Raw genomic sequence first — 144,179 nt, 5'->3', positions numbered from 1 at the left:
TGGTGTCTCCAGGTTTCTCCACTATAAATGTTACTATTTTTCACTTCGGAACTATTATTTTTTAAAGCTAGGGTTCTAGGATGATACCTAAAAGCCTATATAACCCATCACAGTTATCGCTGTACATAATTATCAGGATGCTTGAAATGAAAGGAAGGTAGGAAAGCTGAAACATGCTCTTTCTCATCTGTATTTATATTTACTGAGGTGGTAGGCAGTACAAACACTTTTCCCATCTTTGCCATTGTCACTGGTTGCTTTAGTCCATAGTTATAGGAGAAAACAGTGACTTAAGAGACAATTGTTATTCTCATGATAAAATGAAAATATGAGTCAGATAATCCTCAGTTTGAATCATAGGTCTGTGGCCTCGGACAAGTTATTAAGCTTCTCTTTTATAATATAATGATAATAGCATTTATCTTGCAGGATTCATTTGAATATTTGAGATTATAAATATAATGTTCCCACGTAGGACAGAGCCCATGGAGGTACTTAATACAAAGTCTTAACCATGTCTGATGGGAGATTCGGTGATGTTTTTGTTCCAGTGTAACATTGGTCAGCTGTTCATATTCGTAAAACCTTTATTAGCCTGGTCCATTCATTCATTCAAAGTATCTATATTGAGTGCCTACCATAGGTCAAGTGCTAGTTGTATAGTCCTTGCCTTTATGGAACTTTTGCTCTAGTAAAAGAAAAACCAATAAATAAGTAGAAACATATAAAATGTGAAAACTTATCAAAGAAAAATGAGAGAAGGAACATATGTAGATGGAATGGCAAAATAAAACTTTACTCAAGAGGTGACATTCACAATGAAACCCAAAAATGGCAAGGATTTCTTTATGCAAAGAGTCAAAGGAAAAGCTTTTCTAGCAGATGGAACAGCAAAGGCAAAGATTCTAAGATGGGATAAGGTCTTTGAGATGTTCGAGAAAATGGAAGATGGCTAGAGTGCCTGGATCTCAGTGAAGAATTTAAGAGCTACTTGAACTTAATAGCCAAAGCTCTTCAGCAAGCTTATTCATATACTTTTTCTCCTTTTAGTTAAATGGTCATCTAGAGTTCTGCTCAGTTTGGGGCATTTTTCTAAGTCATTGGTGGTAGTAGAAATGTATTTCTCAAATGCTACCCGTCCCGCCCACTCAAGCCCTTACCTTAATTATACTCATATTTGAAAGTATTATTTATTCCACAGAGTTTTTCCTTCCTCCACTGTGAACATATTAGAATATTGAAAGCATTTTTACTTACTGTCTTTGCTTTCCCACTCTTCCATGCCAATTACTGTTCTTCCACCTTGGTAATGATCTAGTTAAGGTCCACTTGCTGAGTACACAATTTGCTCTGCCTTTAAAAAATCCCTAAGCATGCTGCCAACATAGCCTCACTTCAGCACAGTTAAACTGTGAAAACAAGGTTGTCTAGCACCTTAAATATTGTCACATTACATTAAAAACACATTCTTCAATGCTCAGAGCAAAGCAGAGTCACATAAACCTGTTGGAAAATTCTTGGCGATTAAACTGGAAAGGGTGTTCATATTTTCTTGGGGTCTGTTTGCAGATGTGACTCATGGGTGTCATCTGGGTGGGCTTATTATAATGCTTACGAATGATCATCTATTTTCTAGTTATGTAGCAGTGATCCTGGGAACTCATTCTGGTATTTCACTCTCTGCCTCAAAAGCATCATATGAAAAGCTTGGAATCTGCAATCATAGGCTAAGAAGACAATATTTGCAAAATATTCATTTTCTGCAATTATAAAAGGCATTGGTTTGAATAGGAAATCGGCAAAAAGGACTAGAGATTATCCCTTCCCCAACCCGAGATATTTGCAGTTTTAGAAAGAACAGTATTAGTGTTTTAGGTTGAATTGTGTTCTCTCCAAATTCATCAAATTCATACGTTGAAGTCCTATTCCCCAGTACCTCAGAATGTGACTTATATGGAGATAGGATCTTTACAGAGGTAATCAAGTTAAAACGGACTCATTATGGTGGGCCTCAATCCAATATGACTGGTGTCCTTATAATAAAAGGGAAATGCTGGATGTGGAAATGCACACAGAGGAAAGACAATGTGAATAGACACAGGGAAACGACTGCCACTGACCTCCAAGGAGAGAGACCTAGAACAGGTAGATCCTTTCCTCTAGTATTTTTTAAAAGTTCCCCAAGTGATTCCGATGTTCACATAGGTTTGGAAACCTTGTATTAGTTTAGTTCAGTGAGCTTCAAATGTAGTCCCCAGACCACCTGTGTCAGAATCACCTGGAAACTTGTTAGAAATATAAATTCTCATGCCCCACACCAGCCCCACTGAATCAGAAACTCTTGGGGTGAGTTTAAGAATTAATGTTTCAACAAGCCCTCCAGATAATGCCAATACACGCTCACATTTGAAAAACATTGGTCTAGTACATTGATGTTTTACATGATGGCAACTTAGAGAATCTGAAAAAAAAAAAATGTGTATGTGCACAAAATTTTGTATTTAATATCAGAGAGGTCAAGTTCTCCCTTAGTCCGTGGACATCTCAGGGTCTAAAGATCCTGGTTTAAGAGCTTGAGACTTCTATACCTCTAATCCACCAAGCCATAAATTTAGAAGAGAGCTTTTTGCCCTTTCTTAACTGAAAAAGTAAGCAGACTTCCAAGCAAAAGGCCTCTCCCCCTGTCCTGCTCACATGCCCCTCTCTAGCTAAGTTAGGGGCTGCTTGGGTGAAGTCTAAGCCTCTTGCTTGTCCCGATCAATTTCCATGCTGAGGTTTACAGGCCTGAGGCAGAGCTGTGCATTCACTCACCTGATACAAATGGCAATATTTTTCTTAAGCTCACATGAATACAAACAACCCAGCTGTGAAAAGATCAATGCATGTGTCTGTTGTGGCCAGTCAACTGCAAGTTATGATTTGCAGCAGGGCCTAAGAAGAGTACGGCAGCTTTTCTCAAATCAAAATCATTTTTACATGAAAGTGACAAAGACAAAAAGTCATTGCAGAAAAGGTTGGTAATTAAAATACATCTGTGTCCAATTAGAGTACGTGTTACAATTACTGAAATAGTAACGTATGCTGGTAACAGGGAAATGATCCAGAGCCCCAAACACGTTAGACTTTTGAGCAGGGCATTGCCTCAGGCAAAAATTAAAGTTAATAATGATGGAGATTATTCATTGAATGGCAACATTGTGCCTGGCATATGCCCTCAGAGCTTAAAACCTAAGTGACCCAGACAAGCAGATTGCCTAGCCACTAGGTGGTCAGTGCCTATTTGGTAGGCACACTTAATGAAGTGCCTCATCTGCATCCAAACGTTAAATCAAACTTCTGTGGACTCAAGCTAATTGGTAATACCAATGCCAAACCCAAATTCTACTTTTGCAAATGCAGAAAAGAAAAATCGTGATGTGTTTCTGTTCCTATTTGCCTTTAAGAATTTTGCCAGCATAGCTGTGTAAATTATGTTCCCTTCAGTGAAGCAGTCTTTCAGGCTCTAACAGGTTACGGGGTAAACAATCTAGAGACAATCTGGACATCTTCATTCCCTTATAAGATGCCCAAAATGGTCTCAGCTAAAATCAGCTGGAAAATATTTGCTAATTTGAATTATGGAAGCCCTGATAACTTATAACTAGGAAAAACAGGAGTTGTGTGCACACACATGTGCCCCCCTACACATGAATTTATAGGTCTTGTTAAATGAAGTCTTTAATTCTTATCATCATCTGATCCCATCCCTTCACCTGTCTGTATTTCCAAATGAAATCTAAGCCTAATATTTATTATTTCTCCATCTAAAAAAATATAAAATGTATTTTAATCCCCAAAGCGCTATTATAGGAAGGAAAAATTAAGAGTCACATGACCGACGGTTCATATTGGTGTGGGATTTGAATGCTTGGATGTGACAGCAAGTTGATTCATTTTGGATTCTGTATATTCTGGAGAATGTAATGAGTTATTGATCTATGATAAACTAAACTGACATTTTTGTAACCAGTAAGCCATCAGTACATCCACTAAGCATAGGTTTCAGTAATGTATCGTTAGAATCAGGTCATTGGTAGTTTAGGACACATTTTCTAGCATTGGTTGCAAGAAAGAACATATACGTATTTACAACGGTGCAAGCGTATCTACACTGTTTTTCTCCTCTCTCCACTAGGAAATATATTTTTCCTTAACATATGAGAAGTCCTCTCTTCACTCACCTCCAATGTGCTTTTTTGACATCAGTTGATGGGTTAAGCAGATGATCTGAACTCCACTTTTCCCAGGCTTTTACTAGGAACTTAAAATTTTGTTTCCAATCCAAAGTCTCTTTAGATGACCCAGCCTTCAAATCCACCAGGTTATGTTATCTACTCCAAGTGTTGGTTGGATGATCTGCAACCTCCACCCATCTCCAGAAGTCAAAGTTGTGTGATGCTGAAATTCTGAAATTCTGGAAAGTTCAAGAGGGAGAAAGGACTTCTAGGGGTTTCTCTCAGCCTGAACGATACACTTTAGACAGTAGTCTTAGAGACTGCAATGCTCAGCAGCTATTTTTAGAAGTAAGGTGGGAGGGGGAAGCAAGAGGGGTTCTCTGTGGTGAGAAAACTTGGCAAAAGCCTTCGGTGACTTCCCTTACTGCCAAAACAAAGAGGAAGGATGGAGACCAGTGGTAAGGATCTGACATCTGTTCTGTGGCTACTCAGAGGCCAGGTGCTGTGAAAGGCACTTCACCAACAACCCTGCAATGTGGGATTAATACTCCCATTTTGCATTTAAGAAACCAAGTCTCTATTCAGTTGTTTTCTCTAGGACACACAAATAGTGATAGACTTGGCTTTTGAACCACTGCTCTAAAGACTGTCTGAGCATACAATATACATATAATACTGCCTGACTCATAGATTTGTTATAAAGATTAACATTTGTAAAGTAATTAAGTACTTGACACAATAGACACTCAATACACTTGGTAATTGCTATTATTATTATTACTGTAATCATCATCCTCACCTTGTTAAGTTCTACCCAGGCTTCTATTACTATGGTACACTTTGCTTGGTACTTCATTGGTGTCCAATGCATTTTTGTAAAATTATCAAATAGGGAAAAGAATGTATTTACTGTTCTTGTCACTCTCACAATAGGCCCAGGTTTTAAAGAACGTACTAGGATGTCTCAGCTGCTTTACCTTTGCCAGGAAAGGCAAGGGCAATGCATATCTGTGAACTTTCTGGAAACAAGGCATGGAGTTGTAGGGACCTGAATATCACTTCTCACTGCCAGAGCCAAGAAGCTCAGGAAGGCCATGTCTGTTCACAGGTATATCCTGGTATGCATTCTAAGGATTAGCAGTTATCCTACTCTCCTAAAAAGAGAACGTTCTGCCTTGCTTTCCTCTCTGAGCTCCCGGTAAGAACTTCTCAGGACAGCCAGAGTGCCCATTGGTTTGTTGCCATTTCTTGCCTCTTCTCCTCTCCCACTAGTAAAGATTGTAGCAATTTTTTCTTATTGGTTAATTATTGACTAATATTAATTGGATTCCAAGGTCGATCCTGTTTTACTCCTACCTTCTCATTATTTTCAGATAATAATCTAATAAACTATACTTGTTAGAATTCAGATTCCAAAACTCCTTTAGCCCATTGTTTGTTTTTCAATTGTTAGTCAGTCTCTTTCAAAATCTCTCTTCCTTATGTTGATTCGAGATTAATTCTAGTTAATCTAATTTTATGTCTATCAGTGATTCAAATTTCCTCATTTTCCACTTCAGCCTACCCACCCTTTCCCTTAGACAAGCCTAGCATCCTTAATACTTATACTTAACTTCTGATGCAGCTCTTTTCAGGGGCAGTAACATTTGGTAGAAAATGCTATGACTGAGTCTCAAGTGACTTGGATTCCACTTCAACACGGTCCTTACCTAACTCACTAAAGCCAAAGGATTATTAATTGCCTGGGATTCCGTTTTCCCATCAGTAAAATGGAAGACTTAGCTATAGATGATCTTTAGAATCTCTTTATTATTGAGTCTATTCTATCGTAAATCACTTGATCTTTAACTTGTTTGTAGAAACTATGTGCCCTTTTAAATCTTTTCTCAAAATAGCGTTTCCTCATTATTAAAATATAGGTTTAGTCAGATCTCTTTGGAATTACACATTTTTTGCATAGTCCATGAAATTTAACATTTGAACAGTACTTGTGGTGAAGTGGGGGAATAGTCAATAAACATTTAAATGCAAGCTATTTTAGATGTTCTGCCTTTCTTTTTATGTAACCCATGGAAAAGATGAGAAATGAAAAAAAAAAAGGCCAGTGTAAGCTTAGATGTTATTTAACAGACAAAATGATTAAACTCTCCAATGGCAAGAACAAAATTTTATAAATGTTTTTTGCTTCTACTGCAAAACCTCTAGCAATAAAAATAAAACTCTCTTAAGGCTTCTTTACAGCATGGCTACTAAAATCTTTTTACTAGAGAAAACTTCTCAAGAGGAAAATGAAAAAATTTTGATACAGATGAAACCTAAAAATGTGAATCTACTAAATGAGAAACATTTATAAACTTGATTATTCCTTTTCTGTCTGGAAATCACCTGTTACTTTTTCCCTTCGTCCATTTTTCCTCTGGTATAGCTGATTCACATATATGAAATAAAAATACATGGCACATAGGCTTCTAGTTCCTCTTCTTGTACCCATGGTGGGCATAAAGAAAAGTATTTTTGTACCAATGGCAGGCATAACTAACAATATTCTTTCCCCATGTGTCCTCCAGCAGCCACAGCATCTTTGTCAATGCAACATCCTGCAGTCACAGTCTATCCAAGTTGTCACAATATATCACACATACTGACCTCACATAAACTGAGACTAACTAGGTTCCTAGTAATATGACTTTTCAGGCCCAGTTATAGCCTACCGCCATCTCAAAGTAGAAGCTGAAACATTCTTCATTGTATCATTCAATAAACTTAAATTTAAAAATGGCTATGAGAGATTTCTGGTCAAGATGGCCCAGTGGGTAAACGCTGTGCTTGCCTCCTCTTGTGACCACCTCAGACTTAGAATTAAACTACAGAATAGCCACCATTGAGAATCACTTGAAGTCTGGCTGAACAGAAGCCCTCTAACTAAGGATATACAGGACACTGGTAAAGAGGGGCAGAGATGCAAATCAGGGTGGTCCCACACCCATGCGCGGCAGTTAAAAATTGGGAGGGATATCTTGGCTGTGAAGTTTCCCTCAGAGGAGCAAGGGGTCCCAGGCTTATGATTGAGCTCTCCAGTACAGAGTTCCAGTGCCAGGAAGAGAAGTCCCCACAACTCCTAGCTGTGAAAACCAGTAGAGATTGTTGCTGAAAGAGACAGAGAGCTTCTTGAGTCCCAGTCTTTCCTCTTAAAAGACACATGCATGGACTTACTCGCTGATAGACTTACTCAGTACTAGTGCTGGGGCAGCAGCTAGAAAGGTACTGGGGACATATGGGGAGGAATTGATTTTTCTGGCTTTACAGTAAGAGCTGGAGGAGTAGCTCTCCCCCTAGACAGAGGTGGTGACAGGAGACATTGTTCCCTTATTGAGCCTGACTCCCATCCAGCATGTAGACACAGACAACTATCATATCTGAGTCTTCATCAACCTGGCTAATGCCATTTGTCCCACCTTGATGATTCCTGAAACCCCGCCCCACCCAATTTGTGGACCCACCCAAGCCACCTCCAGTGGATTTTCCATACAAATGGCCTGTCTTGGTTCATGCTGTAGACTTTCCTAAAAATCTCTCAGAGGTTCACAAACCCCAAACAAGCAGCATTGGCTTTGGCATGCCCACCACCTCTTGCTAAGCAGCCCCACGCCTGGCACTAGTGACAGCCAGCCTTGGTTCATAGCTTGGCCTCTCTGAGGCATCTTCAAGACCAATATGGTTGGCGGCCATCTGTAGATCACTTTGTGGCTCATGCCAGTTGGCCCCTGGCAGGGTACAGATAGTGGCTGGCCTTGGTCTGCAGAAGGGCTCCACCCAGGAGGACCCAGGCTGGTATACCCAGTGCCTGGTTTTGGGCCACCCTGGAGCATCACCCAGTGCCTCCGCAAACAACACACCTGAAGGGCACACTGGGCAGGCACCAGAGTACTGTTAAAATTGTTCCTGCTTCATAGGGTCAGCCCCTATATAACATCTCCTCCACTGTAGTCATGGCCAGTCCTCACGACCAATTAGCCTGAGGGTCAGTCCCTCCCATTAACATGCCAACAGCAACTAAAGCTCAATTACTATAAGAGGGCACACACAACCCATAGAAGGGTCACACCTGGAGCACCCAGCTCAGGTGACCAAGGAGACAATGCCACTGGGTCCTATAAGACATCTACTACATAAGACCACTCTACTAAGACCAGGAGACTTAGCAACTCTATCTTATACATAGAAACAAACACAAGGAGCTAGCCAAAGTGGAGAGATAAAGAAACATGTCCCACATGAAAGAACAGAAGAACGCTCCAGAAAACTCAACAAAATGAAGACAAGCAATCTACCAAATGCAGAGTTCAAGACACTAATTATAAGGATGCTTAATGAACTTAGAGGAAGAGTAGATGAACTCAGTAAGAACTTTAACAAAGGAATAGAGAAAACATAAAAAAAGAGATAGAAAACATAACAAAAAAAAACAAATGAAGAATACAATAACTGAAATGAATACATTAGAGAAAAATCAAGAATATGCTAGAGGAAAATCAACAATAAGTTAGATGAAGCAGAAGACTGAATTGGCGATTTATAAGACAAGGTAGCAGAAAACACCCAATCAGAACAACAAGAAAAAAAGAATCCAAAAAAAGAAAAAAGAAAAAAAGGATAGTTTAAGGGGCCTCTGGGACAACATCAAACATACCAACATTCGCATCATAGGAGTACCAGAAGGGGAAGAGAGAAAGCAAATAATTGAAAACCTATTTGAAGAAATAATGACAGAAAATTTCCCTAACCTGGCAAAGGAAATAGACATACAAGCCCAGGAAGTGCAGAGAATCCCAAACAAGATGAACCAAAAGAGTCCCACACCAAGACATATCATAATTAAAATGCCAAAGATTAAAAACAAAAGGACAGTTTTAAAAGCAGCAAGAGAAAAGCAGTCACATACGAGGGAGTTCTCGTAAGACTGTCAGCTGATTTTTCAACAGAAGTTATACAGGCCAGAAGGGATTGGCAAGAAATATTCAAAATGATGAAAAGTAAGGACCTACAACCAAGATTACTCTATCCATCAAAGCTATCATTTAGAATCAAAGGGTACATAAAGAGCTTTCCAGATAAGAAAAAGCTAAAGAAATTTATCATCGCCAAAACAATATTAGAAGAAATATTAAAGAGATTTCTTTAAGAAGAAAAAAGATATAAAATATGAATAATAAAATGGCAATAACTACACATCTATTAAGTAAAGTATCAATGACTTTAAATGTAAAAGGATTAAATGCTCCAATCAAAAAATAAGGTGGCCGGATGGATAAGAAAACAAGACCCATACATATGCTGTCTACAAGACATTAACTTCAGATCAAAAGATACTCAGATTGAAAATAAAGGGGTGAAAAAATACATATGTTATGAAAATGGAAACCAAAAAAAGGATAGGGTTGCAATAATACCAGACAAAATTGACTTTAAAACAAAGGTGTAACAAGAGACAAAGAAGGACCCAGTAATTCCACTTTTGGGTATTTATCTGAAGAAACCCAAAACACTAATTCAAAAAGACATATGCATCCATATGTTCACTGCGGCATTATTTACAATATCCAAGATATGGAAGGAATCTAAATGTCCGTTAATAAATGAATGAATAAGGAAGAAGTTGTACATATGTATAATGGAATATTACTCAGCCATAAAAGGAATGAAATCTTTCCATCTACAACAACATGGATGGACCTAGAGGGTGTTATACTAAGTGAAATAAGTGAGACAAAAAAAGACAATTACCATATGATTTCACTTACATGTGGAATCTAAAAAAAACAAAAACAAAAAACAAAATAAATGAACAAACAGAACAGAAACAAACTTCTAGACACAGAGAATATTTTGATGATTGTCAGATGGGATGAGGGTTGGGTAGATGGGTGGAAAAAGGGAAGGATTTAAGAAATACAAACTCGTAGTTTCAAAATAGTCATGCAGATGTAAAGTACAGCACAGGGAATATAGTAAATAATATTGTGGTAACAATGTAAGGTGTCAGATGGGTACTAGATTTATCAGTGATTACTTCATAGGTTATGTAGATGTCTAATCACAATGTTGTACACCTGAAACTAATATAATACTGTAAGTCAACTGTAATTGAAAACTAAGAAATTATTTTAAAAAATAAATAAAAACAAAATGGCAGAGAGAACAAAGGCTTGTTAAGGAAAATGACTATGAATATAAAATAAGAGAACATGAACAAAGAATAAGTCCTAAATTGCTTTTTTATCTTAGTTATCTTTACAACTTATTGAACATCTACTTTGTACCCAGCCCAGTGAAGATGAGAAGGGTTAGCCCATGCCAGCCTTTCGGAAGTCTTTATTTCACTTCTCCTTTTATCCAACATGGTTCGATTAGCACCTATATTTCATCTCTGAAACTAACCTTCATATAATCATAGGTTGTAGGTAAAAGAGCATGAGACCTAATATTTATTGCAAGCTTACTATGTGCCAAGCACTATGCTAAGTACTTTGTCAATGTTATCTCATTTAAGTCTTAAGAACTTTAAGAGGATTAATATTGTTTCTATTTTAGACATAAAAAAATTAAAACATCAAATTAAAGTAAATTTTCCAAGGTCAAGCAGCTGTTAAGGAGTGGAGTTGGGATATAAACCCAGCTTTATTTGTCTCTATGCGATACTCTTTCCACAATACCAAATTACCTTTAGAAAACACCTCAGACATTTGGCACTCTTTTTATTAACAGATCAACATATTGAATGCAGAAAACATAAGCTACCAGAAATAGAAAATAGTGGCTGTCTCTCCAAGGTATGCCTAAACATGTAGCTTAAATTGCCCTCTTGCATTTAGCATCAGTACAGTAGGAAAGGGAGGGCTATGTTTGGGGTAAGGAGAGAAAACAGGAAAAGCAAGAAAACTCAATTCAAGATACTTCTACTTTCCAATCACCCTCTTATAGCAAAATGTTTGTCAGTGCTTCCAAAAAATTATTATGATGCAATGTGTGTGCATGTTTTTTAAAAAAGGATAGATGGGGAGACTACAGCTTCATGAATTTATTGAGAGTAAAAACATTCTTATATCAAATTTCCATGTACAACTTTTTCAAAAAGGACACAATCTATTGAGATAATTCTCCAAAGTATTTCTAAATTCTAAAGCAGATGTACATATTATTAATCAAGTGTTTAATGTTTATTCTAGGTAGCCCATTAGCTTTAGCTAACTGTAATTTATGGCATGGTGGAATTGTATTTTTATAGACTATACATTCATTTTATAGTACTTCTGTGCCTTTTGTAAAATTAATAAAGATATTTTCATGCTTTTCTAATAGGACATTAAATATAAATCTGACATTGTTTAATAGCTGTTATTTATGTAATAATATCAATAACATAACATCTTTTTTGGTCAGCCATGTAAACTCTCAGGTAGATCATATATTCCTATGGAAAAAGAGAAAGGAAGCCATTATAAAGCAGCTCACTTTGTGACAATTTCTAGAAACTTCCTGCAGGGAAAAATGATGCCTGTGAAATATGGCTTCTACTCTGTGAACTTAAATTTTTATAAAAGAAAGTAGAAAATTAACACAATTTCTAATTCTGGCAACCAAAAAATAAAACTTCCGTGAAATATTTAAATCAATAATGGACATAAAAATATTTGGGTCCAATACTAAATAATGGCCCATTTTTTTCCTTCTCTCTTCTTTTTCGAGTGGGGAGAGAGGTGGGAAAATAGGGTAGGTTTATGTGTGCTTATGCATCATATATGGGACATACCAAAAATCTTTTTACAATTTTCTTAATAAAGACTAAGTTTTTCTGCTAATAAAATTAATTTCTACTCAACAAAAGAAAGAAAAAGCTTATGTTATTACATGGAGGAGTGTAAAGGAAAGAAAATTATCTTTTTCATGACTGAGATTTGTAACATTTTGATTTATATATACACACATATCTTTCACTTTAGTTTTTTTTTAAAAAATAGAAGTATATGAAATAAGCTTTTCTATAGCCTATCTTTAGAAGATGTATTTCTGTGTATAAAATATTAATATGTTTCATCACTTTAAATAGTTGTATAATATTCCACTGACTTAATAAACCATAATTTAAATATTCTTTTATTGATAGATATTTAGATTGTTTGAAACTTATTGGTTATAAATAGCCCTAAGTATACATATGTTATGGGCAGTTACTTGTCTTTTTTAAAGAATTAATTCATAGAAAAGAACCCTCTGCTTAAAAGTATAAGCACAACTTACATTCAGACACATAGTCCCAAATTGCTCCCACCAACACATACAAAAATGCTCACATCCCCATACATTTTCAACATGGGATTTTACTGTTCTTTTAAATGCTCTTTTGAATATAAATGTTCTTTTGAATATAAATAACTCCTCGTTTTAATTTGCATTTTGATAACTATTGAATTTGATGTCTTTTTATAGATCAGTTGGTTGAAATTACCTGCTCAATATCATTTACCCCTTTTATTATTGACGTGTTTGTATCTTTTCTTATTGAAATACTTAACATATTAAGAATATTAGTTCTTCACATGCAAAAGAATGAATATAGAGCCTTGCCTCACACCATATAAAAGTAACTCAAAATAGATCACAGCCCTATATATAAAAGCTAAATTTATTATGTTCTTAAAAGAAAACATAGGTGTAAAGCCTTGCGATCTTGGATTAGGCAATGATTTCTTAGATGTGACACAAAAAGTGCAAGCAATGAAATACAAAATAAATTGAACTTTGTTAAAATTTAAAAATTTGTTCTTCAATGGACATCATTAAGAAAGTGAAAAAGACAATTCATGGAATGACAGAAAACATTTGCAAATCATATATCTGGTAAGGGACTTTTATTCTTAATATATAAAGACCTCTTATGACTCATTAATAGAAAGGCAAATAATCCAATTTTAAAATAGGCAAATAATTTGAATAGAGATTTCTCCAAAGAAAATATAAAAATGGCCAATGAGCACATGGAAAGTTGTTCAGAAACTTTAATCATTAGAAAAATGCGAAGCAATACCACCGTGAGATACTATTTCATACTCACTAAGATGTCTATATTCAAAATAAAAAAGAAAAGAGCAAATGTTGATGAGGATGTAGAAACTTTAGAACCCTCGTACATTGCTGATAGGAATATGAAATTGTGCAGCCAATGTGAAAAACAGTCTGGCAGTACATTAACAAATTAAACATAGGGTTGTAGTGGCAATTGAACTCCTACATATATATATATATATGTATCCAAGAGAAATAAAAACATATGTCTATGCAAAATCTTGTACATAAATATTTGTCGCAGTATTATTCATAATAGCCAAAAAGTGGAAGCAACTCTAATGTCCATTAACTGATGAATGGATGAACAAATGTGGTATATCCATACAAAGGAATATTATTCGGCCATGAAAAGAATACAGCACTGATGCCTAATATGATATAGATGAACCTTAAAAACTTTATGCTACATGAAAGGAGCCAGACACAAAAGGTCACACATTGTATGCTTCTATTTGTATGAAATGTCCAGAACAGGCAAATAAATCTAGAGACAAAAAGTAGACTAGTGGTTATCGGGTACAGGGGAAGGATGCTGATGGATAGAAGGGTTTTTTTTAGGGTAATAACAATGTACAAGAATTAGACTATGATGGAAGCACAACTCTATCAATATACTAAAAACTACTGACTTATATACTTTAAAAGAGTGAACTTTTCAATATGTAAATTGTATCTCAATACAGCTGTTATTTAGAAAATAATAATACTCCTTTTGTTCTTATATTGCAAATTGTTTTAAACTGGTGTTTTCAAGTTTTATTGTTTTTCACTGGATATAAATTTTTATATTTTTATAGTAAAAATATTAGTCTTTTTCTCTGTGATTTTTGGTTTTGTGTCATATTTATAAATTGTTTCCCCACTTTAGGCTTGTGGAAATAATCATTTAAACTTTTTTATAATATCTTTAGAAGATTTAGGTATTTGATCCATTAGAAATTTATATTTTGGTGGACATTAAAGTGTGAAATAGGACTCTAGCCTTTTTTTTCTTTTTTTTTTCCAAAATGGATAACCAGTTGTTTCAACTTGGTTATTTAATAATTTATCTTCTCCCTGTTGCTTGAAATGCTACCATATTTATATTTTAATTTGCACATTAAGAAGTACAGATTAGTATTTACAAAATAGTCATGAGGATGTAAAGTACAGCATAGGGAATATAGTTAATAATATTGCAATAACTATGTATGGTGCCAGGTGGACGCTAGACTTATTGGGGAAATCACTTTGTGAATTATATGTCTAACCACTAAAAAAATAATAATAATTTGCATATTTAAATTATTTTAACTTTTATATTAAAATTTGTGTTTATTCCTGTACTCTGTTGCACTGACTTAGATGCTTCTTCTTGCTCACTATAGCTGTTTTATTTGTTATAGCTTTAAAATACATGTTATCACACAAGCAGGCAAGAATGACCTTCTCTGTCCAGAACTATTCAAATTAGTTATATATTACAATTACAGTTACAAATGTTTTTTTAAAGCAATCTTTAATACTCCCCACCAAAAAAAAAAAAAAAAAAGCATTGGGAATTCAATTACAATTACACTGTATTTGGAAATTAGTTTAGAGATCATGGACATATCACATTGAGACTTCTCAAATAGGAATAAAATCTGGTTCCTCATTTACTTGTCTTCTTTATGTTCCTCTGAAGAGCATTACAGTTTTCTTCATATACTTTCAGCATATTTCTTTCCAAGTTTACCCTCAGGTGTTATATATATTTAATTTGCCTTTGTGAATGGCATATTTTCCCCACTATATGTCGCAATAATATTTGTGTGGTATTTGACATGAAAAGCTAGTGATTTTTGCATTATTTTATAAACTATTAACCTTGCTAAACTCATTCCTTCTGAAAATTTTACAATGTTTGCCTCCTTTCTAATATTTATGACTATATTTCACTTTCTTGATATGACTTTGGCTAGCACATTTAAAAGCATTGTATGTAATAGTAGCAATTGATGACTGATATCCATGGCTTTTTTTCTTTACAAAGAATTCTTGTATTTTACTACTAAGAACTATATCAAATTTTGATATGAGCAGTTTACATTTTGACCATGTTAAAGAATTATCATATTCTATTTTTGTTTCAGAGCTGTACCGAAGACAGTTAAATTTTTTAAATGCTGTATTATAGTAGTATAAATACATTCACCTTTCTGATGATAATCTCTGTGTTATCAATCAACCTGTCCATTCAATAAATACGTATTTAGCCACACACTGTCTTAAGTACTGGGGATACAAATATGGTCCCTGCTTTTCTAGCATTCACTGCTGAGGGCAGTTAGTCTAATCCTTTTTATTGCTCTGAAGGGCTTATGGAACGCAGTATAACAGGCATCACTGAAGCAATGGTATTCAGTGGGAGAGAAGAGATGAAGCACACTAAAGGGACAGATCATAATGGGGAAAGAAAAGGGCAGGGGTGGCATGTATCATTTAACCAAGCACCCCAAGTGATTCTGACATGGCTACTAGGTTGGTCGCTGGACTTTAGTAATATCTAAATGTAATATGGGTTTTATGGTTTTATTCTATAAAATTTGTCATGTTTTCACAAAATTAATTACTTTACTCCGAACAATAACCTCATGTTACATGTTATCTCAACATTACAGAAAACAAAACTGAAACTTGGAATTGTTAGGATACCAGAGCTAAGCAAAAAGACAAAATCTGCGCTCTTCTCATGTACCGTAATAAAAACAATTGAATAAAATAATATGCCTTAAGTTTCATAATCCTTAGTAAGAGTTCTATAACTCACTCTTCCTGATTTTTTACCCCAAAGCTCCCCATTTCTCATTTCAACCTGAGAATCACCTGTTAGTCACACCAGGCCATCCCAACCAGTGCTGTTCCAATCCCTCTGAATTGCAGGAATACCTAAGAGCAGTCCTCTGTGAAAGCCCTGTGTTCTTGTGCCACACTGACCCGTGCTGATCAAGAGGCAAGGGAGGGTGTGCTCAGATCAGGGCCAAAGTCTATGTTGCAGTGTAAAAAAAAAAAAAAAAAATGTTGGCTATCAAGCCCTCGAGGCTTAAAACAATTACCAGGGAGTCAGCAACCTTTGCTGGATAGTCATACTCCTGTGCTCCAAACCAAGGGGAACCTGCTCCTTCTCCAGCATGGAGACTTCTTTGATCCCAGAATCCTTCTCCTAATTTACTTCATCCAGAGAGCACATATGGGAGACTGTTAAGGCAACTGGATGTAGTATTTTTCTACCTCTCTGCAACTTAAGGAATATCAGAGGAAGAAAAGTGGTAGAGGGAGCTCAGGAGGCCAGATCAGCAATTCAGTCTTTGCTGAAAACTGCTCCAGATCTCACTGCTAAAGTGGAGTCTTGAGAGCTCTCTGGCATATTAAATATTCATCAAAAGCCAAACACTTTTTCAACATTTGCCTGAATAATACAAGTATAGATTTGCCCCATCTCTAGACTCTTAGATTGCTCAGATATACATAGCACTAAATTACAGTTCTAATGAAGTCAGTTTAAAAGACGTGGAAAGAATCCTTTGTAGTTTATCCCTGCCTTTCATTTCCTCTTAATTTAACCATAAACTAAATGGATCCATAAAATGTTTATAGAGGGTAATAAAGTGATGTTTTTAATACGAAGGCTGCGTTTGTAATTAAGCATAAATTCTATGACATTCTGTGTAATTTGAAATGGTTTGCATGAAATTAACAAATACTTATATCTATTTTATTACTCTTTCCATTAATGGCAAATAATAAAAGAAAAAGAAAAAAAAGTAAGCTCCTGCCAATGTAAGTACCTACAGTTCAAAAACTGAAAATGCAGATGTTGCTGAAGACCTTATCTTTTTCTTGGAAATGTGCCATTAAATTTAATTAGAGCTTTCATTTGCCTTCCTTTTCTTTCGCTCTGTCACTCTTTTTTTTCGGCCCTTCCCCCCTTCTCCCTCCTCTCTTTCTCCCTTAAAAAAAACTATATGTTTTTTAAATGTCTTACATAATATAAATGAAGAAACTAATTACCATAAGAAAAAATAAAGTGTTCATATTTATAATTGTATAACTATCTATTCTATAACTATATTTCTAATTCTATAATATCATATTTCTAATTCTATAACTATACCATTATAAATTGTCTGGAAGGTACTGTTATGTCAAAACTCACCCTGATCACTAAATAATATGATGCACATGGCCCTGACACTCACTTTTCATATACTTTTTCTAAATAAAAAAGAAAACTATCCTTGAAGAATTAAAGTCATATTCTACTTTTTTCTGGAATTTTTTGTAAAGAAAATTAGAACTGATCTAATCTTTATTGTTATAGCATTTAATCATCTGGCTGTCAAGATATGATTTCTTACTCTGAAATGATCCACTCTATATTATATTTCATGTTAACGTTTCAAATCAAGTGAAATGGCAATGTGCATGTTGTTTAAGATAATTGAGAAAAGAAGCCACTGAACTGAATTTCTCTAAATTCATTTAGACTTCAGCAGCAAATACTGATAATCAGAGCCTAAGGATGTCTAATTTTACATGGAATGATAATGGGTTAAGTAAATTAATTTTTGGACATTTTTCTCATCTACACCACACTAAGACCAAAGTTCCCGTAACATTTCTAAAACAATGATTTTAAATAGTTTCACGAAACATTTTTAAAATATCATCAGTATTTTCTGTAAAACTGTCAGGCTGAAAAGATATCACTGAACACTCGACTCAAAAAGGTATTAGATAAAATATAATAAATTGCCAGGTCTACTTTTCTTGTTTGTAAGACATGAGCGAGGAAGGGGGAATAACTCCGTAATTCTCCACTGTATAGATTCTGTGTTGGAGAAAACAGTCCAGGAGTGGGAAGGATTACAGTTTCTTGCTCTAATGTTTCTGAGCACATAAAACTCAGAGGGTTTGTAGGCTAACTTAGGTCATTTGATGAAAACTAGATTTCCTCTTACTTTCTTGTGTTTGGCTCATTTAGACTTTGATGTTCTCTGGAAGATAGAAAGTTTCCCTATCCACTAATTGTAATTATAATAACAATTTCCAATTTGCTTCTGGGCATCCCCTCATGGACACCATGCCAGCACTTTAAGCTCCACTTATCCGAAACCAAACTCAATTATATCCCCTGCAAACTCGCTCCATCTCTTGTATCTTCATCTCTTATAATAATATAACTTTTCTTAAATATGGCCAGACTAAGAAACTTGGAAAAATTTCCCCCACTGCACCCCGATATTCAAACATCGGCCCACTCTATTGATTCCACCACCACTGAAGTCATCTTCTGTCCTGACACCTACATTAGCATCCTTATTTCTGAAAGTTCCTGCTTCTCCAACCTGTTCTTCTGGCTTTAGTATAGGCTGTCGAAAGCCCAACCCAGGTTATCTATTTCTCAAAAATCTATGGCTTCTAAATACCCTAAGTGCCAATTCAGAAATTCCATACAATGATTCTATCCTGCCCTTCAAGTCACATCTCCTACTTGCTTCCAGAGCATGTCAGTCATGCCTGTCTACACCCGGCCCTCACACCCTCTCCTACCTTTGCTGTCCCCTCAGCTTATAATAACTTGGTTAACTTGGTTATAGTCTTCTACCTTTGACACTTGTCTTTCAGTGTACTTGGCTCAGCTCATATGACCCACGTCATGAAATCTTTTATAACTCACACTATTATTCATTTCTCCTTTTTCTGTCTGCGTACAGCACTTTCTCTTCACCTCTAGATTTAGCATTTACAGCATTCTTCCATGTACGAAGTTAGCCTCTGGCTCACCTGTCTCGCCAGTTAGGTTGCATGCTCTCTCACTCATTATTCCATCTATCAGATGTCTCTAGGGTTACTGTCCCAGCTGCTATTCTAGACACTAATGATACAGAGACCTGGTTCTCTCTCAAGAAGCTCAGTCTAGTAGGTGATAAAACAGGTAGTAACACGATATGGTGAGATAAGTGTAATAAGGAAGTCCAAAGGGTAGAGAATAGGGAGAGCGTGTGATAAACACTAGACTTAGATTCAGAAGACTCTGGATGGATCAAGTTCTGTCTTTTCTATGTAACTAAGTTATAATAAGCAAAGCTCCTAGTTTCAGTTTTCTCATTTGCAAAATTAGGATCCCTATCACCTAGTATTCCTCAAGGATCAAAATAAAATTAAATAGTGAATTTCTACGTCTCAGGTTCTGCTAATTGGTCTGTCCTCTGGCTGCTTAGGTCCTAGGGGTAGTCAGACTGCTAGTAACTCTCCCTTGTGGTTTCCTTGGACTCTGCCCACACCTTTACAAATAGTCCCTTTATTAAAGGCTCCCCAAATTACCCAAGTCAAACGTGCCATCTGTTTCCTGCCAGGACTCTGACTGATAAAACTGCTTTTCAAACTTTAAGTTCCTGTCTAAATGCAAGGTATTTCTCATTTATCTCTGCATAGTGCTTTACACAAAGCAGATTGCTGCTATTAATAACAAATGGTGAGATGAATGTATGCAAGGATGAATGAGTGAATGATCCTGCCCTTCCCCACTCTAGTTGTAGTCTTATCTGGGGGATATCTCCTTGTCACCTTCATGGATTTTGTAATGTCTGGTTTGATTTGGAAGATCCCCTATTCCTTTGGAATTCACTCTCTTAGGGAAAATATTTCTGCAGATAGTCTATCTCAGCCCTTGTATGTTTATAATGAGTTAACTTTAAAGGGCTAACTTTCCTTGAATTTCTAGAAATATCCCATGTCTATATGCTGCACACTTACCTGGCATCTAAATAGATTATTTATTTGTTTGTTTATTTACATTTTTTTCATCATCATAAAAGATGGCAAATAAGTCAAAAGCAAGCAAATTGATTATTTCCTTATTACATGGGACCAAAGAGCATATTTAAGGAATTAGTAGCCCAGACTGGGGTAGTTTTTTTCAAAAGCACAATAAACACGGGGCAAATCATTACCTTCATTGCCTCTTCTTCTAGGCAAAGCCTAGCCAATGAATGGGCAATTGCATAGCCTCACCAAATGATCTAAATAAACTTAAATCACAGAATTCAGTATCCTGATATTTATGAGGAGCTGATATCATAACTGATTAGACTTTAATATTAAATTAATATATTCCCAGCGATTACAGACTATCCTTATCTCCTGAATTCCCACACAGCTCGATAAAATAGGAGATACGTGTTTTTCTCTTTTCTTAATATAAAATTGATGACTTAAAAATGAGAAACTGACCCGCAGAAACTTTATTTATAAAACATACTTTTGAGTAAACATATTTAATAGTATGTCTTGGTACTGGGTAGGCATTATTCATTAGCAAATAATTGCATAACTAGAATTCTTAATTAAAATTTGTGATGAGAAATGAATCTGTTTATTCTGTAATTATGACCCAGAAATTCAGAACATATTGGGGTAGTTTATGAGAACAATTCCTAAGATTTTAATATGGCGAAGGAACTCACAAAGCTCATGAACAGGAACTTTTAGAGAAAACACACATACAGTGTAGGTACATGGATCCAGATACATTAAGATTTAAAAAGTCAACCATTGACTGTAACTATAACATGGAAATATTCTAATTTAATGGGTGTCTGATGCTGTTAAAAACCTCTAAACAGTCCTCAGGAAAATCCAGAAAGGCCCTTAACCAAACAGTTTCTTCCTTTAGCTTTGTAATTGAAATACAGATTCAAACAATGACAAACATTATGAGGCTCCTTTCTAAAGCTTACCTTAAGAATATAATTTCAAAGTGATTTTTTTCAGCATACATCACAATTCAAGCTTTTAGAAGACAGCCATAGAAGAACTCATCTTGGACTACAGTTAAGTGAATCAAATAGTATTTAATTCTAACTTGGTTGCTAGGGCCAACCTGGTAAGAAAGTCTGTATAAAAATGTATACACCTTGATTGTTTTTATTTGCTGGCTCTCAACTGATGATGATAGGTTCTCAATTCGAAGGCCAAAGAAATCTGAGGACAAAGAGAACTTGGGCAGACCACTTTGTGGAACCAACCAAAGGTTGGATAAACTGTAGATTTCTTCTGAGCCTTTTTCTAGGATATAAATGAAAACCGTGAACAGGCTGTAGGCGATGGCATTACCTCTTGTCACTTTCGTGTTGTTGCTGCCTCGGTAACACCATATTCCAGACCCGGATTTAAACACTGTTGGCCAACCGTATCTTCCCATGTGCTTCTGGGTCTTGCCACTTCATCACAGCTTAATAGGGCATTTGGATTTTAGACAAGTCCTATAATTACAGCAGAATGCAAACACTGTTTACTATTGATTCTTATCTCAGAATGTCAACTTCTTCCCGTCCCCTGTACACATACTACCTTATACTTCCTTGAATATTAGCAATGTAATTTTTAAATGAATCTAGTATTTTCAATATTAATGAGATGTCCATAATAGTAAGCATCCTATCTGAGAAGATAAAAGTAAAGAAAAAATGTACCCTTTATTTGGAAAGCTGTAAATTACCCAGAATCCTATTCTCTCTCCGTTTTTAACCAATAGGTGGCATTAGTGATTTCTGGCAATAAATTGAGTCTGTAGCTTTACATAGTACAGTAGTTCTTGTATGGACAGCATTCAGTGATTGGGATTAATTTTTTTTTTTTTTTTTTTGGCAAAAGATGTAATCATATAGTCCTAACCATTAATTGAAACACTTGTGGCTTAACCAGTAAGGTTTATTTTAATATAAAATTGTATGTTGTTAAATGGCTCTTTTTTCTTACTATTTATAAGTGATTCAGAGATGCATAATAGAATGCATATAATGTACAGAGGTTTAAACTATGGTAAAAATCTCATCCCAGATTTCCTAATACTAGTTTGTATGTGATAAGCAAAAACTATCAAAGAATTAGAAATTAAAGCACACGTTTTTAACCTAGCTTTGAGCATCTAGTTGCAGGTTTTTTAATGTTTTTATTTCTTTTGTTAACCAAAATATATTTTTTTCAAAGCTATACTTTTTATTTTTTATAGCATGATGTCCTAGAAAGAAAATAACCCTTGAGAGCCAAACAGACCTGTATTAGACCCCAGACTCCATATCTACTAGGGCTAAAAACCCTGACAAGATGGTTAACTTAAACAAGACTGATTTCTTTGTTCCTAAATGATGCCTGTCTCTAAGAGCTATGGCAAGAATTAAGTGATACTATTGTGGCTAGCCAGCATCTGGGATGTAATAGGTATCCAGTTACTTTCTACTCTCTTTGTTGATTTGAATTCTAACATTGGCTGAAGCAAAATAATAATAATAAATAAATAGATAGATAGATAGATAGATAGATAGATAGATAGATAGATAGATAAATGACTAAATAAATAAATAAATAAAACAGGCAGGGAGGTTTGTTTTTAAAAACAAATTAAAAAGAAGTATTTTTTAAAACATAAAATGTTCTAATTCTCAACGACTTTTGGTTACTTTCATTCTCTTTCTCCTTTGTTAAGACATTTTAACATTTAATAGATACTATTTAACCCTAATTCTTCAAGGTCAGAGGCTTGGTTACTGTAAATTTGTAGAGAGAAGGCTGTCAAGAATTTACACAGTCTCAGCTTCCTTACATCTACTGGGATGTAAGCTGGCATCACTGTATCCTAAGTATTCCTTCCCAAAGTACATACAAGTAGAAATAAGCAATACCAGCTAAGTTATCATCATCTTATTTAATCCTCCCCCAAAAAACTTTATTTTGCTTCTATTTGTTCTAAAAATCTTTGATAAAATGGTGATGGCATTCTTATCTCACGTCTGTTTTCAAAAGAGCTAGCATTATTAAAGGCTGTTTACTGTTCGTCTTTCCTATGGAAAAAAATCTTAATACTTTTTATTTAGCTTTAGCACTCAGTGTCCTTCCATACGATGGCATCTGCGGAATCATTAGCAAAATTAGAGAAGTAACTGAAATATTATTTCCGTAAATGCACAGTGTATTCCCTTTACTCAGAGAGGACAGCAAAAATTATTTATGCTAAGTATAGCAATCAAAATGACTTAGAAAGCACATTTTTATCATTCCAAACATAAGCATAGCTGTGGTGGTATATTATCATGGTACATAATAATAGAAATGAATTATGTCAGTAAAATCTTGAGGTTGAAGATTTACCATGATAAATATTTTTCATTAAAGTGAAATATCTTGGCAGAGTCACTTTTATATGCAGACTATTGACACAAGGAGGCCAGCTGTGCCTATGCAGATGCTGAGATTTGGTTCTATATTATTAATGATTTATCGTGTCATGGAGAGCTTAGATTAGTTTTGAAAGCAGTCCCTTGCCACAAGAGCATTTTCTATAATGTGCAAACACAAGGAATACTATATGTGCTTTCTAAATTAAAGTAATCACAGAATCACAGAAGCTGTAGCTACCTTTGAAATTTCAATACCTCTATGTTTTTATTTTGAAACATGAAATTCTGCATCCTAATTTGTATTATTCATTAAAATTCACACAAAATGTTATTTCACATCAACTGAAGTGTAAGTAGTATGTATATCTGAATTAATAGACATATACACATAGATGAGGGAATGTAGGGGATGGAATGGAACAAAAATTATTACAAATCTATTGCTCTAAATCTTGCATTTAACGTGAAGTTGGATTAAGTTTCTGATCCAATTCTTCAGGATTCTAAGATTGAACTGCCTTTGAGGCATATATAATAACATCGGCTAACATTTATTCAGTGCTTGCTGTGTTCTGGGTAAGATGCTAAACACTTTACATGCATTATCACATTCAGTCTTCATAAAGTCCATTTGAAGTATTGTTACCACCCTTGTTTCACAGATGAGAAGACTGAAGCACAGGCAGTCAAGTAAATTATCCCAAGAGGAAGAGTCTGAATTTGAATCCATGTTGTCTGATGTTCCAAAGCCTTTACTATTAACTAGTGCTGTTAACTGTGACCTTACTATTAATCATTATTACAACTAAGCAAGAAGTTGTGTTCAGATCCTACCTAATTACTGTGTGGCCTTCGACAAGTCACTTAAACTCTCTAAGACTCAGTGTCCTCTTTTCTAAGATGAAGATAATAATAATACTCACAACAAGTCTATTACGTGATCCTTACCAAAAGATAAAATGCCATTCTTACGACATCAATGAATTGTTTACTTTCCTACCTCTCTTCCCATAGAGGACCTTAACACAAAGATTGGCTTTTAGATCTAGATCAATATCGAAACTGAAAATACGTCTAATTTTTGGCCCAAAATGGCCTATTAGCATATCATATCCTTGTGCAACCTAAATGTGTTTTCATTCCTGGATTTAAGAACTCAGTCTAGGGTCAACTGCGCTCTCTGGGATGGCACTCTGGAGAGTTGGCCATCACAGAATTTCAGCAAAGAATCCAAGAATCTAGAGAATTGAACTTTATTTTTCTTTGCTTTGCTGCTACAGCGGACACAGGACAACTCATGAGTTTTCTGCCTCCAGGTGGGTGGCAGTTTGATTCCTCATCAAGTCCCGGGTCACCTCTTTGCATTTTCATTCAGTGCACAGAGCCCTCTGCCTGCAGTGGGTCTTGCTCCCTTGATGGAGAAAATATGGAATGACTGGATGCCTGTAAAACAGGCACAGCTTTCTGGGTCAGAAGTTGGCCCCGGAAGGGCCCGGACTGCCAACACTTGCAGTGATGTCAGAGTCCAGCACAACCAAAAAACATCAGCCAGCCAGCCGGCCAACAAAAGCCTTAACAACAGCAGAAAATTCAGAGCTGTGTTGCGGAAGCTGTTCTTTCCGCCCCCTACCCCTTTCTTCTAATAGAAGAACAGCAGGAAGAGAGTTTATATTTTAAAAGACACCCTCCCCCACCTTCCCTCCTACTTCATTTTGGTAAGAAAGTGTTAACTATTGAGGAAACAGTTCTCAATGAGTCTTGCGTTCCTTGGGGTGTCTTCTATGTGTTCCTTTTCAAGGCTGTCAGTGCAGGTTCTGAAACAACTCAGAATAGAGTATTCCTCTAAATGTAAACATTTAACTTTGTGCTGAGGAGAAAGCAGGAACCAATCAAGGAAAGGAAAATCCTTTCTCTGCCCTCTTCTTTTCTCTTTCACGGTAATTAACTATACTCAAATGAAAATTAAAAGTTTGGCGGAAAAGCTCCCTTCTTTCTTTTTCTTTAAATAGGGGCATCATGGTTCATTCCAGCCATTTAGAGCCCTTGGTGATTCATAATTCAACTGGAAATTAATAAAACACAGCCCGTTCTTGGAAATGAAGTTCGGATTCAAATTTGGATTCAAATCCTCTTGTTTTGGAATATATGACCTTTTTTTTCCTTTCCTTTGTGACAGTCAATTTTAAATGATGTCACTTCAAGGACATTTTCATTTCTCCCACAACAAATTACACGAAACACTTGCCTGTAAAACCGGCTCATTAGCCTGCAAAATTATACTTACTGAATGGCTTTCATTCAAAGTAGAAATGGGATTTTTAGTAGGCAATTTCTGTATTTTATAAAGATAAAGCAATGTTTGATTGCTTCTTCCCAGCTGTTTTGCTTAGTAGTTACAAAAAGAAATTGGATGGGGGGGGCGGGGCGAAGAAGGTAATATGGGGGCTGGTTTGTGAGGATGTGCTTAAAAATAAATGTAGAATTAGGAGACTAAGGCAGAACTTTACGGAGCAACAGTGCCTGCAGCTTCTCCGGGCTGCAGTGATTTGTCCTCTGGATGTCTGGAGAAAAGCTCTGAAAAAAGTGAGGGAGCGAGAAAAAGGAAAAGAAGGAGGAAAGCGAAAAGGCGGCTTCGCAGGCTGCATGCAGCAGCCACCGCGAGCTAGATGGCCGAGGTGCTGGGAGTTGCTGGAAGGAGCAGCTCTTCAGAGGCGGGGAGAGGGAGGGTGCGCAGCAGAGCGCCGGAGAGGAGGGAGGCAGAGGCCACGGAAGGGTCAGCGGGGCTGCGGCGCCGGGCTTGGGGCCTCCAGGCGGCGCTGGCCGCTGGGCTCGGGAGAGGGTGAGCGCACCGGGCCACCCGCGCCTCCTGCTGTCCGCGCCTGGGGGTGGGCCCCGGGCCGCGAGCTGCGGAGTCTGGGAGGGAACGAGGCTCCGACTCGCCTGATGGATTGACTTGGAGATGGATCGAATTACACCATTTGCCGTGCCTCGATTTGTTTTGCTCCCGCTTCGTCCTGCTGCTGTGGCTGCTGCTGACACTGCTGCAAGGACTGGAGTTTCGAGATTATAGCGAGGAAGCCAAGACCTGAGACAGAGGGATATATATGTGTATCTTTCATTTTTGTTTATTTTCATTTTTCCTTCAGCGTGACAAGCTTTTTGTGTTGTTTTTGTTTTTGTTTCACCAGCCTTCCCCCATGAGGTAAGAAGACCCTCCTGTAAAGACTTGCTAATGCTCTGAGCGCCTGGTGGGGAAGGGACCCAAATCTTCAGAGCCTGAATCAAAGCCCGTGTGTGTGTGTGTGTGTGTGTGTGCGTGTGCGTGTGCGTGTGTGCGCGCGCGTGTGTATGCGTTGTCACTGGAGAGTTGATTTCTTTTCTAACCAGCTTTCTCCGCCTGCGGTGCAAGAGACGCGCAGAGGGCTGGAGAGGTTTGGCGGACCGGTCAAAACAGGCAGAGCTGGGGGTTGGGGAGGAGGGGCATGTGGACTTGGAGCCCCCCCTGCATTGTGCAACCCTTTGGGGAAAGAATAGCGGAAGAAGGGGGCAAGTGAAAGTTTCTTACTAGGCAGCGCCAGCTCCGCGCTCCCCCATACGTTATCAGGGGCAACCCAGTCCCCTTCGGTGACGCGCACGGCGTCTCCAGCCAACAACAGAGCAGAGCCAAGGCCAAAGGAGCCGGCTGCGCGTTCGGCCGCCCTCCTCCGCCTGCTGGCCCCGGAGCCGACGCTGGGACCGCCGGGGTCGGGCAGCGCCGGGCTCCGCTGGGAGCGGACGGGCGAACCCTCGCCCGCGCCTGGAGAAGGGGCGTAGCGCAGCCGCAGAGACCCGAGCAGCTCACCGCGGACGCTGGCTACCTGTCAGAGCTCTCCTGGGTTGGACCGCCCGGGTGGAGCGCCTGGTTGGGGATCGGGGGATTCGCCCACCCCTAACCTCTAGGATCCAGACGGTCTCCTGCCTGGAGAGTGGCCACTGCCTTACCCTCCTTCACCCCCTGCTGGCGGAGCGCGCCGCGGGGCGGGCTCTGGGCCGGGAGCTGCCCGCCGCCCACCCCACATCCCACCCGGCGCCCGGGTTTCTCCTCCCGGCCACTCTCCCCTGCAACTTTCCGTGCTTTGTTCTCCGGCTGGTAATGATTTACGGAAGCGTCTTGGACAGGGTCTCCGCCAGGCGGCAAGAACCCGGCGCTGAGATGTGTTACGTTCTCATCTACCCATCAATTATGGATGGAAACAAATAAGGAAGAGTCAATTTTGCATGAGCCCCTTTTCTGGCGGCAAGAAGCGTCCTGCAGCCGGGAGGGAACTGCCGCTCGCGACGGCAGCCGCTAGCAGGGGGATGGTGAGGAGGAAGGTAGGGAAACTTTTATTTCCAGTCTTGACAGTGATGTTTGTTCCTGGTCTGCAGAAACTGATACAGCAGCCGCCTTGGGGAGATTTGGAAGGGTTTAAAGCTTCCTCTATCGTGTCTAACATTTGGATTGAAATAAAAGGTCATAAAGGACTTGAAGGTGTGGATGAGAACTGGGTTTGAAAATTTTTCTGCTAAATCGACTCTTGGGACCAGTGCTGCCAGGTGATTGTTTGAATCCTGAACTTGTGAAAAGCTAAATGTCATGGAGCCAGTGCGGAATAAAGTAGCGGTATTAATTACAGCATTAGAGGCGGTCAGGAGAGTGCTCCCTGTTCTGAAGTGACCAGTCAGGCAAGTTCCAGCATCTCAATTCCTCATTGCTCTCAGCTGGGTGATTGTCACACAGAAGGGACAGTAGATCATTATTGTAGATATATAGACTTTGTAAACAGTAATTGGACTTATGTCTATCTCTATGGGGGACTACTTTCCCCTTAAAAATAGTGGTAGACTTTATGGTTTCTTGTGAAAAAGCGTCTAGGGCAATTTTCTCAAGAACTTCTGGCTGCTAATAATTTTAAGTCTACAGTATCTTCTTGATATTTGGGGCTACAAAATGTATTCTTTTGTTTATTTCAAGGCTGAAGTCCTAGGAAAGGTTTATCATTTTTCTAAATTGAATTGGTCTCTGCCCCTCAGAGTAGGAGAAATACTTGTTTAGAGAATTTTTTCAATGTTTCTTCTTGGTAGAATTGAAAAGTCATCTCAGACAGCTCAAGGTGAGGATTTTACTATCCTTATGATGGTTTAAACAATAGGTTTTGATGCTGGTTTATTCGTATTGTTAAAAAAAAACCCTTAACTCACTTAGGTATCTAACTCAGGAAATTAAGTTGTGTGTAGTCATGTTTAACGTAATAAGTGGCAACCATATTCTGTCAGGCTGGCAAATATTAAACAAACATTTACCCTGCCTTAGATAAATAGAAGTTACCAGATAAGCTCTGAGATTTGGGCCTATATTAACCTGAACTTAAACATCTGAAGGTAAATAAACTATAGCTCTGTCATAGCTGAGTTTTGTTTTTTATAGTTAGTGTCTGTGCTTTGATTTAGGTCTCTAGAATGTGCTCTCAGACAGTTAAATATATAACCCTAATATTTCCAAAATACGTGGTTTAGCAGACCATTTTCTTCCATTGGCACATTTAGTTAGATTAACAACCAGCAACTATTTCCTATTGGCTCCTGTCGAATATTGCTACCTGTCTTTGTTTCTACTGAGGAAGCTACACAGATAACCTTTTTGGGGGGAACGTTTTTGTGATGCAGGAGAGCGCTAGGAATACTGTGACAATACTGTGACTTTCCCATCACCAAACAGCTGGTTAACTTGAGTTTGATTTAGATTTGTGGGCATTCTGCCCTCTTCCTTTTTTTTTTTTTTTTTACTCTCTAATAGCACCATCTGGTCACGTCTCTCCTGGTTTGATAGATTTGAAAGATGGCTGTGACGTAAACCTATTAGTCCTTAGTGTGAGGGCAACTTAGAAATTCTGTGGACTTCAGTTCACTGGCTGCTCGCTGCACAGGAAGGATCTGTCCACTAACTGTGCTCGGGGTAAGTGGGCCCCCGATTTGTGTGTGGTGGTTTCTGTTGCTTGAAGGGCACATAGGCAGACAAGCAGAAATCAGAGCTTTGATTCACAAAGATGCCCATAATTGTTAAGGACTTACTGAAACTAGAGAAGTTCTTCACTTTTTACTGCTCCATCATAATGAACCTTGGTAATTAGCTTAGTCATTGTTCTTGCGTGTGAATTTCACTAAGCTACGAGGAGTGAAAAATACATCCGAAATAGGGTCATTTTTTACCTTTCTGATGCATTTTATGCATAGTTCAGAGCCTGGCTGAATGCCTAACCATTATTGGTGTAACTAGAGGAGGTGAACTCCTTCCTTAGCATATTGCAGGATAAAATATTACCCTTTATTTCAACTAATAGACTTTAAACCGGCACATTTTAGATTCATTTCTAGAGGAAGCAAGAAGCACTTGGGATATGCCAACCACTCAGTATTTACTGAGTATTATTGTTTGCAAAGAGCTATGCTAGCCAATGTTCCAACACCAGGTGAGGCAGACATTTTTCTGTATGTCCAATTTAAGTAAGAATGAAAAATAAAGTATAGCAAAACATATCACTAAACAAGAATGTAAATATGCACCCTGTTTTGGGGAAGCATATTATTTTATCCAAGAGATTTTTAAATCAAGATTATTCATACCCAATATTTATAGTGGTCTAGTCTTTCTGCCATCTTTTACAGCTTTTCTGACTTTAACACTAATAATTCAATGTACTATTAGTGTAATTCACGTATCGAAGGTGTCATTAGAGCCAGAGATCTCACTTTGGGTGGTGGCTCATGTGAATGGAGACATAGTGTTACAATCTACCAAAGCCAGTATCTTAGATTGTCGCTTATTTTGTGAACTGCTGCCAACTTCCAGTTGGGGGGAAAAAGTGTGTTTTGATTTATTCCAGTGACACATGGAGAGAATAAAAATCATATAACTATATTAAACATATCATAATCCTTTATAGTTGAAGTGACTGTTGTCTGGCTGACTTTTCTTCTTTTAGCCCTTGACAACAGTGGCAGTGCAGCTGATAATTGAAGCTGCTTCCATTCGTCCCAACGGGAAAACTAGAAAATGTTCTTACTTTGAAAAGCAACTGTTGATGTAACCAAGAGTGATCAAATCAGTGGTCCACATAGATACCACATGAGGTGTACTTATTTTTCAAACTTCTCTTTTCTGTTAAGCTTTTGTTAACTCACCGAGATTAGCATTTTAACAACCCTGAAGTGAACTTCTGCCATTCTCTCTACTTGGACACAGTATGTAGATCATCCATCATCCTGTCCTTGGCTACAACAGGCTGCTGGCTCCATCACCATTTGGAGCTACACAGAATCCATCCGACTGTGAACAGCACAGCTGGCTACAGCAATTTTTTCTTCCACACCACTGGCAGCATTGTCTGGCTGCGGTAACTAAAGTTAACACCCAGAACGGGAAGTTTCTGTTGTTTGGCAACCTGTGCCAGGTCCTGCATCCAGTTCTGGAGGCACACCTGCAAAAAAGGCCCTGCTGTCTTGCAATGGTGTGTTCCACTTAAGAGGGGACTTGCTCCAACCTTACGCGACCCATAGGAAAGCCTCTTTAAGCTCGATACGATTAAACCACCAGAAATACAGAATTAGAAGGAGTTGTTCAGACACCACTCATCCTAGACCTTCAGAATTTACTCTATTTGAAAAGAGGAGGAAAGAAATGAAGTAGCCTTTAGCTTTCCCAAATGACTGAAAGCGGAAAAGACTTTGTCTAGTTCTTTGGCGAACTGAACAGGTTACTGCTTCATCCCTTTTCACAAAGAACATGTGATATGTCTTAATTATGGGGTCCATGTCTAATAGTACCCACTACATTATCATTGTTTTTCTTGTTTATTTGTTTGTTTTTATTAAGTGAGATTTGCTAGAGTAGTTATTGCTTATTAAAGCAAGAATGACATGAATTTGTTCAGGTATGTTGCCAAGCTTTAAAAGAATTATAATTAGAAGTACTTCTTTTGGGATTGGATACAAGAAGGGAAGTTTGATGTGCCTCATGTTCTGGTGGGAGATAGTCTTCTTGATTCCTTCCCTAATATTTATTAATGAAATCAGCCACAAAACAGCTAGGATAATATTGTGGAGGATAAAAAAAAAAAATGAGTATTTTTTCTTTTTCTTCCGCCCTCTAAGTTTTTCTAGCTGGGCTAATAATCAAACTAAGACAGAGTAATAGGAGAAAATCTGATTTTAATACCTGCACATGGAGAATTCACAAATGCATGAAAATTCCAAAGACAGTGAAGCAACATCAGGTAAATATGAAACTTGGGGCAAAGGAGAAAAGAGGGCAACTGGGTCTTAGATTTCAGAAATGAGAATGGGTTACAGGTAGTTGAGGAAGAGCAGAACACATGTGGCAGGCAAATTCTTGCTAGGCAACTCAGAAAGTGAGACACAGCGGGTATCTAGCCAACAGGCCCCTGTCTGAAGCCTTCCTATTTACCATACTTAATCCAAATTAGGCTAAGGCAAACATCCTATAATTCCCTTCCCGAAGCAGGTTTTTCTGTCTGAGTCTTTTAAGCGGGAAAGAAAGGAGGATCAAAGGTTCTGAGTCTTTTGTTTCTTAATAAACAGCTTAAAATCAGTATCCCAAAAGGCAGCTTCAGGATGCCAAAACTTTGGCCCTCTTCAATATGGTGATGCTGCTGATGATCATGATGATGAAGAGAAAGAAAACAGCAGTAACCGCAATACCTACCACTTGTTAGTCTGCTTACTATATTCTAGGCACCATACTCAGATTTTATCTCCATTATATCATGTAACCTCCAAACAGCAAACAGAACCAGGTAGGTTCTATTATCATCAGTGCTTTAACAAAATAGAAATTCATACACCTGAGAAGTGAAGTCATTTTCTTAAGGTCACACAGCAGGGAAGTGTTTAGTCAGTATTTAAACTTTGTCTGCCTGACCTCTCAGCCCATGGTTTTCATCACTGCTCTAAATCGTTTCCTGAAACCTGGATCATTCTTTAATTTTCTGAGTCCCTGATATTTTTGACATTTGTTTTTCAGTAAGAGTAAGAAGGAGATTTTCATACTGAATGAAATAATATGTACAGAATGGGTATGCTCTTAAATCTTAATCTTTCTCTGAACTAAATCATATTGTTGTACTCTTCTTTCATTTTTATTCCTGTTGGCCAAATAATTATGGCACGTTCTTCTTTTCAGGTGGCCTAAAACTGTTATCTTCTCCCGTCATTTTTCTCCATGTTAGACTTTCCTGTCCAAAATTACGGTGGCATAGGACAAATGGCAATATTTATCACTCGCTACAAAAAAGTGCTTCTGCATCAGGGTGTGATCGACATTCATTTCCTTGATCGTGGCGGGTGGAGATCCATTATGTATCCTTGTCCCATTTCCCAAGAGTATTTATGGGCCCCATTAGCAAAGACAGTGAGAGCTACAGCTAGCCATTTGAGCATTAGTGGCACCAAGAGGGCAAGTGTATTACTGAAGTTTGACTGTGTATTATATTGTAATACACGTTTTTGTTGGTTATGGTTGTGGAAGAATCCTTTTACCTCTGTGAGTCATCACACACATTGTTGAGAAATTGTCACCCATGCATCAGCATTTTTTTTGTTGTTCTTTTTTTTCAAGATTCCCATGGGAAGGAGAAAAAATATATATACATTGCCACTACATATGATGCTGAAATTTAAGGTTTTCCACATATATTTATGGGAAGGAAATATGGGTTTTTAAAAGTCCAGTATATTGGTACATGTATAATAAGGCCTCAGGAAGATCTGCAATTACTTAGCCTATTATTGGAGTCTGTATTTAAAAATAAAGTCTGGAGTTTCTACTCAGCCAAGGAACTGGCACATATGAACCAAAGCAGATGAAGCTCTTTAAGAAAATAACACTTCCATTCCCCTGGAGCCAGCTGTCAACAGACCAGGGACTCAGACCCCCCTAGAGTCTACTTTGGCCTGGACCTCACTTGTCATTCTAAGACTCTCTGGAAGCTTTATTGGTCTTCAGAGTTGTCTACATTTATCAGTAAGTCCTTGTTTGGATAATTGGTAGGTTAAGTAAATATATTTTTAAAAGCTACAGAAGGAGAAGGAGGAGAGGCCGAAGAAGAAGGAATAAAGAATGTGGCAGTTGTTTCTGTTTTTGTCATTGCTGGGGTAACCGTTTGTTCATCCAGCTAACTTCTACCAAGTGTCTGCTCGGTACAAGTAGGTGTCAGGGTGGGGAGAGGTTTCAAAGAGGAACATGACACGGTTCCAGAGCTCAAGGGTCTTGCCGAGTGGTGTAGAAAAGACGAGGTAAACACATAGCCAAAATAAAATGACGAGTGTTTTAAGTGCCAGAAAACATACACACAGACCTATGGAACCTGAGAGGAGTGAGAGGTTATTTCTGGCGAGGGTGGTCAGAGAAGGTTTTGTGGAGCCACTGATATTTGAGCTGGTCCTTGAACTAGGTAGGATTTGGACAGGTGGACAGTGAGGGAGGTGGTGAGAGGGAGGGCATTCCAGGCATAGAGAACAGCTTAGGCAAAGGCCCTGGGGTGGGGTGGGGGTGGGGATCTAGATCAGTTGTCCAAATCTGAGTCCTAACCTAGGACAGACTTGCATTTCAGGTGTGAAGAGGCAGTTTGCCATGCAATTCACAAATACTTATTCACCGTCTCTGGTCTACTGTACTTAGCTATTCAGCAGATGACTCCGCTGCTTAAGCCATCAGAATGAATGAGATTGATCTTGTGACGATTTAGTAGATCGTTCTGTGGAAACAACTAAAACCGCCATGGCAACTGCCAACTGGTTCAGTGTCACACATGAACGTTGGAAGGGATGGCACGATTTGCCTCAAATTACCCATCAAGATGGTTTCTTCCCACAGTGTTGTTAAGGAGAAACAAACTAAAAGGTTGCTGCCTCATCAGCTTAATCTTAAAAAAAAAAAACAAAAAAAAACTTGATAAGACTCTAGATATAGAATCTATAATAAAGAACAAATTGCATAATTTACGGGGATATTTGGTGGTGGGAGAAGGGAATGCAGAGATAGGAAATAGAAGAGAATAGAAACATGTTGAAACTGTGACAATAATATGAGTTGGACTCAAGGTGCTAACTAGACTGCTGGCCCCAAGAGGATAGATTGCCTGTCCCCCTCTGTAAGTTAGCAGAGTGAGTGACACATAGTTGACATGCAGCAAATATTTCAGTAAATGTATTAATTGAGTTAACTTTTTATTACATTGCAGTTAGAGCCTATGGTGGCTGGTAAACTATAAATAATGAGATTGGAGCTATTGACTGCCTTTTCCTAATAGAGCAAAAAAAATAGCAGTTAAGGACTTTGGAAGTTACTACTGCTTCCTTTTGGAAAATCTCAACCTTGAGTATCCCTCGGGTTCAGCACCCCTATCTGTGTCTCAGCTTTCAGGATAAACCCAACCCCCATCAGTTGCTCCCCAAGATCATACCTTACCAGCTGCCTTGTCTTCTTCATCCCCTCAACCATGCTCATCCCTACTTCAAGCTGAGCTGTTTGGGTATGAGGGTTTCCAAGCCATCATTAACCCCTTGAGCTAACATGAATTGTAATCAACCCACAATTTAGTGGAAATGATAAGTAAGCTTCATGGGAAGAAAGACTGGAAGTTTCGTGTAGTGTTAGCATGCTTATTAGAACACATAATAAAGGAAAAATAAAATGAAAATGTTTACATTAGGGAATGATTAAGCCAATTGCTTTGTGAAGAATTGCCCCAGGAGTTCAGTTTTCCTTGATATATTTAAGTCTTTTATAAGTTAATAGTTATATGACAGATAGTCTAAGAGAAGACTCTTAAATCTGAAAAATCACTGCCAATGAAAGATCAATCAGAAATAATAAAATAGGTCAGTGGGAGAAAAGGATTATGCACATACAAATTCAGTATCAGGAACTTTTCAGGAACATTCCACTGACTTAAAGCAGAGAGCATGCTGAGTCTGGTAAGCAGTCTGGCTCCCACCCAGTTACTCCTTAAAGTGAAGAGAGTGCTGCCTGCCCCTGCGTAGAGCACAGTTGCCTTCCAGACAGGACCTAAAATAAACTGGCCTGGCTCAACTGGACTAATAATAACAGCTAGCACTTACGGTGTGCTTACTTTGTGCCATGGCACTGTGCCTAGCACTTTAAATATCTAATTTAATTGTCATGTTACCCCTGAGAGCATAGGACTCATAGCTAAGAACTAGCATTTATTGAATACTTACTATTCTTCTAAGTGCATATATTAAATTATTTGATCAGCATTCTATGAGGTAGATACTATTATTAATAATATCCTCATTTTACACAGGGAGGAAACTGAGGGACGGGAAGTTAAGTAATTTTCCCAGGGTCAAACAGCTAATGAGTAGTGGGACCAGGGGTCTTGGATCCACGAGAAGCATTATGATAGGGGGCTTAAGAACATGAACTCTGGAGCCCGATTTTCAAGGTATGAGTCCTGGCTGCATGACTAATAAACTGTGTGATCTTGAGCAAATTACATAACATCTCTGAGCCTCAGCTCCCCCACATAAAAGTTGGATGATGATGGTAGTAACCACCTGGTAGGGTTGTTGTGAGACATAAATGAATTAATATTTGAACAGCACTTAGAATAGTGCCTGGCAGGTAGCGAGTGCTACAAATATGTCAGTGTCTGTTAACTATAAGTAAATGCAGTCTGGCTCCAGAGTCCATGCATTTACCCCTTGTAACTATGCCATCTTTTCACCTGTGATTTTGTCCTATTTCTTTAACCAGTACATAAACCTTGAAGCCAGTTTCACAGCCAGCTACCCTCCATCCCCACTCACTACCCTTGTCACACATTCAGCCAGATTAGAAAGGGGAATTTGGCAGAAGTCCAGTGGCCTGGAGATTTACCCCAGACCTTGACGTCTAGTTGTATATCCTTGACCCAGATATCAGCTGTTTCAGGTTCATGATGGCAGAAGTCTGGCTGCCACTGTTGGTTGTGTCGAAGGACAAATGTAAATGATCAGCATGTGTTCTATGCTGGTTGGCCCCTGGGCTGATGAAAACCTGAATAACACCTTGGAAATTCAGGCACACTCATAGACCATCCTTACCATCACTCACATCTTTGATATCTACCAGTGGTCCTCAAACTTTAAAATTAATCAAAATCACATGGGGTTAAAATTCAGATTCCCAGGGCCCCAGCACCTGCGGGTCTGGAATGGAGCCCAGGAGTCTGCATTTTTAACAAACACCTCAAGTGACTTATGCCACGTTTTGTCCCTTAACCACACTTTGAGAAATGATGCTCCAGTGCAGTCAGAGTGTAGATTCCCATCCAGGCAAGGCACTAGACTTCAAGGTTAGTGTTGGCAGGCCACTAGGTAATAGATCAGAAACTCTTTGCCTACAGCAGAAGGAGAATGGTTATGAGCTGAAGGCTTCCTGGCTTGCTCACGAAAGAATAGAGAAAGTAATAAAATCTGCTCAAAGCTAAAATGGTCCCCCCACCCCCCCACCCCCACCCAAGTTTTCAAAAGATATTCACAGTGAGTAGAAATTAAGAAAGAAAAAGGGCACTCACTTATTTCTGGCCTATATCATTTCATAAATGGAGTCCTGGGCCAGTATTCATAGCAACATTTTTTGATTTAATGATAAACTGAGATAAGGGTAATCAAACTTCATGCTTCAGGGCATAAGGTGATTGCCTGCTGTGGTCAGGATGGAATTTTTTCCCTTGTGTTTTGCACAATTGACTAGATGCATTAGAGAGAATACTTGGGCTGTGCTTAGAGGAGCGGGGGCTAGAGGCCCTGGCAGAAAATTCCACTGGGTGAGATCATACAGGAGATAGCTGGTTTGCGATGAACGACACCATCATCATTTGGCTCATCGTTTTTGTTTCTTCTGAAGATCCTGCATTCCATGCATGTGTGTTTCTGTAAATCCCACAGTGAGGTTGAGAGCCTACTGTATTTGGAATCAGATGACCCTGACTCCAACTTTGGCCAACAATACAGTCTCTGGGTGACCTAGGGAAAGCACTGCCCGCTTGAAGGCTGACTGAGTCTCCTCATATGTGGCCTCATAATTATAGTGAGCGTCAGATAAGACAGTAGAGGTGAAAGTGCTTCGTAAAAAACAGATATGTGCTGCTCAATTGTAAGGTATTATGATATATTGAACTACACTTTATAAGCCACCATTTATTGTAATCAGCAATATATAAATCCCTACACTATATAATGATATCTTATGCTTAAAAACAGTGAACATATATTGAGTTCTTAAAGTTTTTACCTGCCAGGCGCTGAAGTATTTTATTTACATTCTCTTATATAATCTTCATATCAACCCTTTGGGTCACATACTTCTTTTATTCTCATTTTACCAAGGAGGACACAGATGTTCAAGGAGCGTCAGTTTCCTATTGCTGTTTTAAGAAATTTCCACAAACTTAGAGGCCTAAAACAACACAAATTGATTACCTTACATTTCCGGAGGTCACAGGGCCCAAATGGGTTTCACCAGGCTAAAGTCAAGGTGTCAGCAGGGCTGTTTCTTCTGGAGGCTAAGGGATGAATCCATTTCCTTGTCTTTTTCACCTTCTAGGGAGGGGCTGCCTTCACTTCTTCGCCTGTGTTCCCTTCCTCTGTCATCAAAGCCAGCCATCATCCCATGACTCCGATTTCTACTTCTATAGTCATATCTCCTTCTTGGACTGTTATGCCTCCCTCTTTCATCTTTTAAGGACCTTTTGATTACCTTGAGCCTATGCAGATAATCCAGAAAATTTCCCGTATTTTAAGATCTTTTATTTAATCACATATACAGAGGCCCTCTTGCCATGTAAAGCAGCATATTCACATATTTGGGAAAGGGGGCGTTATTCTGTCTTCCACAGTTAAGTACCCTTCTAGGAAAACACAGTGCCAGAGTCAGAACTCATACCTAAGCCTCTCTGACTTCAAAGCCCATAATCTCAATCACTTACTATAAAACCTCCTTGATTCAATCAATAGAAGAAACAGTAAAATCCTAGAACATAAGTGGTGAGGAGGGCTCTGTTCCTTCTAAAATAATCAATTCGGGGGCGGGGGGGGGCTTTTAAGTATAATCATTGTAGTAACAACACAAAATTAACCTTACAGATCTTTGTCCTACTTTGTACTAAGCATACTATATATAGTCAATTCTTTCTTGTGAGAGTGAATATTATTTACCTAATTAAATGAATTTACAGGGTCCCTGAATCCACTTGTTTTTTATGGGGTGACTAGATAAAGAAGGAGCATTTGGAGGACTATAGGAAAGTGTTCTAATGGAGCCACCAGTTCATCAAGATTGGTTGATAAAAGGTGATAGAGATGAGCCAGTCATCCTTGCTGGGTCTGGCATTGGCTCTGGTTTTGCTGGTCTCTTGGCCAACTGGATGGGGTTTCTCAGGTAAGAATACCCCACCCCATCCACTGAAAGCCAAGACCACCTCTAGGTCATGGGGCTTGATGTCTTCAGAGGTCAATCAGAAAATCAGGAGCTTGTGTTCTGTTAGGTTCCAAAGAACTACAGAAAGTTATCAGAGATCTCTCCTCACTCTCTTACTTCATCTTTCTCTTCTCTTTGCCACACACTTAGCTCATCTCTAAGGTTTAATGCAGTTTTAAAGTTCAAAATGTGCACCCATCACTGACAAGGCTGCCAGAGCAGTTTGAAAAAGGAGTAAGAAAACACAGCTGTAAGTCTGGAAACCTAGCCTGGCTCAACTATTAGCCAACCAGATATCTATGGACAAGGCACTGGCTTTGCTGGCCTTAGTCTTCTCATTAGAACAAAGTGAGGTGGGGATGGGTAGCACAGAGCATCTAGATGGTCTCCAAGCTTCTTTTTAGTCGTAGAATTCCTTAATGCTATATATATATTCATGTTTTAATGACCTAAATAGTAGAGTCAAATCTAACTCATGGTGCTTTAAAAAGCATGAATCTCATGAATGTGCACATAGCTATCTGTAAAAAGAGACAGACACACAAATAGTCCAACTTCTCAAATTTATTATTGCTATTTGCATTTTACAGCATTTGCCCTTTTCTTTTGGGATCACTTAAACTTCATTGCTGCTAATATAGTTTTTAGACTCAATTTTCAGACATATATAGATAATATTTTCAGTTAGCAGTAATTGCACCTCATTCAGCTCTCAGGGGTTGGATATGCTACCGTTGCACAATTTCTCTGTAATTTTCAGTTCCATCCCTGAAGAGCCATCCCCCACTGAACATGTATGTAGGACAGATAGGGCAAATGAGTTTCAAAGTAGAAAGCCAAACCTAACTGCTTAATAGTAACTGCCGAAGTCTGTGTTGTAGAAATTTGTGGGACCAAATTCAAGGTCAAGGAGAAAAAGGATACCTTGATTGATTAGCAAATGCTTCTATGACCACCTAGATTTTCAAATTTGCTAAAAGGGAAGGTGCATGGTAGCCCCTCTAAAGCACATTTGCCATCTTTGAGTCAGTATTTTCTTTAGAGACACATATCTCCCTTAAAACACTTACTCATTAATGGTCTCCGTACATGTCGATAAGTATTTAATGCAGACATTATCTAGCACGATTTCTCAGCTAGCCTCAAGAATAGAGTTTTGAATTATCTGACCCATGAGAAGGAAAATAAGTAACTCTCAATGGATAAGGAAATTTGGTAATGATTACTTTTCCCATTTGCTATCTTTTGTTACATATTACCTGCTACAGGTAACACCTGCACCATAGGTATATAAGTGTGGGTAGTTATTAAAATATACCACTACCACACATATACACAAACACATATAGAGATTTTAAATAACTTGAAGTCTTAGGTGGGAATCCTGCCCTCTCTGCTAACTAGATGTGAGAAACTGTGTATATCACTAGTTTCTCCAAGAGTCTTAGTTTCCTTTTCTGTTATGTGGAGAAAACAGACCTTATCTTAAGAGATGTGCAGTTAATTAAAGTGAATGCTTGCGAATTGGCCAGCATTGTTCTTAGAACACAGTAGGTAGGGTTTGGCTACAAACAATAGAAAACTCAACTCAACATTACTTAAACAATGAGGACATATTATTTAGTCATGTAATAAAAAGTCCTGAGATGAGGTGGCTCCAAGATTGGTTAATTCTTTGGCTCAACAACGTCATCAAAGACTCTCATGCTTTCTATGTTCTCTGCTCTTCTCAGCCTGTCAGACTCTCCTTAGCTAGCTCTTTTCATGTTCCCAATAATACAGGCACATTCCTGGTGAGAACTGAGCAGACCAAGAGACCACGTCTTCCTAAGAAATCTTCCTTAGGAATCAACTTCTCCTAGGTCTCTGCGGATAGAATCATAACACCTTCTCATGCCCAAAGCCTAACACAGTCTTGTGCAGGGGAGTGGAACCACCACTACTACATATGACTTAGTTGGAAGAAACTTACTTACCAGTGGATACAGAAACAAAAATCAGCATTTTGTTACAAAGTGTTTTTATTTATATATTGTTATATATGTATATTATATATATATATATACAGTGTATATTACATAAACATATTCATGAGTGTGTTCAAGCTATAAAACTTCGGTGTTTGTCCAGAAATATTTTTCTGCCATTATTTGAAGATTTTTACATACCTAGAATAGAATTTTCATTTAATCAGGCAATTAAAAATATAAAAGATAAGACATTGGAAGACAATGTTACAAAAAAAGTGGACAGAATTAAAAATGAATTGCCTTCACTATGCTTCCATATTTTCCTTTATTTTTTTTCCTGTATCTTGTTTTAAATGAGAAACAAGGTACCCCTGCTAGATTAACACTTTGAAACATCGTAATAAATATAAGCCATAATTATGAAGGCACTTTTATTTCTTGATAGGTAGACAGAAACACTAATTCTATTCTCTTCAATGCTGAGACATTTCATAATTATAAATTCACATTTTCTTATGGTTCCTACTTCAAAAGAACCAACCATTAACCCCTGAAGCTCTAAAGTTAAGGTTTCATACATTTTGGTTACATATTGTAAATGCTATATCTATGGAGGAAATTTACTCACTTTTTTTTTCTTTCTTGTGCCTTAATGAAATATATTGCAGGTGACCTAAGTGAAAATCGTAGCCAGGCTCTTCCTTCACTCTGGACTGTTCAACTTTTTCCTGGTCCAATAATGCAATAAATCAGTCCTCAGGCCCCATAAAATATGGGTGAGGAGGCTCTGTCTTTGTTCAGCTTTGTACCTGTCTTTGTACAACCGATCTGCCTTTGCAGTAAGCTGTAAAATTAACCACCTAGATTTTCAATATTGGAAATTTCTACTTTTAGTGTTTTATGGTTGCATTTTTGATCACCGAAATGAAACTTCACCCAGACCTTATCAAATAAAAGTCTCATTCCTTAAAATCAGCCCTTGCAGTGTTTTCTCTGTATAGCCAACCTGCACTATTTTCCTTCAAAAAAACTAGTAGTCGCTAGGAGTCCAAAAAGTCCTAAGGTCAAATTCTAATCCTGCCACTTAACCTCTTGGAGATGTTATAATGTCTTTCTTAAGGAGGAAATATATACGAAGCACTTAACATGGTATCTGACATAATAAAAACTCTATAAATTGTAGTAGTTTTAAGATACCCAGCAATGTGTGAAACATTCATATCTGAAGGGCTTGTAGATTTTGCATATGGATAAGTTCCATAAAACATCTGGGTGGCTACTTGTAAATGCAGAAAGACACAGAAAAAATACACAAATTCTGATAAGAAGCTGGCATTTCTCAAGCACATAAGCACAGTAATGCTACCACATGTACACATTGCTACTCATATTTTGGTCATGGTTCTGGCAACTTATTTGTGTCAGGCTGGAAAAGTTGATTATGTCGTGAAGTGTTTTCAGATTATGAATCGTGACACTTAAGTAATGGACCAAGTGCTCATGGTGACTGTATCAACCTGACCCTGGGTCTTAGTAGTAATTTTCTAGGTGTATTCCTTCACTCATTCATTTATTCATTCTTTTATTCATCCAACAGATAAGCTTTGAGCATTTTCAATTCCAAAAAGCCTTTCTTCCCCTTTGCCTTCAAAGTGTCAAAGCCTAGTAAATAATGAAATAATGAAATAATGAATAATGAAATAAAAAAATGAAATGAGGGTCTGTTTCATTGATATGTTAACCTGTGCTGTCACACTTGGCCCTATGCCTAGAATGCTCTGCTGTAGCATATCTTGAAATTTTAAATAGTTTTTGGAATAAGAAGCCCCACATTTCCATTTTGCATTGGCCCCTGCAAATCATGTGGCCTGTTCTGATTGCTCTTTTTCACCGATTGTTTTTCTTCTGTGTTGATCTGAGTAGACAGACATGAGTTGGAAAGTCACAGACTCTGGACCTAAGTTCCCACTGTATCACATACTCAGGCAAGTCACTAATTTCTCCGGGCCTTGTTCTCTCTGTAAACTAAGACAGAATAGATGTGGTCTCCAGAGTCACTGCTGGTAGTCTTCACACTTCAAGACAGTAAGACAAGTGTAAAACAATGCCAGGCCTGCCTGGATTTGGACGATAACTGTGGTGACTACACTCTCAGAACTCAAAATTAGGACCATGGGGATTATGGGATTGAAAGAAAAAATAGTCGAAGTCAGGAGACTCTTCTTGAGAAGAAGAGCTGTGTAGTTGAAACCTTTGATCTCTAGACGAGGCCTCGTTTGGTGGCTTTACAGCATGAAATCAAATTGATGGAGCATTGGCATTATTTCATTTGGATCTGCTCTTTCCTCTCTATAGATTTTATGCTAATATTCCAGAGGGGACTTAACTCACTCCAATACTTTGGCTGCACCTTAAAAATAAGTCTATGTCCAAGCCCTTAAAACTCTGTTATACAAACATTGGCATCCACGAGAATTCTCTAATTTACAATCCTAGAAGTTTTGTATATTGTAAGATGATAATCAGAATATTTAGCCAGCCCTCTGACATGAGTACTGACCAATTAAAACAGACTCTATAACGCGGTACCAAGTGAATGCCAGCTCTGGGTGTATTCCACGTAGTGTCATACCTCAGTGTTAACTTTGAGGAAAAGTGCCCGTGTACTCATGGTGGCCCAAATATCTAGTTCTGTAGAGACCCATCTCTTCAAAGTGTAAGAAAGAGGTACCACCATTCAATCTGCATTTACTCAGTGTGAGAACCAAGTTCTTTTCTGGTTCAGTCATTCTGACACCTCCAAGAGCCCTGCCACAAATTCCGAATTAAAACTTATGGCTGTTTAATGGCTAGCACAGACTTTAGATACGAATCATTTTTTAATCAGGTCGGGATCACCAACAAATTGCAACAAATAAAGACCTTTCAAAGAAAAACAACTCTAAATTAACCGAGATTCTGCAATCATCATTTGTAGATGCACCTTCAATTCTGCCTAAAGCCACTTTCTACTCTGTCAAATTTTAGATGGCAAGAGAATTCTCCACTTCAGGTCTAATCATTTACCTAAACATTTGTATCATTAAGTGGGCCTTTCCACTTTACATGCATGCTGTCGGCTTGTTTGAGCAAAGAGATGGGGATTTTCCATAGAGTTAAAAGCCCGCAAATGGCTCCAGTGTAAGTCACAGTACCAGAAGCCAATTAAGATCAAAGCCATGATGCTTAGTGGTACAGAATTCATCGCTTAAACATTAAGCAATTTTTACTTTGACACTGATCAAGAGGTGTTAATATAAATTCTTTTAAACAACTCAAATATTTTAGGATGTATGGGTGTATATGTGAGAGAGGAAAATGGTAATTTTTTCTACCTTCTAGAGCTAGAAGTATCATGTCAGGTCCCCTAAAAGTTACTCAGTTTAGGGGTTTGTTAATTTACTTATTTTAATTTAACTTAACTGTATTTAATTTTATTTTATCCTGGTGGAGAACATCTTGACTTTCGCTCATTTTATTATGTACTATAGTATGCTTAGCTTAGAAACCTTGGAACCAAATAAAAGTTTACATTTTAGTTCCCAAGATATTTCTTCAGCCCTGACGGTTGATTGACAGATGTGTTTACATTTGTATTAGCACTGAGTGGGCTGATTTGAAATGGGCCACAGAGAGAGCTGAAGTCTGACTTCTTGTTGCTCTAACTAGAGGCAGAATTACATTATTCTTATTTGCTATGGTATTTATTTTATGACTAAGAAAAATGGCTCAATGTGACTAAAATTCTGAAATAGATTTGGTGTTCCAGCAGCCGTTTCTTTTTAAGGTGAAATGTAAACAGTTCCACTTGAAAATTAGTTTATAAAAATATATATTTAATGTTTTGCTAAATACAAATTTAAATGTCAACTTTAATAGAAGTTTACTTAACACCTTAGATTGACACTTATTTAGATCCTGGTGAAGTAGGGTGATGACTTCAGCAAAGAGCAAGAAGGCTGGCAGAGAAAGTGTCCTTACTTCCTGCCACTTCATTCACAGGGCTCTAAGGGGAAGTTTGGGATTTGAATGAACCAGGCTTTCCTTCTCCATTTTTCTCTGCATGTTTTGAGAGTAGAGAAAAAAGGCTTTAATGCCAATATTTGAACAACTGGGGTAAAAATGATTTGGGCTTTAAATATCCAAGTACACAATTGTAGTCAGTGTTCCATTTGCTTTTGCTGGTGTACATTTGACCATCGAGAAGTCTAAGCCAAGTTTTCTTTCTCCTGTGTGACTGTAATTCTTAATTTTGAATGCAGGAGGCAATCACTATATTACTAGCACCAAAGGAACAGCAGATTTTGAATTGGTATGAATCTTTGTGAAAATCGGATTAAAGTTCACTCTAAAAATAAAAATTGTTGTTGCTGGTGTTATTTTAGCACTTTATATTTTAGAAGTCCAGGAAGGAAAAAGGGAGAGGTCGGAAGGGGGGAGGAACAAAGTGAAAATTATAATATGCTAATTTAACTGCAATCTCTGAATTACCTCTCTTTTCTCTTACTGAACACCCAGAGTATAAATATAATACATAAAATGATAGAGGACTTATTCTCTAGGAAGTTACCATCTAAAGTAAGGTATATATTTCAAGATATATATTCCATAGGATCCAAGAATTAGTTCTTGTTTTCTGTTCAGCAGAAGAGCAACCATTGTCTTACCAAGAAAATGCTCAGCTTAATTGGATTGGAGGGTGATTTTATTTTTTTAATGGTTCATTTCTCCATCCTCCTTTGTAAAACGTTAAAAAATATTTTGTTTTTATAGGGGAACCATCCTAATATAAACTTTTATATAACATTTTATCTTTATCTGTTCCCTTTGAATTTTTATCTGTGTGTATCTCTGTTTTTATAAAGTTGTAATCAGCGGGCACATAGTTTTATATTCTGATTTTTCTTCCCACTTCGTATTACATAAACTAAAGATTACTGGTCTTCATTATTATCATCTAATAGTTGCATAACATTTCATAAGGCTGGTGTAGTATGCTTTTATTTTAACTACTTCTCCATGTTTAGAAATTTAACCTGTTTTCAATTTTTTCACCATGATAAGTAAGTTAACAATAATCATCTTCCTTTATTAAGGTTCTTTTATCCTCTTCTTACTTTATTCACTTAGGATAAATTATGAGAAGTAAAATTACTAAGTCAAAGGTTGGTATTATTAATGTGCATGGATGGGAGCGAGCTTGTGTGTTATACATTGCCAAATTATTTCCTAAATGGTTGTACTAGTTTATCCTGCCATGGGGAATATATTGATTTCATCCCAACTTCACATTAAATATTATCCTGTAAAACAAAAAAAGCCAGTGTAAAATTGTACCTCATTGATATAATTTTTATTTCTATGATTAATAATAAGAAACTTGATTTTAACAGATGGAGACGACAATTTAGGGACAAGTTTTATACTGTTCGACACATAGAAAGACAATCTGAAGACTGTTACTGGGGATTGTCATAGCATCTGCATTCTGACCAAAGACTCCCTGTGTTTCTGCAATATATCCATCTCTGACAGCTAATTTCGGTCTTCAGCTGATCTAAAAGGCGAGAGCAAAGAAAGTGATATTTCAGGATAGAGAGACTACATGAAAGGGTTCAGGAAAGGATTCTCCCCAAAACATAGAATATATCAATTATATAATTCCATTAGAAACCATCCAAAAACCAAGTGTTTAAAAAAATATATCATTTATTTGACTCATGAATCTACAGTTTGGACAGAGCTCAGCAGAGAGACTTGTCTCCGCTCCACATAGTGTCAACTGGAGTGATTCAACTAGGGGCTGTAGGATCCACTTCTAAGATGGCGCACTCACATGGGGGCCAGTGTGTGTGTTGCCTGTCAGCTGCGGGCTCACCCAGGGCATTAGTCCCTCTCCGCATGGGCCTCTTCGTGAAGGCTTCTCCACAAGCAGCTTGGGCTTCCTCATACTGTGGTGACTGGGTTCAAAAAGTTGCCCGGTCATTGAGTTTTGGGCCCAGAAACTGACACATCGCTTCCACCATAATCTATTATTCAAGCAGTCATACCCCAGATTCAAGGGAAGGATAGATATACCCACTTCTAAATGGGAACAGAATAAAAATATTTGAGGACCATGTTTTTAAACTGCTGTACAGTATTTCTAGCCTTTTGAGAGACTGATAATCTAGCTACTTGAACACCATGGACTGGGAGGTATTGTAGCACTAACCTCCACATTGCCTTCCAGAATACTTCAGAAGTGAGTTCTCCATTTACCTAATTCACCTTTCCTACAACAAGGAATTCAGTCCAGTGTCTCTTGGACCAATTTTTCCACTGCTAGGAATCTAGCAGTGTTCCCTCCACTCGCCAACCTTCCCCAAGATGTCAGATCTCAGTGCCTTTAATTATCTGTGTCATGGCTCTTTTCTAGTAAGATAGATGTTAGAGTGTGTAACGCATCTCAAGAAGAGGAATAACATTAAGTATATTTGGTACATTTAAACTGGCAAAATGCTTAATTTCTAATGTGCTGACAGCCATATTTCTAAGAATCTCACCTGACTGCTAAGTGGTCTATTTAGGCGTTCCTATTACTAGTGCCAGGAAATGGAAAATAGTCGAAGGCAGCTTCTTTGTTCGGTCTTCCAAAGAATATTCCAAGAAGATTACACTAAAATTACCAGAAGTGGCCTTCAGAAAAGATTAGATTACCATGGGGCAGGGGACACAGTAGAGAGGAGGAGAGTGATGCTAATAATAACAATACTAACAGCAACAACTATAATAATAACTAATACTTACTGCACTTATTTGCCAGGCACAGTTTTAAAAGCTTTCTGTGTATTAAGTCTATAACCCTCAAAACAACCCTTTAAACTGAGTCCAATTATTTTCCATTTTTTACAGATGCAAGATGAAGTAGTTTTTCCAAGATTACATAGCTAATGGGTGGTGGAGCCAGAACATTCTTAAACCCTGTTTCCTCACTGGATTGTATGAGGGTGTTTATTATCAGACATGGTAGGAAGATGAGCCATCATCCTATGGCTCCTTTGGGCTTCACACATTGACACACTATTTCATGACATTGAGGTAGAGTGTAGATGAGAATCTCATGCTTTACTCTTGGTCAGTGAAGAGAGAAAGTAAGAAAAGTAGACAGGTCTCCCAGAGGTGGAGACCTAGCTCCTTAAGCACACCCCCTGGCATCTACTTTAAGGAAGGGGTTCTAGAGGGAGCCTCTCTTTAACTCTGAAGGACCTAGGAGCCAACAGAGCCCATTGGGCCTTCCGCCTTCAGTTTGTTTCCACACGAGAGCACCTGAACAAGGAGATTCCCTGACCTTGGGGGAGGGTGGCTGCTGCATCCCTTCCCTGTCATCCCTGGAAACAACTGAAAGGATTTCATGTTGGGTCATGGATGGTAGGGAAGAAATCTCTGACCACTTCAAAGGTGGAGGTAGGAAGAAGAGGTGGAAACCAAATCCCAAGACCCAAGGAGGCAGGATCTTAACTCCTCTCTTACTATTTTATTGTTTCATAGAAACTTTATTTATTTGTCTGATACAATTACCTACTAGGTCAATAGACTGGAAAAAAGGATGTAGGGGAAATATCGCCATTTGCATCTTAAAATAACGATAATAAAATCAAGCTAAAAGTGTGATAGGATTCTTATCTAAATAAATTACAAACACCTCTTCCTCCTCTTCTTTCTGTTTCTTCTGCATTATTTTTTTCTGGTGCAGTGATTAAGACCACAGACCCTGGAAGCAAACTGACATAAACTTAGTTTTATGACTGAAAGCAGATTACCTCTTCATTTCTTCATCTGCAGATTTGAAAAAATAGCACCAACCTCCTAGGGGTACTTAGCACAGTGCCTAGTGCTTAGTTAGCTTTCGACCATGCCTTGTTGTGATCATTACTGTCTCGACTTTTCCAGTCTCCAGCATGTGCATATTATAGATAACTCCAGGTTTGTCACGTGAAAATGAAAATGAGTATGTTATCAGGGAAATTTTGCTCTCATGGAGCAGGAACGGGAAATATTTCCTGCATTGGCCCATGAACTTATATCTACTAGTAAGTCATAGATCTCGCCTTCTAAGAACTCACCATCTACTCAGAAAGACAGAAAGTAGATGGCCAGTGCTACCCCACCATGGTAAACCCATAGTTGAAATAGATGGAGTGTTGCAAAAGGAGACTAGAGAAAGAGATGGAAAAGAGCTCAAATTGGTGATAGGTCCTAAGGGACAATTATGAACTTGCCAGTCAGAGAAGCCGGGAAGGTGTTCTAGAAGGAGCCAAGGGCAGGAGGCTCAGTGGGGCCTGAGACTTACAGAATGTCTGCAACCATGGAAATAGAAATGTTAATATTTATTTGAGCAAAAGCATAAGTGATATCAGTATACAATCCCGATGCAAACTGCGACTAAATAAAGCACTGATAATAATACTACTTCTTCACACTTGTATAGCACCTTTACAATTTACAAAGTATTTTTACTCACATTTTCTCACTTGTCCCTTTAAAAAGCCACAGTGAGGTAGTCAGCCGCGATGCTCCCTTATCTCACCTCCAAAGAAGCAACAGTGCGTGGGAGGCCACAGAAGCCCGCATATGCAGGTGATACCCTTGCTGCGGGATCCTTCTCAACCTTCTCAGTGGCCTCCATTTCTTCCTCTCTCTTGGGCAGGTTGCAGAGAAGGTAGAATCAACTCACCTGAGATAGAGCTTAGGGCCAGGGAACTTTTGATTAGAGCATCTCTGGAAGCGGTGCCCCCCACCCCTGTTGGGTCAAGGGTTGTGCCTGTGTTACTGGCTGCCTCTCCTTGAGATCCCAAAACCTCAAAGGTGCTCTGGGACCTTTAGTGTGCACAACATGAAAGAGGTAGCTCTCCCTCTCTCCCCAGCTCGATATAGATACGACCAGTTGGGAAAAAAAAGTAGGTGGTGAGAGGAAAGCCAGCCACACTTTTCCTTTCTAAGGTAATTAAGCTGATTTCTTTCTGTCTTTCTAACAGTGTTCAGACTGTTTGCATGCCTAAAGCAACACTTTTCTTTACCTCTCAAGGATGTTTTCGGTGACTAGGATAAAATGTGGGGCCCCAACGCCAAGACACTGATCATTATAGGAAATGGGCCAGAGAATATCACTGGAGCATTTGTCAGCCCTATATGTTCATCCCACCAATTGCAAAAACAGTGGAAGCCCAAGTCTTACTGTGGTCAGATCAGCAGCTGTAAGAGAGAATGCCTTCCACACAGACTGCAGCGTAATTTTATGTTGGTGTGTGCCTGTGTTCACTACTGCAGACTGTGGGTAACCTGTCCCTAGCAGTTCACCATCAGTGAGAAAAGTGTTCTTCAGAGATTTTTCAACTTTTTTTTTTCTTAATAAAGTACAGGGCTGCATATAACAATTCATTCAACAGACAACTATTAAAAACCTGTTTACCAGCAACCTTTTAAAGAATTTATTTATGAACAGAAAGGACAAATTCCCCGCACTCAAGGGACTCAGGGTGTGGGGCTGGGGGAGAGAAGGGGAAGTTGAGAAAGTAAAGAAATGTAGTGCACTGTTTGGTATGAGCCCTGATAAAAATGAGCCCTGGTTTTGGTGGCAGAAAGTGGAAAAGAGGGAAAATCCTGGTGGGAAGTGATTTCTGATTAGAAATTGGCCATGTAAAGGAAGAGGAAGGGACCAGAGGGCATTCCAGGTGATGCGCGCAGCACACACAAAGGTACAGAGGCACTAAGAGAGGCGTCATTTAAATGCTGTCTCACACTTGGGCTTCGTATTTGTAAGGTCACTTCTGGACGTCACCGTGCAACCTACTTTTATTTTTACCTGTACAGATTCATTTTGCGCCTCTCTGAGATTAGCCATGGAGGTGACTGAGCAGTGGACCTAGAGACAGATGTTCCAGAAGCCTCTTATTAACAGCCTCACGTCAAGTGGATATTCATTCACTAACTCAGCAAACATTCTCTAAGTAGGTACTGGGTATACCTGACACTATGGTGGGTTATAAAGATAAAGCAGATAACAGAACAGACTTCTGTCCTCATGAGGCTGACATGAAGTTCAGTGGAGATAATAATTTCTGCCCTAAACCTTTAAGGACCGAAATAGATAAGACATATTTGCTTTGGAAAGAATAAGATGCTATAAAAGTGAAAAGCTCATTGCCTAATTCCTGGTCTACAGTGACTATCACTGAGACCTGGGAGTCCCTGATCTCTACCCTTACGCACAGAAGTTAATGAAATACCTCCATCAACTACAGACTGCGTTTGGGGGCACTAAGAAACCTATAAGTCCTGGGTATATGGGACCTGAGCTTCCCACAAGCATATCACACAATTTAAAGAAGAAATTGGAAGTGATCCATTGACCTGGGGGAAGGGCTGCATCACCTTACCCCTGGGTCCAGGGACGCTGGAAGCAGTGCTTACAGGCAGGGCCACTTGACTACGAGGCAGGTGAACTACGCATCCTCTACCATTCCATCCGGGAATGTCAAATCCACATTCATAAGTGCCAGCGGAGACTCATTCAGTGTTTAACACATCAACCAGTTTGTACTATAGAGCCCATTTATGGTTACAGATCAGAGGCAGGATCCAATCCCGTCTCAAGATTCAGAAAGTGTACATGTACTCTGTATCCTAGGTGATGCCAATTTTATAGGAAAAATTTAGAAGTGCGAATTAAGAATCGTTTTACTTTTGGTAAAGAACCTTTTTCAACCCAGACACCAAACTCAGAATCATAAAATCCAGTGACTTGGAGGAAGCCTTAGAGATGATTAAGATTCTAGCCCAACCTCTCATTGTATAGATGAGGAAACTGAAGTCAGAGGAAGTAAATTGGGCTTCTCATGGCCTCTTGGCTCCTTAGAGGCTGAGTGAAGAATAGAATCCAGATTTCTTAACTCACTATTATCTCCAGATGTGTTTGCTGCCCAAGGTGATTCATAAAGGGAGGCGAAAATAAATGTAGATAAGGGTAATATGACACTTGAAGCATAATTATCTCCCGCAATAGCATTAGAACCACATAGCCCTTCCTCAATGCCATTAGCCTTGAACAGTTGCCTGTTACTCACCCAGTCATATAACAGGTTCCAGGAACCCTCGTATGCTCTTTAAATAACTCATTCAGCCCTCACAGCAACTCTGTGAGGTAGCTGCTAGTATTATCCTCAACTTACAGGGAAACTGAGGTACAGAGAGTTAACCGGCTTGCCTAAGGGCAGGTGGCTAGTTAAGTGGGAAAGCTGGGATTCCTACATAGGCATTCAGGCTCCAGGGTCCATGTCTGCAACCCTGGTACTCTACTGCTCTGCCTTCAGTCAGACTCCACCCCACGTAGGAGGAAGGGCCCAGCGTTTCTCACACCCTCTGGGTGTCACGTCGATTTAGTAAAAATCAGCAGTTGGCACCAATTTACTTAAACCCCCATTTTGCCTCTGTGGACCTAGAGGTTTTGAAAGCTCATAGATATCAGATATGGAGCCCTGACAAAGGTCCACAGGTGAGTCACGGTAAAACTGACTCAGTCTAGGCCCTCCGAGAGCTCTTGCTGGCCGTAGAACTCACTTGGGCCATTTATTGTTCTCACTATTAGTTACAGCTTCTTGTTTAGTCCAGGACTGTTGGATTGAACCTAACTCACTGGGAACCCCATTTGTAGCAGTAAGACAACATATATATATATATATATATATATATATATATATATATATATATATATATATATATATATATATATTTTAAATTATATATGTATATATATATTGAAGTAATTATAAACTCACAGGAAGTTACATATATATATATATATATATAAAATATATATATATATATTTTAAATTATATATGTATATATATATTGAAGTAATTATAAACTCACAGGAAGTTACAACAATAGTGGAGTCCCATGCCCTCTTCACCCAGGAAGTGCATTTTAAAAAACAAGTCAGAACTGAATTTTCCAATGGAATGTGGATAATAGTAGTGCTTTGGATCCTTCGTAATCATTCTCCACATTTGCCATAAACAAGTAACTGTTACTATGTTTTCCAATGCAGAGAGAAAATACAAAGGCCGTATTTTTGGCAATTGAAACCCATAGGACTTGGACCAGGAATTCTAGGCTTTTAAAAAATTTTAAAAGACCACTTTCCTTTCTCTGGGTTGTTAGAGTTTAATCCTTCTGTAAACCCTTTGACCACAGTTTTAAATCATGACATGACCCGAGAACCTCGGGTGAGGTGGTTCGCAGAATATAAAACGTGAAGACATGAGCTCCTTCCTGTTGTTGTTGGCAGTGATGGCGAACATAGATCACTGAACTCTCATGACATCTGGGTTCTGCACCAGCTTAACCATCCTGGGATCCTAAGTCCCTTAATATATTTGCTTATTCTCTCCCAGGAAGAGTAGCAGCAGCCCATCCTCAGTCTTTCCTTGCTTGATCATTAGTCATGTTCTTTGAAAACCTGAAAAGGCACCACGGAGGATATTGAAAGCTATGGCTCCATAGTGGTGACATTAGACAGTCAGGAGAATCAGAACAAACATATTCTACTTCTGTCATCCCAGCCCAAAGGGCAGAGCCAGGCATGGACCCAGGCCCTATTATCCTGAAAGAAATGTCACGTACAGGCCATATGGCAGCCCCAGCAGGTCATCTGGTAGAGTAAGGCAGTGTTCCAAAGACAGGCTGAGTCCTTTGGCATCACATTCATCCCTTGGAACCCCGAGGCCTTCCTTCGTCTAGAATGGTTCCTTTCCTGGAGGCCGAAGGGGAGCAGCCAGGCCCGGCTGGGACTACGTGTATGGAGAAGATAACAAAGGAAAAGGCTTTTAATTTCTCTTGTCACAAGATAGCCTTGAAAGCCTTGCGGTCCTCCCTGAAAAAGGAACACACCGTCGTGCTCATTTCTGTCACGGCCATCTTCGGCTATCTATTGTTTTTCTTTTTTTTGATTGTACAAGGTTCCAATGTTTTATATTTTTACAAAGCTAGGCCTCATCTTTCTCTCTTAAGAAGTTGGTGTGTTTTGTCATCTGTCTGCATAGCAGATTCTCTTTACTTAGATATAGGGCTCGGCCTCTCACTAGTCTCTTGTGTTATTTTCACTTTAAATGAAGATTGTTTCTGAGACAATTTAGCTTTAAAATATTATCCAGTTTGAATGAGAGCAGGCAGGCAAAAACTTGTAGGCAAATTGTCACTAAGATTTTGCTCCGCAGAGCCATGGTTTCTGATCAGAGGTCGAATTCTGTGATCCCTGTTCAGATTTACTTAGAATTTGGCAAAGACAGGTTAGATCCTGTTTTCTTTCCCTTCCTGCTCAGTTCCTTTTAAGTTAATTTGTCTTTGAATTATTAATATTTGACCAGAAGCATTGAAAATTCAGACTGAAAGTAAAAATCTTTAATTAGAGCTGCTTTAATTTTCAGGAAACTCCTTTAAATAGCAAGCTTTCTTCATGCATGTAAAATATAATTAAAATAAACATAATTGATCCAACTTTTAGGAAGACATCCATTATACAAGCAAGGCATTAATAAAGGACACAATAGGCTCCAGATCCCACCACATGCCCTTTTCTCCCTCTCGTAGTATCTACTGCCACCTTTCTTTTCACTTCTATCAGAATCATATAAATGTATTCATACTTATTTCTGGCTTATATTATGCTCTGACACTACAACAAAGGCCATCAGCCAAAGAAAAAAATTTCCCATTGCACATTCTCCAGCATCAGCCAGCTAATAGGCAAACCGATTTTTATTTTATTTTTGTTTATTATAGAGTGGAGGGTCAAGTAGGCTTCCTTCTCTACCAGCCCCATGTGCCTTGCTCTTTAATCTCAAGAATGGCTCTACTTTCCTTTGTTCTGGGAAAGCTGCAAATTGAATTTCAGGAATTTCAATGGGAAGTGACAGAAATCACTCCTTTGGCCTGTACTGCCCATCTCTCCTGCATTGCAAAGCTGTTTGTTAATGATTGGTCTGCGTGAAAAGAGGTGTCTGTTGCTGTTTCTAAGAACCTCTTAGTTTTGCGGCGCCTTCGGAAACTCAGGGACTGGGGTCTAATGAGGATGGTGTGCCAACGCTGCAGGAGAACAGGGGTAGACTCAAGACTCTAGATGTTTGGGGCAGTGGTGGAGAGATGTTCATGAATGTGGCACCAGTGCCACAGCTGAGTCCGGTCACATGTACCACTTCCTTCCTTCATTTATTTCTTCCTCTACTCATTCAATACTGACTAAGAACCTCCTAGGTGCCAGGCCCTGTACCTGACACTGGAGATAAAGAGGGCAAGTAAAAAGTACTCTCTTCCTCAAGCAGCCCAGTTTAATAGTGAAAATGTGAAAATAAATAACATCACTAGGAAGTGATAAGTTCCGTAATAGAAGTATTCGCATGGTATCATAGGGAAGCAGTGTGGCCAAAGGAGAGAGATTTGGGGTCGGAGGAAAAATGGGAAAGGAGTGAAGTCCAGGAATGTTTTGAGCTGGTGAGTTGATGATTTCCAGGAAGGGTATTTTTAGGTAGAAGAGTATGTGCAGAGTTCACTGCTTTGAGATCAAGGTGGGGAAGCGCATCAGTAGCTGAAACAGAGAAGCTGGCAAGAATCAGATTGTGGAGGACCTTCTAAATCTTGGAAATGAATTTGGACTTTATCATATAGGCTTTCAAGAACCATGAAATTGTTTTTAGACAGGGAAGTACCATGATGCAATTTGTGCTTTGGACAGATTATTCTGGAGGCTTTGTGGAGAATGAAGTAGCAGTCTGGAAAAGCAGAAACCAGTTAAGAGTGAACTCCAGAAAAATGAAGAGAAAGAATCAATAGGATGTACTGACAGATTGGAAAGGGAAGATGATATAGAGGGAAGAAATCTAGGATGACCCCCAGGTTTAAGGCTTAAGTGACAGAGTTGGATATTAAAAATAACAATAACAATAATAATAATAATGGCTGTAATTATTGGATCCTTACCAGATATAAAGGGTTTGGCAACATGCTTTACATAGATTATTTCATTGAATCATCATAATAATATTAGTGTTTCATTTTAGTCAGGAAAACTTAAGACTTTGAGAGGCGAAGTAACATGCCCAAGGTCACATGGCTGGTGAGTGATAGTACATGAATCTGAACCCAGGTACTCTGAGCTCAGAGCCTGTGCTCTGTGCAGAATTTAGTAGGAGGACAAGTCAAGGTGAAGTATCTTAAGTTCAGTTTACATGTACTGAATTTAAATCATCTATGTTTTGCTAAGGTCAAAATATCTAGCCGAGAATTGGACAGCTGAGTCTGGAGCTAAGGAAAGTGCTTTGTGCTGGACATGTGGAATTAGGATTTCTCAATTAATTGGTGTCATTGAAGCTGGTGGGTATAATGTTGGGTGCATCTCAAAAGAGCCGGGATGGAACCACGAAGAACCACATGTGTGTGTTCAGACAAGTTTGGGAAGATTGCCGAAAAGGAATAACTAAAGAGATGAGATAACTATGAAAGTCAAAGGTAGAGTTTCGAGTTCTGATAGAGGAATCAACATGATTAAATGCCTCAGAGATAAAATATTTTAAATGACGGTTGAGTTGGATTTGGCAATTAGGTGGTTGGGCAAGAGCTGAAGTTAGACCGAAGTTGGTTTAAAAAATTTAACAAAAAGTGAGAAAATGGAGACAATGAACTCAGACTACTATTCAAAAAAGCTTGGCTAGAGAAGAAAGTGAGAGACAGGGAGATAATAGAGGTAGCCTCAGAATCAGGGGAAATACTATTTGTTATGGGAGCCACCTGAGACGCTGGTATGGAGGGAGAAGAGAAAAAACCCATGGAGCAGTAGGGATTACACGAGGACATTTATCCAGGTAGTAGGGGAAGTAGGATTCTCCCTTCTAGCCCTCAGAAGGACATTATGGACTCAGCAAAAAAAGTCTTCCTATACTTTCAATTTGCCCCCTTTTTGTAATATGAAAAACTCAAGACAGAAAAGTGAAGTGACTTGTCCATGGTCATACAGCAAGTCCGTGACCCCAGATCTCCTGGTGTCTGGTTCCTGCTGCCATTATCAGTGGGAGGAGAAGAATCTTTGAGGTGTTGTTCCTCATGATTCTGAGTCCCCAGCCATCCTGGGTGGCTCTTCCCTCCTTCGGAATGCATATCCTTCCAGATTCTGATGTGTCAGCACAGCTTCAGCAGTGTGGAGGTTGAGTCAGAGAGCTGCTTTGTCATTTCCTCAACATGCCTTGGGGCAAGGTTTTAGTTAGTTAGTTATAAAGTGTCACTAACATAGCAGTGCTGGAAGCCTCTTCCTCTCACCTGAGCTCCCAAGTTCCCACAAGGAGAAAAGGTCTCAGACTTAAGAGGTGGCCCCTTCAGCCACCTCTTCCTGGCCCAGAGTAAGGGATGATATGTTTGTTCATATGTGGCACCTGGTCCCCAAGCCTGTGTACGGGAGAGAATTGGGTAGAGGTGGGTGGGATAGCAGAAGAGATTCCTTAAATGAAATATCCTACTCTCCCCAGAGATCTCATCAGTCAAGAGTCACTTGCTGAGCCTGGAGGCCAGCAGCTACTGCTCAGAAGGACTCAAAGTATCTTGCCTCAACTTTGCTTATGCAAACCTATATGTATCTGGTGGTGGTTCATCATCCCTTCTCACCTTCTTACACTCCAAAGGTTATGCTGTCAGCCTGTTCGTCATACAGTATTCTGATTAAATACTGATGTTGAGCACTGACTTAAAATCCACAACCCTACACAAAACACACTGCCTAGAATCTAGACATGTAAATAGTATATAAACATAAATATAAATTCTTTTTAAATGGACCTTTGATTATAACCTGTTGTGTCTTCGTAGGCTCCAATGAATAACAATTAACTTGACTTCTCTTTGCTCTTTTTCAATCTACCTAAACCCGGTGTTTCTTTTCCATTTTGTCATGTGGGGCTGTCAGGTGGATCTATGACTTCTGTAACTCCAGGGGCCATCATTCTCATCGACCACTATGTGAACCGTGCACCTTGGAATTTCATGGACAGTAAAATGAATGGTGCTCCTTTTGCTGCTGCTCTTATTCCATCCCATTCTCTCCTGTAGTTCGCAGCACTCTCAACTAAAAGAATTAATGCTGTCTGGGAACAGCACTTAGGGCGTCCATCCTCCCTGGGTCTGCTGCCCTTCCCCTTTTGTTGTTGTCGTTTAATAATATTTTTTAAAAATCTATCTTAGAAAGGAGTACAAAATGCTAATCTTGCCCAGAGAGATTCAGCAGGGCTTGTGGCGATTCCGAGCACATGACTAGTTCTTTTGCTCCTTCATTCGCAGTTCATTCACAGTTGTCTCAAGTATTGACAACTGTGAGACACGCTTTTCCCCAGGGACTGAGAAGAAGTTTTCTGAGGCTCTGAAAAATTAGAAGGACTTAACTAGGCCAAGGGTGGGAGAGAAGAAGGGCCATCCAGAAGGAAGTAGGAGCAAAGGCTGGTGGAAGTAGGTGGCACGACACGTTCAAAGGCCAGAAGTGGAGCCAGCATGGTAGGAGCACAAGTGAAGAGGGAAAGAGATTCAAGACTGGTGGGGACTCAGGACACAAAAGGCCACACTGCAGAGTTCTGGGCTTTCTCTTAAAAGTAATAGGAAATTACTGGAGGATTGTGAGATTATATGTAAAGCCTTATATCCGGAGAAAAGGTAATTCTTGCTTTATCTAGAAAATGAAAGAGAGGCAAACAGGGGACAGACAGAAAGGTAAGTAAAAGGTCAGAAGAATGTGGTATAAAGGAAAGCAAGGAATAGTAGTGTTTTAAAACACTGGGAACACTCAACTGTGTCTAAAGCTCCTGAACAATCACATGAGACAGGACTGGAAAGTACCTGTTGCATTCAGTTACCTGGAGGCCATCAATGACTCTGCTGAAAGCTGTTATCGAGAAAGGAGCTGGAAGAGAGGAAGTAGAAGAATGAGTGGAGGTGGAGAAATGGCAACAGTTGAGAATAAAACTATTTTTCTGTGTCTGAATGGAAGGAAAGAGGTGATGGCTGGAGGAGGATATAGGGTCACAGGAGCTTATTACCTTTTTTTTTTTTTTTTAATGAGAACGGCTTGCAAAAATTTAAGTGCTGATGTATAGTATTTAATCAATACAAAGTTATAGAATATTTAGAGAGAGAAAAATATAATCAATGGGTTGTTTTATTTTTTCTGTTTCAAGAAAGGCAGAAAGGGTTGGGTTTAAACAGATGGAGAAGAGTTAGGGAATGAAATCTCCTAAAATAGGAGAGAAGGAAGGAAAAACTAGATGAAGATGCAGATAAGTTGATGTATTTGGTAATAAGAAGAGGAGAGGTATGAAGTTACTATTGTATAGTTTTTATTTTCTATGTGAAGTAGTTAGGGTGCAAGAGGGAAGCTTTCAGTAGAGTGGGGAGAGAAAACAGAGTAAGGTCTTGAGGAAACATTTAAACTTATTGATTTGGGGAGTGGGCAAATCTTAGTAGAGAAACAGAGAATCCTCACAGAGTTTTAAAGTGCTAGTTGTATTAGTGATCAATAATTCTGTGATATTACTACCAAATTGTTCCAGAGTATGGTTGTCTTCACAAGTGTTCGGCTGCTCTAGGGCAGATGCAAAAGGTGAATGGCTGGGATAATTCAAGTTAAGAACTTTGCAAGAAAGTCTGACAGACAAAGGGTGAGGAAGTCTAGAGTACAGGCAAACACATTATTGAAATGATTGACATGTAAGATGGATAAAGTGCTATGTCAAGGTTGGGGGAGGCTATTGAATCAGAAGAAAGGAAAGAAGTTAGTGGGACTGAAGGCCCTGATGAGAATGACAAGCAGTTATGATGAAAGTGGTCAGACCAGCAAGTTGGAAGGACAGGAGATTGGGATCAAAGCACGTAATGCTTGACTATGATTTTTAAGGTGAAGAAGTTATAGCTGATAACAAGTCCCTGAGTGGAATCATGCACTGGAGCTACTAAAATCTTTGAAATGTCTTTCTTAGAGAAGATGACTAGGAAGTTACCAACTAAGCCAGGTTTTTTAAATAAGTTCATGGAGGCCCAAGGTCCGGTAGAATCATTGGGAAGCTGGGAGGTTTAACTCCGCTTTCAGATCTTGAGGTAGATGGAATATGTGTCTAAACATCTCTTTGAGAAGTAGTATATCCAGAAGAGAGCCAGAGGAGAACTTTAACATTCAGCATGGTATTTTTCTGAGTTCTTTGGCCTGAGGATAAATTAGGCCTACTCCGTTTCTGAAATCTCACTGCCTTGGAACTAATATAGCTTTTAGGGAGACAAAGACTATACATACCAATTAATCTATCTGGGATTCATTAATTTCAAATGTGGCCACTGCACTATAACCATAAAAAGAACTTGCATTAACCAACTCTATAAACTCTCTCGCTTAAAAAACTCTATTTTCGTATTTCTTTTAGTTTGGGTCTGCTAACAACAAATCTTTCTTTTTTTTTTGTTTGTTTGTCTAAAACATCTTTATTTTGCTTTCATTTTTGAAGAATATGTTCACTAGTAAAAAATTCTAGGCTGAAAATTTATTTTCATTCAGCCCTTTTAAAATGTCAGTCTGTGGTTTACTGAATTCCATTGTTTCTATTGATAAGTCAGCCATCAGTATTGTTCTTGCTTCTTTGGAGATAATATATCTTCTAGCTTTTAACATATTTTGTCTTTGTGTTCAGCATCTCGACTATGATATGTTTAAATGTGTTTTTGTATTTAGAGGTTCTTAGAGTCTCTTAAATGTGTGACTTAGGGTCTTTTATTAGTTTTGGAAAAAATGCAGCCATTATCTTATTAAATATTGCTTCTGTCATTTTCTCTCTCTGTCTTCACTCTCAGGGATTTCAATATGTTGATCTTTTCTCAAGATTCTATATGTCCTTACTCTCTTATCTGTTTTTTTCCAACTATTTTACACTCCCTTTTTTCTGACACTTTCTATTAATCCATCTTCTAGTTGAATTCTCTCTTCAGCTACAAAAAGTATCTTGGTAAACACATCTATTGAGAAGCTTTAGTCATTGTGTTTTTTAGTTGTAGAATTTTTATTTAATTATTTTTTTAATCGATTCTAGTTCTCTGGTCAAATTTTTTATCTTGTCATTGTTTTTTTTTTCCTGGAAGAAATAAACACAGTTATTTTTTAAATCTATGTTGAATAAATATCCAGGTTACCTGTAGGCCAATTTCTACTTTTTTTTTCTTTCTTAGTCATAGTTCTTGGAATGTTTAGCAGTTGCCGTTTGAATGTCAAGCGTTTTATGTAAAAAACTGTGTTCTCAGGATGATGTTATTTTCCTCCAGAGAAGATTCACCTTACCTTTTCTACACGTAGCTAAAGAAGGAGGAGATAACATCCATCCAATCCAAGAGTTATCTTAGGGAGATCAGGTTGGAGTTTTGATAAGGTTTGGCTTACTTCATGTCTGCCTCCTCTCCTTAGGGTATAGACCTGCAGAGGTCAAAATGAGAGCCTTTATTTTATTTATTTGTTTGTTTTTTGAGAGCTTTTAGATATTTACTAAAACTCTTTCTTCTTGGTGGATCTTAACTTTGAGATCGTCAAAAATTTGGCTTTTTTTTTTTTTATCACTACCCTCTCATCTTTATATTGTTTAAGAATCAGCCAACCCCATAATGTGAAATCAGCTGCTGAGTGCAGTGCTCTTTTCCTTAGACCTCTTTCCTCTGAAGGATCCTGCCACTTAAGCCCTGGCTGTCTTGGCAACTCTTAACTCCTTTTAAGAGTTTTCCTCATTATATTTAGATTTTAGCATCAGGAATATATGGGAGAAGACCATATATAATACCAAAACATGGCAAAGTGTAATTATTCAGGTACCCCCATTCCTTGGCTGAAAGGAATAACATAATATAGGATATATTCTTTACTAAAAGTTTACACATAAGGAAGGTGGTTTCCTCTGCCTCCTTGGAGGCATCTACGTCTATGAAGCTGTACCTTAATCCTCCTAGAGCACCTCTACCATTGTCGTGATGGCATATGTAAGCAGTTTGGTAAATAGTTGTACGAAGTGAAAGAGTCAACATTTCTCTCCCTCTTTTTGGCATTTTGGCCAATAAGAGGTAACGGTAATAGTCATGATCCTATTTACTGAAATTTACCAGAGATTTACTATGGACCAGGCTCTATGTTAGATATTTGATATAGATTATCTCATTTAATCCTTAGAAGAGCTTACGAGGTAGTAAAGATAATTATTCGTATTTTATACTTGAGAAAACTGAAGTTTAAAAAGGTTAAGTCTACTTATACAACGTCCCAGAGCCAGGAAGGAAATGGTACAGTCATTTTGGAGTCAGATTATTCTAATTCCAAGGTTTATGTTCCTTTCCAACATTTTGTCCTGCCTCTTGATGGGCCCTCTTTCAACCGAACTAGTTTCATGATTTTACTGAGTCCTGGAATCTTAAGATACTTTTTTAAATAAGGTAAGAGCTATATTGTCTGAGGGAATCCACGTGCAAATCTGCTTCAAGATATCTTAGGTATTTCCAAACGCTTCCTTCCCCTACTCAGCCTTACTTTGATATATATTTTACATTAAATATTTCCACTTATAATTTCTATGGGAAATCTGAAAGTGTTTTTTTTTTTATTTTTAAATAAAGCTTTATGTAGGGACAGGAAGCAATTAGTGGTAGGGCTTTATTTTTGGAGGATGAAATTGATGGGGAGCGGGGTATGAGGAGAAATTGCTTACTGCAGTGTCAGATGAATGAGTTATGGGAAATGATAACTCAGCCAGCAGCTTAGTACTTGCCGGTGAGTCAGCAGTGAGTCCATCCTCAGTCTCATTGCTAGAATCACAGCTGTTAGAGATACTTTTCCTGGTGAGGCCCCTCCCTGCCCTAATGTCTAGGGCATCGAGGCTCTGCCCATGTGATGTGAACCATTCAGTTACCTGTCCTGATGGAGAAAGATTCACAGAATTGTCTTCTTGTTTTCATGTAAATACTTCTAAATTTCTTCAGGATTGATTGGTGTTTCTGATAACCAGCAGAAACATCCAGTGACTTTCCATCCAGAGAATGAAGTTTGGGATTAATGTCACAACAAAATTTAGTTCTTAGGGCAACATTTTGTATTTTTACACAGCTTCAACTTTCTAGGGGATTTATAAATGGCAAAACATGATGGAAAAGCAAGGCAGGAAGATACTGCTCCAAGAGAAGTAGTAGATTGAAAGAAGTCATCTCGTCGTGATTGAAAATATGTGCATGTGTCAAGAAAACTAGAACCAAATCATTGTGGTTGTTGGGTTAGATGGTAGGATTGTCGGTGATTGTTTTTTACTTTCTTTTCCAGTTTTGATAAATGGGCTCACATTGTAAAATTTATTCTAAAAATAATCCTTTAGCATTTTGAAATAACTATCCATTTATGTGAAAAAATTAGTCTAATAGCTTCAATATTTTAGTCTAAAAAATTTAATATTTTAGTCTAAAAAATTAGTCTAATAGCTTTAATATTTTACGACGTCTTTTTCACAACTCCTGCTTAGACTCTTAAGGTCAACGTGGTCAAGTGCATGGTATCCAGTAGGAAATGGGTGAGGAGGACTAACTTTGCTCAGAATTTAGTTCTTTTTTATTCTGTGGAGAAAATGGGATTGTCCACATATTATAGATAAAGGAACTAATGTTCAGAGAGATTAAAGAAGCTTGGCTGAGTCAGTCAGCTAGCTGGTAAGCAATGGAGTTCCGAGTCCAAGTTAGACTGTGGCCAAAGTCCACACTCTTTCAACTTGAATGCAAAACGATGCTGCCCCAGATCCTGCTGGCTTACTGCTGGATTAATCATTCACTAAGAAAAATCGTATTGCTATATTATTCTCTCATTTTGTAAAACTAGGATTCTAAAACTCACTTCTCCTTGGCTTTTACTTTAGTGAGAAAGAGAAATCTTGAGAGCATTGCGTAGTATACACGTACATCTGTGTGTCTGACTTTAAGAAGATAAAAGAGACATAGTAAGCACTTAGTCAAGGGGTTGGACTCCCACAGAATTTGAAGCGATTCTCAGACTCTCCTGTAAAGTTCTTAGATACGTGAAACTAAAGAAAAAGTTTAATGTTTTACTGTTTGGTACAGTAGTTATAATTGACAATTTGGGATGAGAAAGGGTGGTATTGTTGCAAAGTAGAGCTATATGTACATTTTCACAAAATACCCATCCCATTGGCCCAGCAGGGCCTTCTCCTTTTTTTTTTTTTTAATAAATGAGTAACATTTAAAGATTTTTAAAAATGTTTTGACAGTTAATATTGCACAATTAATGCTCTAAGCTTTGTTAAGATATTGATGTACAATATACTACACATATGTAAATGTACAATTTGGTAAAATTTAACATTTTATGCATTTTAACATTATCCATATACCTATGAAATACCATTTCAGTAAAGATAATCAATATATTCATTACCCGAAAAAGATTTTTTGCAATGCTATATTTTTGAAAAAAACAAAAAACAAAAAACTCATCAGCTAATTTGACAAGAACCTAGATGGGGACTCAGGTGGTGTGAATCTGGACTCTGATCTTGCTCTAAATAGCTCTATGAAATTCAGTGAGTCCCTTAATTTTTTCAGCCTTTAGTTTTCTCATCTGAAAAAGGAGGAGGCTGGACTAGATGGCTCTAAAGTTCAATAAAGCTAAGAGGACAGGCATTCTTAGGGTATTGGTTTGTGTCCAAATGGTTTTATGTAAAAATGTAGACTTCCTCAGTGGTCTGGTGGCAGCTGTGCTGCTTCATTCTTGCCCTGCTTTGCTTGACCGACTGATCATTAAATCATTTTATTTCTTTTAATTCTCTTTCACCCTGATTCAAGGTCACTCATGTCATTGCTTCCGTGTTGGTGTTACTAAGCTTAGGGAACTGTTCTACTTAAGAATTTAGGACTAGGGCTTGAGCAATACTGGGAATTTGACAATGCATTATGCGAAGATCAGATGAGGGGTGACAGGACCATCAGCTCCCCAGATATTTGCGAGGCAGCTTGGGCATTTTATGGGGGCCAGAGGCAAGCTGTACTGGATGTATTTCAGGGCTGGGGGCAGGGAAGCAGATTGGAGTTTAATTAAAATTCTAATCCCAACTTTACCCATCTTCTTGCCAAGTCAGCAGCCAGCATTTTTGTTTGTGGTTCTGGGGATTTTGCTGTGATGACATACATAGCTACCTCAAAAACTCTTGCAAATTTGCCTAAAACGTCAACATGCTCACCAGATGCTATAATCAAGCCTGGCACGCTGCCATCTTTTGCCTGCGTTTTCAGAGATACCTCCTTCACCACGGCCAGTACTCCTGGAGCGGGGAGGGCATTGGAGGGAGCCAGTGGTGAAAATTGAGCAGATTACAAATGAGAAAACAGGTTTATCACAGCACAGAGATCTTTCCAAACTGTTTCTGTTTTCTAGGTAGCTAAGTGGGATTTCTGAGGAGGGGCTGCTCTGACTTCAGCTTGGCCCACCATGAGGTTCTTCCTGCTTTGTGCCTACATGCTGCTCCTGATGATGTCCCAGTTGAGGGCAGTCAGCTTTCCTGAAGATGATGAACCCCTGAATACTGTTGACTATCACTGTAAGTAATCTAAAGAACATTTTCCTTTTCTAAGAAGGAAGCATTTTTGGTTTTGATTTTTCTAACCGTATTCGTTTTTAGAAAGAGTTTTGTATGCCTTAAAATGTTTTGCATGTCAATTTATCCAGAATAACTTCCTGGTGTTGAGAGAAAATGGGACGGTTTTGTTGAGCGCTTTTCTAAAGCAGCCCATATATATAGGTTATATATTTTCAGTTAAAAGAACAAGACCATTTGCTGAATTTCATCGTTATTCATTTATATTCGAGACCTGAGGAGGAGAATTTAGTTAAAACCCTTCTACAACTAGTATATACAGCTAATCAATGCCGTATATTGATTCTTCAGCTCCATAATCCTGACTGATGCTTTAGCCCATTTTTACTTGCAGATTCAAGGCAATATCCGGTTTTTAGAGGACGCCCTTCAGGCAATGAATCGCAGCACAGGCTGGACTTTCAGCTGATGTTGAAAATGCAAGACACACTTTATATTGCTGGCAGGTAATTTTCCTCTCGTTGGTTTATTAGATTAAAATTCTTTTCTCTTGTGGTACTTGCATTAATGTGTCTAGTTCATGAAAAACTAATATGTGATTGCGATCAAAAATTGCAAGTAGCCAAAAATATTCACAGAGACGAGTCAGTGTTGTGTACCAGGAACAAAATACAGAGCTAAAGCCTTAAGCGGCGCTGTTTTATTACTGCCATCAAGAAATCATATACTATTCTTTATTCCTAAAGCAGCAGGGGGAAAAAAATCTTTCTTTTCTTTTTTAACTTGGAATTATTCGAGCAAATATTAGAAGTATGTCTATGCTAATACAAGTAGCAGTTTGACCCATGCCTGAAGAGAAGAGATTTCTTTGCTCCCTAACCACAGTGATATATAAAAGCTTCTCACTAATGAAAAAGTACCCTTTGTTGACTTAGTTGGAGACAGAGAAAATCCGAATGATCTCCGAAACACAATAAAGGCAGATCTGTAAAAATAAAATAAGAAACAGCTTAACATTTTTATGCATTCACATGATATGACTTACTGCCTTGTTTCCAACAGGGATCAAGTTTATACAGTAAGCTTAAATGAAATCCCCAAAACAGAAGTAATACCGAGCAAGGTAAGCTAGTGTAGTTGGCAAATTTACTTGGCTTCACTCAGAACTTGGTTACTTCTCCTCTCCCCTCCAAAAGTTTTGGTTAAAAATGGAACTTTGGTTTTGCTTGATTAATGCAGAAACTGACGTGGCGGTCAAGACAACAGGATCGTGAAAACTGCGCTATGAAAGGCAAACATAAAGTAAGTAAAACAGCCCAGAGCCTGCTAGATTTATGCTTTCTGTAGACTTGATCCCACAGTGTCAGCATACGGAATGTCTAATATTAATGTAATTATTACTTTCTCTAGGATGAATGCCACAACTTTATTAAAGTATTTGTTCCAAGAAACGATGAGATGGTTTTTGTATGTGGTACCAATGCATTTAATCCCATGTGTAGATACTATAAGGTAAGTATATTTTATATGATGTGCTTTTTTTCATCAACTTTTCTTCCTTCAGTGGTATGCTGTTAGAGTTGAATCCCTTATGCTATAACCCAGTAATTTGTATTACCTCTAATGCTATGGAAGAATAAAGACGGAATTCTTCAAATAGAATTTCAGTACAAATAAGCAGCATTGCCTTCAAACAGGTACAGTGAACAGATGTGACACCAGCTATTTACTTTTCTTTTGTAGCTGAACACCTTAGAATATGATGGGGAAGAAATTAGTGGCCTGGCAAGATGCCCATTTGATGCCAGACAAACCAATGTTGCCCTTTTTGCTGGTAAGATCCTTTAGTGTAATGAACAAAACTGATTAATGACATTGAAGGTGCAAAAGGAATGTAATGGAAGAAAAAAGGCTCGTAACTAGGATACTACCTCGACAGAGGTGTTTCAAAGTCTAATAGCTATGAAAATTTTTTCAAAAAGAGAAGTGTTAAAAGTGAGCATATTATAATATAGTATTCTGACACTTGGTTTTCTTATTAATTAAGCCAGTGACCCTGAATAAGTCGCTTAACTTTTTGATGCTTAGATTCCTCATCTGTAAAATTACGTAATGTTATGGACCGACCTATCACAGATTGATTATGGGCATCGAGTTTATCTTTGTTTCTGTATATGGGGATAACAGGTGAAAGCATTCCAAAGGGTGTAACACACTACACAGGGTAACACTCTACAGGATAATTATGGTTATTTTACTCAAAGTATAACTTTGGTTTCAGATGGGAAGCTGTATTCTGCCACAGTGGCTGACTTCTTGGCCAGTGATGCTGTTATTTATCGAAGCATGGGCGATGGATCTGCCCTTCGTACAATAAAATATGATTCCAAGTGGATAAAAGGTACCTTTGAAGAGCAGCACTGTGGGATCGCCAAGGGTAGTAGGATGGCCAAGTGGCAACGGAAGCCCTGGGCATCAGGAGGTTCAGTGCATGACTTAATAATTATTTATTTAGAGCAAGTATAAGCTGCTCTGGTTGTGAACAGGGGCATTGACAAGGAATGAAGAGATCAGTAGCCATGACAAGAAAGTAGATTCATCCAGGATTTTATCTTGGGCGACCTCAAAGAAAAGAGGATCGATCCCATTTCTGTGTACCAATCCCTAATTCTAAACGCACATAACACTCCTTGCCCACCCCCATCTGCCTATCCTAGAAAGTTAACAGTGAGAACCGACTAGTTCATATCTGCAGTCAGTTTGTTCTTTGGAGTCTAGAAATCAAGATTTTTTTTTTATTCTCAACACAAGAGGTTTTCTTCCCTAGTTAAATAGGTTAATGAATAAATCTGTTGAAACAAAGACCTTTGCTATAGTTCAGTTCCCTGTAGGCTTTTTACAGTCTATTAGCTGACATTAAAGACTCTGGGTTCCCTGAAGCTTCAGCTCACCCATATCGGAACTCCTCAGACTCACTGGAGTGTCGAAGTTCTCACTGGCTTGAATGTAGCTATGCGACATCTGTCAGTCTTGCCTAGCAGTCAGGGTCTCATGCTAATTGAATTCTCCTTTAGGAACCAATTTGTTTTCATTTTTTCTTTCAGAGCCACACTTTCTTCATGCCATAGAATATGGAAACTATGTCTATTTCTTCTTTCGAGAAATTGCTGTGGAACATAATAATTTAGGCAAGGCAAGTATGTGCGCTTGACTTGTATTGTGGACTTGTACTGCATGGACTTGAGCCCACTTTGGTAGAGCTGTGGCCTTTGCATGTTTTCGAGACCTCGGTTTGTTTAGGGCCAAGTACAGAGAGGTGAGTAGCTTACCATGTGAACAATTGCCGGAGAACACCAAAAAACAGTCGCTGGAGTGGGAACAGCTGCCTGGGGCCTTGAGAAGGTTTCATTTGCTACAGAGAGTGTTTGTTCTACAGGCACCCTTGAGCTATGGATGCTCCTTTGACTCTTTAGCAATTCATTGATAGTTTATTGTTTCTCTGTGTCAACAGGCAGGATGGGAAATAGAGGCCTGGTTCAATTTCGAGTAAAAGCCCATATGAGTTTAAAGTATTGCCACCCGTTCTATGCCAGGTTTAAGGACGGCACATTTTATTAACAATATGAGAAGCAAAGTGGGAGACAAACTGCAGGAATGGTTTCCCTTAGGCCAGGCAGTTCAGTAGCTTACTTCTTGGGGAGCTTTCTTGGCAGAACAGGAAAACGGCCCTTTTTCCTCACAGGTAAATCTAGTTTACATTCTCACTCTACAGATCCCTAGAGAGAAGACTGCTAGGTTCTTTTGAACTAGATAAATCTTTAGCATTCTTTGTCCCTCGCAAAAAATGGCAGCTTTTGGTTTTCACTCGCCCTCCATGCTCACAGCCCCGTTGCTCTGCTTTGTCCCTTGGGCAGGCTGTCTATTCCCGTGTGGCCCGCATCTGTAAAAACGACATGGGTGGCTCCCAGCGTGTCCTGGAGAAACACTGGACTTCATTTCTGAAGGCTCGACTTAACTGCTCTGTCCCCGGAGATTCCTTTTTCTACTTTGATGTTCTGCAGTCTATTACAGATATAATACAAATAAATGGCATCCCAACAGTGGTTGGAGTATTCACCACACAGCTCAACAGGTGAGAACAGATCCTTGGCACCTCAAAAGATATTCTGGCCTTGTTTGTGGGAGCCATGAACAGGCCCATAGTCACTTGATGGATTTCTGATGGTTTCCCCCCTTTTCAGCATTCCTGGTTCTGCAGTCTGTGCATTTAGCATGGATGACATTGAGAAAGTATTCAAAGGACGATTTAAAGAACAGAAAACTCCAGATTCTGTTTGGACAGCAGTCCCCGAAGACAAAGTACCAAAGCCAAGGTAAGGAAAAAAGAGGAAAAGCGTTTTTCTCTTTAACCAACCCTCTGGCCACTGGAAGCATCCATCCTCAGAGAACAGCTGGGCCAACCTCTCATGCTGGGAAAGGGTCCCTGTACCACGGCACTGCAGACTGAAAGTCAGTAAACATAACCTTCTGAGTGTGAATGTGGAGAACCTGCTGGATTCAGGGAAATAGCATTGCTCCTTGGGTTTCGCTCACTCTGCTATCTTTCTTACCTCTTCTTTTCGAATGGACAGTTATTCCTTAAATACAGTTTATGAGATGGGAAAAAAAACACACTGTTTACCTTTCAGGCCTGGCTGTTGTGCAAGGCATGGCCTTGCTGAAGCTTTTAAAACCTCCATTGATTTCCCGGATGAAACTCTGTCGTTCATCAAATCCCACCCCCTGATGGACTCTGCTGTCCCACCCATTGCCGAAGAGCCCTGGTTCACAAAGACTCGGATCAGGTAAGCCATGTGGAAATGGCGGCCCTCTCCCGTCCAGTACCTTCTCTTCCTGTTGGCCTCCCCCTCTGACTTGACTCACTTCCTCTGGCAGGTACAGACTGACAGCCATTGCTGTCGACCATTCTGCCGGACCCTACCAGAACTACACCGTCATCTTTGTTGGCTCAGAAGCTGGCATGGTACTTAAAGTTTTGGCAAAGACCAGTTCTTTTTCTTTGAATGACAGCGTATTACTGGAAGAGATTGAAGCATACAACCATGCAAAGTAGGTATATTTTACGAGAATGCTCTTCAGCATTGCTCAAAAATTTCCGGCATTTATTTCTTCTAGTCATTTCCTTTCAGCCTTCTAAATTAGCAGCCTTCTAAATTAGTTTGGCATATTAGTATTTGGGGTTTGTTTGTTTGTTTTTCCTCACTGAAGTGAACTCTAGGTTTGTTGTCTTCCTGAGTCCACTGGAGTTTGGAGGGAGAGTAGTTGATGAGTTTAAAAATAATTCAGCCTTTGGTTGCAAGCACACACACACACACACACACACACACACACACACAGAATACAGTTCTTCCAACCACGAATACAAAGGATTATTTGGACCATTTAAACAAGTGAGAAATAGATGAGAGAAATGAAGCAAAGGAAACTAAGGAGAGATCTAGAAACATCTAGCACAGGAAGATTTAAATGCATTAAAACATTATCCTTTTTCCCCTATAGTCTAGCATGGTCTCCACAAATATAATTCTCTTTGATCATCGGAACGAGAAAGCAATCTTAAAAAGCTTTTGTCCAGCCTGAAATTTAACCAACCATGTAGAGCAGAAGATGAATCATATAATTATTACTTCCCAAACTATGTACTTGCCTGGTTTGTTACTGATAATATTCCTTAAGACCTCCCCAGCTCTCAGTAATTGAAAAAAAAACAAACCCCACTTGCCTTGCCTTTGTATAGCTTTTGACTTACTAAACATATGACTTCAAAATGTATCCCACAATATAGGTGTAATGCTGAGAATGAGGAGGACAGAAAGGTCATCTCATTGCAGTTGGATAAAGATCATCACGCTTTATATGTGGCATTCTCTAGCTGTGTTATTCGCATCCCCCTCAGTCGTTGTGAACGTTATGGATCATGTAAAAAGTAAGCTGATGTTTCTTTTCTTACCCTGGGTCTTGCAACATCAAGACCTTTGGTGACGAGAAAATCCAAGTTGCGTTCTGTTTGGTTTCGTGCAGGTCTTGTATTGCATCTCGAGACCCATACTGTGGCTGGTTAAGCCAAGGAGCCTGTGGTAGAGTCACCCCAGGGATGCTGTAAGTATACTTTGTCACATTAGCCAAAATATTCTCTACATCTGCTTCTATCTTCTCCAGGGTCTCTAAAGCTAGAAATTTTAGGAAGCTTCTAATAACAGTACTACTTTTCTTTTTTCTTCCTTCCTTCCTTCCTTCCTTCCTTCCTTCCTTCCTTCCTTCCTTCCTTCTTCCTTCCTTCTTTTCTCTTCTCTTCTCTCTCTCTTCTCTCTTCTTCTCTTCCTCCTTCTTTCTTTCAGTATGGGAGAAGTGAAAAATCGGAAAATTTGGAGCTATGAGACTGAAGGGAGATTAAAGACAGTATAATACCTAAGGGAAATGGATGGAGAGAAAAAGCAATTCTCTTCTGCTCTCTTAAACATTCCAGTTACCAAATGTTTAACAGAAATACTCATTTTAGCAAGCTGTTGAAATGTTCATTTGTTTCCTCTCTGCCCATTCTTACTAATTGGTCTGTGTTCTTGGTTCTGCTCTGGTTGTCACTTGTGTTCCTATGAAGGCTGTTAACCGAAGACTTCTTTGCTTTCCATAACCACAGCACTGGAGGATATGAACAGGACACGGAATACGGCAACACGGCCCATCTAGGGGACTGCCATGGTAAGACCAGATCTTCCTTGCCCATCTGGCTCTTCTTTTTGACCACATTTGCACGTGAACATTATTTTACAATCAGCCTTTTAATGACTCAGGACACATACCACCTAGCATTTAACTTAAACTTCGCAAAAGCTGAGCTGTTTGGTCATGGGGATACATTAGAGAAGAATCTTACTTTTTTTTTTTTTTTTCCTTCACCGTTTACAATTTTGTAGGAAATCTAGAGAAAGGTAGTCTAACCAGTAGGCTAATCTTTTTAATTTATAGTCTTTTCTTTTTATTTTTTTAGTTAATTGGAATTCATAAATTTTTGCTTTCTTTTGGTTACTTTTTACTGATTACTTGTTCCTTTAATTCTTTTAGAAATTTTGCCTACTTCAACTACACCAGATTACAAAATATTTGGCGGTCCAACATCTGGTTAGTTTTTTTTAATTTTTTTGAATTAACAATCTTTTCTTTCCTTCAGTTCAGCATTTTCAGCCCCTTCTCCCCTCCTTTTGCGCAGTTTGGCAGCCCCTTCATTTTTGTGCTTTGACTCATAATTCCACTGATGGTACCGAAAGACTTTTTCTTACTCAACACTTCACCCCTGTGTAGCATGTTAACAGTCCATCATTGGCCAAGGCACATCCTCTAAGAAAAATCAAATGAATTAACATAGACTGCATTCCAGCTGCACGCACATCCACCCAAGCTTTCTTCTCTCTCACCCCTGTGCATCATGAATGCTCCCTCTGGCCATCTATATATCATGGATGGCAGAATTTCATTATTTTCCCCCTCTCTCCTCACCTTTCCTAAGACTTAGTAAAGCAAATACACATTTCCCAAAAATGTGTATTTATAAACTTTAGATATCTTTTTTGAATGGTTTGCGGTAATCTTGGGAAACTGAATGTCGTGGTCTCAGTGGTGTGGAAAAGGCTCCCGTTGAATGAAGCTGGTTTTTGATGTTTAAGGTGTTCATGTACACCTCTCTGTCCGTATCTGCTTGGGAGGCTTCATCTGTGACCATTGCACCAGTCTGAATTGGGGGTCTCTGGAGTTTCAACCTAAAATCATATGCTTACATTCTGAGGGAAAATCCTCTTGGTAAAAGTCAGTAATAGACATGCTAGGAGGTTGAGTTACTACCGATCTTACTGCTGCTTCTGAAAACTTACCAGCAGTTTCATTCCTCAGCGGGGGTTGCAGGGTCATGGAGAAAGGGATGGCAGATCTTATATATTAGAACATCCTAATTCAGCTTATAAATGCCGTTTATTTTGCATAAGTTGCTGCAAACTCTTGAGAAGAAAATCCCTGGGCATTTAGGGAGGTACAGGCAAGGTTCATCCCTGCTTCAGTGTTTTACTATGGACGGTGAGCCCTCAGTACAGTGAACAGTCTACAGATGGATGGGGGCCATGGCAAAGCAGGAAACCTCTTAGGCGGAGATGATTTATCAGGTCCCAAATCAAGTGTCTACATGAACTTACCCAGATGTTTTCTGGTGAAGCTACACTTAGGTTCCGTAGTGAAGGATATACAGTCTCCAACTGTCTATGAAAGTGCTTTGAAAAATATACACAAAAGGAAATGATGTTGTCTCACAAAAGGATGAAAAAATAGCAATTAATCTTTGGGGTTTGTATTACCTTGTCTGTGTCATTCATCACCATAGGGGCTTCTGTAGGAGTTTTTTAACTATCTTTAATTTTGAAATCCACTTAATATAGCTTTATTGTTAATTTTAAGTTTCTATTTTTCCCTTTCAAGAAAAGGATTTGGAGTAGTCTCTGCAAATGTGTTTTTTGGAAATCCCAGAACAGGCTCTCTCAGAAAATTTACTTAAATTGTACTTAAAAATGCAGCAGACCAGTCAGTCAGAAAAATCTGCTGGCACTCACTACCCACGTTAATAAAAATCTGTTTGCCACCACAGACATGGAGGTATCTTCATCTTCTGTTACCACAATAGCAAGTATCCCAGAAATTACACCTAAAGTGATTGATACCTGGAGACCTAAACTGACGAGCTCCCGGAAATTTGTAGTTCAAGATGACCCAAACACTTCTGATTTTACTGATCCTTTATCGGGTATCCCAAAGGGTAAGGCCTCACCAGGGAATTCATCTGTCACTGAGTGGAAACCTGATTCCTAATGTCTCTGAGGACCTTCTGGACCTAGGGCTGTCCACAGGTGAACTGGAATGAAGTTGCTGCTGGTACCGCCACCTCCACTGGCTGCAGTCACTTCAGTTTTCCGTGATTATATTGCAGTGCATTCTTTCAAAGATGAAAGAGGTGGAAAGCTGTTAAAGGGTGGTGAAACAGCCACTCAGACAACCTAATCTGTGTTGGTTTCTGTCTGAAGAAGCTGGAGACTTCTGGATATCAGAGAATTTCGAAGGTTACCCCAGCAACATTTAAAAACAAAACTCATTAACTGCAAATAACCGGATACCAGATGCTCTGCCTAGGAGCATTTCCCAGCCTTTCATTTAGCTGCAGTTCAAAATGCAATATGAAAAGGATATGTGTGGGGCTAAGTTGCTTGGAAGCCACAAGCAGTAAAACATAACAGAGTGCTTATCCATAACTATCCTTTTCAGCCCATAATAGAAGCAGTTATAACGTAGATGTGGACTAGGCTTAAAAAATACGTTACTCCAGAAAGATAAAACCTATTCTCTAGTGCTTATTAAACTGTGGGATCAGGTTTCCAATCAGTTTTCATGACAGTGCATTGTCATTTATGATTTATATCTGTTGATTTTGGTTTTATATATTTTCACTGTAAACAACCTTATAATCATTCTTTCTGCGTTGTTTTCTTTAGTAATACCATTTTGACTTTTCTTTCTTTGTCTTTCAAAATGCCACTGCATTTTATAACCCTGGACATTAATTAAAAACAACTAATGATTAAAGGCCTTAGTACTAACCTAAAGCAACGGAATCTTTAAAATCACTCTGACTTACTTTATTCTGGGATAGCTGTGTTTATAGCATATAACAGACTTGGATACCTCTTAAACTAACGTTTCTTTGGTTGACTGTTAGATGTCTGTGGTTGCATTAAAAATCCCAATAATTACAAACTAATTCACTCTTCTTCTTCTATTCTAACTTAAATATTTCTTAACTACTTCAAGGTATTTGAATAATATTACTTAACTAATACATAGAACATTTCCTTAGACTGTCTGAATTTCTCTCATAGCAAGCAATTCAAGAATGCTTCACCCCAGGACAGAATGAAAAAAAAAAAAATCAAAGCAAACATGAAAGTCTATATTTGTAGCTAACAATGACCAAACAGATGCTTTTAGTTTGTGAACAAATTATGCGTTTTTATTCCAGTTAAGGTAGCAAAATTGTATTAGCATAATTATTTTAGCATGATATATATTTAATGCCAATTCATACATTTCCCTAATTCCAGCAGCTGCCCTTTATGAGTTAGGAGAAAATCATGAGACAAAACATTTTATTAGTTTAAAACTAGCCATTTGGAAAATATATACATTCTCATTCTAGTTTTTAGGTAGACACCCTTAGAATTTCTAATGTTATATAACAACTACTTAAGAGGAATTGTGGAAAAGAGACAGAGAAATAAAGATCAATGGGAGATAAGTGTTATCCTAGCTTTTGCAGCAATCAGCTATCTCTGGGGAACCTATTGTAATTAAGGGAAAAATATATGCAGAATTTTAGAGTCCATCTGACCCTCCAAGCTAAGCATACGGACCATGTGAAGGTAGTGTTGGCTCAATGGAAGCCATTTGCTAGCTAATATTGTTTTAAAGAGCACCTCACTCAGATTCTTTCCCCGTGTCTGTTGCAGGTGTACGATGGGAAGTCCAGTCTGGAGAGTCCAACCAGATGGTCCACATGAATGTCCTCATCACCTGTGTCTTTGCCGCTTTTGTTTTGGGTGCATTCATTGCAGGTGTGGCAGTATACTGCTATCGTGATATGTTTGTTCGGAAAAACAGAAAGATCCATAAAGATGCAGAATCTGCCCAGTCGTGCACAGACTCCAGTGGAAGTTTTGCCAAACTGAATGGTCTCTTTGACAGCCCGGTCAAGGAATATCAACAGAATATTGATTCTCCCAAATTGTATAGTAATCTGCTGACCAGTCGGAAAGAGCTGCCACCCAACGGAGATACTAAATCCATGGTAATGGATCATCGAGGCCAGCCCCCCGAGCTGGCCGCGCTCCCCACACCTGAATCTACACCTGTGCTTCACCAGAAGACCCTGCAGGCCATGAAGAGCCACTCAGACAAGGCCCATGGCCATGGGGCTTCAAGGAAAGAAACCCCCCAGTTTTTTCCTTCTAGTCCTCCACCCCATTCCCCTTTAAGTCATGGGCATATCCCCAGTGCCATTGTTCTTCCTAATGCGACCCATGACTACAACACGTCTTTCTCAAATTCTAATGCTCACAAAGCTGAAAAGAAGCTTCAACACATCGACCACCCTCTTACAAAGTCATCCAGTAAAAGAGATCACCGGCGTTCTGTGGATTCCAGAAATACCCTCAATGATCTACTGAAGCATCTAAATGACCCAAATAGTAACCCCAAAGCCATCATGGGAGACATCCAAATGGCCCACCAGACCCTGATGCTGGATCCTGTGGGACCCATGTCCGAGGTCCCGCCCAAGGTCCCTAACCGGGAGGCATCGCTCTACTCTCCTCCTTCTACTCTCCCCAGAAATAGCCCAACCAAGCGAGTGGACGTCCCCACCACCCCTAGAGTCCCAATGACTTCTCTGGAAAGACAAAGGGGTTATCACAAAAATTCCTCTCAGAGGCACTCTATATCTGCTATGCCTAAAAACTTAAACTCACCGAATGGTGTTTTGTTATCTAGACAACCCAGCATGAACCGCGGAGGGTACATGCCCACTCCAACAGGGGCGAAGGTGGACTATATCCAGGGAACACCAGTGAGTGTTCATCTGCAGCCCTCCCTCTCCAGACAGAGCAGCTACACCAGTAATGGCACCCTTCCTAGGACGGGGCTAAAGAGGACACCGTCCTTAAAACCTGACGTGCCACCAAAGCCTTCGTTTGTTCCTCAAACCACGTCTGTTCGACCACTGAACAAATACACTTACTAGGCCTCAAGTGTGCTATTCCCTGTGTGGCTTTATCCTGTCCATATTGTTGAGAGGATGATATTGTAAGGGTACCTTAAGACGAGAGACTCGCTTGTATTTTAAGAGAACCAAGTGGCCAAAGAAACTCTTTCTAACTTTGGCAACATCAAAACTTGCCACATGTAGCTACTGCAGCAAGGCTTCTGTGTACTTGCCTGAAAACAAAGGAAGGTGCTGGCCATTCCATTTCTTTTGTTCAAAGCTAAAGAGATGTCTAGCTTTGAGGGGCTACTTTACCAGTGTAAAGAGCTGATACAGTACTCAGAAGAACTGTGAGCAAATACTTGAAAATGGGTTCAACTTAGACTACCATTATGTGTGGTCTTCCCATTAAATGTGAACATTTTAATTTGTATGCATTCACCTTGCCTCTTGCACAAATGTCAAAAACAATGGTAATGTCTCAAAGAAACCAACTTGTAGATTACCAAACAATTTGCTAAAAATTCAGCCTTTGACCCAAAACTGTAGCATTTTTTTTCATGCGTGGCATTTTTTTTCATGCCACCAATGAACTGTGTGTGTGTGTGTGTGTGCGCGCTGTAAAGGCAAGGTGTGTGTGTGTGTGTGTTCTGTACCCACTAGAATTTGTTTAGGCGCCCATTGCATCTTTTTGTGCTGTGGAGTTGTTTACATTGAGCACGACTGAACAAGAGACAATAACTATTTCCCTCAGCAGTCCATTGGGTGCAGCTTTGAGGAAAATAAAATCGAGGCTGATTTTGCCATCAAAATGATTGACTTACGTGGTACCCAATGCCAGAATGTAAGAGTTCTAAGTAATTTTGTGCTGCTATTCATTAAAACTTCTATGACAGCATTGCCAGCTTAAGGAGATAGAGATATTAAGAGGTATCCTTGATTTATCCACCAGTATTCAGTAGTGAAATTTACCTGTCCACTGTGAATCCAAGCCTGAGTCACTCTATTTAATCTTGGACACACTAATAGGGTTTTATTTTGATTGTGTTTGGTTTGACCCCTGTAGCAAAATATCTCTTCCTTTAACTCTTCCTACTCCTAAGATTTAAAAAAGAAAAAAAAAAAAAAAAAAAAAAAAAGGAAATGTGAAAGGAATTGTAATTGGCTTAACAGAAACAGCTTCTGAAAACCTAACAGTGGTGCAATCATGTTGTCTATGTTGTGCTATGTGAGAATTTTCTCCTAAGTCATGCAGGTAATGACAATATACTGTAAATATTACATGTGAGTTTACCTGAATCTGTGCATTTTGTGCCTTATTCATGAGAGTGATAGAAGTACTAAAATATGTCAAGTGTTTTCAGTATAGCACATCATTTACTGAGTGCCAGTTGTAAATGTTTTTCAACCAGCACCCAAAAAGACTTTTTTAAAATTCATAAAAACAACCTAGAACAATTAATTGTAAAACAATCCACCCAAATAGTAGCGTTCCATCCTTTGCCATGATAAACATTCCACTCCTGCTTTCCTAAGGATGAAACAGTGATAATGTGAAATCAAATGGTGTTTCCCAGGTAATGTGACACCTGTGGAAACCACGCAGAGTCATTTATTCGTTGCTTTTCAGAAGCCACTTAGAGTTGTTGATGTGCAATCCCAATGATGGTTTCGGTTAATATGCTACACACCACACCATGGTTTATTGACCCTAATCCAGAAAGTGTCAAGGCAGAGGAATGCTCCAGACTTAGACAAATAAGTGCAACTGGTTTCTTGTGATAATGCTGACGATATACATTATTTGGGGGAGGACGGGTGGCAAAAGAACAGCATTTTTATACAGACTGTAGAATACTGCTACAGTTATTCTCTTCCTTTGAGAATATTGTTTTATAAAGAAGGTAATTCTCTGAGACCTCTGGAAGCGCAAAAGCTAAAACTTCTGTTCTTGAATCGCTTCAGCTTTGCAACTAAAATATTACAGATTAATAATAAGTTAAACCAACCAAGGATAAACACTACTCGATCCACCGCCGACAGACATGTTTGAATTCACCTTTACCAATATTAATCCCGGCGTGTGGCAAATGGAACAGTAACTCTGTGTGATTCCCAGATAACATTTTGTAACATTGTGCTGCCTTGTAGTTTGTAATGTGAGTTCTATCAGTATTTATGTTGAAATTTCTAACATAAAATCTAGTCTCTATCCTGTTAATTTAATTTTTAAATGCTTTATCCATTTGTGCAAAGGTAAACACAGATTGTATCTTTTTTAATGGTACGGCATAAAAAGTAACCCTAAAGTGAAGTGGCTCTATACTGTTTTATAGAGTACTTTAACATGTATAGATATCTTGTAAACTTGTATTGTGTATGTGTAAATAATATGTACTTTGGGTTTTTAACACCGCATGTAAAGTCAAAATAAAATATACAAATCATTATATCCTGCCTCTTGATATTAAAGAGGTTTATAATGTATCATATTTTCAAAATATTTTTGAGTCAACACCAGTGAGAGCTTCTTTTAAAATCTACAAAATATTCTCATCTGGCATTTTTGCTACCCAGTCACGGTTACACAACCCTTCTCTTCTCGGAAGGCTGATACTGATAGGCAGAGTCCCTGAAACACTGAGAAATGATTCAGAAAACCAGATAAACTGTGCTGCATCAACAGTCAAATGCTTCAGGCAAACATACCAGTAGCTCACTTGACCACATATCTAGTTCAACAGACATTTTTAAAATTCATGATTTGTATTCCCACATGTTTCAATGTCATTTTAGTACAAAATTATAGCTGGTAAACCAGATTCTTGTGAACATTTCTTGCTATTTGGTACATGGCATTTCTCAATTCCATTGTTTTAATTGCATAGAACATATTAGTAGATATCTGTCCCGAATATTGAAATGGAAGGTAAACTTATGATTCCATTTGGTTATCCCCATAGCATGAAATGAGTTGGTGGCTGCTGTCATTGTTTCTTGTGAATGTTGAGGGTGTCACCCCACTTCTGGGAGAGACGATAGGAGTGTTTGTAGCAACCCTTGCCTTCTTGGGTCCAGTTGCTGCTCATGGTCAAAGCACATCTGTATCCTCTATGGCCACATTTATTCCAAGTGCCCCAGCAGCATCTCTGTAGAAGCAGAAGTTGCCATATTCCTGTCTTTGGTCCTTGTTGTCCTTCACAGTGTCATCTAATGAGGGGGTGCTGCATTTCAATGTCACTAGCAGATCCTTTTTCATTCTTATGGCATATGCTAGTCTAGAGATATGAGGAAGAATTTGCAGAAGTCCTATCATGGGAAAAAAAGATTGGTGGAAGTCCTATTTGCTCCCCTCCCCTTTTAAAGTTACTACCGCTACAGCTGTATAGGCAGCAAAGCAAGGCAGTGCCATTAGTAATGGAACCTGACTGACATTCCAAACCCTGCCCTTCACTATAGGAGTCTGAGTAAGCCCATGCCCCATGACCATTGCTGGGGAGAGGGTGAGAAGAGTCTCCCACCTCACTGACTTGCAGAACACATTTGTAACTCTTAGAATTTAAATGAATGAAGAAAAAGGAAAGAGAAATATATATCTTCATCCTTGTTTCTTCCTGGGCTACTTGAGCATTGGCATCTCTTTCATTTACATTCTCTATTTCTATTAAGTTGGTGTTTATTATACTTTATGGCCTTTATATCAGTTTTCCTGGAGTCAACGAATCTTTTTCTTTTAAAAAGTGCATCTTTCTCTTGTCCTTTGATAGATGGTCTTAGCCTTTTCCAACTGTGGACTTCTTTGATAATTTAATGAATGCTACAGAATAAGAGCCAACTTTCACTTTCCTTTTTAGGGGATTTACAAACCCCTAAAACTATGAATTCTAAGATAAATGCTTAGGTGCCATTTGAGAGAAGTAGGGTTAAAGACTTTGGAGCTTTTCATAAGGAAGGCATTTTGTGGGCACAAATTAATTAACCAAGACAAACTACCTGTCCTCTGGGTCAAGAAATCCCATTGATTAGACATTTAGGTTACCCTGGGGTTTGGCAATTTTGAAGCCAGGTGGAACTTGAGGTGCTGGTTCAGGCTAAGAAGAAAGGATGTCTCCATGCAAGACAATGACCTGATGACCTAGGTGTTGGCCAGGTGCCAGGAGGACTCACCTTCCTGCCATCTGAGAAAGGTCAACTTTCTTCCCTCCTACCTCATCTTCATCTTCCTTGTCAGAGGAGGGCAGATAGCAAGGTGTCCAAAACAGCCCTACGTCCCGGTCTGGGAGCTGGGTTATAATCCTGCCTCCATTACTCATCAAGCAACTTTGTGGCACTTTGCCTCTCTTAACTTCAGTTTTCTCATTTTTGAAAAGAGATGGCTTTACATCCATATCTCTGACAGTTTTATGGTACATGCCAACTTTATAATTCTATTACCTATTTTATGAATGCTATGCTTAAATATCATTCTTCCAATAGCTTGGTTTGTAGGCTTTTTATGGGTGTGTGAGGCCTGTTCCCTGTGAAATTAGCAGTAAAATAAGGTATGATAAACAATGCATTTTAAGCCATTTAGCTTAGGTCTATATGTGATGCTTACCCTTTCTGCATATAGAACATACAAAACACTTAAATCTCTGCCAATGTTGCATTCTTTTTCAAATAGATGTGATGCCATAAACAAGGAAGAAATAGATCTATAATGAAATCAATCTTTAATTCACATGGGACTAGAGGTGAGGGGACGGAGAGTGGTCAAATACTGGATATTCAGACCATGAATTAACTGGAATTCACACATAAAGGAAAATAGGATATTTCTAGATACTGTCCAATGATATAATTCTTTTTAAAATTAAGTATTGATTACTGGTTGATAAATCTCTTTATAACATGCAGTTTGGTTCATATTAGTCTCTTATGTTAGGTTTCAGTAAAGGAAAGTATGAAAATATGGCATTTGTAACTATACACAGTTTCTTTATTTGTGTGTGATGGACCCACCTGATGCTACTGTAAAGACTGACTTGAGGCCAGTTACAGTAGTTACAAAAGAGGGAAGGCTTGTCAATGTCAGGCAGCTCTGTCCAGTGGAACCTTCCATGTGTCGGTGGAAAGTTTCTCTCTCTGTACTGCTCCATATGACAGCCACCAACATATACGGCTTCTGAGCGCATAGAATGTAGCCACTGAGGTACGATGTGTTGGACAGCACTGGTTTAGAAAGCCACTGCTGCTGCTGCCACCATTGTCTGAGTTTGGGTGGCTGCTCTGAATGCAACAATGCCAAGGGGTATATAACTCTGATTAAAAGATGAGACACATCTCGTATGTTTTGTTTATCTATCCTTGTGCCTCATGGAGAGTTGGGGTCACAATTTTTTCACCATTAATCACAAATCTAGTTGGAAAGTTTCAGATTTGTTTTATTTTGTTGTTGTTGTTATTGTTGTTGTTATTGTTGTTTTCTTATTTAAAAACCATGATGAGCACACCCATTAGTACCAAGAGAGAGTCAGCACTGGGTTGCATGGACAGGCATCTCTTAGGTTTTTCCGGAGCTTTTGAGGCCTATTCATGCTTTCTGTTGGAAAGGGACAAGATTTTTCATTCTCATTGTCAAGATGTGACAACTATGGAAATATAGATGACAGCCAATTCAAAAGTCAGGGCTAATTCACATATTCTCACCCTCGATCCTTGTGCACAAACCAACACACGCCGTGAAAGGGCTAAAAGGGAATATCAGTGTTCAATCAGGTAGTATGGCCTCTCTGCAGCATTTCATGTATATTGAGGAGAAACAAAGAAGGTAGCATAATTACAATATCCAGGAGTATGTGCCAAACATCCAGTGAGAAATAAAAATATTCAGTGAATCAGTCACATGCTAAGCCATCATAATGAACATGCCAAATCAATTATTTAAAAAAAAATTATGGATCAAGCTGACATGATGCAGGTCGAAAGCAACCAAAGAGTATGGATTCTGAGATGTTAAAAGAAACTAACCAGATGTGTCCAAATTGTACCCATCTAAGTTTCTGGGCATCACGCCAGAACTACATCTATGGACTGTTAGAGTCTCTAGGGAGAATTCACTTTATTTCTTATGTTGGAATTTCTTCATGTTGAGCAGGGGTTGCAAACTGGGAGTTAAATACAGTTGTAATTTTCCCACTACTCCCTATGGTTCGGGGAGCTATCGGAGTCAGGCTTCATCTTCGAGGAGAATATTTTCTGATGATTTGAGTTCCCAAGTCTTCTGTGAGGCACAGACTAAGCACAGAGAAAATGTCTGTTGAAAGAGCAAATTTAATGACTGCCTCCGACTTTTATCGTAAGTCAGATGGCAGGGCTTGGCCAGATATTTGCAACTGTTAATACTAATAAACACAGCAGCTGCATATACCCTTTCTTAGTGTTTGCAAATCAGGTTCCCAAATAAGAGGATTACAAAATTCCTTTAACATTCTGAAAGGAGCATCCCGTGGATTGGGGAGACAGCTTTAGAAAGTGTGAAAAAGAAATGGAACTCTTAGGATTCCAATTGAAAACCTCAGGGGTTAACATTTGGGATTGAATGTTAGACCCCAAAGTTCAATGACATCTCAGGTTGAGGGACAGGACCATCCCCTGGTCCAGGCAATCTGGATGTTGGTCAGTATGTACCTGCAGCAACTTATGAAAATCAAAAGTTAAAATTTATTCTGACTTGATGAATGGCCTCTTCAGACTGCCCAAGTTATGACACCCGTCTCCCCAATAAGTCCATCCTCATTCCAGGATCTCTAAGCCATTATGTCCAATTTTCTATGCAACCCACCTCCAGAGAGACAGAAAGGGTTGAACTCGATATTTGCTTGATTTACATAAACATTCATCATAAATGTATTTAATGAAAATAGCAAAATACAAAACTGATGAAAGCAATAAAATTTGAACTTCTTTAAATATAAATATACACACAGAGGAGAGTCTTATATGTATATATATTTATATATTATAATCATTAAAACTAACATGTCATTTTGAAATGTGCTTCATCCAAACACATATTTTGGGAAAGTCTCTTTAAGTTTGGTTCTAAGTTCATTTTTTAAAAAGAAAAAAAAAAATTGGAAACAAACCCTGACATTACTTAGTTATTTGGTCTCAAGAAAAGATGACATCTGCTCACTGCTGAAAACAAACTCCAGAAAAGTTTGATTTAGCTAAAAGGGAGATGTCCCTGATTATGATCTACCTTGAGGTCCTTTGGATTCTAAAGTGTGTAAACAGTGTATTTCTCTTTTAGCTTGAGATGCTAGGTCCCAGTTGCTGAAATATGGAAATTGCAGTAATACCAAAGGTAGAAAAGAGGTTTCAGAGGGGCAGAACTAGGACCCAGGCAGAGTAGTCCCGACAGCGGCCGACAGCTGAGCAGGGTTTGATTTGAAGCAGACTGCTGAGCGTCCAGAAGGACCTCAGAACAGAGAAGCTGAGTCCGCCTTCATCTATCTATCTGTCTGTCTTCTTGTCTCAGTGGACAGGGACACGGAAACCTACAAAGCACTATTTTCTCCTTTGTCTTCTCTTCCCTGGATTCCAGAATAACAGAAAGCAAGGAAGCAGATAAGTAGAGAGCAGGCAGGTCTGAGGACTATGAGATTGTTATGGTAATGACAACTTGTGAAAACACAATGACAGAATTAGTGGAGCGAAATCTTCTCTTCTGAGACAGCATGCCAGTTAAGGCTGTCAGGAAAGCCACACCTCTTTCCAAAACTCCCTGGGTTTCCTCCCCTCTCCTCACTTTCTAAAAAGTGAATTTTCTCAATTTAACGAGTTCTCTCTTTGAAGAAGTGACTCTGCCCCACCTCTTTATTGCAGCTGTGTACCTCCTTAAAGAGATTAATGTCTTTTTTTAGATCATCTTAATCAGTTTGACCAGCCAAAATGTAATTCAACCTCTATATTGGCATTTAGGGACCTAGCTGTATATGTCATCATATTTTTTCATTGGTGTTTCCACTGTTCTGACTTATACCAAGAGTGTCCGTAGCCAAGACAATTCAAAAGGAAGTTCTTGTTCTCTGAAAATAAGCTTAAGATGCAAAAGAAAGAAAATTACCCCTATCGTTGAAATTTTTTATTCATCACATAACTGGACCTGTGTCTCTTGGTTTTAGATTAGTCGCCTACTACCAGGGAATGAAGAGATATCTCTAGAGGAAGAGTACTTTTCTCACCTTTACATATGAAATCACCACAACTGAATAATTTTACAGAGGCTAAAAAAGTCAAGTGTAGATAGTCCTCACTTAACATTGTTGATAAGAGTAAAGACCTATAATAAAACCAATTTCACCGTAGACTAATTAATATAAACAAGAGTTAAGTTCCTATAGGATCTCATCATTATAACGAAACGATGTTGAATAAAATGACCTTAGTCAAAGGCCTGCTGTACTTCTTTTTCAGTCTAACAGTGAAGACATGGAATAAAAACAATTCCGGCCAGTAGAACACTAACTAATAGTCATGAACATGCTTGAGGTGGTTATCTCACAGTGGAGGATGATGGAGTAGAAACCTTCTCTCTCTCTTATCTATCTGCGCGTATATAATTTGTTCTATATTCATGGTTTTCAATTCTGGCTGCATATTAGAATCACCTGGGGAGCATTTCAAAAATACCAATGTCTGGGCCACATCCCAGAACAATTAAATCAATTAAATCAGCATCTCTGGTGTGGTGATATTTAAATTTAAAGTCTTCTCCACAAGTGTCTGATGTACATCCAGAATTAAAATCCCTTGCTTTATGTTATATCTTTCCTATGTGTTGTAAAAATGTTAGTGTATGTATTCATCATTTATGATTGAAATAAACTACGTGTATTAGTTTTCTACTGCTGCACAACAAGTTAGCAGAGGTGTAAAAGCTTATCAGCACACAATTCTCTAGGTCAGAGATGTGAGCAAGCTGGACGGGATTTTCTGCTCAGGGTCTCAGAAGGCTAAGATCAAGGTCTCAGCTAAACTAGACTTTCATCTGGAGGATCTGGGGGTTGAGGTGAGGGGGAATTTGCTTCCATCTTCTTCAGGCTGTTGGTAGAATTCAGTTTTGGTTGTACAGTTGAAGTTGCAGCTCCCTTACTGACTGGTGGCTGGAGCCACTCTCAGCCAGTATTCTTTGCTTTGTGGTCCCTGTATCTTTAAGCCAGCAAGGGTATGACAAATCTTTCTCATTCTTTGAATTTCTATGACATTTCCTTCTGCTATCAGCCAGAGAAAACTTGCTGCTTTAAAGTGCTCACGTCGGCATTTTAAATGATCACGTCAGGCCCCTATCACAAGGCAGCTGACTTGGGGCTTTAAATAAATTTGAAAAATCCCTTCACAGTTACAGCTATATTAGTATTTGATTGAATAAAAAGGGAATGGTAATCTGGGGGCGGGGGTGGGAGCGATCTTTAGAATTCTTTCTACCACGATATCCCCAAATTTAGTGGCTTACAATAACCATTTATTTTTCCACTATTCTAATAATTGTGCTGATAAGCTTTTACATTAGTTTAGCAATTTGATCAGGGCTCAGTTGAGACAGGTCACCTCTGCTCTTCATGGTGTTGGCTAGACTTACTCATGTTTGGAAGTCAGTCAGTTGGTAAAGCTGGCTGTGAGGCTAGCTAGTTTTCGATGGCCTCACGTATCTTGGACCTCAGCTAGGATATCTGCAAAGGCTGGACCTGTATTGTTACATGAACTCTCTGTCTCTGTCTCTCTCTCTTTCCATCTCTCTTCCTCTTCGTGTGATCTCTCACCCTCAAAGAGGCTATCCTAGATTTGCTTCAAGGTACATAGTTCCCAGAGAGAGAGAGTGGAAGCTCCCAGGCCTCCTTAAGAAGAGGCTTGGAAATCACACAAAATAACATCTGCCACTTCCTTTCGGTCAGAGCACGTCAGTAAGGCCAGCCTAGATTCAGGGAATAAGGAAATCAACTCTACTGCTTGATAGAAGAAACTGTAAAAAATTTATAGCCCTATAAAATATGTCATAGCAAGTAATCAATATTTATGATGATATGTTAACAAAGAGGTGTTCGGATGATTTTAGAGGTGCAAAAAGCATAAGAAGATGGACTTGAGTTATCTTCAGCTATAGCCCAACACATTTTAGTTGGCTCTGATGGAGAAAATCCCAAATGGCTCACCAAAACTGTGATGTTAAGGCGTGACCATCATGTGCCCTGACTCAGATGGCAGAAACAAACAAAACAATCTGCTTCTACAAATCTGACCTTTCAAACCTTAGGGTGCCTACAAAATCATGTAACTTGTTCAGCACTTTAAAGGGCTATGGGAATCAAAAAATGCTCTTGCCCACAGAGATGTTAAAAGGTGACAATTTCTCTTGCTCTGAAGTCATTTTCCTTTCTTAGTTTGAAGATAATCTTGTTTATCATTAAGGATCTAGGAGTTCCTTGTGACTTTATACTTTATTGAAATGGTAAATAATTGAACACATTTAGTTTACACTAATTTCGTGAGGACACATTGTCTCCTAAAATTATGTAACAGCCTTAGACCACAACAGTAAATAAAGTATATTTATTTTCACTAATAAACCATAGTTAAGGCAGCCACGTCTTTGTTTGGACTCAAAAGCCTTTTCTTCACTGAAATGTTTATTGTCACTTTTCGAAAGCAACAAAAGCTTAGACGTACATCAGACTTTGTACCACACCAATAGGTCTTCTACATAACACCAGAATAATCTTTTTAAAACAACCTTGTCACTAATTTCTCCTTGATCACTTTTAAAGCTTTGGTCATTCCCTCTAGCAAAGAGAATAAGTAATAAAGCCCAACTTCTTCTGTCTTGTATACAAAGCCCTCCCCAACATGGCTTCAGTGATGGTCATCATGGCCTATCATTTCCCTAAGTCACACTTAGAAGCCAGGATTGTCCATTCAGTAATTTACTTATTCATTCATTCAAACAAGTATGCATTGAGGGCCTATTATGGACCATATATAGTCTTCTAGTTGTTGGAGATTCAAAGATGAACAAAATATTATCTCTCTCCCCAGTGGGGTCAAGGCTTACTGGAGGGAGGAAGAAAGATAAGAAATAGCACACTGAGTACATACAGTGTGATAGTTCCCCAACCCAGATGCCCTTTTGCAAACATTTATTTATTCAATGTACATTTAGTGAGTGTTCATTGCTAAACTGTATGACAGCACCTAGAAAAAACACCATGGAAATATACTGAGCTGCGATTTTCTGCTTTAACTGGGTTTCGATGGTCAATGAAGAAACAAAAACAAAAACACAAAAAGGTCCGTCTTTCCTTAAGCAGTACTGTCCTGCGCAGAGGAAGAGCCTCTATTCTGGTAACTGTACAGTATATGGGAAAGTCCTGCTGCCCTGTAGCCAATGACTGAAGTACAAGGCAGGCTGTGTACCATGGTGAAGTCGTGAAATGAATCAGTTTTTCTCTGAAAATGATAATGGCAGACTAAAGGACAAAGGACAAGCTAACATTCTCTAAAATCTACCTCCCTTCTGTTTTCCCAAGTTTTCTGCTTCTGGTTCTCAGGTAATGGGAAGAGAAGCAGAAGAATTGGGTCAAAGAAATAAAGTAAATAACATTTGTTCTGAGGTCATTTTTTTTCTTTTTCCTTCATTACCCATCATCGTTTCCCATCCTGTGGGCCCCTTTCCTGCCTCTGGTTCTTTTGGCTGGCCGAATAATCAAATCAACAGGAGATAGATTGACAAGAGAAAAATCAGAATGAGTCTCATGTGCACGGGAACCCTGCATACATGAGAGACTCAGAGATCCCACACGAAAGAGAGGTTCGGGGACAGAAAAATGGTTGAGGTACTTAAGACATTCTGAGCTAGGGATGGAGTAATGCATCTTAGAGGCTTCAAAGGGTCATTGCAGGATGATAAGAAGAACAGATGTTTAGTAAATAGATGTTTACCCTGACTACCTGTAGCTAGGTCAAAATAAGTTATCTCTGATAATCTCTTATTATGGGACAAAGCCCATAATTTAAATTCTTTTAAGTAGTTAAGGGGAGAAACAGAAGTTTCACTTGAGCCAGAAGTTAAAATTACCTTTAGCTCCAAGGAATCTGAGTATGACCAAGGCACATCTTGAGGTGGCTCGGTTTAAACCCCCACCGTTCCTAAACTTAGCATGCTTTCCTCATACACCAGTCTCACTTCACTCCCATTTGCCCTTCACTCAAATCCTCCTCTCATAAAAGAGGGTCATGGGAAAAGGAAAAGGAGAAAGTCAGTGAAAGAGGGAAGGGAAGGTATAGGTTGAAAGAAGAAAGAAGAGCCAGAGGGTAAAGAATCAACTGATTCACAGAAATGGTGAAATCAACTATTTTCTATTTTGTCCACATGCAGCACTTTCCCACTGCCATTCACTACCACATGTGTGAATCCTGTCTCTTCTTTAAGGTATGGGGCAAACACAGCCTCCTCCGCTATGGCACTTTCTCTGATTTGTTGGCTAGAAGTAATGTGGTCCCTGAGAACTCCTTAGTCTTTCTCTGAACTCTTTGCATGGCCCTTATGATTTTTCTACACTGCAGTCAAACTAAAAGTGCGCATGTCATTTTCCAATTCTCACTTGTTTACTGGTGGCGGTCTCCATACTCAGCACATCTTTGTGGTCCCCAGGAGTACCTAACGTAAACCTGCACATAACAAACCCTCAACCATCTCAAGGTTATGAGACTGTAGATTCTACCTCAGTCCGGCTGCCTGCTTCAAGTGCCAGGAACCATGCTCCCTCCAAGTGCCAGGAAACATGCCCCATTTTCTCTCTTGCATCTAAAGAGCTATCTGCTCTTACTAGACCCCAGGTTCTGAACTTTCCTTTCTCATTCCCTGTACCCTGACCACAATTCTGCAAATTCCTTATCTATTAAATTCTACTCGAACTATCCTAATTTGAGTGTGTTGTCAATTTCTTGCTTAGAGTCTAACCGATGCAGTATTTTGTCAATGACAATAACAGCTGCTATTGGTTGGACCACAATCTATACATATAAAATCGCCTTTGCTCTTATAATAGACTAAGAGCTGGGTACTTTTAATCTAATAAGGTTAAGTAATTTACCTAAAGTCGCATAGCTTGTATGGTCTCAATTCAAGTATTACCTTCTCACAAGTGGCCTTCTGTACTTGAAATAACTCCTTCCTCCTAGCCCTCTTGTCACTTTTTATTCTTTTCATAACACTTATCACTATCAGCGGTTCCTCTTATTTGTTGGTTTTGTCTGCTTGTCTTATCCAACCAGAAAGTGTGCTCCACAGAGGCAGGACTTTGTTTGGTTCACGGCTTTCCCCTCTAGAACATTCCTGAAATTTAGTAAACATGTTGAATGAAGGAGAGAAATTCTTCTTCAGTCCCATGAGCCTCCCTTCATACTATGGGTCTCTGATAATAGCCTGGAATTATTTCCTTCAAATCCAGAGCTTAGATCATTAAACTCTATCCATATCAACTCTTTGGACCAAAAGTAGGAAGTCTCAAATTCATTTTGATGTTTTAAGAGGAAGCCAAGCAGAAGCAAAGGAGACGGACAGAGAATGGGAAGAGACGAAGTAAAATTCTCCAGGGATGAAGCTGTAATAAGAGCTGCTCGTGGACCACTAATAAAGAAGCTGGATTGCGTTTAAGACTGGAATCTCTGGGTAACTAATGAAATGATGCCAATGCTTCAACAATTGTTGACAATATGCACCTTAAGGCAACAACACCATAAAGACAGTCCCATTTGATAAGTAAATAATCCTTGCAAAAGTTCAAAACCAAACAGCCCACTATCTTGGAAAAAAAATTGAATAAGAATACAGTATGTAGCGCATGTTCTGTAAATGCTATACATACAATCCATCTCCCTGTGGAAAAAAAAAGTCTGCATACTCTACTAAATTCACAGCTTATAACTACAGTATATACTTATAGAATTCCATATTCAAAATATCAAATGAAAAGATTTTAAATTCATAAAATGCCTACATACAAGTAGTTATTTTTTAAAAAAATAATTTTGGATTTAAAAAACTCTTGGCAAGTCTTTAATTTTGTTTTATAAACTCATTGTCTCTGTATAAAACTGGTCCCTGCCTGCCGGAGTTTATGTGAACTCTCGTTCTGGGCTTTTTCCGTTTGAGAAAGACAGGAATAAATTAAAATCTCATTTCTCCCTTGTGTGTCCCATGATCCCCACTGTGAATTTCCCATGGTTATCATTGTAAGGACATTCCTGGGAGCTTTCCAAAAATTATAGGCTGTAGTCCTCCAAGCTGTAAGTCCTTGAGCCAGGGAAACTGGTACCGTGCTTGGCACATTAATGAAACTCAAAATGGCTAAGTTGGCTGGCTGGAGGAACTCAAGATTTCCTCAAGAGGGTAAATTATTTACTCCTATCATGTTGTCTCCTTTCTGTAAAAAAGAAGTTTTTCCCTGTTCAACGTCTTCGTGATTTTGATACTACATTAACTAAGTAGATAAAAGGACCCTTGCTCCTTAAAAACTGTTCCTAAGTGAACACAAAAGGAGTCTTTAAAGCCCCTGGAATTAGCATGGACCAGCATGGATGTCAGCAGGAAAACATCACAGTTTATAATGAGGAGAAAGCTGCACAGATGACAACCTGGGACAGGAACAAGCTGAGCAACTCTGGCTATTTGTAGCTGGAGCCATGACACCAGTCACTGCTGAGATGGACCAGTGGTTAAAAATAAAAACCACGCCTGTGTAAGTCATAAGGTGATGCTTCAGCAAACCTAGATAATTTACATGTAAAGGGTTGTTTTTTTATTCTTGTCGGAGGCACTTTGGGGGGGGGAGAGAGGAGAGGTATCCAAAATCCTTGCAGATTCCATAAATTGTTCCACCAGAAATCTTTGCAGTCACTGAGATGTTACCTGACCACATCATTTTTGGAGAAGAAAAAAATCCATGCAGTGTATTTTCCAAAGATGAACTGTGAGATGTGTCCATCAGCACAACAATGAGGCCATAACCTGAGAAAAGCAACACCCTGCTGAGGCTAGCTGAACTTTCACTGAGTCTCTGGGCTCAGCACAGCTGTGTCAGCAGCTCTGTGGCTATGCCAGTTGTCCAAGGGTGCTTTTAAATGGGGCAGCATCACAGAATCTGCATAAAAATTGTGAATTACCAGCGATCTGCAATTCCCTGAGTCAATCTTCCTTTTGTGTTCGGGCCAATAAAATTTAAATTTCCTCTTTAAGAAAATAAACACGGTGGTAAGTTTTAGGCCTTTATACATTCTTTCAAGCAAATTCTATCATTATCTGGAGGTGAATGAGTTTTAAGACCCAGTTGCTGATCTAAACAAAAGTTACAAAAGTGGGCATATTACATAGAACATCTAACTTAAGGGGTTTTATTGATGTTTTTGTTTTGCAACTATTTTGATTTTAAACAATGCAGTGTGGTTTAGGTCAAAGTGCACAGGATGGGCTCGGGATCCAGTCCTTTTGCTGTGTGAGCTACATGTAGCCTCAATTTCCTGAGTAACGAGGGGTTGCATCAACTAAACTCTAACATTTATTTCTAATCTTGCTTTTGTGAGTTTATGCAGTGGGAGCCAGTTGACCTGGGTTGCACCACCATCTGTGCCTTTTGTTAGCCTATAGGCTGTGTGAATTTGCCCTTCTTTAAAAAATAAACCATCCTCCGTTTCATCATTTATTAAATGAGTACAATAACAGAATATATTCCTTTTAGGAAGTTTGTGGAGATTAAATGAGTTTCCATATGTAGAATGTTTAAGCAGCATTGACTCTAAGAAGTAACCTGTTAACTACTGATATTTTTATTTTATTATTATTCTGTCTTTACTGAGGAAAGCTAAACCAATGTTTCTCCTTATAAGGGGATAACACAGGCCAAATGATTGTATGAGTGTTCACATAAGCATGGGGTTGAGTAGCGAGGTTTCGTGGAGGGACTTGTTTTATAACATATGAACTATGGAGAAGGGAATGCCCTTGAAACTGCAAAAACTTTCACAAATATGAACCCCTTCCCAGTGAAGTCACTTCTTTTTGGATAAACAAGTCAGGCCCCATCCAGTGGCAGCACTCCAAGGGAAGCGTCTTTTTTGTGTGTGATAGCAGTCTGAAATAAGCATTTCAATTAGATTCATTAAGACAGTTATTACTTGGTAATTGAATAGCAACAGATTGCAAAGGAACACTTATTGAGGTCTAATAAGTATGTAGGAGAGAAATCTTCTCCTTCTGTAATTCCATCAGCTATAAACCAGTGTAATTAGATTCTTACTAACATATTCAAATTGAAGGGAATGTTGAGGCATATAATTGGCACTTAGGAAGATACCTGGATTACGTTAAGGTGCTTCCCATTTACATACTTATTAAGTGTCAGTTTAAGCTGTTAAATAATTGAGACTTGTGGACAGTAGTAGGTCGAGTGGTTAAAGAAGAATTAAATTCTTAAATGTATTAATAAATAAAGGTCAGTTATATTTTAAAATTTAAAATGTAACTTGATTGTATCCCCAGTCTCGCATCAATCTACGTAATATTTCAATGCTTCGCGTGAGCCAATTCAGGCTCCGAATTATTTTCTCAAGTATAATAGATTCATTCGGTCATTCTCAATCAGCTTTGGAGCAATTATATTTGAAAAAAAAAAAAGCATCTTATTTGCCATCAATTTGATAATAAAGGTAAGATAGTTACATAAGAAAATTCCATAATTGGTGACATAGCAAACTATGCTGGGAGAGCAAAAACAGAAGAAAAAACATTTTTTGATAGTCTTTCTTTCTCATGGAACACACTCCTCTTTAGAATTTCAATCTTCTATCAATGAGAAAGCTAGATACTTTCACTTCTCAAACCAAAGCACGAACTTCTGAGGCAGACCCTTAATCTTTATCATTTTTGATGCAAAATGATTACCAAGTGCTCTTTGTATAGCAAGTTAAATTAAGTACTTATAAAATCTCAGATAACTTCTGTAATAAAAAATATTTAATTTTTGGAGAATTACATTCAATGTAGCTATATTAATAAGCAACCAAAATTTGGATAATTCGGTTTATTTTTTCTTGATACCAATCATAAGGAAATATTTCTTTTTAAATATAAGAGAAACACAGGAAAACAGAAACTAAAATGGCTGCCCACTTGTGGTTATGAATCATTCAGACTGCATTTATAAGGTAGAAGGCTCACTTGATTGACCACAGGTGCAAAAAAGTACCGTTTTGTTACCGAAGTCCTTGGATGGCAAAGAAAAGCCAACACACAATCCCCACTCCCATTCTCACACACACCAAAAATAGGACTTGATAATATCCATTTCAATGTGTTTCTAATGAGTAAACTTTGCCAGAATGCGTACAGATTACTAAAAGTTCTCGTTTGCAACATTTCCCCCTCTCTTTTTAACTGCCTGCTTATCTGGGAGGGGACAGAGAGAAAAAGAAAATGTCTTCTTTACTATTTTGGTACCATTTTGGTTTTGCTGTCAAAGCCTTGACTCCTTATCTAGCAGACCAATCTCTCCCCTCTCCTTCTTTATCAGAGATGCCATTGTCTCCCTTGTCTTTTATGCTCACTATCACAGGCTTGCATCTGACACTACCCTTCTCCGCCTGTCGCTAAGAAATGGATGTCACTAAGCCTTGCCACATTCCCTCTGCAACATCTCTAAAGCTCCATGTTAGTTCTCTATGTATGTTAAAACTTTACCCATGTTTTATCCTGTGTGAAGACATAAAACGGGCTTATGTGACAACCGGAGGGATTCATCTTGAAGATAAGGCAGAGTTTTTGACCATGAAACACTAGAAAAGGCTCTGAAGAGAGTCCGTTGTAATGTTTAAGAATGACAGACTCACCTTGGACCGGAACCATTTAAAATTTTCTGAAACCTGACTTTATTCACCTGCTTATTTGGGATCATTCCCCTCTCCCCTTTGTAGTCCTTACCCAATTCCTTTCTTCAGCTCTTATTTCGGCCTTCACTATGTCCCCTTCAACCAAATAAAAGAATTTCTCTATTGTTGATATCTTTGCATTTCTTTTCAAATTCCCATGAATATCCCCCCTTAAGAGTCACTTAAATAGTTGCTAAATAGAGGCTAATATGTATTTATTAACCTCTTACTACATGCCAGACAATGTTATAAGCACTCTGTATCTATTTTCTTATTTAATCCCATAATAACCATGTAAAGCAGTTACTATTATTATCTCATTTTCTAATCTGGGAAAATGAGATTTAAATTAAACAACTTGTTCAAGGTCACATGGATATGAAGTGGTAAAAATCTAGATTTATACCTAGGAAGTCTCCCTTTTAACTACCACAGCATAAAAGAAGTCACTTTATTAAATTTCAGGTTTGTTTCTAATAGAACAGATGTTTGCTGGTTACCTCTCCAGTAATCTTGCCCCTCTCCTTTCTTAATGTGGACTGCAAAGGGGCCACATACTAAACCTGACAAACTCAAGGGAGGGCTTCACAGTGGGCCTTACAAACCCAGAGACCAAAATAACCGCACAGAGTGGTATAAACATAAAAATTCTTAACTAAAAGATACTCATGGTGAGTAATCGCATCTTAAACTTCTCTGACAAAGGTCAACCTTTCTTTACCTTTGCAATTGTCTGTTGTCTTTGTGCATCTAAGATAACATACCTTTGAAATAACAGAGTAATTTTCTTTTCCAGACCCCTTGAAGGCACAACCGCAGGCATGAGAGCATGAGACCACATTGTTATCTTGTTGCCCAAATACCATCTCTATGTGCTGTAAATGTTAACTATACTGTGCTCACCAATGTAAAAAACAAAGTATGTATCTCTCCCTTTTACTTTTTATGCAGTCTCAAAGATTTTCCCACTTTGCTCAGAGATTCTCCCACCTCCCTAATAGAACACCAAGGAATTTCATGTAACCTTCCTTACTTCTCCTCCTTTGATTCTAATGTGTAAAATAAGTCGCAAAACTGCCATTCTCTGGAGCATATTCTCAGTCCACTGAGATTTTGCTTTCTGGCAATTGTCATCAGTTTGGCTCAAATACACATTTTTAAGACTTTTTCCTTTTTGGTCGAACCCAGCGACAGCATTCCATTTCCTTGGCCATGTCATTTCTATTGTGTTGGGCATGTGACATAAGTGTCCGAAACTCAAAATTCTTGCTTGGAATGCTGGGGCAGAAGTGCTTTCCCTGGTGCTGAATGTGAAAGAAGCAGCACAGAGCTCAACTACGACTGGCACCCATCCTATGACCACAAGAAGAACCAGTTTTAGGATAAAGCTACCATCTAGAAGGCAGAGACATTAGAAGAAACTGGTTAAGCTATTTATGTGGACCCTTTATTGCTTAAGCCAACTTGAGTTGGGGTATTTTAAGGGTGAAATGTATCCCGTTTGCCTAGGACAGTCCAAGTTTACACTTGTTGTCCTAGAATAATTTTTAGCAGAGCCTCCTTTTGTTCTTAAAGTGTCCTAGTCTGGACAATAAATTATATAGCCACCCTAGTTTTTCTATAATTTTAAACAAGTCCTAACTAACCCATTCAATTCTTCTTCAGTCAGATTTTATTTCTCAATACGCTTTTCACAAATACCCTGTAACCTGATGTGAAAGGATCAGAAGAGAATTCAAGATCCTCTGCTAAATGGAATATGGTAACTTTGACACATCAAATTTCTGAACCCTTCCTGCATTTAGCCAGCTAAGAAAAGGTCTCTTCACGCCCACATCTAATGAAAACACCATTTGAGGATTTGGGATCCAGTAAGCTCCTGCCTGTTATAAGCCGCACCTCAACTCAGTCGATCAATGAGCATCAGTGCTATGAATCTAGAAGCACCTCACCCACATTCATTTTTGTCAGCAGGTGAAGATTAGGCTGTTTCTTGCTGTTCTATAAACAGTCAACTGTAGCCCTTAGAATAGAAAAGACTATGCATCACCGAACATCATCCTGATGCCCTAGCATAGCGCATCAAAGGCAACACCCTGGGAACCAGACTGAAAAGGTGTTCTTGGCATCTGACTCGGAGCTAGAACAACTACAAATCCCAGCTAAGAACGCTAATTTTAGCAGGGGCAAAGAAAGGAGAAATGAGGAGAAAATAGCTCTAACAGAGTATAATGATTGGAAACTTTCGAATTAGATCCTGAAATGCAGCACAGGGTTTATGACTAAGTTTGGGATAGAGAAACATAAAATATAATGATTACAAAGAAAAAATAAGGAAGGATTAGAGTACCATAATTATTCATGCACTTTCCATCTTCGACTATTTATTTCCACTCAAGTTCTAAAAATAAAACATTTAAAAATATTTACCTTTTTTCTAACTTAATTTTCATCTCCTAATTTTCTTTTTTTTTTGTTTTTTGTTCTTGTTTGTTTGTTTGTTTTAACTTTAAAATAGCTATCATAACAACTAGTAAAGTAAGTATAACAGGATGTCCTGGCTGGGCAGAGAATGGGGCCCCAATACTTTGAGTACATCTCTTTGTATGTAGTCATACCTGCAGTTGCTAGTAGGAAAAAAGTTGAAACTTGTCTCATGAACCTGGTTGGTCCCATGATGACTGTTCTTCTGAAGGGCTCATAAGTTCTGCACCCAGTGAAAATGAGGCCCGTGAGGCGGGTCAGACAAAAAATGGCCTGGGTCTTGAAAGGGAGTGGGAGTTCTGAACACAGCTTAGAGACTCCTCTAGAATTTGTTCTTATCCAGGCTCCACCAATCTTTGGATGAATAACAAAATATTCTCCAACTTAGTCAATTAAAATCTTTATTGTATATGGCCAGGAATTGGCCTATTCCCCTGTACCATGGAGTTGGCTAAGGTCACTCTGTGGTACTCAGCTGGTGACTGGATTCATCTGGAGGAGCCAGAGGCTTCACTCACGTGCCTGAGGCCTTGGCATGGATGGCTGGAAGGCTGGGCTCAGCTGGGCCCGCTCCCTTTCTGTGTAGTCTAGGGGCCTCTCTATGTAGTTTCTCAAACAGGGTAGTCAGACTTCTTATGTGGTGGTGCAATGCTCCCAGAGGTCAGGGCAGAGGCTGCCAGCCCTCTTAAAGACCAGGCACAGATTCAGTGTAGAGTCGTTTACTCTGCTGTCCCCTCAGTCAAAGGCAGGCCAGCCAGACTTATGGGCAAGGCATATATGCCCTGCTCACTATGAAAAACATGTCAAAGAATTTGCTTCCATCTTTAATCTGCACATCCAGCTACAGTAGCAATGTGTGTGTGTGCGTGTGTGTGTTGAAAAAAAAATTTCTCTAAATGCATGAGAGTTGCTCATGTAACCTTGCTCTAGGAACCTTACTCCAAGGCAAAAAAAAAAAAAAAAGAGATCATTTTCTACCTTTCCTTCAAAAGTGTTGCCCTAAGCACATCTGAAACACACCACTTTAGACTTCAGTTAGATGGTAGCAGTGCTCACTTCTGTAGTGACACAAACAGGTTTCCACCTTGGAGCAGGGTCTCTGAGGAACTGTTGGCCTGTGGGCTGCTGACCTAGGCTCAGACCCCCCACCCCATCCACCCAGAGGGGAGGAAAGAGCTGGATCACTAATTGCTGTGGTATTTTGAGGCTCCAGAAGCATTTCTGCAGGAAATCCTGTCTTCCACCCTGGAGTATACCAGCCCCACCCTCCCCTTGTGACTCTGCAGGAGTGGTGATAAGGATCTCTGGCATCCAGGCTCCAGGTTGTGTTCCAGTTTTCTTGACATGGAGAACAGTTGATTTCCAGTTCCTGTAGGATTCGGGGAAGAGCAACAGAGATAGAAGCTGTGTTCCAGAATCAGAATGGTCTTTCCCTAGACACATCAGGGCAGGGATGAGGAGTCTCTATGAAATACAGAGTCAGAAATCAGCAGAAATGAGCCACAGCAAGACGGATTACCCTGGGGATGGGGTGAGGCTGGGTAATTAACATAAGCATTAAGATTTGGATATTCAGACTCAATCTGTACTTTCAGGCTGGTGAATCCTCAGATGGGCACATTACAGAGATAGAATTTTTATTGTATTTTTTTAGTGAACAGAGTTAATATAAAACAGCAACCAGCCACTGACACCTGACTAAGCAAAAGGAAAGGTGAAAATAATGGAAGAATGATGCGAAAAAAAAAAAAATCTTTATTCCACTTCATCTACCTTATTCACTTATATGGTTTGTATTTCAGCCCCAGCAGGGAGAGGTACTTACTGTGCTCTGAGCTCCAGTTACTGGCTTTTGTAGAGGTCCCTGGGGCATCCACAAAATGATCTCTCTTCAGGTTGGAAATTGGGGCTGAGCACTCCTAGGATACTTTTACCCTTCGGTTATGTGTTTAAATTGTAAACCTGAGACTGGAATGAAATGGAAATTCCTAATGGAAGCATCATTTATAATCGTCTCTTGCTAGTTCCCTCTTTTAGTTTATTTCTCATAAATATGAACACTATATTTCAATATGAATGGTACTTCTACGAAGGGGAGAAATTAATAGAGAGAAGCTATTTGATCTTTTTTCTTCTTCCTTTTCTTCCTCCTCCTCCTCCTCCCCCTTTTTCCTCTAACTCTTTATGTTAGAATTTTTAAGCATGCAACAAACTTGGAAGAATTTCACTGTGAACCGCTTTATAACCAACAAGATTATACTATTATTGAAATGTCACCTATTGAAATGATCTTACTTTAAACTTCAGTTTGAATTGTACTATAACTCAGCCTCTCTTAGTGAGGTGAAGACTTAATAATAGATTTTTTGTGAATTCCAATGCATTTAAGGCAATGTTGCATTTAATATTTTCTTTTCTTTCCTTCTTCCTTTTTAAGATGATTTTTTCATAAAGATAAAAAAGAACCTGTAATATTTAGATGTACTGTTTAAGGACAACAACTATATCATTGAGAAGAGAATAAATTGTTTAAGTTAAAAATGATCTTATTCATAAATGTTCTAATGTAAAAAAGAACATATTGAGAAATTGCAAATGTATTTGTATCTGTACACATGTGTGTATATATATGAAAGAAAAATATCAATAACCAATTTACCTACCCCTTTTATAGAACTAAATCTCTCAGATAAGGTGATGAAAAGTTAAATCATCTTTGGAAAAGATAATAAAAACCGAGGGGAAAAAAAGACGGAGTCATTGTGAAAATAGTGGAATATGCAGAATATCCCCAAACCATTAAATAAAAAATTTCCAGCTTTATTGAGATGTAATTAACATACAATACTGTGTATGTTTAAGGTGTACAATGTAATGGTTTGACACACACATACATTGTGAAATGATTACCACAATAAGATTGGTTAACATATTCATTACCAGATAGAATTATGTTTTTTGTGTGTGTATGGTGAGAACATTTAAGATCTCTCTTAGCAACTTTTAAGTATGTAATGCAATGTTGTTAACTTTAGTCACCATGCTGTACATTAGATCCTCAGAACTTATTCATCTTATAACTGGAAGTTTGTACCCTTTGACCAATATCTCCCCATTTGCTCCACTCCCCCAGGCCCTGCCAACCCCCATTCTACTTTCTGTTTCTATGTTTGGCTTTTTTAGAGTCCATATATAAGTAATATCATACAGTATTTGTCTCTTTCTGTTTGACTTATTTTGTTTACCATAATGCCCTCCTGGTCCATCCATCTTGTCAAGAATAGTGAGAGTTCCTTCATTTTTATGGCTGAACAATATTTCTTTGTGTGTGTGTGTGTGTGTGTGTGCACGTGCACGTGTGTGTGTTTATCTGTTGATGGACACAGATTGTTTCCATGTCTTGGCTTCAGTGAACATAGAAGTATAAATATCTCTTCAAAATAATGATTTTATTCCTTTCAGATAAAATATCCAGAAGTAGGATTGATGGATCATATGGTAGTTCTCTGTTTAGTCTTTTGAGAAATCTCCATATTGTTTCCATAGCAGCTGCATCAGTTTACATTCCCAGCAACCGTGTACAAGTGTTCCCTTTCCTTGTGTCCTTGCCAACACTTGTTATTTCTTGCCTTTTTTTCTAATAGACATCCTAAGTATGAGATGATATCTCATTATGGTTTTGATTTTCATTTTCCTGATGATTAGTGACGTTGAACTTCTTTTCATGTACCTGTTAGCTATTCGTACGTCTTTTGGAAAAATGTCTATTCAAGTCCTCTGCCTATTTTTAAATTAGATTTTTTGATTTTTAATTTTTGGCTATTAAGTTATATGAGTGCATCATTTTATGAAAATAAAATGATAGATCTATATTAGAAGCACCTAACAGGTATGTTTTTTATAGCATATGGATGTCATACTGAGGAGGTAGTGGCAAATTCAATAGGAGGTGATAGTTTCTTTGGGTGGTGTCTACATAAGAAACGTCCAAAGCTGTAGACAATTTTTATGAGTTTATGTGAGCCAAAAATGATCGCATTGCCAGGGAGTAAGATCTCAAACGCATTTGAAATTAAGAAGGGAACATAAGAAAAATTACATGACGGTGGGAGAAACAGGGCGGGGATTTGATTACAAGATAGTTAACAAGATTATGTGCTTTCTTGAGAGGTCTGAAAAGAGGCATTTCAAAGGTGTATTAACCTAGATGCACAGAAACAATGGACAAGATCTGCTTAAGGCAAAGATAAACCTTTGACAAAAGAAGTTATATGCCTGAGTTGGGACTACCCACCGTGACTGACCCTGCTAGAAACTTATGATCAGATCACTCTGAGATTACTTTCCCTCACCTGACTTGTTGGTTTTATCACAGACCGCCTGCTCCGCGCCCCGCCCCCCCGCCGCCCCTGCCAACCTTTTTTTTTTTTTTTTTTTTGGTCCACAGTAGAAAGAATTGTGGGAAGATATCATAGATCTGAAAGTTTCTTCACATATAGCATACACATGAGATATGGAAGAAAAGAGCAGAGGGCAGGAGACTGCAATGATTCAGGGAGGACATAATGATGTCCTAAAATAAGTTTTGGCAAGGATGCGGAGCACCAGAACTCTTATACACTGCAGGTGGAAATGTAAGCTGGTAGACCATTTTGGAAAGCTTTGCAATTTCTTAAAAAGTTAAACATCCCATATCTAGGTGTTTATCTAAGAGAAACAAAAACCATATATAAATCTTCACAGCAGCTTCTTTTTTTTTTGATAGTAGTCATAAACTAGAAACAAACCAAATGTCCATCGGCAGGTAAATAAATAAACTGTGGTATATCCATACAAGAGAGTACTACTCAGAAATAAAAGGAATGAACCACTGATACATGCAACGACATAGATGAATTTCAAAATAATTATGTAGAGTGAAAGAAGTCAGACAACTAAAAGTATGTGTGAATGATTCTCTACATAAATGCTGGAATACGCAAGGTAATCTATAGTGAAAGTAGATCAGTGTTTGCCTGGGGATGGGTAGAAGAGGTAGAAGGAATTACAAAGAGGCACAGGAAACTTTTGGAAGTAATGTTTGTGCTCACTATCTTGATTGTGGCCATCATTTCCTGGCTGCGTACATGTGTCAAATGTATCAAATACACGTACTTTACTGTATGTCAGTTTTGCCTCAGTAAGTCCACACATGTTTTTGCTTCTTTGTTTTAAATATTCACCTGGCAGATGGAGATAAAAGTCAAGAAAGATAAAAGCTGAGGAAAGAAATCTTAGATGGAGACAGAGGAATCAATATATTACCCATCCTTAAACCAAGGGTGTGGATTAGTGTGGAGAAGGGAAAGGAAAACAGAACGCTTTGTTTTGCAACACAGAAGACGCCGTTACCCAAGTCTCTGCATTTCTTAGGTTGTTGTCTGATTTTTTGTCATATTTTAGCAATTGGACAACCCATGGCTTAGTTTTGAGGCATATTCTCCAAACTTTTTGCCCTCAAGTTAGGAATGTAGACTTCTCATATAGGTCAGTCTGTCTATATGGGACATGAGCTCTGATATTGCATGAACCATACCCAAATGAAAGGTGAAACCGGAAAAAAAAAATTGTTTTATTTTCTTGGACAAAGCAGTGAATGTGTTGATTCAACCTCATTTCCTCCTTTTCATATGACTGCTGACCCATTCATTACCAGTGGGGATGCTCTTTGAGTTTTGTACCTTGAACTACTGTGCCAAGAGTGGAAACAGTCATGATTCATCCTATTACATCATCGAGTGCCCCAGCTTGGGGTGATGGTCGATGGTTCAAGCATTTACATGGCACTTTCCAACCTGCACCGCTAGTTTCGTCAACTCTCTTTACTTTCAGAAATATAATAAAACTAAATGAATTGTCATGGAAATGTAGATGGCATTGGTTATATCTTCAGCAACCATTCCGTTCAATTTATGGAGAGCTTATTATACATGAACAAAACAGACAAGATAGTTGTTCTCCAGAATTTATATTCTAATGGTGATGCATATAGGAACAATTGGGAAAAAAAAGATAAAGATAATTCAGGTAGTGACAGATTTAGACATTGCAGTATTCTTGCTGAGAAGAGAACTTACTTCAGATAGTGTGGTCAAGAGTAGGCCTCTCTGAAGACAAGTCCCTCGAGTTTACGCTTGAATAGAGGAAGGCAGCCATGCAACCCTCTGGAGGAAGAGTTCTGGATTGAGGGAAGAGTCAGTGAGGGGGCTGCAGATGAGCTGAGCCCGGGTGGCTGGAATAGAGGAAGCTAGGTGAATGAATAGGAAGAAGAGAGTTGGAGATGGAGAGAAAGGCCAAAATTTACAATGCCCTGTTTGGATTTTCTCTAAAAGCTTTTTGAATCTTTTGAAATGGGGGTAGGGCTATGGTGATAATCTGAGAAGTGTTTATAAAAAGATCACTCTGCTTCTGTGTGGAGTGGGAGGCCTAAAGATAACGGATTAGGGTGGTGGAAAAGCTCCCAGGGGATCCTGATGCTGCTGGTCTGAGGACCGCACTTTGAGAACTGCTGACTTATGGCAGTGGTTCTCAAACTTGGTTGCACATCAGAATCACTTAGGGAGATCAGAATCCCGATGCCAACCTGTGCTCCCTACCAACTACATCAGACATTTAGGAGTGGGTCCAAGGCATTGATGTTTTCTAAAACTTTTCAGGTCATTCAAATGCACAGGCAAGTTTGAAAACCCGTGGATAAAGGTATTGACATGATGAGCCAATCAGTGATTTAGCTGTGGAGTGGGCAGACAAGACCGTTCTTGAAATGCCAATGAATGATTGTTCTAAACATTATAGTATAGTGAGGGAGAGAGGAACTGTTTTTGTTTTGTTCTGTTTTGTTTTTTAGGTTCGGAGAGAGAAGAGTGGTTATTGGGTGAAGAAAACTACTCAAAATCCACACATGAGAAGTTCAATTAGAAAAGTTTCCACCATGCCATGTTTTCTGTTTCCTATTTCATTTCAGAGAAAATCGGTAGTCCGATCACTCTCTCTGAGCCTCTGTGAATCCCTTCTTTAATTCATATTCCCCATTTTCAGGGTTGGCCCCTGTGATTTAGAAGAAAGAGAATACAATTCAAGCCTGCAACTCATAAACTGAAAGTAAGCAAACTTGATTATGCTGATGCCATGCAGTGCAGCGTGACAATACCCTAAACTTTGCGGTGCGTTTAAAATCATAAATGTATGTTATGCTTTTTCCCTCTAGTCCTCCAAGCCTTCATTGCTGTATCACTTCCCTGCTTTTTCACTTGTATATTAGAAGTCTATGGGTTCTTAATTTTTAATAAATGAGATATTGATTTGTTTTGCAAATGCTCTAGCAGGTAAACTTTAATTGACTGCTACTAAAGACCCAGGTTATAAAAATGCCATTCAACCCCACAATTACACTTTGAGGTTGTTTTTCTTTTTCCTTCTAACTTCAGGAGACATGAAAAAGCATTCCTGCCTCTGTGGTATTCTTCAGGATTGCTCAGCTCCCTTAAGAACAGAAGCTCTTCTCACTCTTACAGGAGCTATCCAGCGAAACTCTGACCTCTGGCATCCCTGTCATCTCCAGAGTGAATTTTCATCTCAGACACTTCCGCTTGGCGTGGGGTCTCAGCTCTGTTTGGGAGTACACATTAGGGAGGAAGAAAAGCAGCAATTTTCTAGAAAATCTAGAAGTGCCTCATGCCGATGAAGGAAAGGGGTAAGATTTCTGAATCTAAAGGGATTACGAGTGCCTTGTGGGCAGCCCACTTGAGCAAGAATCTTTCTGAGATAACTGTGAAATCACATTCACACTCTGCAACATATTGAAATAGCTTGCTCGGATGACAGCACAGAAGGGAGGCGGAGGGGAAGTGGCAGGGTTGGAGGGTAGGAAGGACCATCTGAGCATTATATTTCAGTGTATGAGACTGTATCTTTCTGTCAGATAATTACACATTAACCTAGGACACTAAAATTTAAAAACCCAGTAATTAAGCTAATGCACAAGGCCATCAGGCTAAACAGAAAAGCCAATTTGTAGTTGCATTCTTGGTCCTGGGGCTATACTTCTGTGTTTTGAGGCATGGACTGAAATGTTTATTTTTCAAAATATGGCAAAAATCAGGATTTAACGCTACCAATAAGGCCTAAACAGCTTATGAATAAGAGCTTTCAGGAGGTCCCAGTTCACACTGCAGTACTGTTTGTTCTAAGTGTCCCTCCAGCCATTCCCAAACCAAATGCACTCTAGATATCCTGAACAGATTAGTGCCAGCATTTGGTGGTAGGGTAAATCTAATTGTCTACTTACGGCTTCCTTAATTTGATTACAGATTTCCCCCAGTTTGGCCTACCTACTGCAATAGTGGTTATCCTGTCAAAAGGAATTATTTCATACTGTGCAAAGATTTAGTTGGGGCAGCATATGGTGCTGTGCAAATCAACAAGGAGGATGTAAATCACATCAAGTGGAATCTGATGAGATGGCGTAGGCTGATATCAAAAGAAAATCCCAGTTCAACAATTCTCCAAACAATTACTGGTCCTTTGTAGGTGAAGCTAATATGATTGTCTTTTGTTTTATCTAAACACACACATGCACTTTTTTTTTTTTTTTTTTTGGAAAAATGATAGCTGCTGGTAGCAATAAAGTCAAGCAATAAGGAGTGCAAAGAAAATCATGTAATATCTCCCCAGTAAAACAGCCTCTAATGGAGGTGTCAGGGAACTTTAGGGAACATTATTCAGAGATATAAATACAGATAGAAGAAAGAAGGTTGGTAAGCAAATTTCACAGGAATGAATTTTGAATACTATGAAGCTATTTGTATTAAATACATAGTATTTAAATACTATGAAGCTATTTGTATTAAAGTATTTTAAGTTTAATTTATACAAATGTTAACAGGATGTAAGCGGATAAAACAAAGCATAACGGTTTTTAGATAAAATTTTAAAGTTTCTGAAAGATGCCTGATATTTGAAAGTGAAGATTATAGGTCACATTAAGAGACTGAGAATCCTTTCAAAGGAAAAAGAACTCTCTGCTCTGACTTTAGACAATGTTTTTTGATTTCTTATTATAAGAAAATTAGTATCATATTATCTCTTATCTCATGATTATTATTTATGCTATAAAGTCTGGCCCTAACATTTATGAGGTCTCTGGCAACAGTAAATTAAAAACTTACCTTGTGCCTAAGTATTTAAGTTTAATAAATGCTAACTTTTAAATGAAATTCACTTTATCCTTCTACCTTGACAAATATATTTTCATAATAACAAAATTGAAAAATGTGTAAAACATTAGCTTTTTTTAATATGGCTAAACATTGGGAAATATCATAGACAAGTGAATGTAATTATTTTTGCTCCTACTGATGTGTTTCAATGTTTAAATAAGTAACAAAATAAACACATATAATTTATAAAGTATTATGTATTTATTTTTGTATTTTAGCCAAATTACATATTATATTTTTATAATTGAGATTTTCACATAATTAGTATTCTACTGATAGTAGTGAACCAAGGGAGTCAACATAAAGTGTAATTTTCATATAATGTATAAATATATTTAGACCGAAGCAGCAAATTAAGGTAAACATGAAAATTTTAAAAATCAAAATTATTTTTATATAGATTTTTCACATGAGTGGTCAAATTGTAGTTTATCTTTAAATATTGTCATGTAAAAGTTTGAGGTCACTCAAATTTTTTTTGTACTTTTGATTTCCTTGGATGCCATAAGATTATTTTTTATCTTTTCTCATGAGTTAATTTGATGTAGATCATTTTGTATCATTTATTCTACTGACACAGTGTGCTATTTTGTATAGCCTGACACATTGTAAATGTCATAGTTTACCATTACTACTAACATTAGAGTAAAATTTTTTCACTAGATTTTTGAATATGAGAGGCTGCATATTACATGAATATGAGAGGCTGTATGGAATAGCTGTTTAGAACATGGACCCTGGAGCCAGACTATAGGTTTCAAATCTCACAGGAATGAAGCTCTCCCACTCGTCCAAGGTCACTTAGAAGGTAAGTGACAGAGAATGCAATGTCAGTAAAAAAAACTGGTGCCAAATGAAATCAAGGTCTCTGGGGTCTCTTCTTAGAAGGACACTATCCTATTGGATCAGGGCCCCACCCTTCTGACCTCATTTAACCTTAATTACCCCTGTAGAGGCCTTAGCTCCAAATACAGCCACACTGGAGGTTGGGGTTTCAACATATAAATTTGGGGAGGACACAAAGATTCAGTCCATAACACCCATAAAATGGACACCTACTTTTATAAGGTTTTTATAAAGAGTAAATGAGCTAATAAGGGCCTTAGAAAATACTTGAGTTATAATAAGCATTATATAAATATTAGCTATTATCATTATTTATGAATACCAGCTATATATATGACATGTACATAACATATATATAACATATATCTTATGTATGTTATATATGTATAGATATATTATATATATAATTGCTTTTATCTGCCTTTCATATTTATCATTTTATTGCTATCACTTTATTATTTAAAAATTATACCTTGTGATTATAAAACGATGATGCCCTCAGGCCTTTATCCATGTCTCTAACAATGTTTATATCCAATTTCTTTCTTCTATTTGTATGTTCTTTATGTGGCTTTCTTCTTTGAAATAGTTTGATTTTCCTCTTCCATTTCTTTTTTATGCTCTGCCAACTCATTTCTCAACTTTTCAGGTGTCTCACCATCTTTTCTTTGATCTTCCTTATTTCTTTTTGAGGTTTTTTTTTTTTCTTCCAGGAAGTCTATGCCAACTTTTATTTTTCTAAGGGACAAATCTCGTGAACTTTTCTGTTTTCCGTGGTAATAAATTCATTTGTACTTACTTAGTTGCAAGTGATAGACACTCAGCTGAAACTAGCTTAGTATAAAGGTGAATTTATTTATTTACATAACTGAAAACTCCAAGGGCAATATAATTTTAAGAACATTTAGGATCTTGACTGATGTCTTCAGGTCTCTATCTATTGGTTAAGCTCTCTACAAGTGGTTGCCATGATATCTGCTGCCAACTCAAGACTCTGATTCTATTGCTTAGCAGCACAGTTAAGAAAAGAGTTCAGAGTACGGACTTTTTCAGAGAACTTCCAGAGAAGACTCTTACTGGCCCAGATTCAGTCACGTGTCCACCCTTGAGGCTATCAGTCTGACTTTTTAAACAGTTATTCTGATTGGCCAGATTTGGTCACATACCTCTGGCAGGAAAAGAAAGAGAATCACACCAGATAGGTAATCACACCAGAGCCACATGAAATGAGAATGAGTTCATTTCCCAAAAGAAAGGTGTGTGCTGTCGCTAAATTTAGGAGAAAGAATGTTGACTATCTGCCTTTGCTCGTGTTGCTTCCTTTCTCACTATGAGAATCAATGCATAAGGTCTCTACTTGTTCTCATTTGTTTAATGATAATCTTTGAGTGGAGCTGTCTCTATTGAGACCAACTAAAATATTACCAAGAGGGGCAGGAGAAGTGGATCGATCAAGTTCATGGCTTTAGTTAAGATGTGCTATTTAATTATGCTCTCACTAAATCTGCTACACCTCCTTAGGGGTCAGTCACCCCATCCCCCACCCCCGCCCCCAGTTTTTATTTCATTTTCCATTTTGGGGGCAAACAAGAAGTCAGTGAGATTCATAGCAATGCCACTTAAGTCTCTAGACTCTCCACGAGATTACTGCTTCCCTTTTTCATCTGGGCACCCTTCTAATAATCTCCCTTGCATATTAGACCTATAGGGTTTGTCTGAGCAGGTTTTCCTTTATATCCATCTATCATTTTTATGAGAAATAAATCTGTATAGAGACAGTCCCATGTTATTCTGGTGGTCCACCCAGGCCCCTAGATCATTAGAGAGAGAGTGTTTAGGATTGTGACGTGTTTAGAAAAATTCATATCCTTCCTATATATGTTCTAAATTAAAACGTGTTCACCTACATTTTATCCTGAATTTCACTGTATTAGGCAATATACTAGATGTCTGCCTTTGTGTAACAAATTAAGCTTAAACTTAGAGACTGAAAAAAATAAACATTTATTATCCATAGTATTTTTGAGTCAGAAATTTGGAAGTGGCAAAGGATCTCTCATGAGATTACAGTCGAGATATCTGCTAGGTGTACAGTCATTTGAAGGCTTGTTGGAACCAGAAGATCCATTTCCAAGATAACTTACTCACATGGCTGTTGGCAGGGGACCTTGAGTCTTCGCCATATTGGTTTATCCATAGGCGGCCTAAGGCCTCATGACATGGCCCCCTGGCTTCCCACAGTGCCAGCACTTCAAGAACACAAGCTGGAAACCACACTGTCTTTTACAACCCAGCCTCAGAAATCACACTCCAGCCTTTCTGCAATATCCTATTGGTTACACAAGTCAGCTCTGTTCCCTGTGGGAGGGTATGCTCACAGCAACATGAATATGGCGGCGGCGGGGGGTGGGGGAGAGCATCTTGGGGGCTGGCTACTATAGGCAGATATTACTCACGGTTTAATGATAGAACAGGCTTCAGAACTTTGCTGTGTCGCTTAGTAGCTATGTGGCATTTGGGTACAGAACAGGCAGGAAATAGCATCCAAATTTAGAGATAAGTGCAATGCACATCCTGGAGATCACTGAAGCAAGTTTAATGTAAAGCCTGTAGTTGTTCACCGTTATGTCCAAGAGGATTCTTAACAGGGTCTAAAAACATCCAAATTTGGAGTTACATTCATCATGTTCACCCATAAGCAGAAGAGAAACTGGAGTCTTATGTGAGCCAGCACTCCCTTTGTCTCCCCTTCACATCCAATAAGGTATAAATATCCAGAAATTTCACTCTCATTACCTGAGGCCATTGGCTGAAGGGACATGTCCCTGTCTACACATGTCACATCCCTCTTCAGAACTTTGGGCCTGGGCAGCACCCATCAGTCTCTAGGCTAGATAAAGTCCCCTCTAATCCCATATGTGGCCTATACATACCGCCCTCAGGCAGGGCCAGCCACAGGCACAATTTTAAATCCTCCCCTCTCAGCATCATTTTTTCTCTCTTGGCAACCAACTCCCTCCCTACACGTGCCCTGTCTGTTTTCTTTCCTCCAGATCTTGTTTTCAGCGAGCTGTCATTTAGTTGTCAACAAATTTCTGGAGGTATTACCTGATGGATTATATTTATCTCACTCAGAGGCATTACATTTTAATAGGGCTTACTTAAGAAAAAGACATCTTCAGTACCCAAAGGAATAAATCCTAAACAGTGAATTTTAAACATCGTAGATGAAAAGGGTGCTGAATAGAGTTAGAGAGAGAGTTTGTAGTTAAGAAGCCCTAATCTTTGCTCTTCAAATCACTGCTCACAGGTCAAATCCTCTTTGGGAGTTCAGAGTCTTCATTTCTTTTGCTCCGGCCTCCCCTTCCAGTCTTAGCTTCCAAAACCATTGCTCACACACCATTTCTCCTCTAGAGTCCACTCCAGGCCCCCTGTGCAGCTTCTCAGATCCACTTGTGCCTTGCTCTGAAATGCCACTCCTTCCTCTTTCTCCCTTCATTCTGGCTGTGCATTTTGTGAGGCTGCCTTTTTTTTTTTTTTTTTTTTTTAATTCTCCTTTCTACTTTCCCTGAATTTCAAAATCTGATTTATTCTCCAAGTGCAAATATAAATATCCCTGCCCCTGCAGACTTCCCCCCAATAGCCTCAGGCCGATCTCATTACCTCTGCCTCTCAGTATCCCCCAGCACCCTCTGATAACTTCAAAGGAAGCACATGTGGTAAAGTGTTTAGTGAGCCATTCGTGGTGCACTGTGCCTTCTGGACAGCAGCCTCTGAGGTCTAGTCAACTTGGTATGTCTGGTTCACAGGACAAGTTTTGGCGTTTCGGCACCCAGTAGAAGCCTCATAGGTTTTGTGTTTGTTTGTTTTTAAAAGAAACATACTTACATTTTCTGCCATTAACTAGCTCTGTGCTCTTGGCTAAATCATTACCATTTCTCTGGGCCTCAGTTTTTTCCATTTTAAAATGAGAAAGTTGGGCAAGAATTATCCTAAAGCCTTTCGCAACAAAAAAAATGCTATGCCACAGCATCATGGCCCAATGTCTCCAAAGTGAAGAATTAATATTTCCTTCACAGTATGATAAGAGTGGGTTTGGTTTTTAGAGAACTGTTGATACATATTTGTGCAAATAAATCAGCTTTGCCGTTTCCACTGACTCATGTTTCCTGGAACCACAAGTTCTCATGTTAGAGAGATTACTGAGAAGGGGCATGAGAGCATACTTTCCGACTTATCAAAATAGAAAGGATCACACCCTATTCGAAGAGTACTAGCCACAGTCACCCTCTTGCTCTGCAGAACGGGAAAGCTCTGCATGGCTTCTTTGAGCAGTACGAGGATCACGCTGGCTGCCAAGGCATTAAGAGATATCATCACACCTGTCTTTCTCTTTGTTGTCTTTGCTTAGTTTTTTAACAACTGAAATGCAAGAGAAACCCTCAAGGAAATGGGAAGCTGAGCAAGACATAGTTCTCTGAGAATGACCACAGAAAAACACTAAGACAAACATGTTCCTCTGATAGATGAACATGGTTGCAGGTTCTGTCCAGCCTTATGGGTCTGAGCAAATGCCCGTTTCCAAGAAAATGATAATAGGTCTGACTTTTCTCTGCTCACTGTTAAACTTTTTCTGCATCCACACCCTGCTCCTGTGGTAGATGCTTTGGGGGCTGGGGCCAGATCCCCTTTACCAGCCGGTGGTGCCCTGACCCCATCTGCTGTGAGAGATAGCTATAAATGATGCACAGCTGCAACCTTCTCCAGAGAAGCACCCTCAGAAGATAGGAGTGGTCTTCCTTGGGAAGATAAGCGCCTTCCCAGAGGCCCACAGCCAATACCTGATATACATGGGCAAATCGAAAGCCGACCTCCTTGCCTAAAAGGGGGGAGCTGTCCTGTGTGGCATGAGCTTCAGAACCTTCTCCCGTGGATCACACTGAGGTGAGGCCTTACCCGACACCTTGCTAGGCTTCTCCCCATGCCCTGTCCTGTGTCAGCTTCTAGGGAGCCAACCTGAGCCAGCTCGTCTCTCCTCAGTCTGTCATAACATAGAACCGCCTACCAGAAAGGTTGTTTTAACTGGCAGGCAGACTGCCTTGCTACAAGGCTGCCCTTAGGAGGTTTTATGTAATCCTAACAAGTTTCCTCTGTGGTTCATTTATCTTTAAGGGGCTAGTGGGCCTCTATCAGTAACGTTTTCAGATCACGGAGGAGAAGGAAATGAAGCTACGTGGGGGTACTGGAGGAGCACTGGCTCAGAATAAAAAAGAACTGAGTCCAGCTCCACTTCTCACAGTCATTTTGACCAGGGGTAAATTGGTGTAGCTTTTGGGTCTCGGTTTATTTTTCTGTCAAGTGGAGAGAAGGAAAAGATGAACCCAAACCCCCCTTTCTGTTCTGCCATTCTAGTTTATTTTTTGTTCTTACCCAGAAGGAACATTCAGGAAGAGATATGTGGATGGGTGGAGCCTAAACTCAATTATTCATTACCTGTCTCTGAAGCAGAGAAGCTACACACATATTTTAGTGATATTTATTCAGCACTTAATGCCTTCAAAAAACTGATTTTGAATAAAATGGTCTAAGTACCTACTTTCTGGTGGGAAGCTGGCAGTGGGGCTTCATTTCACTCTGGCAACCACTCGACATCCGCTCTTCTGGGCTCCCTGCATTTACAGAATTATATGAGAGCCTGTCGGAAAAGGCAAAACCTGCTCAGATCAGCACAGGACTCATTTGTAAAAAGGAGAGTGCTTATTGAATCAATCATAGACCACAACATTCATTTGAACAACAGAGTTCACTTGTTTTTCCTTTCCTTTTAATTTTCCAAAATGCCTTCACATCCATTCCTTCATCTGCTCTTCTTGGGGACCCTGTAACACACTATCACCTCTATTTGGAAAAGAAAGAAACCAAGGCAGGGTGTGGTTGTATGACTGATTTTAAAGTCACTCGTAAAAATACATACATACATACATAAGGTCGCTGGTAAATGTCAAAAGCAGTCTCAGAGCATAGTTCGCAGGCCCTCAGCCACCTGAATTCCTGCCAAGTCACAGTGCCTTTCTCAATAGTAGAGTTTGCCTAAGTGTTTTCTAAGGGTTGCCAGTTCCTTGGAAGGTGGCTAATTGTTATGCAAAAAGGAATTTGGGAAATAAGTTTGGGAAAGGCTAGATGAAGCAGACTTCTTAAGATGTGTCAGAGCCTTTGCGCTACGCAAATGTTCCAAGACAAGATGATTCTCATAGCACATAGCACTAGCAATTCCTGACCATACAGACTTCCAGATCACCTTGAATCTTAAAAAGTGCTCTTATAAGTCACACTCACTGGAGTATATGGTACCCACAGTTTGGATATTTGGATGATTTCTGGTATCAAGTAGGCATAGTAGTCAAACCTACTATTTCAGTGATTAGGAACCTATAGCCTTGGCTTTGCTTGTTTATTTAAGCATGTGATGCATGTAGGCTGGCAAGCCCTGCTTGGTTGCAATGAGTGTCATCCCTAGTCTTTTGTCTTTGAAAAGCTTGCCACATAGGACTTACTGACCACTCTTGGAGAATGGATTCAGATCTCACCCTCTCGAAGTTTCCAGTAGGCTACCTGCTCCTCATGATTTCCACCAGTCTAGGCATTTGAGGTACCAGTTCTGATCCAGAGTGTAATATCTTAATTGTAAACCTTATTCAAGCTGTTTTCCTCTGAGAAGCTCCATAGCCTTCCGAAACAGGTTGAAAATCATCCATAATTACAAGTATTTAATTGCCCACATATAATACAATTTCAAGGACTGTAATCAGTGTCTCCACATAGACATATCATACTTCTTACAATTAAATTCCAAGCACCTGTGTTGGACTCAGTTTACATGCCTCTGCTCCACATGTCTCTCGGTCTTGGATTTTGCTCAACGAAGAGCCTTGGCTGCTGCCACCCAGTTTCCTGTCACCACTGGCAGCAGCTTAGGTGCTCCACATAGGCCTTATTGGATCTATAAAGGCTCAGGTCCTCCCCCTTCTGGGGCATGGATGAAACACTAGGGCAAAAGGCTGGGGACTGGCCCTTTCCCAGAAAGGCTGAGTAACACAGCCTGGGGGAGGTGTGGGAGGGGGAAGAATTAACACCCAGAAAGACAACATATGACCAATAAGAGTCAAGAGGCAGAAGGAAAACATCACTCCTGCCCTCCCCTCAACAGATTGTTCTGAGGTGTAGTGGTTTCTTATGACATTTCTGGAGCCCTGGGAGCAACTAGCCATGTTTTCTTGTGGAGCTGTGGCTCGCTCTGAAAACAACCCTTTTGAACCATTTTGACTCCATCCCTGGCCTTACTCTCTGTGCCCTGGAATTGTATCCCCCAGTGTAGATCACTAACATTTAAATTTTTCCTTAAGCTCTGTTCTGGGGAAACCAGGCCGACAACTCCATACATACCCAAGGGTTTTCCCTATTTTTTTAAATAACCACAATCATAATTGTAGCTCTTGTATACTGAACCTTACTATGCAGACTCCTCACACACAATACTTCCCACTGCCCATTTGATGAAAATTAAATTGTGACAAACCATTGTTTATAACCCTTTTTGTTTACTCTATGGATTCTAACGTGCATCTTTTCCAAAGTCTCTCCAGCAGAGGACAGATGTAAGTAAGAGTTCATTAAGAAAATAATTATGCTCTAGACAAGAATGCTGCCAGGTTTCATCACCGTTGAAACATGATTATTAGCTTATGATCTTCCACCTCAATCCTGTCCAAGGAATAAAATGCATTCAAATAAAGAGTGGGAGTAGCATATGTACACATGTTGTAGAGGCTGCGGGTTGCACACAAGCCTAGGAAGAAAGACAGATTAATTTAATCATAAACTTTAACAAAGCAATTGAAAAAAAAATTGGTTAATTCTCTATCTCTCCACAGCAAAATCGTATCCAGCTAAATTTTTTATGGAAACTAGGTTCTTTCCTGTGGCCTAGTTAATATATATTTCCTTGGACTGGAAGTTAGAAGGACTTTTTCAAACTTTCATCTAGAGAGATGTTTCTATGAACTATGAATATAGGTTCTTCCCATGAAATATACTCCCATTGGCAGCTGAGAGCACCCGCTCTTCCCAGAGGTGATTGTGAGTCAGGTAGAAAATGATCGGCTATGCCGCAATAATTAAAAAGCCAATTATCTTAGTGGCTTATAACAGTAAAAGCCTATTTCTCTCGCTCCTCCAGGTCCATCAGGGATTGGTGGGGGGCTCTTTTCCAAGTCGTCCTCACTTTGGAAGCAGCCATCACTGGACCATTGCCAATCACCTTGGCAGGTAGAAGAAAAGGTGGTAAATTATGCGTAAGACTTAAAGCTTCAACAGGAAGTGGCAAAGCTATTTCTACCCACATTTTAGTGAGCAAAGCAAGTCAGATGGCCACAGCTCATTTCAAAGGGGGTGGGGGAAAATAGTTCTACCAAATGTGCTAAAGAAAGAGTATCAGAATATTTGCTTTCAGCTCTAATGACTGTGACTCTATACATTGTCACCAAAGGAAGAAATTGCATCCTGGAGGAGGAAGGTCAGTGAAGCCTTTTGTTCCAAGTGCAGCTTGACCTCTCTGAGGTCATATCAGATAACCAAGTATTCTCAGATACTGGAAGGCGAGGCTACCATTCAGTCACAACATACTAACACACACACACACACCCCACCCTCCTCAGACCGCCTACTGTAAATATTTACTTAAACCTCTCATAGAAAAGAAAAGAGAGTTGGACTCCTCCTCTCTCTGCTGAGCAGCTTGGAAGAGGGTGAAGTAGAAGCTTGCCAGCCCCATTTTGGGGAGAATGGCATTGAGACGTTTTATTTTAACTGTCCTCCACTATGCCGAAGGCTTCCATCTCTTCTTTCTGCAGACTTAGTCCTGGCAGTTGAATCAAATCCCTTAGGATCTGACACATGAAGAACATTGCATCCAGATGCATCAGTCTACTCTGGAAACCTTTGCAAATGCAATTCCCAAGTTCTCTGCCGACGGCATCCTGTCAACCTGGGAGCTGGCTTGTTTTCTGTGGTGTTTTCTTAGCAAAAAGCCATTTTCCAGAGGGTTCCTGAGGATGGTTCTTATAAACCAAAGTTAAAAGACATCCTGGCCAGAGGCCTTTTAAAGAAATTTCTGTTCTTTCTTCTCCAAGCTTTTAAAAGATCACATCTTCAGAAGCCATTTTCTTTATTTTCCTAGGGCTAACTAGAGAATTCTATATGGTAGAGATGGACAGAGTATTTCCTTTATGAAAAAAAAAAAAAAAAAAAAAAGAAAGAAAGAAAGAAAAGAAAAGAAAAAAAGAGAGAAAGAAAGAAAGAAAAAGATCAAATCATAAAGAGTTTTTAGGTACAGAAACCTAGACATTTTGAAACTGGGCATATTTTTATCACTCTATAAAAATGTCTTTGTTTCCTCTTCAACCCCATTAAATGAGACAAAGGAGAAAAGCACATTTCTTGTTTTCTCTTCTGAGGTTATTCCCCTTTTATGCTGCTTATGTGCCCAGAGGTTAGTGCATTAGCATCAACAAACCCCCCAAAGATCTTGCCTCTCTGCTCACCACCTCTCAGATCCCCTCTGGCTGCTTGGAGAACAGACAGCAGTTTAATGAGACAAGTCCCCTTGGAGACTCCTCCTCCCTCTAGGAATTCAGTAAGTGCTTTATATAAAACAGTAATAGGATGGCTCAGCCAGACTCTCTGGCTCACAGACACTAACTGGTGTTCCCTTTGGGAAAGGAGAGCAGGTAGCCGAGTGATAAGGCCATTAGGACTGACTGCACCGAGCAAGCAGTAGTCCCTGAAGCCACTTTTCTTGCCTGTTGTGAACATGAAAGGAAGTCAGTGAATGGCTGATCAGAACAGACTTCCTGGTGGGATATAAAGATGTCCATGGGCAGACTCTGTATAGTAATGGGCAGAGAATGATTTAGTACTATGATTATTGCTTAACAGAGGCTGGAAGCATTGGGCCTGGGAAGCTTAGAGGAGCTGCAGAGGAGAGGTGAGTGAGAAATCAGATATGCTGACCCCATATAGGTGAGATTGCCTATTCCTGCTATTAGGAGGAACCAAGGGAATCCTTCAGGAGGCCTTAGCAACGCCTCCCAGAACTCTAGGAGACAACAGGTAGACAGGACCACATCTGTGGAAAATTTCTCTCTTTACACATCACTTCCCCTTTGTCCTCTAATTCATAGATTTTTGTCTTTCTTATGACTCCAGGCTTCAGGAGTACCTGGGCCTCTGCTTATACTGGGTTCTTTTTCCTAAGAAGTCGAGGATGTTGTAAGCTCTCAACAACTGTAAAATCAACAGTTGGCATTAAGGAGACGTTAGAGCCACGAGCGATGTCAGAATTGCATAGGGATGGGGGCAGGGTTTGGGATGGAAGATGCTGGAACAGGATATAGAGTGACATGAACAGAGTTGTGCTCTTCTTTTTCTTTTTTTTTCCTTGTCCTCCTCCTCTCCCCCTCCTTCTCTTCCTTCTTCTTCATTTTTTCTTCATGCACGGTATTTATTGTTCTCTCCCAATCAATCAACTGCATAAATTAACAATTCTACTCAACCAGTGAGATGATTTTAAGATATATCCACAGATTCTTTTGATATTCTTGATTTTCAGGGGTAGAGAATAATTCCCCTCCCTTCGAGTATAGGCTATTTCTAATAAATAGAATAAAATACACTACGTGACTTTGGAGACTAGATCATAGGAGGCTCTGTGGCTTCATGCTTGTTCTCTGTCACTCTCTCGCTTGGAGCATTTACTCTGGGGTAAGCCAGCTGCCATGTCATAAGGACTCTCAGGCAGCCTATAGAGAGGTCCACACAGTAAGGAACTGAGGCCTCCTGCCAACAGCCACGTGAGCGCACCATCTGGGAAGCAGATCCTCCAGCTTCACTCGAGCCTTCATTGCCTGCAGTCCCAGCCAACATCCTGACTACAATCTCACAAGAGCTCTTGAGCCAGCCCACTCAAATAAGTTACTCCCAAATTTTTGACCAGCAGAAATTGTGAGATAACATGTTCGTTGTTTTAAGCCACTAAGTTTTGGGGTAGCTGGTTATGCAGCAATAGGTAACTATGACCATGGAAATTGTACTCACTATGATACAGACAGATGATCAATATGAAGCCCAAACCCATGTTCTTCTAGCTAATGCCACAGGTCATTAGCACCTCAAAACTCTCATGAGAAATAAAATGAAAATGAACCAAAAGTTTGGTGTTCAGTGCCTGTCTCTGGCAAAATGGATTTGCTATTTTAAAGCATCTCAACATTTGTTCCTGTGTGACTTTTCTTGGACCAAGTGAAAAAGTGCTCAAGTTAATGCTATATTCAAAGCAATGGTTATGTATTCACATGATCATCCGTTTCAAGGAATTTAGAAAATTCATTTTCCTGTTCTGGGTTTAGAGATTCCTAGATTGGAAAAATTGGAGCCTAAAGGAAGGAGAAAAAGAGGAAAAGAGGAGGAGGAGAGAGAAACGAGTAAAAGTGAAATCTATGGTTTATATTAGCTTGCCTGAGAAGAATCGGAAAAAAAAGTAAGAAAATTTCATATTCTAACAGCTAGAATAAAGGTGTCCCCCTGAAGTTCAAGTTTTTATGAATTTTGTCCCTAAGCTTTTCATACCTACCTTGATTTATTAGCCTTTCTCAGCATTATATCTTATAGACCTGCCAGAAGGACATAGTGAAATGAAACATCTGGCAAAATTTCCCAGATCCTATTATGAAATAGCTTTAATTTTCAATTTGGTGAAAAGTAAACAAGTTATTGTCTTCCACAGAGGTGATTCACTTTTCCTTCAGAACCAGGGACCATGGGCGATAGAGGTCTCTGAACCCCTCTTTGGGCTGATGGATACATGGGGCCCTGTCATCTGCAGTCTGGGTTAGCTGGAAGGGTCAGGTAACTCTGGGATGCTTCTCCTAAATAAATACATCTGCTTGCTCAGTGAGGTGGTTATTTTTTTTTTTTACTTCCAAGTGATGTGCTTTGATGCTGTGGAGTCACTTAAGAACTGACATTGTATCAGCGAATTGTAATTGCTTAATTTCTGCAAAAATGCTGTTTTATTTATATATCAACTCTCCAACTACACACACACACACACACACACACTGCTAAGTTTAAAAAAAAAAAGACAATGTAGATAACATGGCCACCTACAGCTGCTTGCAGTATCACATAACCAGATTCCTTTTCAAAGGGAAGAATTCCAGATCTTTCCATTGTCATTTGGTCCTGAACTTAAATTAAAGTGCACAATACTTCTTAAATCTTTGTATTCAGTAAACAGAGAACAATGCCAAGTAACTGGAAAAAAGACTATTATGCCAGTGAGTATTTCCAGAGATTTTTTTTTTTCTTCAATAAGGCATCTTTATAGATATAACATATAGGGATACTAAGCAGATGCACTTGACTGACAGACCAGAAGGACTGAACTACGAGGACTTGTAACAAGCACGTACTAGCTTTTAAATGCACTGAGCCTCTGCCAAAAGATTCTGAAAGACTTAGAACCAGATGAGTCTATAATAGCGCATATGGAGAAACTAAGGTCGAATGTGGGAAAGAAATTTGGTTAGCATTTCACATAAGTGATGTCCGTGTGGTTCGAACAGTTCAAAAGTAGGATGCCGGGAAAAAAGGCAAAGATAAACAACTCCATAATTAGAGTGGTCGGCTAGATCCAAAAACTGCTGTAGCAGCCTCTCTGTAGAGACTTGGAAATGACCCACAACAGGACATTTTTAACCATTGCTAGGATCTGATCCATTTAAGTCATCCGAGCTGTCTCAGCAGTCCAGAAAGTAAAAGGTCTTCTTTCATGAAGATGAGCTCTGGTTCATCTTTGGAGAGATTAAATTATGAAGATGTTAAGGGCAGAATTTATAATTAAATCTTTTAAATATTTTTCATATCGAACATGGTGCTGGGCACATAATAAGCATCCAATAAATGTTTGTCGAAGTGAAAAGATAGAATTGTTTCATCATTTTGGATCATAGCTTTTGCATTAGCTGTATACATCTTTCTTCCTTTTGAAGCTGACTGAAGGCAGAAAGGGGCTTCAACACTCCCTAAATATCCTTTCTTGAAACAAATTAGCCAGCTGGAAACTCTCAAACTTTAGGTCTCTAGTGATATTGTTCATGTGGTTTCTCAGTTTTTCTCCCATTTTGATTTTACCTTAATAAGCACTAAACCTATTAATGCTTCCACACAGGGAGCAAGCAAGGGAGAGAAGGAACACAACCTGCATTTTGCCTTTCCTTCTCTCAGGGAGCCAAATTATGTTATTTTTGTAAAAGCATCTCTTCTCTCTTCCTGTTGTCAGCTCCAGTTATCTCTTCTGTCTGATGGTGGAGTGCCTCAGCATGGGCTCTGCTTATCTTGGTGGGGATCTGGTGGTAGCCTTTTAAAGTTGCCCCAAGCTTAGCTGGATTCCTGCAACATTTAGTGCAACTTATTAAAAAAAAAAAAAAAGGAAGAATCTTTGCTGTCTCTTCTGGTGCACAACTGCAGAAAACACTAGTGAACGTTTTCATTTTCAACTCCAATTTCTTAATTCCTTGCAGTGTAAGAGAGACAGTAGGCTAGTAAACTCAGAACATCCCAGGTTCTATGTTCATGCTCAGCTTTCTTGGTAAGTATTGTATTATGGCATTGGAATGGAGGACAAAGGCGTGGGAGGATGTCCAAAGGCAGTTTGAGAGTGCTCTGATCAGCAGTATTTTTTTTTCCATCGCAAATAGTTATCCTTTTTGTTAAGCCTGTTTAAAAATACTAATCCAGCTTTGCTTATAGTTGGCCTCAGTCTGCAAGCTTGCAGGCCTGCCAAGCCAGGCAGCTATGAGTGACCCTGTTCTCTGTTCCAGCCTCATCTGCGTGTCAGAAGTCTTGTGGAGAAAGAGTTTGCCACAATGTAAAAATCAAGGGAGGTTGATGCTGGAGCTAAGAGCAAATGGCCTTGGTGTTTTTCCTTTCTTTTTTCTTTTTTCTTTTTTTTTATTTTACACAAAATAATTCGGCAAAGTTTATTTCAAACTGCTCTGAGAGACCAGGGTTCAGAAAACAGTCGTTAGGAACCATTAGATGAGGCTAAATTTAGCAGAAAGGAGAACTTTGATTTCTCCACCAGGTCCCTCACATAGGATCAGAGAGGTGAGCTGGTGTGAAAGGGATTGACGAGCCGCAAAGCATTTCATACAAATGTGTGTACTCACTGTGTGCTGCCAAGTAATGACATCTCACCCGCCCAGGGCTGCTGCCCTGCGTGCATTTGAAGAAAGATTTTAAAATGTTTGGTTGGGCCTTGCTGGCCTGGACAAAGGGCCCTGGGTGAAGGAGGCAGCTCATCTCATCTTCGTGTCCATAAAATAGAGAAAACTATCTTACTCTAGGTGATACTGTGTTCTATAGACTGCTGACTTTGCATAAACATCTAGCTTAAATGGTACTAGCATGAGGAAAACAAATTAAAAGTTTATAACAAATAAATTAAAGGAGAGGAAAAAATACTATTTTATCAAACTGAAGGCAGCTTTTCAGTTTAATCGGTAGGATATCAATGTGTGCAGAAATCGTGAGCCTGAACAGGCAAGTACTACTTTTATTTAAAGGGGTTTTGTTTAGGGAGGCAAGGACATGGCATGGAATGGAGCTGTCAAGACAAGAGAATTTACCAGGCATAGCAATGCAGTTGGGATACCGAGAGCGCGCCCTCGTGGAAAATAAGATTTTCGTTTCCTCTGTGCCAGCCTCAGTAACAGAACGAGGATAGAGGTGGAGAGAAGGGATTTAATAGGATGAGCCTGGGTCTCAGTGCTGAGCCGAGGGAGCCCAGCCTGAGGAAGGAGCCTCCAAGAAAAGATTCCCTACGCTGGGGAGGCTGATGCAGGAAGTTCAGTAACCCTGGTGTTCTGCAGCCACTATCAGTCCGTTTCCAGTACGTGCCGCAACCCCTCTCCATGTTTCCCATTCAGGAGAGCCCGCTGAATCATTCAGGTTAAGGTTCCCCTCGTGACAGTGCCGCTTTGGGTGGGCTGTACTCTCATTGTAGGTCCCAGCACCCCAGAGGCCAAAAGGGACTGAGAAAGTGAGCCGGGTTTGCAGAGAGTGCTCACAGGTGACACCAGGGCACATGAGGGGACACCTAAGAATTCTCAGAAATGTCTGGGAGGGCACTAAATGTGTGGCAATCAAAATGAGGGATGGGCTGGAGTTTCCTGATTTTAATAGTAAAACCAAAGCTAACCCAGAAGTCTAGGCCTGGAGTATACTGTGTTCCATGACTATGTCACCAGGACCCATACTGTGTCACACCTGGTGATGGGAGAAAGGAACCATATCGTTCTGTTTCCACAGTGGTACCCCATCTGCATAGCAGGACAAACTAATCTTGTCTGTTTCAGAAATGCTGATTTAGTAGCCTTTGCTGTTCTCCGAAATTACTAGGCAGATTTCCTCAATTCTCTAACTGCCCTCCACTAATCTCCCCCAATCTCCATGACTGTTCAGCAATTAGCAGGCCTGGTGCCACGGGCCTGCCAAGCCTGGTGGCTACATCATCAGTCAGCAGCTTCATGCCAGCCAAGGAGCCGTGAGGGGTTGCAATGATTTATTGGATTTATTATTTCCACCAATATGAGTAAACAGACCAAACTACTCTTTTTTTTTTAAGGTCAGAAATGAAACTGTTATTCCTCAGGTACCATTAAGCTGAAATAAAATAATTGGCGGAGAGCTTTTGTGTAATATCATGCTAAATGTATAATGGTGTAAGGTGAAATTGCTTTCTGCTCTCTGCTCTTTTGTCTTGTGGTCTCTCTGTGTGGTATCATCTGATGATATATATTTTCCATCATTAAGCCAGATAACCTGTTAATTCTCCGTTGTCCTGAGACTTGAAATTACTTCATTTTGGTCACGATCTTTAAGTTGCTATTTGGGGAACAATTTTTTTTCAATTATTTTTATTTATTATTATTAAGTTAAATTTACACATACATAATGAGTTTTGATAAATGCATACACTTGTGTAACCACTTCCTTAAACAAGATATGGAATATCTTTATCATCCTGGAAAGTTGCATAGTGTCCTCTTCCGGTTATTCCTACCTAACTACATCCCCTGCAAGGTGACCACTGCTCTAATTTCAAAGGTTAGTTTTATTTGTTCTTGATCTTCATATAAATAGAAGCATACTGTATGTACTCTTTGGTGTCTGACTTTTTGCTCAACAAGTTTTTAATATCCATGCATGATGTTGCATGTGTAAATGATTTGTTCATTTTTATTACTGAGTTGTATTCCACTATATAAATTTACCACACTTTGTATATTCCTTCTCCTGTTGATAGAAATTTGGGTAGTTTCCAGTTTGGGGTTATTATAAATTAAGCCGTTATAAGGATTCTTATACAAGTCTTTTTGTGTGTATGTTTTCATTTCTCTTGGGTGAGAGTAACAGGGCAAGATCAAAGAAAAGATATATGTTTAACATTGTAAGAAATTGCCAAACAATTATCCAAAGTGGTTACAATGTTTTCCATTTCCAGCAACAGAGTAGAGAACTGTGATGGTTCCTTATCCTGGCCACATTCTTTGATTTCAGCCTTTCTAGTAGATGTGAACTGGCATTTCATGGCAGTTTTAATTTTTATTTCCCTGATGATAATGATGTTGTGCCTTTTTAGCATGTGATTATTGGCCATTTGCATATCTTCTTTTGAGAAATGTCTATTCAAATAATTTCCCCATTTCACTGAGTTGTCTTTTTATTGTTCATTTGTGGAAATTTTTTGACAGATATTGTAGATACAAGTGCTTTGTCATATCATGAATATGTTCCTAGTCTGTAGTTTACCTTTGCATTTTCTTAACAGTATTTTTAAATAAGAAGTTTTAATTTGATAAAATCCAGTTTATCCATTCTTTCCTTTTATGTTAAGCATTTGTTGTTTCCTCTAGACGATTTTGTTTACCTGTTGCAGTGACTTTTTGATGGAAACTTTTTAAAGAGTAGTTTCTAAGTATTCCTAATAATAAAAAAATCTCAGTTATCCATCTTTAGAAAAACAGTTTTTAGTTGTCATCGTTTTCATTTTAATTAACCAAATGTAGTAGTACGCTGGTAAACTGGATTTACGGAGCGGGGGGAGGGGCAGGGGAAGCCACGATTTATAGTATTTGCTAATTTCCATGATATAAATACTCCCATCATGACCGATTTCAAGCTACCAATGGTTTAACAGCTGGCTTACAAAACTCCCAAATATTGAACAATCAGTTCTCACTAGCTATTATGATTCCCTCCAGCACACCACAGCAAATGCCACATGAAAACAAGCAGCAAGAGGTAAATCCTTGGGGAAAGGCTGTTCCCAGGGACATTGGAAAGATGCCATATTTGAGGGACACTTGGCCCCCCAAATTGGAGAGTCAGTAACCATGATCGACAACAGAGCCTGACCTGACTTTCAAGTCCAGCTAATATAAACAGAAGTGCAGACACAAGGGATGCAAGGGTTTAAAAAAATAAACACTTAAAAGGAAGAACCTAATACCCTGGCAAATTAGTATAAAAGCAGAGGCTCTGCAAATATTCTAATTATTGGGGAGATCGAGAAGCAACTTCCTTCTGAAAATACTAAAAGGAAATAAATAGGAGGCTAGAGGACTTTTTAGGTTTGGAGGATAGACATTTAGACTATATACAAAGGGAACAGAATAGAAACTGACAGGGAGTGACTCATAGAAAGACCCAGGACCCACGGACACATCTTGCCTAGTGAGTTCACTTAGCATAGGAATTAAACATTAAATGGCAAGAGCACATTTGGCAAGATGGGAAATGAATATTTTTCATCCACAACTGCTGGGGCCAGGTGTTATGCTTGATGTTGTGACACAGGAAATGACCATGGAATCAAGACCTTTAAGTCCTAAGAAAGAGTCTCACGGATGATTTTCTTTTCATCAAAAGATAAGAAAAATTTTAGTAACTTCCTACCACAGTAGTAAGCAGAAGGAGGCCGATCACAGCAATCATTCTACAAAGAATTTTCATATCGAAGTAGAAAACCTAGGAAATATGCAGCTGTGTGTGGTTTTCTGTAGCAGCAATAACAGAAATAGAGCAAGGGAAACACATTGTAAAATCTTCATTCTTTCAAAACTAAGCTTTAGCCAACTATGAACTGAAATTCAGCAGTATTTCCAGTTTATTAATATTAAAATTAATATTAAATTAATTTTATTTATTTCACTAAAAATATATGCAAGCATACATATTTAATTTAGTTTAAATAATAAAATGAGTACACTTATACTCACCACCAAGTTTATATAATAAAACATCACCAATGCCAATACTTGGTATCTATCCCTTGATCAATTTCCCTCACTCCTCCCATTCATTGAGGAAATTTTTATTCATTTCAGGCCCCAGTGGTTTTTCTAACATTACGGCCTGCTCAGCTATAAACTAAAAGGATGTTGTTATTGTTGTTTTATAATTTGTCTTGCAGTTTTATGTGTCCTGTATTAGGAGAGGTTCCTCTGTAGCACTAATATGCCACATTTCCAGAATCAGAAAGTCTATATAGCTTTTAGTATCACTAAATAACAGGCGTGAGGTGAAAATGCCAGTCAGGGTGCTGGCCCTACCCAAGGCCTTTCTCAGAGACTCCACTCCACCCCCTTCCACTTAGTAAGCAGTGGAGCACATGACCTTGTCCACACCCGACTCCTGTGAACAGCTGATTGCATGAGTTTTAGACACCCAAGACTATCGAGGCTCGATAAGAAATGAAAAGGCCGAGATCTATGTATTTCATATTGGCCACTGGGTTTGAGAAGTTACGTAGCACTGGGGCTATGCATACCGCTTTCTCTCTTACTCTGTCTTGCAGAGAGAAAAGATGAAGGGGGCTAGTTTCAAATCTCAGCCCTTCGTGATTCCCGGCTGCACTTCTCGCCCATGGGTCATGTGCGCTACTTCTTTATTTTTCCAATGACTGCCTCTTTTTTTCTTTGTCTGTTCGAGCTACTAATTTTAATGGGTTTCTGTTTCTTGAACTAAATATCCCTGATAAAGGTAAGTCAGGACTGGGGAGAAATCAAATGTGATAGAAATTATAGTGGCCCAATGTGTGAAAAATGGGAATCTAGCCAGGGAAGCATAAACATCTCCAAGTATTTCCAACAGAGATAATTTAATGTAGGGAACTGGTAACCCGGGTGATGGAGAAGCTGAGCACCAAGCAGGAGAAAACTGAGATAACCTAGAGATTAGTGGGAGCAGGAAGGCTCTATTTTGACCTAGGCAAGACAGACAAAGAAAGAAAGGAGTGTTGCTTGAACTAAGGGCTGGGTCATGTGAGGGGATCCTGTCTGGTGAGAGCTGGAAGGCATGGCTGCTGCCAGAGAAACCATCCAGAGCGGAATGGAAGGGGAGAAATGGTTGGGCATCTTCCTTCCCCCTGTCACACAAGTTTCCGTTAGTACCTTCCACTATATAATTTCAGCCAGGAGCCAACTGACCCTGGGACCTGTAACATGGAGCAGAACAGAGGAGGATAAGGAATGAATCTGTGACCAGGACAGGTACAATGTGAAAGGAAGGAATCCTCCTCTCATCTTCAGCAGAGTTAAATAACCATGGATACCATGTATGGAAAAACAACAGAAATTCCCAACGATGGATAAATGTTTAATTAATTATAAAATATTACGTGGCTTTAAAAAGCAGTATAAAGAAATTCGTAATTACATGAGAAAATATTTAAAGTTTAAGATTAATTTTAAGAAAATATATAAAGTTAAAATAGAAAAATATTGCACATAAGTTCCAATTTTGAAAATAGACAAAAAATATCGTGCATAATTTCAACTACTGAAATTATGCATAGAAAAAAACTGGAAGCATGAGTATCAAAAAGTAAACATTATTTTGTTTTGAAAAAATGCATTTTTGCATTTTCTTATTTATATATTTTTGTATTGGGCAAATGATCAACACTGAGCACCTATTACCTTTATAATCAGTGAAAAAAAAGACTGTCCTCTCAGCAACCAGAATATGGAATCCATTGGGTTATACAGGGCCCAGGAAGACTATCTGCCATTTGGGGACATTCTTATTAGAAATGGTAATTATAATGCTCTCATGCTTCTCTTAGTATTTACATTTTGTAAAGCACTTCTAGCATTTTTTTTTAATATAATAACAACAAGAACTAGGTTTTCCTACCTTGCAGATAAAAAAAATAGAAACGAAACAAGATCAGACTGATAGTAAAAGGCAGAGCCAAAGTCAGAGCATTAGCCCTGATGTCTCTTGTCAAATGACACATGATAGGAATGCACTTCTCCATCTCCTAGGAAGAATGGCCATGTGATTTGCTTTGGCCAAAAAAATGTGAGCAGAAATGATGAGTGGAATGCAATGAGTGGGTGATGGGGAGTTAATCGTGGAATGGGGTGGGCAAAGAGGTTTTCCAATCTCTAGATCCTGTTTTGCATAGGCAGGTGAGAGAAGAGTAATTCAGGGAGCACAGGCGAGAGAAGGAGGAGGAGGGTAAAGGCAGAGAGATAAGTGAACCCAGTCCAAGAGCAGCTAAGCAGACAGCAGACAAAAGCACGAGCCGGGGTGGAGGAACCTCTGCAAAGGAAAAGAAGGGGAAAGTGGGGGGTCTGAGAAGCCAAAATTATGTAGCCAGGATGCAAAACTAGGCAAAAAGAACCTAGACCAGAGGATTAAAGCAAAAATAGTAAAAACTAAAGACCAAAACAAAACAAAACAAAAACAAAATTTAAAAAATTATGTCAAGTTGATAAGAAGCAAAAAGATCAGTGGGTTCTCATAGAGACAGGTGGACTATTTATTGGTGTTAGAAAGTGAGATTACAGAAAATCGAAATAAATTCTGTGCCTGAGAGTTCGTGGAAAAGGCTAGTGGATGGGAGACAAAAAGATATAAATTTTAGGAGGGGGAAAAAGCACAGCCAGAAAAAGTAAGGGAGCATACATAGTTGATGGATGGTATAAAGACTATACTACCTGGAATGTGATAAAATATAAAGTTTGGAACAATCACAGCCCAGTATTCAAAAGTGGCAGAGAGAAAAATATAAAGACACTTCCCTTTAAAATTGCATCTTAACGAGAAGAAAGAAATCTATTCAATATCTTATTCGGTAACTAGATGAACATCCAGTGCTCAAAACATCACTCTTGAATCAGAGGGAGCAAGATGAAAGCGGGAAAGGCTCACTCACATTCCTAGTAGGGACCTCAGGCTTCTGATCTGACTGGCAGGAAGACACACAAAGTGTTCCTTGCACAGCCTGAAGGCATTCATCTTTGGATCCTCAGCACCTAATACAAGTGCCGGTCGCTAGCAGTTGCTCAATAAATGTTATTTCAACTATCTAAAGAGTAAAGGTTTCTGTCAAAGAATAAAGGCAAATAAAGAAAAATGGAGATGTCTGTATTATTAGGAGAAATCTCTGTGTGCATATCAGGAATAAATAATTATTCAGTAAAAAATACTTTAAGGCTACCTTTTAGATTATATTTTAAAACATTTTGAAACAAACTGCTGCAAAGATTTTAGCCAGTCATTTATCACTCTAAATTGCAGTTTGGCTAACCCTTTCTAGCCAGTCTAAGAGAAAATGATACAAAATTTCAAATAGACCCTGACTGTGGAAGAGAAAATAAATGATTTTGGAGAGGGAGATTTTTTGCGCTCCCCCCACCCCCTTTTAAAAGGCAAAGTGGAAAGCTGTTCTTTTCTGGTAGGCAAGACTAAGTTTCAAGCAAGACTTAAATTTAGGTAAGATAGAATCTTGAAATTCATAGGGAATAATAGACCGTCCTGAAAGAAAGAAGGCAGGCAGGACTAGCAATTTAATTACTTCTGTTGATCTCTGTGAGAAATACTGGCAGTTGAGAAATGGCCAGAAGGGACCAGACATCAGGTTATCTTAAAGTTACAAATACTATAGTGGTATCACTGTAGGGGACTGTATTAGCCTGGGTTTCCAGAGAAACAGAACCAATTGGATGTTTGTAAAGAGACTTATTACAAAAAATTGGCTCACACAATTATGGAGGCTGGGAAGTCCCACAATCTGCTGTCTGCAAACTGAAGACACAGGAAAACCAGTGTGTAAATTCCAATCTGAGTTCAAAAGCCTGATAACCAGGAACACCAATGGTGGAAGTCCCAGGCAAAACACCAATGTGTCAGCTCATTCAGGTAAAGAGAGGAATTCTACATTCCTCTACCTTTTTGTTCTGTTCGGGCCTACAACAGGTTGGATGATGCCGCCTGACAGTGAGGGGACAGTCCGCTTACTCAGTCTACAGATTCAAATGCTAAGCTCATCTGGAAAAATTCTTCTCACCGATACCCAGAATTCATCTTTATTATGGTGCCCAAATACCTGGGCGTCCTACAACCCAAGTAAGTTGACACATAAAATAACCATCACAGGGACTGATTCAAAAAAAAATGATTCAAGGAAAACCTAAAAGATACATTGTGCTGTAAACTGAGATTATAAACATGCTAATCTATAAATAATGATAAAGAATTACAGATTAAATAAGGCTTTAAAAAAACTGTTCCCTGAGTGAAAGATTAAAAAGATTCTCCTTTTTCAGTAATTTGGCTAGGGAACTAAAGCAAACCAGCATAACTATGAGGGCATATACTGATTACAAAAGACCTCCTTTAATACTCTGTTCTACAAACCTAGACCTCAAATAAATGGTGACAGAAAAAGTTATGGTGAGAACAAATTTCATTAAAAACATGAAATATTAATTAAATTCCATTCTGCAGAGTGGAAAGCTCTCAATGAATGAATCAGTATAGAGCTCAATCTTCTCTTTCTCTTTAGAGCAGAGTGTATACCCCTCATCTCTGGATTGGCTTTGTCTTCCTAAAATATAGCTCTAGCCAAAAGGCTGGATTGAAGATACTGAGTTAATGGGGACTCGGTGTACTCTGAAGGTTTGAGAAAGGCTTGACTCCCTTGAAAGCCGTGTTTCTGGAAGGAAGACAGAAAAGACAGAGAAACCAGAATTCTCTACAGGGTCATATAGTAGTTCTTACAGAAAATCCTCAATTAGATGGGACCTCATGACTCTAAATTGGAAGGAATCTCCTATATCCATGCATTCAACAAGCAGCTATCCAGCATCTACTCTGTGCAATGCACACTGTTCTTGGCACTCGGGCTCTTTTCCCAACCTGGAATGCGAAGCAGATGTCATTGTCACCAGTGTAGTGTGCAGTTGTATCATAGTGACAAGAGGAAGGCAGACAGCGAAGGCTAAGATGAAAATGAGAAATGCCTCTTCTCTGTCTGCTAAGAAATTAGAAAATTAAAGCTGGAGTGTTAAGGTTCATGGGTGGTACACAGTTTGCAGTAGGAATTGACTAGGTGGGATCTACATTTTGAAGCAAATTTTTAAATTGGCTTTCTATTTAGAGCAGTTTATATACTACTACAAGACAGAATGATGGAATAAACTTTTAAGGTCATCCCAGATTTAAAATTCTGGATGCTTATGTTTTCTATCTTTCCTTATTTGTAGACTGTTTCTATTCTTAAATATACCTAATGCTTAAGAGGGACAAGTCACAGAATTAAGCAGCTTGAGGCCCGAAGAATGAATGAGGCAGAGCCTCTGACTTTAAGGGACTCATAAAGAAAGATAAAGCAAGTGCCCAAAGAATACTCTATTTTTAAATTGCTATCAAAACAGTAAAAATAAGCCACAATCAAAAACCACTTCAAACAAGGCAATCAGAAAAGTTGTGTCAGATTGACTGTAAAAAAAATCCCCCAGTTCTTCATTCTTCCTATCCACACTCATTGCAGTGTGATTCCGCAGTTCTTTCTATAAGAGACAGAGTCTAGATTCCCACTCCTTGAAACTGAGTCAGACTATGGTTTGCTTTGGCCAATAGAAAGCAGCAGAAGTAATGGTGTGCCAGTTCTGAGTGTCAGACTCTAGAAGCCTTGCACATTTCCTCTTTCTTTCATAATTCTGTCATCACTATAAGACCAAGCCCAAGCTAACTTGCTGGAAGATGAGAGACCATGTGGAGGAAAGCACAGTTGTCTCAGCTAAGGCTATCCTAGGTCATCTCACAGCCAGCCAACCCCTTACACATAAGAGAGCCAGTCAACATTTGCTGATTTTTCTACCATCACATAGCTGTCTGCAGATAAATGGTGAACCCAAATGAGATCATAAGAACCATGCAGCTGAACTGTAGTCTTGTGAGGACAAATAAATGTCTACTATAAGTACACCACTACATTTGTTACTGTTACTCAGCTTTATTGTGACAATTGATAACTGATACCAAAGGCTTCATGAGGTAGTAATCTTTTAGCAAAGCCATGAAGAATGAAGAGGATTGAGGAATATGACAGGCAGTGTAAATGAGGAGGATTTCGGGCAAGAAAAACAGCATGAATAACACCATGGAATGAGAAAGCCCCAAATAAGGTCCCAGAAAGGTGACAACCCAGTTTATTGAAAAGACTCAGAATTTCAAAATGAACACTGTCATGATATCAACTATAAGAAGTGATCTGTAAGGGTGGCTAGATGAGTAACTCTATTGAAAGAGGGTTCATTCTGACACAAGGCCCCTTAGATACTGGGGCTGTGGAATGAATACAGTTTACCCTCTTAGCTGGCTGGGCCAAGAAGGTGCAAGAAACGGTACAAATCTCATAGTTGCACCTGTTTTAACACATGCCCCAGAGCAGGGCAAGGCCGCAAATACTTTCTTGCAATAAAGATAACATGACTGAATGGTGGAACAGAGAACTGGAATAAGTGAATACAGATGTTCTCACTGAGACACATTTTTTAAAAAATTTCATTGGAACTTAGAAGTACTCAAATCACATTTTTCATATTGGCTTGTTGTTATTTTGCCAAGAAGCGAAATTTAGGAGGCTGCAGGTGTTACTGAGAAGCTATCACATTGTTCTGCCTCAAAAATCTTTGGGGAAGTAGATGACATATGAATAATCAATAAATAACTAATCTCTCCTAGAGAAATTGGCAGAAAAACAAAAACACAGTGTTGACTTCTTCATATTGATTGTTTGCTTTTGCTTTATGTTCCCCCTTCCCACTTCCTATAATTGCCAGTATGCTAGGTGACCTTTTTGTGTTTAATTACCCAAAAGAAACATGCAAAAAAAAAAAAGAATGCCAGAGGAAGAGGGAGGTCCCTATTGTTGAATTTCTTGTCAAAATAACCACCCCAAGCTCTTTCCTCTTTCTGTGAGATACGCAATGTTTGTTTGAAATGAACAGAAAATGAAATGGAGAAAATGTGTCTATGAGGCCAGAGAAGGCAAAATAAGGTGGGAGACAGTTAAGCAGAAGTATATATGTGCAAGTAAGAGTCTCAGTGTCATTGTTTGGAATACAATGGTTTCTAAATGGTACATTCCTAGGAATTCTTCAGACAGAATTCTCAACTCGGACACTTTTATCAGGGAGATTCCAGTAATTAGATCCTGTTATCTTGCCCAAAACCATGACCATTTCCAACCTGGTTATTGCATAGACAGAGTCTCTTGCGTAAGCAATGCTGAAGAGAATAAGGGAGATATTTCAAAGATATTGCTACTCAGTCGAGTGTCACATACCACTTTCTCCAACGAGCACAGAGAAAATAATATTAATTTTCTCTCTTATTACTTTATTTGCATCTGATGCCTTAGGTGCCTAATAAAAGCTACTTTATTGCCCTGGATTATTTCCCGATTTTAGTGACTATTTTATTTTGCTATTATGGGGCTTGATAAGAGGATGTGGGAAGTGACACAAGAGAACTTCAATTTGAATTATAAAATTTCTCATTTGCAGTTTGGGCACCAAGATAGAACAGCTCAGCTCCATTTCATAGCCCTCCGGCCAGAGTCCACACTGGCAGGGAGACATTTCAGAGTCCTTGAGCCTGTGTATGCCATGGGGCATCATCAAAGTCTACAGAGAAACAACTCGGAAATTAAGAACCTTTAGTGGGAGTTAAGAGAACAGAGTAGTGTGGGGAGCAGGTGAAGCGGACAAAGAAAGGAATTATGTCTAAGTTAAGGAATCGAGTACTTGTTTGTGCAGGCTGGAGATTATGGTTTTGCTTAGTGTCTAATCAAAGAATACCACAGCGAGAGAGGTCTTAAGAATTATAACCTCCAAACTTCTCATTCCACCAAGGGGAAACCAAGGCCGATAAAAGAAAAGATGTTTGCCTCACATGGGTCCTCGACCTTCCAGTTCAGGCCACTTCTATACCATGAGCTTTATTTTGAGTCATCTGTACTTCAGCCTAAGTACCTGCCGCTTTATCACCCACCCCACATACATAGACACAAGGTCTCACTAGCCTCAGATTTCTGAGCACTGAGATATTCATCTCTACCATGCCATCTCCAAAGCCAACAACCCAGAAGGGCACACGTCAGTATGTGTGCTTGATTTGCCACCTTGGTGACTCATCCAGATGGATGGGCTCCTCCATACAGATGCCCAGCACGCCCTGGCTCCAAAGACCACACACTCTGCTAAACTCAGACCCAAAGATCTGGTTGAACTACTTCAAATTATTTTCCCTTTTTTTCAGCAGATTATCTGTTCATCGAAAGAAAACGAATGTCCTCACCTTTCTGGACTGGACACTTTCTTTGAGGTACTGGCCACTGAAAGGACAATGGCCATAGAGTTTCTTGATGAAACTCATAGTCTCAATTGTCTGACCATGAGGCCTGGAGGTCCGGTGTTCAAGTGCCAGCCTGATAAAGGATCTAGTGCTGAGACTGTTCATGAAATGGGATTTATTCCCTTGACCATGAAAAGGGCTTTGTAATGCTAGTCAATAATATGGGTTTCAACAGCTGAGATAGTAATTCTTCACATATGCCAATGGAGCAACTATTCCCCCTACCTCCGCCTTTTTTTTTTTTCAAATAATCTTTTGACTTTGCCTATGGGTGACAGATTCATCAGCATACTAGCAACCTTCTCTGGACATGTTAGAAGTGGTTTTGGGAGTAGACTTCATAGTGTCTATCTTATCATCGACGCCTCGTCGTCTCCAATTTTAATGTGCAAAAATATTGGTTTTTATGTCTCAGCTTGAGATCTTTGATTTAAATCTCTGATTTATTTTTATTCTTGTCCTCTATGCCAGTGTGGGAGAGTTCAGACATGTTTTCCTATGCACTGAGATGTCAGAGAAATTAAAGAAGAGGCAGATTTTTCCGATCAGTCAGTTAAAGACTAATTACAACTGTGCTTTCCAGCAAACCAGTGATTGTCGGCTAATTTTCAGTTATGAAACAGAAACGGAGGTTAATGAGGCTAATTGTGTTTACCAGCATTTTTGAACAAAAGAAAAGAAGCCAACTCAATTTTGAAGAGAGTTTTTGTCAGGAACAAATTGGGGAAAATTGCTACAGTTGTATCAGCATTTCTTATAACTGCTTAGTGCCATGCCTGGGAACCGAACATCCTCGAACACAAGCTAGCAGTCCAGAAAATGAAGTCCTTTCACGCTGAGGCTTTCCTAATCCAAAGGACATTGCTGCATCACCATGATAGCTGAAATCTTGAAAGAAATACAATTAGGAGACATTCAAGTGGTCAGCCCTCGATTCTGTACCATTGTGCAAGAAGGAGAGGCAGAAGGAATCATCATATATTGATGTCTGATAAACCAAGATCTGGCTCTGCTGACTTCAAAAGGTTGAGGGAGGTGACTCAGGCAAGGAGCTACCTGAGAATACTGCATCCGGCCACACACTGGTGCGGCCCTGACACTCTAAAATGAGATGACCACAGTGCTGACTGCCTCCTGTTCGGAATTGCCCATGAATGGTTCGTCCATCCTTTCCAACAATTCCATCGAGCAAGAAGATTGGCTATAACAACTCCTAGGAAAAATCATCAGTCAAGAAGCCATTTTTTGAGGCCACAAACAGCTTACCATGTAACGGAACAAGCATTAACTGAATACCAAGTTCATGGAAAAAAGAAAAATGCTTCCGTGATAACATACCACTTCAGCCTGGAATTGGAGGCGGCAGAGATTGCCTATATTTCTCATGTGGTCTTTGCCCACTTGCTCTGAAGGCCTCTCGCCGTTGATCACACTTGGGCAGCATGAGCTGTGCTCTGGACAAGATTGATATGTGGCCACCAACCTCAGGTTACTTTGGTTCTAAATTTAAGTTCCAAGCTTTAAATGTCTCTAAAGAGGCCTCTACAGAGAGTTCTTTGGGGGCAATAGGCAGATTCTGGTGGCGCAACAGCTTTAAAGAGGACAGTAGTATTTTGAGATATATCACAGTGCCTGTTATAATTCTAAACAACATGATCTGTTTTAAAGGAGGCCTTGGGTTCTCCAACTTCAGGGTGAAGTAAAGAAATCTATTGATACTTGTCATGATGGTAATGACACGTCCATAACCCAGCCAGGGTAAACTGATCACATGCCGTGTGGGAGGAATACAAGAGAAAAAGACGACAGGGCTTGCACTAAGGGAGTTCGCTATATCCCAGGTAGACCAGACCCACCCACGGTTGGCAAAATTGGGCATGAAACAAATGGTGTATTTTAAAAGATAGTCACATTGTGTTTAATTAAATGCTGCAGTGCAAGGTACCACAAGTACTAACAACAATCAGAAATCAAAGATCATTCACATTCACCAAGGCTCAGTTCAAATGCAACCTCTTGGATGTCTCTCATCTCTCTAGTCACCAGGAGCCCCATTTTCCTTAGGGTTCCCAAAGCTAAGGGAACAGGGTTTCAATCTTGACTTAGCACTTATTTCACCATGCCTTGCAGGTGTACTTGTCTACTTCGCTCATTTCTTTTTTAAATTACAAGCCTTTTAGGACAGGGAACCTAAATCTGTCTTTATATTCCTCATAGCACATAATGCAGACATAAAGTAGGCATTCAATAAAGATGAACTAAAATGAAAATGAAAGAAGAGAGAATTATTTGTGTATTTTAGAGATTATTGTGAAAAAGTTCTACATAATATGAAAGATAAGCCAGAGCCACAAGAGCTAGAGGAATAGGGTGTAGGTAAGAGAAAAAGAGGTTGGCTTTTTAAGAAAGAGAGAATAGATTGAGTAAATAAAGAGAAAGTAAAAAACTTAGCGGATGAATGATGGAGACAGATTAGAGATCAATAATGAGATAATAGGTTATAAAGGAGAAAACTTCAGACAGATTTTGGAGATTTTGGAGAAACCAGTTTAAGTATAAGAAGCTTAAGTTTGCCAAAATTCAATTCATTGATCACTTACATCTCTTTCTGAAATGCATGAAGGTGAATGGACTTATGTGAGCTCAGAAAAATGTTTATGGCTGTGATCTCGCAAATCTGGATGACTGCTACCCAGTCCCTTAAAGGATGGAGGAACAGGGAGCTTAGGTCAGTAACGAAGGTTTAAAATTAACCTTATGTACAAGGAAATGCCTTATCAAAAGTCGGGCCAAGAGACTATTTATTGTGGGGATCCGGGCTGTGCCTCTGTTCACAAAATAGCGCAGCCACTCTGATCAGGCTAATCTGACTGGCATACACCAATGTGGTCTTGGATCTTAGGATCTGAATATCAGCTCACCAGAGCCAACAGGATTAATCAGTCATTTCCATTCGTGGAGGCTTTTCAGGTATTACATCACCTGCAGGGCATAGATTTCACGATAGATTTTCCTACTTTCCAATGGGATCTCACAGACTCAGTTCAGGAGAAAACGAGCTTATGACCATGCTGGTTTGTAAAGACTACATAATCATCTAGGGATGATGGACCGGCTCCTTTTTCTGTGGTCACAGGATTGAGTATGAACATCCTCATTCATGCTAAGGGCCATTTGGTCACAATAGGGCTTTGAGGTCACTTGAATTCTGACATTCTACTCAGCAATCTCCAGAACTTTCCACAGCAGAACTGGCCTATGGGTGGTTCCCAGTGGGTACAGAGGCTCAGCTCATTAACATTTTATGTCTATGAGATAACAGCATTTTGTTTTTGAATAGAAAACTGGCACAGAGTGGCACCCAAATTTCTCCATGTCTAGGCATTCTATGCACTATTGTTTGCAAAATTCTTACAAAAAGATGCATTCTTGCTATTTTATAGAGGGAGGAGGATGACAAGGAAGGATTAAAAGAAGCCACTGCCACCCAAATGTAGCCTGATCATTTCTCATATTTTCCAATCCAGAATTCTAGAAGACTCTCTAATCTCCATCTTTAGTTGTAGAATTAAAATATATTCCAAAAGTCAAGAGAAAGGCAAGAAAGTTCTCAGGGCAGGTCCAGTGCTTATGCTCTTCACAACCTGCCCACTCTTGGCTTTGCAGCCTTGACTTGAACTCCCCGGTTACTTCACACCATCTGTTGCTCCCCATACATGCCCCGTGTTTTCCTGATTTGTTCACCCTGCCTGGGCTGCCTGCAGCCCCCCACCCTCTGCCAAGTGCCAGAAGTGCACAGCATTCTTGAAGGCCTGGCTCAAATACCATCTCTTCTGAGACACAGGCAGAGTTTGTCATTCTCTCCCCAGCATGCCACAGAATGACACTTTACACGCTTGTCCATTACCTGATATGTCAAGTTGTAGTAAAGTTAATGTTTTGATGAATGTGTTCCCTGCTTACTTGTGAACTGAGGGCATGGAATGGGTTCACCCTCTTCATGTGGTAGCTGGCATAAAGTAGGTGTTCAGAAATAATGCTTACTAAATGAGTGAGTGAATGAACAAATGAATGAATGAGTGAATATATGTGAATTAAACAGTAAAGTTAAAAAGAGAAAGAGCTCTCCATTTTCATCTGAGTGAAATTCTTTCGAAACAGGAGAAGGATACCATTTAGCATTCTGTAGACTCTTCTATGGCCCAAACTCCTCTTTGAGCATAGACCTAAATGCTTTGAACTTAGCCTCAGAGGAATCTGGTACTGATAGAACAGAAAGAACATAGGAAAAGATAAAGAGAAACAAAGCACTCTGTTACCTCATTTGGGAACATAGAGAGAAAATTTGCTGCCTTAATAGAGTGAATTCCTCTATTGCTGTGTATTTGTGTGTGTGTGTGTGTGTGTGTGTGTGAGTTTGTGTGCACTCACATGAGGCCACACATGCATGTGTGCATATGGGGTAGGAGACAGGGCATAAATGAGGGATGTGGAGCACATGGAGAATGAATTTGAGTACAGAGAGTTAATAACAGACTATCCACAAGTATAGAAAGCACTTGCGCATTGAAAATAATGATACAAAAATACTAAAATTAAAGAAATTTTGCAGATGTCTAGAAATAACTTTAACCTTAGTCATTTAAAAAAATCAAATACAAAGATGGAGTGTCTATTATTGCAAAATGCAACATTATCCCACTCTTCTCCATAGTCTCAAGTTGATTTCTTTACATTCTTTCACTAAAAAAAAAAACAGTTAATTTTTTGTCACTCAGGTTAAAAGCAAGGAGAGTCATGTAGAGGTCTGGCTGAGTTCTGTCCTCCCAGCATTATGGAGGCAAGTGCTCAGCACCAGCTGTGACCTGACATCATGGAGGTCATTTGTGGCGACAAACAGGAAGCATAATGTACTGATCTCACATTTTGGGAGAAGTGGCTGTGTAATAAGTCAGCATTTCCTAGGCTTGAATTCTAAAATATAGAAAATCTGTCTGTTTGCAAATGTTATGTAATTTTGCATACAAATGTGTGGTTAGAATTTCATTTAAAAAAATGAACTGCCATCACTAACATACATCATTTAGTCAAATAAGATTGTATATGAGTCCAGTATGCCATGTAGGGTAGAAATTCATTTAGGTCTAGTTTATACTAAAACAACTGAAGTCAAGAAACAAGTGTTAAAGAGATTATTTCTTCTTTACCCGCCCCCCCAATTTTTTTCATTATTTTTCCTCTAAAATTATTTAATAGTTAACTAAATTCTAAAATTTCCTTTGTATGTGTAACTACAGATGAAAACTTGTTTTCTCTGAAAACAGAATGCTTTCAAAAGCATTTTCTAAAGTCTTCTAAATGAAGGCCAAAAAAGAGGGAAAAATACTATGTTTTGTTGGAAGAATGTTTCAAGTGTAATTCAATTACAGAATCTCATGATTCAAAGGAACTCAAGAGAGCATGTGATAGAAGCCTTCACTAAATTATTGAATCCTAGCCCAAGTGGGCATCAGCCTCTATTTGGCTCTTCTAATGACAAGAAGTACCAGACAGGACATCTCGTTAGTTTCCTGAAAGTCTCATTGTTTAAAGCTCTGAGTACAATCTTCTTCCTTGAACTTCCGTTCTAATTCTATGTCCTGAAGCTACACTGAGCTCCCTCTTTTATATGTCAGCTTGACTCACTACCTTCATCTGGAGTAGAATTAAAGTTATTGGGAGCGTGCTACTCAAGGAGTCATGTCCTACTGAGTGATAACATCCTATTGTGAAAAAATTAGGACAAGTTTGTGGTCAGCACCAATAAGCCTTTGAGAGCCTCTAAGGTTCTTCTGTCCAATACGGTAGCCATTAGTTATATATGATTATTGAGCCATTAGCCACATATGGCTGGACTGAATTGAGATGTGTTCTGTATGATAGTACATAGTGGATTTTAAAGACTTGTATAAAAAAATTAAAATATTTTATTGACTTTCTATATTGATTACATGTTGAAAAGTAATATTTTGGGTGTATTGGATAAATAAAAATATTTTTATTGAAATTAATTTTGTATCCTTTTTAAATTTAGTTACTAGAGAATCTAAAATCATAGATCTTCCAATCATACTACTTTCACAACTTGTGTTAATATATTATTGTATGTGCATGTCTGTGTGTGTATGTATGTGTGTGTATATATTTGTCTAACATCTGTCTCTCTAGTAAAGTGTGAGCTTCATGCAGGAGAGGATTTCACCTCATTCATTTTTTTATTCCCAATACTTAGCACAGTACTTAGCATGTAGTAGCTACAAAAAATTTTGTTGAATGTTTGAATCAATGGCGCTTAGCATAACTAGGGCCAATTTCTGTATCATGGGAGAGTCCTCAAATATGTGGTTCTGAGATCTTAGTATTCAAGTGAGCAGCCACATAATAATTTGATATTTGGTTGGATATTATTGAGGACAAGGAGAGGACATGCTACAAAATGCATGGAGCAAGGGACATGGACTGAAAGGATTGGGAAAAGTCAGAAGTAGACAAGCGTAAAGCAGGGGTTCGGCTAGCCTTGCATTTGCCACATCTGTAAGTAGCTGCTTGCCCTTTGATCAGCGCTATCTTATAAAAATACAACATTAATCATATATATACATGTATAGAGAGAATCATAGAAAGTATCTTTAAGGAAGTGACATTAGAGGGAAGCTCTGGAAGGTAGGAAGGAGTTATCCAGGTGAAAGACTGAGAAAGAACTTTTCAGCTGTATGAAGGCCTCAAAGTGAGAAAGAGCTTGGCCATGTTCAGCTAAATGAAAAAAGACCAATGTAATCAAAATGTGGAAATCAGGAGGAGAATGGATCAAGATAAGGTTGGAGAAGAAGGGGCCACATGAGAATCCTGTAAATCATGTTAAGAAAGTTGGACTTTCAGTTTACTGACTGCCAAATGAAGGATTTTAAGCTCAACAGTGACATGATAAAATCAATGTTTTTAAATTTTTTTTTAAAGCTCATTCTTCCAGGGTCCTAAAAGGAAGCAGGGACACAGTGAGGCTATTGTTGTCCATTAGGAAAGAGACATGGGTATTTAAACTTGAGGGAATAGAGTTGTACACAGTGGATAAACTCAAAATAAATTCCTTAGAATTGTGAATAGATTAAATAGAGTGTGCGATGGAAAAAGAGATATCAAGGATTGCCCACTAGTTTCTGGCTTTAGCACTTAGAAAGATGAAGGTGCATTCACTTAGTGAAAGAAGGCAGATGAAGGAGCAGTGGAGAGAAAAATCAGAGTTACATTTAGAAAGTCCAAGAACTCTGTTCTTAGCAAGTTGTGCGCACAATGATGAAAAAGTTTCAGGGATGACGTGAAGGTCAAGGGTATGGGAGAAGTAGCTAAGAAGAGTCACGACCCTCCTCACACATGAGAATGAGTGGCCCTCTGTCCCTTTCCTGAATTAACAACAGGACCTAAGGAGGCTACCTAGTCCAGGGTAACAAACAGGATCTTAAAAACATCAAGGAGACTCCTCTGATGACCAAGGTTCTGTCCAGGAGTGTGAAGTTAACCTCATTGGTTCTGAGGAGGAATGCCTAACTTACGACCGAAACAATGTGTGTTCACCTGAGTGTAATAGGATTTACTGATTGGGGACACTGAGACTATCCAGCTTTGTATTTGCCTTCTGAGCTTCTTCTCAAATGTGTATAAAAATGGTTAAGAATTCTGAAGCTAACATTGAAGAGGAAGCATTAGGTAAAAGTGAGAATACTAGAAAGTATCTTACTGGTAAGCATGAGCCTTCTGGGAAGCTTATAAAATTAGATTACTTTGTATTTTCTAGTTGGTAAGAAGAGTGCACTCCTGCCCAGGCATACCTAAGTCCTTCCTAAATCTCCCATGCTGTAGTCCATGAAGGAGACGCAATGTAAGTAGAACAAGTCTACAAACTTCCCAGGAAATAAGATATGTCTAAGCCTGTCGTGTCTTTCTCAGAGCCACAAGGAATGATCCATGGGAAAAAGGAAGCAGCACCACAATCAGTCAGACTGTGGTCCGCAGAGTACCTTGCATGATTTAAAATGTGAGTACCATGCTGCATGCATACTGAGGTCACTTGTGGGCCCGTTATATTGCCTTCCAAATTTGAAGTTCTCTTGTAAATGTGGCCCAACGTCTCACTGGTTCCTCTCTACTGTGTCCTTCCTTACTTTAGCGAGATACTAGCTTTAGATCCAGATTTTTCTTATCTTCTGGGGACAGAATGCTGCTCCACCCCCATACTTTTAGCAGACTCATTCCTCTCTCCACACCCCCCAGATACTTACCTCATACTCTAACCATAGATATTAATCTAAAATCTTAAAATATGTGTGCTATTGTATTTATTGCACTGTGCTACAGCCTCAACTATGCAATCTGTGTTCTCCACATTCACATCTCCTACGTAAATATATATATATTTTATAAATGAAGATTCCAAATTGCCTATGAACAACTGCAAAACATGTCAAGTACACAATAAGGATTAGTCAGGCATGAAATAGTACAGAGGAAAAGTGTTTCAAAGCAGAAAAACTGACCTAAATTCACAGTCGATTGTTCTGTATTGTTAGGATTTCACTAATGACTGTATTTGTTCCATCTTGTCAAGGTTGATCTGCCATTTATGCAATCCATTGATCTAAAGACAAGAATTAATTGTGGAACTCAACAACTTCTGTCAAAGTAAGGTGCTTAGTTGGAAAATATAGCTTTCTATTACTGATCTTTGCTGATGCCTTCTAAAATTGAACTTCAGGAGGTAACAATTACACATACACACAAAAAAGAGAGGAAGAAAAGAAAATAACTCTACGCAGATCTAGACTTGACAAAAGGAATTTGAAAACTTATGCTTCGTTTTATATATTTCACATTGAGCTCACACATATTACAATGTTTAAAATGTTTCTTAAATATCTTCATTGGAATAATTTTCAGTAAAATTAAAATATATAATTTCTCTTTAATTGTGTACATGACAAAAATAAACAAGGGAAAATGCTATAAACTATTTTTTAAATAATCTTGGTTTCCAATCAATTTTTAATAGCACACATTCATTTTTTCTTCTACTCATGAAGCAAAATATATAAGTAGAAAGATAGACAGATAGATGATCAATAGATAGATAAATGCCATTTGGTTATTTTTCAAAGATACTTATTTATCTACTTTTAAT

General features: G+C 38.9%; 1 protein-coding gene across 19 annotated transcripts; it reads left to right on the top strand.

The window, feature by feature from the left end:
* The first annotated feature begins 26,330 nt into the window (after window positions 1-26,330).
* On the top strand, window positions 26,331-80,038 carry SEMA6D (semaphorin 6D). Of its 19 annotated transcripts, none has more exons than XM_039888217.1 (20): window positions 26,332-26,744; window positions 50,924-51,060; window positions 65,584-65,746; window positions 66,138-66,249; window positions 66,806-66,866; window positions 66,983-67,045; window positions 67,154-67,255; window positions 67,487-67,577; window positions 68,025-68,144; window positions 68,848-68,936; window positions 69,658-69,875; window positions 69,985-70,116; window positions 70,432-70,587; window positions 70,679-70,852; window positions 71,589-71,729; window positions 71,825-71,902; window positions 72,402-72,502; window positions 72,866-72,922; window positions 74,430-74,597; window positions 76,339-78,198. In XM_039888217.1, the coding sequence occupies exons 3-20, from the start codon at window positions 65,638-65,640 to the stop codon at window positions 77,625-77,627; spliced, it is 3,261 nt and encodes a 1,086-aa protein (XP_039744151.1). In that variant the 5' UTR covers window positions 26,332-26,744; window positions 50,924-51,060; window positions 65,584-65,637; the 3' UTR covers window positions 77,628-78,198. The 19 variants fall into 19 exon arrangements, with proteins under 19 accessions (XP_039744158.1, XP_039744151.1, XP_039744150.1 ...); XM_039888216.1 differs by having other exon boundaries at window positions 26,332-27,895; XM_039888219.1 differs by lacking the exon at window positions 50,924-51,060 and having other exon boundaries at window positions 26,332-27,895; window positions 72,441-72,502; window positions 76,339-80,038.
* Window positions 80,039-144,179: the final 64,141 nt, after the last annotated feature.

Source organism: Pteropus medius, unplaced genomic scaffold (genome assembly GCF_902729225.1).
Source record: "Pteropus medius unplaced genomic scaffold, Ma_sr-lr_union100, whole genome shotgun sequence".
Lineage (NCBI taxonomy): Eukaryota > Metazoa > Chordata > Mammalia > Chiroptera > Pteropodidae > Pteropus > Pteropus medius.
Note: the sequence above shows the minus strand (reverse complement) of the source record. Positions and strands in the feature narration are given on the sequence as shown.

Coding starts and splice junctions, on each gene's coding strand:
- SEMA6D (XM_039888213.1), top strand. CDS start 65,638: ATGAGGTTCTTCCTGCTTTGTGCCTACATGCTGCTCCTGATGATGTCC. Junction 70,588..70,678: donor TTCACAAAGACTCGGATCAG/GTAAGCCATGTG, acceptor TTCCTCTGGCAG/GTACAGACTGACAGCCATTG. Junction 72,503..72,865: donor CCATCTAGGGGACTGCCATG/GTAAGACCAGAT, acceptor TAATTCTTTTAG/AAATTTTGCCTACTTCAACT.